Genomic DNA, 144,179 nt, shown 5'->3' with positions numbered 1-144,179 from the left:
TCTATGGACTCTGTCTCTACTTCTCGCTGCCTCAGTAAAAAAGCCAGCATAATGAAAGACCCCCCCCCCCCCCGAACTCCAGATATTCTCTCTTTGCCCCCTTCCATCAGGCAGAAGGTGCAAAACACAAATCACATACCAGCAGGGTCAAGGACAACTTCTATCCCACTATTATCAGGTTCTTGAATGAAACTCTTGCATGATAAGATGGACTCCAGACCTTAAAATCTACCTCGTTTTGATCTTGTACTCTATTGTTAACCTGCACTGCACTCTTTTGGTAGCTTTCTGCTCCAAGTATCAATTCCAAAACAATTGTCACTCCAGGGTTGTGATCAGATTCATTCTGCTTATGATAAATGCCAAGAAGACGACTGGAACTCAAAACACGGGGAAATCTGCAGATGCTGGAATTTCAAGCAACACACATAAAAGTTGCTGGTGAACGCAGCAGACCAGGCAGCATCTCTAGGAAGAGGAACAGTCGACGTTTCGGGCCGAGACCCTTTGTCAGGACTAACTGAAGGAAGAGCTAGTAAGAGATTTGAAAGTGGGAGGGGGAGGGGGAGATCCGAAATGATAGGAGAAGACAGGAGGGGGAGGGATGGAGCCAAGAGCTGGACAGTTGATTGGCAAAAAGGATATGAGAGGATCATGGGGCAGGAGGCCTAGGGAGAAAGAAAAGGGGGAGGGGGAAGCCCAGAGGATGGGCAAGGGGTGTAGTGAGAGGGACAGAGGGAGAAAAAGGAGAGAGAGAAAAAGAATGTGTGTATATAAATGAATGAATAATGGATGGGGTACAAGGGGGAGGTGGGGCATTAGCGTAAGTTTGAGAAGTCAATGTTCATGCCATCAGGTTGGAGGCTACCCAGACGGAATATAAGGTGTTGTTCCTCCAACCTGAGTGTGGCTTCATCTTGGCAGCAGAGGAGGCCGTGGATAGACATATCAGAATGGGAATGGGACGTGGAATTAAAATGCGTGGCCATTGGGACAACTGGAACTGGTGACATGAGAATATTTATTATCTATTTACTTACTTATTTTGAGATACAGTACAGAACAGACCCTGTACAGAACACACCACCCAGCAACCAATCTATTAAACACGGGCCTAATCACAGGACAATTTGCAATAACTGATTAACCTAGCAACTGGTACGTCTTTGGACTGGGGGAGGAAATTGGAGCACCCGGAGGAAACCCATGATGTTCACAGGGAGAATGTACAATCTCCTTATAGATGGTGCTGAAGTTGAGCTCCAAAGTCTGGAACACCCCAAGCTGTAATAGTCTTGTGCTTACCGCTACAGGACCATGTCATGCAGAGATTGAAGATATAGGCTCTGTTCTTTATTATACTCGGGTCAAAGCAACTGCTTCTGATTTAGCACCAGGTGTCAGAAAAGCAGTCTGACATTGTGAAGTGACACACGCAGAATGCTGGAGGAACCCAGCAGATCGGGCAACATCTGCGGAAATTAATAAGCAGTCGGTGTCTTGGACCGAGACCCTTCATCAGGGCTGGAAAGGAAGGGGAGGATGCCAGAATAAAAAAGCTGGGGCGGGGGGGAGAGGAGGACTAGCTAGAAGGTGATAGCTGGAAGTTGCGGAGAATGGCGTATTGGATGTGGTGGCTCGTGGGATGGTCGGTGAGGAGAAAAGGAATTCTATCCCTGTTAAGGCAGGGGAAAGATGGGTGAGTGTGGATGTCCAGGGAAATGGAGAGATGTGTGTGAGGGCATCATCAATGTGCTGAAATTTATAACCAGTTTTTCAAAAAGTGAATGCAGTATCTCCTACTTGTGAGACTTTGACCCAACTGCTTTTTGTTGACTACAGTTCTGCCTTCAAAACCGTACTCCCCATCAAGTCAGCTGTTAAATACACAATCTGTAACTCAATACATCAATTTGCAACTAGATTCTGGACTTACCAATCGCACCGAGACAGTCAAACTAGGCAAGTACATATCACCCTCCCTAACCCTGAACACTGGTGCACCACAGGGCTGTGTACTGAGCCCACTCTTTACACTGATTTCAACCGTGACTGTGCCACCAGCTCCGTCATCAAAATGTAGATGACACCACAGTGATTGGATTAATTACAAACAGCATACAGAGAGGAGGTGCAGAAACTGTCTGAATTGTGCAATAACTAGAACCTTTCACTCAACACAAAAAAAAAACAAAGAGATTACTATTGATTTCAGGAAATCAAGAAGGGTAAGAACAAGCCTCACTACTCATAAATGGTGAAGGAGTAGAAAAGGTCTCCAGCTTTAAGTTCTTGGGAGTAAACATCTCTTGGACCACCAACACCTCCTTGATAGTAGGGAAGACTCAACGGTGCCCATACTGTCTCAGGAGTTAAAGAGAGCAAAACTGCCCCAAAAGCTGCTGGTAAGCCTTTATTGATGAGTAATTGAGAGCATAGTGACCTACTGAATGAAAGTAGGGTACAGTAGCTGCAACAAGATTAACCAGAAAACACTTCTGCAAGTGACCAGAACTGCCCAGAACATCACTGGGACACAACTACCAAATATGGAAACCATCTACAGCTCATGCTGTCTACAGCAGACTCGCAACATTGTGATGGATACATCCCATCCCAGTAATCACCTGTTCAATCTCTTATTATCCAGCAGGATATATAGGAACATTTCTGCATGGACATCCAGGTTGAAAAAGAGCTTTCTTCCCCAGGGCTGTCATGCAACTGTACAATATCCCCTTTTAGAGTTGATTGCTTTTAATTCAGTTGTGACTTAGATGTCATTCTTAATAACTTGGACATTATTTTAAATTTAGTTATAAAGTTTTCAGTAATTGAATTGCCACTCTGCTGTTTTGCACTGAATAGAGTAGCACTGCAATCTCCTTGTCCTCAGCAATGATAATAAAGCTCACACTAACTAACTAACTGAGTGTACAGTTTGTCTCAAGCAAACTTTCAGTCAGCAGGTTGGGTTGGAGTAGAATCAGTCAGAAATAGGAAATTGCCTACAGGACTTACATGCACCCATACCAGGATTTCCAATGGCCTCCCCCTCCCCACCCTCATTCTCATTCATCTCAAACATGAGGAATTCTGCAGATGCAGGAAATTCAAGCAACACACATCAAAGTTGCTGGTGAACGTAGCAGGCCAGGCAGCATCTCTAGGAAGAGGTACAGTCGACGTTTCGGGCCAAGACCCTTCGTCAGGACTAACTGAAGGAAGAGCTAGTAAGAGATTTGAAAGTGGGAGGGGGGAGGGGGAGATCCAAAATGATAGGAGAAGACAGGAGGGGGAGGGATGGAGCCAAGAGCTGTACAGTTGATTGGCAACAGGGATATGAGAGGATCATGGGACGGGAGGCCTAGGGAGAAAGAAAAGGGGGAAGGTAGGAAAAAGCCCAGAGGATGGGCAAGGGGTATAGTGAGAGGGACAGAGGGAGAGAAAGGAGAGAGAGAAGAAGAATGTGTGTATATAAATAAATAACGGATGGGGTACGAGTGGGAAGTGGGGCACTAACGGAAGTTTGAGAAGTCAATGTTCATGCCATCAGGTTGGAGGCTACCCAGACGGAATATAAGGTGTTGTTCCTCCAACCTGAGTGTGGCTTCATCTTTACAGTAGAGGAGGCCGTGGATTGGGACATGGAATTAAAATGTGTGGCCACTGGGAGATCCTGCTCTTTCTGGCGGACAGAGCGTAGGTGTTCAGCGAGACGATCTCCCAGTCTGCGGTGGGTCTCGCCAATATATAGAAGGCCATATCGGGAGCACCGGACGCAGTATATCACCCCAGCCGACTCACAGGTGAAGTATCGCCTCACCTGGAAGGACTGTCTGGGGCCCTGAATGGTGGTAAGGAAGGAAATGTAAGGGCATGTGTAGCACTTGTTCCACTTACAAGGATAAATGCCAGGAGGGAGATCGGTGGGGAGGGATGGGGGGGACGAATGGACAAGGGAGTCGTGTAGGGAGCGATCCCTGCGGAAAGTGGGGGGGGGGAGGGAAAGATGTGCTTTGTGGTGGGATCCCGTTGGAGGTGGCGGAAGTTACGGAGAATAATATGTCGGACCCGGAAGCTGGTGGGGTGGTAGGTGAGGACCAGGAGAACCCTATTCCTAGTGGGGTGGCGGGAGGATGGAGTGAGAGCAGATGTGGGTGAAATGGGGGAGATGCGTTTGAGAGCAGAGTTGATGGTGGAGGAAGGGAAGCCCCTTTCTTTGAAAAAGAAGGACACCTCCCTCGTCCTGGAATGAAAAGCCTCATCCTGAGAGCAGATGCAGCGGAGACGGAGGAATTGCGAGAAGGGGATGGCATTTTTGCAAGAGACAGGGTGAGAAGAGGAATAGTCCAGATAGCTGTGAGAGTCAGTAGGCTTATAGTAGACATCAGTAGATAAGCTGATTCATCTCATTCATCTGGTCTCTCTCAGTAATATGCATTCAGAGCTTCCATGTGTACACTGATGCCAGCCACCTCAACTTCACCAGAACTTCTCTGGTCCCTTGACTCTCTTTACATTGTCGAGCACCACCAGTCCATCCGATGAAAGCAGAATTTCCCGGTGGCCAGCGATTTCAATTCCTATCCCCATTCCTGTTCTGATGTGTCGGTCAATAGCCTCCTATCTTGAGACAACAAAGTCATGCTCAAAGTGGAGGAGCAATATCTCATATTGCATCTTGATAGTCTCCAAGCTCATGGAATTCTTCTTCCAGTATTGTTCCCTCCACCTTCCCTCTTCTATTCCTTACTCTGGCCTCTTACTTCTTCTCACCAGCCTATCACCTTCCCCTGGTACCCCTCCTTCCTCCCTTTCTCTCATGGTCCACTCTCCTCTCCTATCGGATTCCCTCTTCTCCAGCCCTTTACCTTTCCCAACCACTTGGCTTTGCTTATCACCTTCTAGCTTGTACTTATTCTCTTCCACCACCTTGTTCCGATGTTTTCCCATTTCCTTTGCAGATCTGGAGGAAGGTCTCAGCCTGAAATGTCAGCTGTTTATTTATTTCCATCGATGCTGCCTGCTCTGCTGAGTTCCTCCAGTATTTTGTGTGTGTTACCATGAATTTTGGAAAGAGGTTGACGCAGTTGCTCCCAGAATATTAAAATGAAGAATGTTTTTGGCATACTTTGAAGGAGGGAAACTGAATACAAAGACTGGACATATGCACATGAATGCACAAACACGTGTACTGAGTGTCACACACACTCGCACGTGTGTTGACATATGCATTCACACGCACAACTGTAAACAAACATACACATGAGTGTACACAAACAGATGTGAAAATGCACCTTAAGCCATAAGACCATTAGTTTTAGGAACAGAATTAACGTATTTGACCCATTGAGTCTTACACTTTATACTTTATACTATATTGTCGCCAAACAATTGATACTAGAATGTACCATCATCACAGCGATATTTGATTCAGCGCTTCCCGCTCCCTGGATTACAAATACTAAATATTAAAAATATTAAAAATAGTAAAAATTGTAAATATTAAGATTTGAATTATAAATCATAAATAGAAAATAGAAAAATGGAAAGTAAGGTAGTGCAAAAAAACCGAGAGGCAGGTCTGGATATTTGGAAGGTACAGCCCAGATCCGGGTCGGGATCCGTTCAGCAGTCTTATCACAGTTGGAAAGAAGCTGTTCCCAAATCTAGCCATACGAGTCTTCAAGCTCCTGAACCTTCTCCCGGAGGGAAGAAGGATGAAAAGTGTGTTGGCTGGGTGGGTCGTGTCCTTGATTATCCTGGCAGAACTGCTCCGACAGCATGCGGTGTAAAGTGAGTCCACGGACGGAAGATTGGTTTGTGTGATGTGCTGCACCAGGTTCACGATCTTCTGCAATTTCTTTCGGTCTTGGACAGGACAACTTCCATACCAGGTTGTGGTGCACCCTAGAAGAATGCTTTCTACGGTGCATCTAAAAAAATTAGTGAGGGTTTTAGGGGACAGGCCAAATTTCTTTAGTTTTCTCAGGAAGTAAAGGCACTGGACCCCAAGGAACTTAAAGCTGTACCATTTCACCATGGCTGATCCATTTCCCTCTCAGCTCCTATTTCCCCATATCCCTTCATGTTCTGACTTGGCCCCTTTAACCACATGTGGCAACAAATTCCACAGATTCACCACACTCTGGCTCAAGAAATTCCTCCTCAACTCCATTCTGAATAGGCAACCCTGAATTCTAAGGCTGTGCCCTCTGGTCTTAGACTACCTCACTATAGGAAACATCTTCTCCATATTCACTCTATTAAGGCCTTTAAGGCATTCAATAGGTTTCAATAAGATTGCCCCTTATTCTCTGAACTCCAGTGAGTGCAGGCCCAGAGCCATCAAATACTCCTCATATGATAAGTCTTTCAATCCCAGAATGACTTTTGTGAACCTCCTTTGAACCCTCTTCAACGTCAGTGCAACCTTTCTTGAATAAGGAGCACAAAACTGTTCACAATACTCCAAATGAGGCCCCACCAGAGTTTTATATAGTCTTAACATCATTTCTTTTATACTCTAGTCCTCTCAAAATGAATACCAACATTACATTACCCCCTTTCCACCAACTCGATCTGTAAATTGACCTTTAGGGAATCCTGCACGCGTACTCACAAATCCCTCTGCATCTTAGATATTTTAATTTTCCCTCCAGTTAGAAAATAGACTATGCTTTTATTTCTTCTACCAAAGTGCATGACCCATTCTTTGCCCATTCTCCAAATCTGTTTAAGTCTTTCTGCAGCCTCTCTTCTTCAGTAGCACTACCTGACATAATATTTAAAAAAGAAGTGGTCCCAATGCAGATCCACTATGGAATGCAACCAGACACCAGTAGCCAACCAGTAAAGGGGAATGTCAACTCAGACCATGAGAGGACTGCGTCGGGCATTTTCATGCCTTACAAGGCGCGGATTGGAAGTCTATGTGGGACGCCACTCCTCACACAGACACTGGAGCAATGTGTGGTTAAGTGCCTTGCTCAAGGACACAAACACGCTGCCACAGCTGAGGCTCGAACTAGCAACCTTCAGATCTCTAGACTAGACAAACGCCTTAACCACTTGGCCACGTGCCCAACACAACCAGTAAAGGCTCCCTTTATTCCCACTCTTTGCCTCCTACCAATCAGCCAATGCTCTATCCATGTTAATTTTCCATTAATACTATGGGTTCTTAGTTTTTTAAGCAGCCTCATGAGTGTCAAAGGCTTTCTGAAAATCCAAGTACACAACATCCACTAATTCTTCTTTGTCTATCCTGCTTGTTATTTCTTCAAAGAATTCCAACAGATTTGTCAGGCAAGATTTTCCCTTCGGATAACCACGCTGATGTTTATCATGTCTCTTTTATCATATGCCTTTCAAGTACCTTGAAACCACATCCTTAATAATCAACTCCAATATCTTCCCAATCATGGAAGTCAAAGTAACTGGTCTATAATTTCCTTTATTTTGCCTCTTCCTTTCCTGAATAATGGAGTGACATTTGCAATTTTCCTGTCCTCCGTAGCCATGCCAGAATCCATTGAATCTTGGAAAATCAGTACCTCCATAATCTCCCTAAACATCTCTTTCAGAACCCTCAGATGTAGACCATCTTCTTCAGACTGTTCAATTTCTCAAGCACCTTCTCCCTAGTAATGGCAACTTCACTCACTTCTGCCCCCTGACACCCTTGAATTTTCAGCAGAAGTGTCTTCCACAGTGAGGATGGATGCAAAGTACTTACTCAGTTTCTCTGCCATTTCCTAGACCCCCATTAGTACCTCTCCAGCATCATTTGTTTCATAGTCTGATATTTACTCTCACCTCTCTTTTATACTTCATATAGCTGAAGAAACCTCTGGCATTCTCTTTAATATTATTGGCTATAGCTTACCTTCGCATTCCATCTTTTCCTTCTTTATGACTTTTTAGTTGCCATCTGCTGGTTTTTAAAAGCTTCCCAATCCTCTAACTTCTCATTAAGTTTTGCACTATTAAATGCCCTCTCATTGGCTTTTATTTTGGCTTTGACTTCGCTTGTCAACCATAGTTGCATCATCTTGCCTTTAGAATACTTCTTCTTCTTCTTTAGGGTGTATCTATCCACTACTTTCCAAATTGGTCCCAGAAACTCCAGCCATTTCTGCTCTATTGCCATCCCTCCTAATGTTCATTTCTGGCCAGCTCCTCTCTCATTTCTCTATAATTCTCTTTACTCACACTGCAATACTGATACATTTGACTTTAGTTCTCCTTCTCAAATTGTAGGGTGAATTCTATCACATTATGATCACTGACTCCTAATAGTTACTTTACCTTAAGTTCTCCAATTAAATCCAGTTTGTTGAACAACACCCAATCCAGATTAGCTGATCCCCTAGGGGGCTTTATCATGAGCTGCTCTAGAAAGCCATCTTGTAGACATTCTGTAAATTCCCCTTCTTAGGATCCATCACCAACCTAATTTTCCCAATCTACCTGCATATTGAAATCCCCCATGGTGATTGTAATACTGATCTTTTGAAATGCATTTTCTATCTCCTGTTGTAATTTGTAAACCACATATTCGCTACTGTTTCAGGGTCTGTATATAACTCCCATCAGGATCTTTTCATCTTTGCAGTGCCTTAGCTTGACTCAAAATGTACAGGCCACCTAACAGTAGTAGTGAGGTCGGAGATGGTATTAAACAGGAAATTAGAAATGTGTGCAATAAAGGAACAGCAGTTATAATGGGTGACTTCAATCTACATGTAGACTGGGTGAACCAAATTGGTAAAGGTGCTGAGGAAGAGGATTTCTTGGAATGTATGCGGGATGGTTTTTTGAACCAACATGTCGAGGAACCGACTAGAGAGCAGGCTATTCTGGACTGGGTTTTGAGCAATGAGGAAGGGTTAATTAGCGATCTTGTCGTGAGAGGCCCCTTGGGTAAGAGTGACCATAATATGGTGGAATTCTTCATTAACATGGAGAGTGACGTAGTTAATTCAGAAACAAAGGTTCTGAACTTAAAGAGGGGTAACTTTGAAGGTATGAGACATGAATTAGCTAAGATAGACTGGCAAATGACACTTCAAGGATTGACGGTGGATATGCAATGGCAGGCATTTAAAGGTTGCATGGATGAACTACAACAATTGTTCATCCCAGTTTGGCAAAAGAATAAATCAAGGAAGGTAGTGCACCCGTGGCTGACAAGAGAAATTAGGGATAGTATCAATTCCAAAGAAGTAGCATACAAATTAGCCAGAGAAAGTGGCTCACCTGAGGACTGGGAGAAATTCAGAGTTCAGCAGAGGAGGACAAAGGGCTTAATTAGGAAGGGGAAAAAAGATTATGAGAGAAAACTGGCAGAGAACATAAAAACGGACTGTAAAAGCTTTTATAGATATGTAAAAAGGAAAAGACTGATAAAGACAAATGTAGGTCCCCTGCAAACAGAAACAGGTGAATTGATTATGGGGAGCAAGGACATGGCAGACCAATTGAATAATTACTTTGGTTCTGTCTTCACTAAGGAGGACATAAATAATCTTCCAGAAATAGTAAGGGACAGAGGGTCCAGTGAGATGGAGGAACTGAGCGAAATACATGTTAGTAGGGAAGTGGTGTTAGGTAAATTGAAGGGATTGAAGGCAGATAAATCCCCAGGGCCAGATGGTCTGCATCCCAGAGTGCTTAAGGAAGTGGCCCAAGAAATAGTGGATGCATTAGTGATAATTTTTCAAAACTCGTTAGATTCTGGACTAGTTCCTGAGGATTGGAGGGTGGCTAATGTAACCCCACTTTTTAAAAAAGGAGGGAGAGAGAAACCGGGGAATTATAGGCCGGTTAGCCTAACGTCGGTGGTGGGGAAACTGCTGGAGTCAGTTATCAAGGATGTGATAACAGCACATTTGGAAAGCGGTGAAATGATCGGACAAAGTCAGCATGGATTTGTGAAAGGAAAATCATGTCTGACGAATCTCATAGAATTTTTTGAGGATGTAACTAGTAGAGTGGATAGGGGAGAACCAGTGGATGTGGTATATTTGGATTTTCAAAAGGCTTTTGACAAGGTCCCACATAGGAGATTAGTGTGCAAACTTAAAGCACACGGTATTGGGGGTAAGGTATTGGTGTGGGTGGAGAATTGGTTAGCAGACAGGAAGCAAAGAGTGGGAATAAACGGGACCTTTTCAGAATGGCAGGCGGTGACTAGTGGGGTACCGCAAGGCTCAGTGCTGGGACCCCAGTTGTTTACAATATATATTAATGACTTGGATGAGGGAATTAAATGCAGCATCTCCAAGTTTGCGGATGACACGAAGCTGGGTGGCAGTGTTAGCAGTGAGGAGGATGCTAAGAGGATGCAGGGTGACTTGGATAGGTTGGGTGAGTGGGCAAACTCATGGCAGATGCAATTTAATGTGGATAAATGTGAAGTTATCCACTTTGGTGGCAAAAATAGGAAAACAGATTATTATCTGAATGGTGGCCGATTAGGAAAAGGGGAGGTGCAACGAGACCTGGGTGTCATTATACACCAGTCATTGAAAGTGGGCATGCAGGTACAGCAGGCGGTGAAAAAGGCGAACGCTATGCTGGCATTTATAGCGAGAGGATTCGAGTACAGGAGCAGGGAGGTACTACTGCAGTTGTACAAGGCCTTGGTGAGACCACACCTGGAGTATTGTGTGCAGTTTTGGTCCCCTAATCTGAGGAAAGACATCTTTGCCATAGAGGGAGTACAAAGAAGGTTCACCAGATTGATTCCTGGGATGGCAGGTCTTTCATATGAAGAAAGACTGGATGAACTGGGCTTGTACTCGTTGGAATTTAGAAGATTGAGGGGGGATCTGATTGAAACGTATAAGATCCTAAAGGGATTGGACAGGCTAGATGCAGGAAGATTGTTCCCGATGTTGGGGAGGTCTAGAACGAGGGGTCACAGTTTGAGGATAGAGGGGAAGCCTTTTAGGACCGAGGTTAGGAAAAACTTCTTCACACAGAGAGTGGTGAATCTGTGGAATTCTCTGCCACAGCAAACTGTTGAGGCCAGTTCATTAGCTATGTTTAAAAGGAAGTTAGATATGGCCCTTGTGGCTACAGGGGTCAGGGGGTATGGAGGGAAGGCTGGGTTCTGAGTTGGATGATCAGCCATGATCATAATAAATGGCGGTGCAGGCTCGAAGGGCCGAATGGCCTACTCCTGCACCTATTTTCTATGTTTCTATGTTTCTAAAATGATTCTGTGCCTTCCAATCCTATGTGACCTCTTTCTGTGATTTGATTTCAATTTTTATCAACAGAGCCATGTCACCCCCCTGCCTTCCTGCCTGTGCTTTCTATACAATATTTATCCAGTTATAATCTTCTTTCAGCCATGATATAGTGATGCCCACAATGTCATACATGCCAATCTGTAACCGTGCTACAAGATCATCTACTTTATTCAGTGAACAGCACACATTTCAATATAACATTTTTACTCCTACAAGTACATTCATCCCCCTTTTACTGTGCAATTCATCCCATTGACTGCAATTTTGTCTGATCATCAGCCTGTCCTTGCTAGCTGGCTCATGACATACTGCTTCTGTTTGTAATCAAACATCAAGGAAATTAGCCATTTGGCCCATGCTATCCATGCTAATGAATGTGTACCTTTGCATATTAATTCTATCTTCCAGCACCTGGCCGAATTGTTCAGTTGATTCATGTACTTGTCCAGCCAAATCTACTTTGTCCACTCCCGCCCACACATTCTCTGGGTGAAAATGGTGGTTAGCATCTGATTCGCATTAAATCTATTACAACTTTCCCTAAAGCTATGTCCTCTTCTTTTATATGCATCTGATATTGGAAAAGGTTTCCATTCACCACTCATAGTTTTATATAATTTAATTGTGTCCCCCCCCCTTAACCTTCTCCACTCCAGAGAGAACAGACCCAGCCTCTCCAGTCCCTCCCAGCACCATCCAAGCGGATCTCCTCTGTATATTTTCCAGCTGTATCATATTCTTCTTAGTGACCACAATTACACGTAGTATTCCACCTGGCATCAGATTAAACTTTCATAAAGTTGGAGTATAACCCCCCTGCTCCTGTATTCAGTTACACAAGAGATTCTGCAGATGCTGGACATCCACGGCAACACACACAAAATGCTGGAGGAACTCAGCAGGTCAGGCAGTATCTATGGAAGGAAATGAAATGTTGATGTTTCAGCCTGAATCCCTTCAGCAGAACTGGAAAGGAAGAGGGAAGATGACAAAATAAGAAGGTGGGGGAAGAGGGAGAAGAACAAGCTGGCAGCTGACAGGTGAGACCAGATTGGGGGGGGTGGAGATATGTGTGTGGGGGAGGGGTCTGAAGCATGAAACTGCGTGGGGATAGGTGGAAGAGATAAAGGACTGAGGAAGAAAGAAACTGATAGGAGAGGAAAGTGGCTATGGACACTTTTGTGACCTCTACTGTTTGAGGCTTAATGTATGTTATTTGTTCACTTTTTGCTGTTTGTGCAATTTGTTGTTTCTTTTGCACATCTGATGGTCTTGTTGTGTGGGGGTTAGAGAGATTCTGTGGTGTTTCTCTGTCTTGTGGCTGCCTGCAAGAATATGAATCTCAAGTCTATATACTGTATACATACTTTGATAATAAATATACTTTTGAACTTTAGACCATGAATGAAAGGAAATTGAAAGTTTATGTTGATACTTATGGTAAAATAAGAGATATTTATCTCTGATAACATCAAATAGGGAAGGGGACTAAAAACATCAGAAGCAGAATAACAATAATGAAGAGAAAATGACATTAAAGCTGTTAACTCCACAGGCCCAGATGAGTTCCAATCCAAGTGTTTGGAGGAAGAAAATATACTGTAGTTACCAAAAGTAGACTTTTCCAAAATTTTCTTGAAATCCAAAGTATTAGGCTTTGTAACTCCAAAACATAAAAATAATCAAAAGAAAAACACAGCGAGACTGTGACAAAGTGTACGCTTTATGTTTTACCTTAGCAAGGTGCACACATAGGAAATGGTGGCATAATGATATATGCCATTCAGGGACGTTTACATATAACCCACAATGAATTATTTAAACAAATGAAGAATGCTTAATCATACAGTATATTTATAATATTACTCTAATATTACTGAGATATTAAACACACAGCAGAAACTATTTGCCCAAATTGGAATATTTAGCTTTTCAGCAAAAGAGATTCTCAGATGCTAGAAATCCAAACTAATACACATAAAATACTGGAGAATCTCAGCAGGTCAGGCAGTAGGTATGGAAGTGAAGAAACAGTTAATATTTTGGGGCAAGACCCTTCATCAGGACCGGAAAGGTAGGGTGAAGATGCCCCTTTGTGCTAATAATGATCTTTATACAAGGTGAGAGGCACGAGGAAGTAATCCAGCCAGCTGTTCGAAAGTAGCTTCAGAAATTTATTGCAGAGTAATTGAACACCTTCAATATTTTCAGCTCATCAGAATGATTTAGCAAATATTTTTAAAGAGCTGATCATACTTGACAAACCTGGTTGAAAGGTTATGAAAGTAGGCAGGAAAATATCCGTGCATGATTTTTCAATGCAGAAGGAATCTGTTAATCATAAGTGAGGGTAAATGAAGTTAAGGGTCGAAGAAGTCTCTGAACACCAAGTCAAAGTCAAGTTGAAGTTGACGACCCTGCCGTCACCGAGCTCTTGTCACTAGGAGATGTTTACTGCGTTGTTTACAGTCTACCTGTGTTGTGCACATTATGAGTTTTATTTTATTAACTTATTTGTAGTAATATTTTGTTTTATGTGCTGTGTATGATATATGTATTGTGGGTGCACTGTGGTCTGGAGAAATGCTGTTTTGTTTGATGGCATATATGTGTAGTCTGATGACAATAAACTTGAACTTTATTGTCATACGCACAGGTGCAATGAAAAAATCACCTGTGGCAATATCACTCTTCCTTGCCCCATTAAACTCTCCAATGGCAGATGCTGCAGTTGTGGTCTTAAATAACACAGGTATAAATGAATTTTTTTTTAAATGTTGATGGTTGAAACCTCAAATAATAACAGAAAATGGTGGAAAAACCATAAGACCAAAGGAGCAGAATTAGACCATATGACCTATTGGGTCTGCTCTGTCATTCCATTATGACTGATTTATTATCCTTCTCAATCCCATTCTCCTGCCTTTTTTCCCATGACCTTTGATGCATTGACTCATCAAGAACCTATCAATCTCCACTTTAAATTTATCCAATGACTTGGCCTCCACAGTGTCTGTGGTAATGAATTCCATAGATTCACTTCCCTCTGGCTGTATAAGTTCCTCCTCACCCCTGTTCTAAATAGATATCTTTCTATTCTAAAGCTGTGTCTTCTGGTCCAAGACTCCCCCACTATAGGAAGCATTCTCTCCACATCCACTCTAACTAAAACTTTCAATATTTGATAGGTTTCAATGAGGTCCCCTCCCACCTCATTCTTCTAAACACAAGTGAGTACAGCCCCACGCTAACATCCGTCTTAATAGTATCTCTTTACACAGACCTTGCCTGACCGGCTAAGCTTTTCCATAACTTTCTGCTATAAAACAAAATACTTATGCAGTGGATTGAAAGACACGGAGGTAGACAATAGATAGTTTGATGGATAATATTTAAATAGTAGATATGGCCCAATCCATCACAGGTAAATCCTTCACCTCAATTGAGCACATCTATACTAGAGCACTGTCACAGGAAAGCAGTATCTATCATCAGGGACCCTTACCACCCAGTCCATGCTCTCTTCATGTTGCTGTCTCAGGAAGGTGGTATTGGAGCCTCAGGGCCCATGTTACCAGGTTCAGGAATAGTTATTACACCTCAACCAAAAGGCTTTTGAAACAGGGTGGATAACTTCACTCAACTTCACTCACCCCATCACTGAAACTGTCCCTGCAACCTATGAACTCACCTTCAATGCCTCTTCATCTCATGCCCTCTGTATTTATTGCTTATTTATTATCTTTTCTTCTCTTTTTGTATTTTTGTATTTGCACAGTTTGTTATCTTTTGCACTCTGGTTATTTGAATGTCCTGTTGAGTGTAGTCTTTTATTGATTCTGTTGTGTTTCCTGTTTTTACAGGAATGCCCACAAGAAAATGAATCTCAGGGTTGTATATGGTGACGTATATGTACTCTGGTAATAAAATTACTTTGAACTTTGAGTAAGAAATTGGACAGTTTCTTATAAGGGTTAAATTTTAAAGCTTCAACCCATACTGACAGGTTTGATTCTTGGGTTAATATAATGTTTCTTAATATCCACCATTAAAGGCAAAATTAACACAAGGACCATATCCTAAATGCATTTATTTATTTAGAGATACAGCACAGAACAGGCTCCTCTGGCTCAGTGCGCCACGCCATCCAGCAACCTACCGATTTAACACTAGCTTAATCACGCGACAATTCACAATGACCGATTGCCCTGCCAACCGGTGTGTCTTTGAACTGTAGGAGGAAATGGGAGTACCCAGAGAAAACACATGCAGTCACAGAGAGAAACTGCTGTTGTTCCAAACAACAAAATGATTTTGGGCAATATGTACCCTCTGAATTTGGCATCATATTTGTTGAATTAAGGTTTGCCTTTATGAGGGCAAGTTAATTCACTAGTAAATAATTTACGCCAGCTGATTCTGGTGCATTATGTACTCACCATCGCCGTGGAGTAATAATTGAGTATAGCCGCGTTCCTTTAGAAGAAATTAGCATGGGCAAGATTGAGAGCATCTTTTCAAGTTGGTATAATATTTTCTTTGGTGGAAAATACTTGCTCATGTTTTAAAGTAATACTAATTTAATTTGAGAACTGATTTGAAGAAATAGTCATTCCAACCACCGAGGATACCATAATCATAGATAGGTTGATCAGATCTAGAAATTCTGTGAGCTCATTCTTCTGTATGAATAGCCACACTGCTAGACAAAAACATGTTGATTTGGGGAAAAAAATATTTCTTTCACACAAATTAAAAGATGGAAGAAAATAAATGGATGTGGATACACAGTAATACCAAACAGGTGAGAATCAAGATTGTTTAATGTCATTCCCAGTACACAAGTGTAAAGGAGAATGAAATAATTCCTACTCCAGATCTGACGCAGCTCAAAAAAACACAATAAGACAAAGAACGCAATAATAGAAAAGCACAATAAATATAAATACATAAGATAGCTTATGTAACATGTTGTAAGGTTTCATTGATAATCAAAGGCTTCTCTGTAGCAACAATGTTTGGGTCATGACTAGAGATAACAGGGCTTAGGAATCTGTGCTATCCAATGAGAGGGTGGCTGCTCTTTCTTCTGGGTCTGGGAGCAGGGATTGAGGAGTGAAGACGCGAATGGAGAGAGATGATAGACAATCAGATGAAGTGGACTTGGAGCGAGGGTCCGAGGGCCGGCTATGCTGGGAGCAGGTCGATGGGAAACCAGTGGACTGAACTATGAGCTTCAACGTTGTGCATTAGGCTGTTTCATGAGAATGGGCCTTTTCTTGTTTTTGTTTCTTTACTAAACATATAGTCAAATTAAGAATTATAAAGCTCAGTCGTTTAATCGCATATTGTGTATTGTTTGTTATTTCGTGGTACTGATTTGTAACAGGGGACACATCACACAGCATCCACCCAAACAAGATTTCTTAAGTTTGCCTGGACGACGGCTGTCTTCCCCTAGATGAAGCCACTAGCCAAACTGAGAGTTACACTGACATACATAAATTGATTGTATATCCATTAAGTGAGGCTAAGCACAGGAGCTAATGTGAGTATCTTTCCCTGAATCAGAGTTACATTTGCATTGTTCAGTAATCACACATCAAGGGTTTCAGCCACATGTACTACACAGACTATTAAAACCATTGATTCTTGGTTACTTAATAGTATTTTACCATTGGCAAGCTGCCATGGTGGGATTTGAATTTTCACTTAAAGCATTAATTAACTTAGTGATCATAGGTTAAATAACACCAGCACTTTGCCACAGCACAGTGACTGAGTGAAAGTGCATGTGGTGGTGCTCCATTCAGATTAACCTACACAATGTAAACCTCGTTCTTAGAAATGCAAAAGATTCTGCATGTGCTGGTATTCCAAAGTAACACGTAACACACACACACACACAAAACACTGGAGGAACTTAGCCGGTCAGGCAGCATCTTTGGGAAAAAGTAGAGTTGACGTTTTGGGCCAAAACCCTTCTGCAGGACCACCAGACTCAAAACCAGTTATTTTCTCCAAGCAGTAAAGCTATTAAACACCTCCACCCATTAACCCACCTCTCCCCACCTCCAACCACCATGACTTTGTCACTTCCTGTCATTCACCTTATGTACAGACACTTCTGAGGCTAGTATCACTTTATGGACAATCATTTGTTCTATGTACAAACGTATATAAACTATCATATGTATTTATATTTATTGTGTTTTTTATACTTTATACTTTATTGTCGCCAAACAATTGATACTAGAACGTACAATCATCACAGCAATATTCGATTCTGCGCTTCACACTCCCTGGATTACAAATAATAAATATTAAAAATATTAAAAATAGTTAAAATTAGTAAATGTTAAAAAATTAAATTATAAATCATAATTAGAAAATAGAAAAATGGGAAGTAAGGTAGTGCAAAAAAACCGAGAGGCAAGTCCGGATATTTGGAGGGTACGGCCCAGATCCGGGTCAGGATCCGTTCAGCAGTCTTATCACAGTTGGAAAGAAGCTGTTCCCATATCTGGCCGTATGAGTCTTCAAGCTCCTGAACCTTCTCCCGGAGGGAAGAGGGACGAAAAATCTGTTGGCTGGGTGGGTGGTGTCCTTGATTATTGTGTTCATTGTCTCATTGTGTTTTTTGGTGCTGCATTGGATCTGGAGTAACCATTATTTCATTCTCCTTTACACTTGTGTACTGGAAATGTCATTAAGCAATCTTGAATCGTGAATGTTAAAATCATATTGTCTCTTTATTCAGTTTGGCAGTTTGATAAAGTTTCTGTATGATTCTTAATGTTCTTAGGCAATGACTCATTTTGGAGAATGCCTTCCATTTTCTCTGGAATTATAGGATCTGAGAGATCACTGTAGATTGTTCGACAGACAGGAAGGGGATATCTGACAGGGTACATGGATTAGTACATATTGAAACCAGATGCCTCTGTGGTTACTTATGTGCTCCAAATGCATAAATGGGGAGGGAGGGTTAGATGGATCTTGGAATAGGTTAAAGGGTCAGTACAGCATTGTGGGCTGAAGGGCCTGTACTGTTCTGTCCTATTCTATGCTCTATGCTGGCATTCACATAAAAGCCATGCTACTTTTCACTCAAATTAGCACTCACAAAGATACAATCTCACGATAACCGATTTTTCAAAACGAGGTCCTGTAACATGTGGAGGTCCTTCCCTTTGCTTTTACCCAGGCAAATCTATTGCCAAAGAACAGCAAGGGAAAAGTTAATTATATAACATTTGAGGCAGTATGGTAGTGCAGTGGTTAGCACAATGCTTTACAGTACCAACAACCTGGGTTCAGTTCCCTCCACTGCCTGAAAGGAGTTTGTACCTTCATAGCGTGGGTTTCCTCTGGGTGCTCGGGCTTCTTCCCACGGCCCATAGATGTGCTGATTAATAGGTTAATTGGTCATTGTAAATGAGACTATGATCAAATCGGGGGAGTTAAGTGCTAGAAGGACCTATTCTGTGCTGTATCCCAATACTATAAAAAATAAAATAAATTTGCACTATGGAAATCTGCAGAATTTAGTGGAAAGAAAAGTTTATTGTTTACAGTTCAGATCCTGCATGCACTTAAAAAAATTGTAATTATTTTATTATAGAGATGCATTGCAGAAGAGGCCCTTCTGGCCCAACGAACTGCAACACCTAGCAAACCTTTTATTTCACCCTGCCCTCGCACAGGACTACTTGCAATGACCAATTAATAGGTACGGTATTGGACAATGGGAGGACGCCAGAGCACCAGGAGGAAACACACGCAATCCATGGGGAAGACGTACAAACTCCTTTCAGATAACGGTGGGAATGAACTCAGAGTTTCACGTCACATGCCGGTGATAATAAACCTGATTCTGATTCTGAATTCTCACGATCCGAACTATAATAGTATTGAGCTAACCACCATGATACTGTGGCTCCCTCATAATATAGTGCCATCAACTGCTTTCTTTTTATTATATTTTTATTTCGAGATACAGCCTGGTAAGAGGCCCTTCTGTCTGAATGAGCCCGCACCGTTCAGTTAGTGCCACACACTCACACATTCTGGCTCAGCTCAAATGTAACCTCACAGAGGAGACACCATCACTAACCTCGGATCAGATCGCCTGCTCAAAACATTCTCTGATGCTTTAAAGACCTCCCAGATGAACAGGGTGCCACGGTGGCACAGGGGTTAGCGGGACACTCTTACAGCTCGGGGCATTGGAGTTTGGAGTTCAACTCCGACACCGTCCTGTAAGAAGTTAGTCCGCCATTTCTGTGACCGCATGGATTTTCTTCGGAGTGCTCCGAAGACATTCCAAAGACCTACTAGTTAGTAAGTTAATGGGGTCGTCGTAAATAGTCCCGTGATTAGGCTGGGGTTAAATCAGGGGTTGCTGGATGGCAAGGTTCATTGGGCCAGAAGGGCCTGTTCTGCAATGTATCTATCCATAAATAAATAAACAGCTCTGTGGCGATCCTAAATGACTGGCAGTTACTCGTGTCACAACAATCTATTTGTTTCTTAAAATGTGTTTGGTGATCCACATCACCAGCGAGACTGCTGAAGTTACGTGAAGAACTTTAAAATAATATAACACACATAGTATGCTGGAGGATCTCAGCAGGTCAGGAGACATCTACGAAGAGGAATGAACAGTTGACGTTTTGGGCTGAGAGCCTGCATAGTTAAAATTAACATGAGGATAATATGGGATAAACCTCTGGTTGGGCATTTCACAAGCCAGCAATTGCCGTGATCTCGCAGGTCTTTCAAAGCATTGTGGTAGCATAAAGGTTAGCACGACGGTATTACAGCTCGGGGCGTCAGAGTTCGGAGTTCAATTCTGACATCATCTGTAAGGTGTCTGCATGTACTCCGCCTGGAATGCGTGGGTTTCCTCCAGCTACTCTGGTTTCCTCCCACAGTCCAAAGACGTACCGGTTAGTAGGTTAAATGGTCATTGTAAATTGTCCTTTCATTAGGCTAGGGTTAAATCGGGGGTTGCTGGGTGGTGCAGCTCAAAGCACCGGAATGGCCAAATCCGCACTGTATCTCAATAAATAAATATGCTAATAAACTAGTTCTAACTAAGGTCTAAATTTAGCCTATCTGTTGCTAATTAATTGACTGGTGTAACTCTTGCAATCTCGGGTAGCGGCAGCCTGAGCTGCTAGGGCTTCTGACTTCTGTAGAGCTGTCTGTTCGGTTTACAGACAAGTCTCTAAATTTCTGCCCCCACCATATTTAAGAACAGTTCTCTTCCTGAGGGGAAGGTGAGTGGGGTTACGTTTTCTGTCTTCTGGCATTCTCTGTGGCCCTGCACAGTTCGGCCCAAGGTGTGTGACAAGCAAAGAACCAATGTTCAAAGAAAGAGAAATAGTAGAAAAACAAAAAAACAAGTAATAATAACGATAAAATAAGTAAATAAATAATACTGAGAACATGAGCTGTAAAGTCCTTGAAAGTGACTCCATACATTTTGAAGTCTGTTCAGTGTTGAGATTCAATAGGTTCAACAGGTACACTTCATGTCGGAGAAATGTATACAGTATGCATCCTGAAATTCTTTTTAGAAACACAGAAACATAGAAAAACCTACAGCACAATACAGGCCCTTCAGCCCACAAAGCTGTGCTGAACATGTCCTTACCTGAGAAATTACTTAGGGTTACCCATAGCCCTCTATTTTACTGAGCTCCGTGTACCTGACCAGGAGACTCTTAAAAGACCCTATCGTATCCGCTTCCACTGCCGCCGCCAGCAGCCCATTCCACGCACTCACCACTCTCTGCGTAAAAAACTTACCCCTGATTTCTCCTCTGTACCTACTTCCAAGCACCTTAAAACTATGTCCTCTCATGCTAGCCAATTCAGCCCTGGGGAAAAGCCTCTGACTATCCACACGATCAATGCCTCTCATCATCTTGTACACCTCTATCAGGTCACCTCTCATCCTCCGTCGCTCCAAGGAGAAAAGGCCAAGTTCACTCAACCTATTCTCATAAGGCATGCTCCCCAATCCAGGCAACATCCTTGTAAATCTCCCTGCATGCTTTCAATGGTTTCCACATCCTTCCTATAGTGAAGCAACCAGAACTGAGCACAATACTCCAAGTGGGGTCTGACCAGGGTCCTATATAGCTGCAATATTACCTCTAGGCTCCTAAACTCAATCCCATGATTGATGAAGGCCAATGCTCTGTATGCTTTCTTAACTACAAAGTCAACCTGCACAGCAGCTTTGACTGTCCTATGGACTCGGACCCCAAGATCCCTCTGATCCTCCACACTGCCAAGAGTCTTAACATTAATACTATATTCTGTCATCATATTTGATCTACCAAAATGAACCACCTCACACTTATCTGGGTTGAACTCCATCTGCCACTTCTCTGCCCATTTTTGCATCCTATCAATGTCCCATTATAACCTCTGACAGCCCTCCACACTATCCACAACACCCCCAATTTTTCTGTCATCAGCAAATTTACTAACACATCCCTCCACTTCCTCATCCAGGTCATTTATAAAAATCACAAAGAGTAGGGGTCCCAGAACAGATCCCTGAAGCACACCACTGGTGACCGACCTCCATGCAGAAAATGACCCGTCTACAACCTCTGTTTGCCTTCTGTGGGCAAGCCAGTTCTGGATCCACAAAGCAATTTCCCCTTGGATCCCATGCCTCCTTACTTTCTCAATAAGCCTTGCATGGGGTACCTTATCAAATGCCTTGCTGAAATCCATATACACTACATCTTTGGCTCTACCTTCATCAATGTGTTTAGTCACATCCTCAAAAAATTCAGTCAGGATCGTAAGGCATGACCTGCCTTTCACAAAGCCATGCTGACTATTCCTAATCATATTATGCCTCTCCAAATGTTCATAAACCCTGCCTCTCAGGATATTCTCCATCAACTTACCAACCACTGAAGTGAGACTCACAGGTCTATAATTTCATGGGCTATCTCTACTCCCTTTCTTGAATAAGGGAACAACATCTGCAACCCTCCACTCCTCTGGAACATCTCCTGTCCCCATTGATGATGCAAAGCTGATTGCCAGAGGCTCAGCAATATCCTCCCTCACCTCCCACAGTAGCCTGGGGTACATCTCGTCTGGTCCCAGTGACTTACCCAACTTGATGCTTTCCAAAAGCTCCAGCACATCCTCTTTCTTAATGTCTATATGCTCAAGCTTTTCAGCCCACTGTAAGTGATCCCTACAATCACCAAGATCCTTTTCCATAGTGAATACTGAAGCAAAGTATTCATTAAGTACCTCTGATATCTCTTCCGGTTCCCTACACACTTTCCACTGTCACACTTGATTGGTCCTATTCACTCATGTCTTATTCTCTTGCTCTTCACATACTTGTAGAATGCTTTGGGGTTTTCCTTAATCCTGCTGCCAAGGCCTTCTCATGGTCCCCTTAGGCTCCAATTTCATTCTTAAGCTGCTTCCTTCTAGCCTTATAATCTTCTAGATCTCTATCATTACCTCGCTTTTTGAACCTTTCGTAAGCTCCTCTTTTCTTCTTGACTAGATTTACAACAGCCTTTGTACATGACATTCCTGTACCTTACCATCATTTCCTGTCTCATTGAAACATACCTATGCAGAACTCCATACAAATACCCCTTGAATATTTGCCACATTTCTTCAGTACATTTCCCTGAGAACATCTGTTTCCAATTTATAGAACCATAGAACCACAGAACATTGCAGCACAGAAACAGGCCTTTTGGCCCTTCTTGGCTGTGCCGAACCATTTTTCTGCCTAGTCCCACTGACCTGCACCTGGACCATATCCCTCCATACACCTCTCATCCATGTACCTGTCCAAGTTTTTCTTAAATGTTAAAAAGTGAGCCCGCATTTACCACTTCATCTGGCAGCTCATTCCACACTCCCACCACTCTCTGTATGAAGAAGCCCCCTCTAATGTTCCCTTTAAACTTTTCCCCCCTCACCCTTAACCCATGTCCTCTGGTTTTTTTCTCCCCTAGCCTCAGTGGAAAAAGCCTGCTTGCATTCACTCTATCTATACCCATCATAATTTTATATACCCCTGTCAAATCTCCCCTCATTCTTCTACGCTCCAGGGAATAAAGTCCTAACCTATTCAACCTTTCTCTGTAACTGAGTTTCTCAAGTCCTGGCAACATCCTTGTAAACCTTCTCTGCACTCTTTCAACATTATTAATACCCTTCCTGTAATTTGGTGACCAAAACTGTACACAATACCCAAAATTCGGCCTCACCAATGCCTTATACAACCTCACCATAACGTTCCAACTCTTATTCTCAATACTTTGATTAATAAAGGCGAATGTACCAAAAACCCTCTTTATGACCCTATCTACCTGTGACGCCACTTTTAGGGAGTTTTGTATCTTTATTCCCAGATCCCTCTGTTCTACTGCACTCCTCAGTACCCTACCATTTATCTTGTATGTTCTACCTTGGTTTGTCCTTCCAAAGTGCAATACCTCACACTTGTCTGTATTAAACTCCATCTGTCATTTTTCAGCCCAGTTTTCCAGCTGGTCCAAATCCCTCTGCAAACTTTGAAAACCTTCCTCACTGTCCACTACACCTCTAATCTTTGTATCATCAGCAAATTTGCTGATCCAATTTACCACATTAGCATCCAGATCATTGATATATATGACAAATAACAATTAACCCAGCACTGATCCCTATGGTACACCACTGGTCACAAGCCTCCACTCAGAGAAGCAATCCTCCACTACCACTCTCTGGCTTCTTCCATTGAGCCAATGTCTAATCCAATTTACTACCTCTCCATGTATACCTATCGACTGAATCTTCCTAACTAACCTCCCATGCGAGACCTTGTCAAAGGCCTTACTGAAGTCCATGTAGACAACATCCACTGCCTTCCCTTCATTCACTTTCATGGTAACCGCCTCAAAAAACTCTAATAGATTGGTCAAACATGACCTACCATGCACAAAGCCATGTTGACTCTTCCTGATAAGTCCCTGTCCATCCAAATACTTGTGGATCCTATCTGTCAGTAATCCTTCCAATAATTTACCTACTACCGATGTGAAATTTACCGGCCTATAATTTCCCGAATTACTTTGAGAGCCTTTTTTAAATAATGGAACAACATGAGCTATCCTCCAATCTTCTGGCATCTCACCTGTAGATACCAACATTTTAAATATATCTGCCAGGGCCCCTGCAATTTCAACACTAGTCTCCTTCAAGGTCCGAGGGAATAACCTGTCAGGTCCGGGGGTCTTATCTACTCTGATTTGCTTCAAGCTAGCAAGCACCTCCTCCTCCTCAATCTGTATAGGTTCCATAACCTCACTACTTGTTTGCCTTATTTCCATTGACTCCATGCCAAATTCCTTAGAAAATACAGATGCAGAAAAACCATTTAAGATCTCCCCCATTTCTATTGAATCCATACATAGCCTACCACTTTGATCTTCAAGAGGACCAATTTTATCCCTTACTATCCTTTTGCTCTTAATATACCTATAGAAGCTCTTTGGATTATCCTTCACCTTGCCTGCCAAAGCAACCTCATGTCTTCTTTTAGCCCTCCTGATTTCTCTCTTAAGTATTTTTTGCACTTTTTATACTCCTCAAGCACCTTATTTGCTCCTTATTTCCTATACATGTCATACATCTCTCTCTTCTTCTTTATCAGAGTTCCAGTATCCCTTGAGAACCAAGGTTCCTTATTCTTATGCACTTTGCCTTTAATTCTGACAGGAACATACTGCACTCTCAAAATTTCTCCTTTGATGGCCTCCCACTTACCAATCACATCCTTGCCCGAGAACAACCTGTCCCAATCCACACTTTTTAGATCCTTTCTCATTTCTTCAAATTTGGCATTTTTCCAGTTTAGGACCTCAACCCAAGGACCAGATCTATCCTTGTCCATGATCAAGTTGAAACTGATGGTGTTATGATCACTGGAACCAAAGTGTTCCCCTACACACATTTCTGACACCTGTCCTAACTCATTTCCTAATAGGAGATCTAATATTGCATCCTCTCTAGTTGGTACCTATATATATTGATTTAGAAAACTTTACTGAACACATTTTACAAACTCTAACCCATCTAGACCTTTAACATTATAGGAATCCCAATCAATACGTGGAAAATTAAAATCCCCTACTATCACAACTTTATTGTTCCTGCAGTTGTCTGCTATCTCTCTGCAGATTTGCTCCTCTAATTCTCACTGACTATTGGGTGGTCTATAATACAACCTCATTAATGTGGCCATACCTTTCCTGTTTCTCAGCTCCACCCATATGGTCTCGGTAGACAAGCCCTCTAATCCGTCCTGCCTGAGCACCGCTGTAACATTTTCCCTGACTAGCAATGCCACCACCACCCCCACCCCCACCGCACCCTTCATTCCTCTGCCTCTATCACGTCTGAAACATCTGAACCCTGGAACATTAACCTGCCCTCCTGCAGCCAAGTTTCACTAATGGCTATAATGTCGTAATTCCATGTATCAATCCACGCCCTCAGCTAATCTGCCTTCCCCACAATACTCCTTGCATTGAAGTAGACACACCTCAGAAGATTATTACCACCACACACAACCCTTCTATTTGTGACTTTGCATGAACTTTTAACAACATTTATTTTCACCCCCACTCCACTATTTGCTCTGGTACTCTGGTTCCCATCCCCCTGCAAATCTAGTTTAAAGCCTCCCCAACAGCACTAACAAACCTCCCTGCAAGGATATTGGTCCCCTTGTAGTTCAGGTGTAACCCGTCACTCTTGAACGGGTCCCACCTGCCCAGAAGACGTCCCAATGATCCTGAAATCTGAAACCCTGCCCCCTACACCAGTTCCCCGGCCAAGTGTTCGTCCACCAGAGCATCCTATTCTTACCCTCACTGGCACGTAACACAGGTAGCAATCCAGAGATTACCATCCTCGAGGTCCTGCTTTTTAACTTCCTACCAAGCTCTCTATACTCACTCTCCAGGACCTCCTCACTCTTTCTTCCTCTGTCATTGGTATCGATGTGTATCATGACATCTGGCTGATCACCCTCCCACTTCAGAATGCTGTGCACGCGATCAGAGACATCCCTGACCCTGGCACCCAGGAGGCAACAAACCATCCGGGAATCTCTGTCACGACCACAGAACCGCCTTTCTGTACCTCTAACTATCGAGTCCCTATCACTACTGCTCACCTCTTCTTCCACCCTCCCTTCTGCACTGCAGAACCAGACTCAGTGCCAGAGATCCGGCTGCCGCAGCTTGTCCCAGGTAAGTCATCCCCCGGCAACAGTATCCAAATCGGTATTTTTGTTGTTCAGGGGAATGGCCACAGGGAAACCCTGCTCTGCCTGCCCTTTCCCCTTCCCTCGCCTGACGGTAACCCAATTACCTGTGTGCTGCTCCTTTGGCGTAACTACCTCACTGTAGCTACTATCTATAAACACTTCATTCTCCCGAATGATCCGGAGGTCATCCAGCTCCTGCTCCAGTTCCTTAATGCGGTTTGTTAGGAGCTGCAGCTGGATGCTTTTCTTGCAGGCATCATTGTCAGGGAGACCGAAGGTCTCCCTGACCTCCCACATCCTGTAAGAGGAGCATTCCAACATCCTGCCTGGCATTTTCTCTACTCTAAACTAGCAAAACAAAACTTAGCGGAACCTACCCTTGCCTCTGCCTGTTCAAGCCGAAGCCTGTTGAGCCAAAGCCGTCCCACTCTGCTCCCTCTCACTCCGCTGCCTGCTGTATATAGTGTCTCTTTTTTAAAGCTTTGGCATTCTATGTCATGCGCCTGCGCAGTCGGGCCTCTTTTCCCCGAGCAGTGTAAAAAAAGGTCTTTTCTCCAAGATTCCTACTACTTCTCTCTCGGCCTCTTGCTCCGATTTTAAAAAGACTGTTGAAAATTACTCTCCTTTTTAAACCTTTGGCGCTCTACGTCACACACCTGTGCAGTTTTGCCTCTTCCCCGAGCAGTGTAAAAAAAAATTTTCTCTCCGAGATTCCTACTCCTTCTCTCTCGGCCTATTGTTTCCATTTAAAAATTAAAAATTTATGTTTCCAAGTTCCTGCCTGATAGCTTCATATTTCCCTTTACTCCAATTAAACGCTTTCCTAACTTGTCTGTTCCTATCCCTCTCCAATGCTATGGTAAAGGAGATAGAATTATGATCACTATCTCCAAAATGCTCTCCCACTGAGAGACCTGACACCTGACCAGGTTCATTTCCCATTCCAGATCAAGTACAGCTTCTCCTCTTGTAGGCTTATCTACCTATTATGTCAAGAAAACTTCTTGAACACACCTAACAAACTCCACCCCACCTGAACCCCTCGCTCTAGGGACATGCCAATGGATATTTGGGAAATTAAAATCTCCCACCATGACAACCCTGTTATTATTACACCTTTTTCTTCACAAATATCCACAAAAACAGAGGAGTGTCCAAAAGACTGAATGACAATTAAATGTTAGATCCCCAAAGCTACCCCCAGCTCCCCCCTCCCATGCACAAACAGCAGCAAGTCAACAATTCCCCCTCCCTCACCAGCAAAAAAGCATCAGGTGAGTGAAGTTATGCATGGCTGGTTCAGGAAACATAGAAACATAGAAAACCTACAGCACAATACAGGCCATTTGACCCACAAAGCTGTGCCGAACATGCCCCTATCTTAGAACTACCTAGGCTTACCCATAGCCCTCTGTTTTTCTAAGCTCCATGTATCCATCCAGGAGTCTCTTAAAAGACCCTATCGTTTCCACCTCCACCACCACCGCTGGCAGCCCATTCCACGCACTCACCGCTCTCTGTGTAAAAAACTTACCCCTGACATTTCCTCTGTACCTGCTTCCAAGCACGTAAAAACTGTGCCCTCTTATGCTAGCCATTTCAGCCCTGTAAAAAAAGCCTCTGACTACCCACACGATCAATGCCTCTCATTATCTTGTGCACCTCTGTCAGGTCACCTCTCATCCTCCGTCGCTTTAAGGAGAAAAGGCCGAGTTCACTCAACCTGTTCTCATAAGGCATGCTCCCCAATCCAGGCAACATCCTTGTAAATCTCCTCTGCACCCTTTCTATGGTTTCCACATCCTTCCTGTAGTGAGGCCATTAGAACTGAGCACAGTACTCCAAGTGGGGTCTGACCAGGGTCCTATATAGCTGCAACATTACCTCTTGGCTCTTAAACTTAATCCCACGATTGAGGCACTGTATGCCTTCTTAACCACAGAGTCAACCATCGCGGTAGCTTTGAGTGTCCTATGGAACTTGATGACTGAGGGGTAACTTCAGTGAGGTTAAACTTGCATAGAGTTGTACTTTTCAGCACTACAGAACATTTCAGGGAACCACAGAACTACTTTGAATGGATAGGACCTGGCATAGTATTCACTGCTGAATTTGTGAAAAAGGCAGAGAGTGCACCAAATAATTTCCTAATTTGTTTAACGAAGTTTGATGAATGGTTGGTATGGCAACAAGCAATCTGCCTAAGGAACTCAGCAGGTCGAGCAGCATCTGGGGAGAAGAGCGTGAAAGGAATTGTCAATGTTTTGGGATGAAACCCTGCATCAAGGTTCCCTACAATTGTTCTGAGCTCCCTACTCCTGATACAGGATCTCCATCCAGATCTCGGACAATTCCTTCTCCTCCACAGCTGCCACTCGACCCTTGAGTTCCTCCAGCAGATTCTTTGTCACCACAGATTCCAGCCTCTGAAGTTGTTTGTGTCTGGAATGATCCGCATCGACCTAAAGTCATGGACAACTTTCTGAAGCCATTCCCCAAAACGCTGCTATTACACATTTAAGGCATCCCCCAAATGTACCTTCGATTTTTTTTTCCCTTTCTCCATAATCAGAATGAGGTTTAATATTACTGGCATATGTTGCAAAATTTGGTGCTTTGCAGCAGCAGTATAGAAGACAGAAGCAGAATTAGGCCATTTCGCCCATTGAGTCTGCTCTGCCATTCCATCATGGTTGATTTACTATCTATCTCAACCTCATTCTCTTGCCCTCTCCCCATAACCTTTAAAATATCTACTCCTCAGGAACCTATCAACCTCTGCTTTAAATATACCAATGAACTGGGCTCCACAGCCACCTGTGGCACTGAATTCCACAGATACATTAACCTCATGCTAAGAAATTTTTCCTCAACTCAGTTCTAAACAGACGTCCCTCTATTCTCAGGCTGTCCCCTCTAGTCCTAGACTGTCTCACTATAGAAAACATCCTCTCCGCATCCACTCTATCTAGGCCTTCAAGTATTCAATAGGTTTCAATCAGATCCACCCTGCCCCCACCTCATTCTTCTAATTTTTACCTTTTGGAAAGCCACCTCACACTGCTTTGTCCATTGCTATTTCTTCCTGATCTGTAGTAATGAATTCGGAGGTGGCGGGGGGGGGGTGGGGGTTGGGGAGTGGCATAGTGACCAGTTTTGTCGGTAAGCTATTACAGTAATTGACAAATCCTGAAAAGGACCACAACTGTGACACATCCTTTGGCCTTGAGGCATCCACGACTGCTTGAATTCAAAGATGCCATCCAGGTAACATTGAGTGCCTGGGGAGCCTTGAGGCACCTGATCCATAGCCTTCTGTTTCGCCTTTAAATCTGCACTGGCTTGGTGTATGTCAGCCCCTGCCACAATGGTAAAACAATTTGTTCGGATCGGCTGATTTCCGTTTGGACATTGCAATTTAGTTCACTTTCACATTCATTCCTAACTGCAACTCAGTTCTGTTTCTGTCTGCTGTCTCAGAGATTTCAGCTGTTTTTTTTTTAAACGTGACTGGTGCTTCGGTTAGCAGAATGTTTTCTTGTAAGATTCCACAAACTGAACAATATCAGTCGGCCCATCACAGAAATGCATAGCTCAGACAATCTCTTCAATTCAGCCATGTAAGCTGAAATGGACTCTTCTTCCTTTTAATTCTGCTTACAGAACCTAAAGCTTGCTGCGATCAACAATTATTTCAGTTCTAAATGTTTCTGCATTACTTTCATGTTATCAGCAAAGCTCCATTCAGCTAGCTTGGTTGGAGCAGTTAAACTTCTAAGTAAACTGTACGCTCTGCCACCTAATGGTCAGCAAACCTGGCACTCGTCTTTCATTGGCTATTGCATTTGTTTCAAAATACATCTCCATTCCTTTAAGGGCAGCACGGTGGTGTAGTGGTTAGCACAACAGGTTACAATGCAGGTGACCAGGGTTCAATTCCTGCTGCTGCCTCTAAGAAGTTTGTACATGGGTTTCCTCTGACTGGTTGGTAGGTTAATTGGTCATTCTAAATTGGCCTGTGATTAGTCTAGGATCTGATGAAATTGGGAGATTGCTGGGTGGCAGATAGGCCTCCTATTCCATGCTATATCTCAATAAATAAATAAATATACAGTATCTAGCTATCTTTTGTGGAATCGAACATATCTATCTTTCTGAGGTAACCAGTCATTTCTGTATTTTTAATTTATTATTATCACACTGTACTCACTGTTTATGAACCCAGGAATTTTGTCCATTTTTTGCATTTTCTTTTAACTTGACCATCTTTCTCCTTTTCTGAAGAGGCATATGCTGCACTTCAGTCGTCTGGGTTTGTTTCAAAGCTTCCTTATCGCCACTGTTATGTTTTGTAACTCTAAAACATAAAACTAATTGAAAGAAAAACACGGAGCAGGAGATTATGCATCTGCTTCATTCTTACCTTTCTGAGGTGCACCCATATGATGCGTTGGAGTAATGATGTATGTTATTCATACACTTTTACATATAACCCATAAGGAATTACTTAAACAAAGAAGGCTCAATCAAACAATATATTTACAACATTGCTGAAATATTAAATACCTTAGACCAACACCAACCCCTTCAGCACATGACTAGTTATTGGCAACCAACAAGAAGAGGCTCCCTTTATTCTGACTCTTTGCCTCTGCCAGTCAGACAATCTTCTATCCATGTGAGTATCTTTCCTGTAATACCATAGGTTCTTATCATGTGCGGCACCTTGTCAAAGGCCTTCTGAAAATCCAAATAAACAAGACTCTCCTGACTGTCCTTTGTCCACCCTGTTTGCTACTTCTTCAAATAATTCCAACAGATTTGTCAGGCAAGGTTTCCCCTTTATTTCAGCAATGAAAGCATGCTGACTTTGGCCTATTTTGTTATCTTTCTCCAGGTACTTGAAACCTCATATATCTTTCCAGCTGCAGAGGTTAGACTAACTGGCCTATAATTTCCTTTCTTCTGCCTCCCTCCCTTCTGAAAGAGTGGAGTGACGTTTGCAATTTTCCAGTCCTTCAGAACCACTCCAGAACCCAGTGATTCTAGAAAGACCACTGCAGCAGGGTGGGAAGCAGAGCACCAGAACAGATAGTGGAGCTGTTGTGGAGAAAGATTATGTTAAGTCTACACTCAAAGTCAGGAATCAGAAGGTTCAGCATGGTGAGACTAATGTCCTGAGCTGCATATACTTTAATGTGAGGACTCTTGTAGGAAAGGCGGCTGAGCTCAGGGCATGGATCAGCACATTGAATTATGACACTGTAGCCACTAGTGAGACTTGGTGGAAGGAGGGGCAGGACTGGCAACTCAGTGTTCCAGGGTTCGGTTGTTTTAGGTGTGGTAGTGTTGGGGGGGGGGGATTAAAGAGGGAGGGGTGCATTACTAGTCAGGGAAAATGTCATGGCAGGACAAACTGGAGAGTTTGCTTTGTGAGGCTTTATGGGCAGAATTGAGGAATAAGAAAGGTGTGCAACACACACAAAAAAGTGCTGGTGGAACACAGCAGGCCAGGCAGCATCTATAGGAAGAGGTACAGTCAATGTTTCGGGCCAAGATCCTACGTCGGCTGTACCTCTTCCTATAGATGCTGCCTGGCCTGCAGCGTTCACCAGCATTTTTTTGAGTGTGCTGCTTGAATTTCCAGCATCTGCAGACTTCCTCGTGATAAGAAAGGTGTGACCAGGTTAATAGGATTTTGTTATAGACCACCCAACAGTCTGTGGGATTTAGAGGAACTAATTTGTAGAGAGATCACAGACTGTTGCAAAAAAACATAAGGTTGTGATAGTAGGTGATTTTAACTTTCCACAATTTGACAGGGTATCCTACATTGTAAAAAGGCTGGATGAGAAAGAGTTTGTCAGGAAAGCTTCGTTATTCAGTTCATAGAAGTTCCAACTAGGCAGAGTGGAATACTAGATCTCCTATTAGGGAATGAGACAGGGCAGGTGACAAAAGTTTACGTTGGGGAGCACTTTGCATCCAGTTATCATAATGCTATTAGTTTCAAGGCAGTTACGGAAAAAGAGAGGTCTAGTCCATGGGTTGAGATTCTAGATTGAAGAAAGGCCAGTTTTGATGGTATCAGAAAGGATTTGGCAAGTATGGATTGGGGCAAGTTGTCTGCCGCAAAGTTGTAATTTGTAAATTGGATGCCTTCAAAAGTGAAATTTTTGAGAGTAAAGAGATTGTATGTTCCTGTCAGAATAAAAAAGCACAGGTAACAGGTTTAGGGAACCTTGAATTTCAAGAGATATTAAGGCCCTAGTTCAAAAAGAGGAAGGTGCATAGCAAGTATGGGCAGGCAGGAACAAAAGATATATCTGAGGAGTAGAAGAAATGCAAGAGAACACTTAAGAAGGAAATCAGGAAGACGAAATATGATATGAGGCTGCTCTAGCAGGCAAGGTGAAGAGGAATCCAAAGGCCTTCTGCAGATATATTAAGAGCAAAAGGGTAGCAGGGGACAAAATTGGTCCTCTGGAAGATCAGAGTGGTCATCTATCTGTGGAACAGAAAGAGATGAGGGGAAATCTTAAATCAATATTCTGCATCTGTATTTACTCGGAAGATGGACACAGTGTCCATAGACAAGAGGAAATGCAGCAGTGAGGTCATGGACCCTGCACAGATTACAGAGGAAGAGGTGTTTGCTGTTTTGAGGCAAAATAGTGTGGATAAATCCCCAGGCAGAAATACAGGTGCCCTAGCAGAGATTTTTAAAACATCCTTAGGAACAGATGAGGTATCAGAGGGTTGGAGGATAGTTAATATAGTTCTGTTGTTTTAAAAAGGCTCTATGAAAAAACCAGGAAATTATAGGCTGGTGAGCCTGACATCAGTAGTGGGAAAGTTACTGGAAGGTATTCTAAGGGACTGGCTATATAAATATTTGGATAGACATGGACTGATTATGGGATAGTCAACATAACTTTGTGCATGATACTTCACATCCTATAGAACTTTTCGAAGAAGCTACCAGGAAAGTTGCTGGAGACAAGACAGTGGATGCTGTTTACATGGACTTTAGCAAGGCATCTGACAAGGACACTCATGGGAGATTGGTCAAGAAGTTTCAGCTGCTTGGCATTCAAGATGGAGTAAAATGGATTAGACATTGGCTTTGTGAGAGAAGCCAGAGAGTGGTTGTAGATGACTGAAGGCCTGTGACTAATGGAGTGCAGCAGGGAATGATGCTGGGTCTATTGTTGTTTGTCATCTACTGTATATCAATGATCTGGATGATAATGTGGCTAACTGGATCAGCAAATTTGCGGATCACAGAAAGATAGGAGTGTAATTGACAGTGTCGCCGATTATCAAAGCTTGCAGCTGGATCTAGTCCAGCTGGACAAACGGGCTGAAAAATGGCAGATGGAATTTAATGCAGACAAGTGTGAAGTGTTGCATTTTGGGAGGACCAACTAGGGTACAGGAGGTCTTACATGGTGAGAGCAGGACACAGAGGAGTGCGGTAGAACAAAGGAATCTAGGAATACAGTTCCATAATCTCTTAGAAAGTGTGTCACAGATAGATAATGTTGTAAAGAAAGCTTTTGGCACATTTGCCTTCATAAGTCAAAGTATTGAGTACAGGAGTTGAGGTGTTATGTTGAAGTTGTGTAAGACATTGTTGAAGCCTAAGTTGGAGTATCATGTCCTGTTTTGGGCACCTATCTGCAAAGAAGAAGTAAATAAGTTTGAAGAACTGCAGAGAAAACTTACAAGGGTGTTGCCAGCACGTGAGAATCTGAGTTACAGGGAAAAATTGAATACAATAGAACTTTCTTCCTTAGACTGTAGAAGATTGAGTGGAGATTTGATAGAGGTATACAAAATTATGAGGGGTATAGATAGGATAAAGACAAACAGGCTTTTTTCCACTGAGGTTGGGTAAAACTACAACCAGAGGTCATGAGTTAAGATGAAAGGTAAAATGATTAGGGGGAACATGAGCAGGAATTTCTTTCACTCAGAGGGTGGTGAGAGTGTTGAACGAGATGCTGCTGCAAGTGGTTGATGTGGGGTCAATTTCAACAGTTAAGAGAAAATTGTATTGATACATAGTTGGTAGGGGTATGGAGGGTTTTGGTCCAGGTGCAGGTTGCTGGAACTAGGCAGATTAATGGTTCTGTTCAGACTAGATGGGTCAAGGGCCTGTTTCTGTGCTGTAGTGTTCTAAGACTCTATGATTCTATAATGTCTCCACAATCTCTTCAGCTACTTTACTGAACCCCCGGGTGTTGTCCATCTAGTCCAGGTAACTTACCTACCTTCAGACATTTCATCTTCCCAAACACCTTCTCCTTGGAGATAAAAATGACTCTTATTTCTGCTATGTGACACTCTCGCATCTTTGGCATTCTGCTGGTGCCTTCCACAGTGAATACTGATGCAAAATATTTATTCAGTTCATAGACCATTTCTTTGTCTCCCATTACTACCTTTCCAGCATCATTTTCCTGTAGTCTGATCTCCACTCTCGTCTCTCTTTTACTCTTTATACAGTTATATCTGAGAAAAAACTTTTCGTATCCTCTGTTATATTATACTAGTAGTTAAAGTAGTTAACAAAATGTTTAGAATGTATATTGTATACATTTCTCTGATATTAAATGGAACTACTGTATTATTTGCTAGCTTACCTTCATAATTTATCTTTTCTCTCTTTATGACTCATTTAGTTGCCTTCTGTTGGTTATTAAAAGCTTCCCAATTTTCTACCTTCCACAAATTTTTGCTATATTATATGCCCTCTCTTTTACTTTTATGTTGCCTTCAACTTCCCTTGGCAGCCACAGTTGACTCATTCTCCCTTTAGAATACTTCTTCATCTTTGGGATGTACAGTATCCTTCCTGCACCTTCCGAATTACCCCCAGAAACTCCAGCCATTGCTGCTCTGTCATCATTCCTGCTAGAGTTCCCTTCCAACCAACTTTAGCCAGCTCCTCCCTCATGCCTCTGTAATTCTTCTTGTCCCACTGTGATACTGATTGATCTGACTTTAGCTTCACCTTCTCAAACTGCAGGGTAAATTATATCATATTGTGATCACTGCTTCCAAAGGGTTCCTGTGATAATTGCAACATTGCCCCTTTGCTAAGCCTTTTCTATCTCCTGTTGTAATTCGCTGCCAATATTCTGGCTACTGTTTGAAGGCTTGTCTCTAACTCCCATAAGGGTCTTTTTACTCTTGCAGTTTCTTAGTTCTACCCATAGGTATTCTACATCTTCTGATCCTCTTTCTATGAATTTGATTTTTTTTTACCAACAGAGCCACAGCACCCACTCTGCTAATCTGTCTGTCATTTTGATAGAATGTGTATCCTTGGATGTTAAGCTCCTAGCAATGATCTTTCAGCTATGACTCAGCAAAGCCCACAACATCATTCCTGCCAATCTGTAACTGCGCTACAGGATCATCTACCTTATTCCGTATACTGTGCGCATTCAAATGTAACAGCTTTCTTCCTGTATTCAAGATACTCTTTGATTTTGGCCCCCTGTTACACTTTAACTCATCCCACTAACTGCAATTTCGCCCTGTCATCTGCCTGTCCTTCCTCACAGTCACACTACACACTGCATCTAGTTGTATACCAACTGCCCCATCCTGCGCCCTATCACTCTGCTTCCTATCCCCCGGGCAGCTTAGTTTAAATCCTCCCCAGCTGCTCCAGCAAACCTGCCCACAATGATATTGCTCATCCCCACCCCTAATATCCTACTGAGAACACTGCAATGCTTAAGTACTGTATATATAAAAAAACTCTACCTTACAGTATATATACAATTAAATAACTTGTGCAAAAAGAGAGAGAAAATACTGAGGTAGTGTTCATGGGTTCATTGTCCATTTAGAAATCTGATGATGGAGATGAAGAGGCTGTTCCTAAAAGGTTGAGTGTACTGATACCTTCTCCTTGATCGTAGCAATGAGAAAAAAGACTTGTCCTGGGTAAAGGAGATCCTTATGATGCTTTTGAACGCACACACACACACACACACACACACACACACACACACTGTTACACAAACCATGTAACAGCTTTCTTTCAACACTGCACTGAAAGATACACCCACAGCACGAGGGGAAGGGATTCTGATTGGGTCCCTGGTTTATAATGTCTTAAAAAAATGACTCAATTCGGGCACCATTAATTCTGAGACTTAATTATAGTACTGCTAACTTCAGTTTTAAAGTGGTATGTTAATATTACACTCCCAAGAACAGCAATAAAAAAGACGAATTCCCCATTTGAACTCTCAGATTTTCTACAGGGACTGCAAATACAAACTTTGGAATCCAACCAGCAAAAAATATTTTTCTGATAAAATGTGTATTTTCATTTATATTAAGTTGATGAATAAAATCCAGCTTTTAAAATAAGATTTAGTGCGTGATTTCTTACAGCACATTTGACCACTGGTGTTTCATGTCTGTTTTTATATTGAATATTTTATTTATTCTTATTCTTGTTTTAGCAAGATTTATTGCACTGCTGTCTATCTATGGAATGATGGTTAAAATGTACAATATATTTATTTAGTTTGCAATGGATTACTTTTTCTCAGAAAGAAATAATGAAAGCTACACTTATTTTTATAGATTTGCTTTTCTTACATAATGATTGATTCCTCAGAATTCCAAAAGCTGATTGCCGATATCGTCCACCATTCAACAAAGTTCCCACAGTTGTAGGCCTGGTGACTATCATTTGGGTTTATATGGTGTGAGGAATTCTATGTGAATAATCTTCAATGTGGCGCTCAACAAATAGCATATAACGTATACAACTATCAGAGGTTACAATTCTACACAACATCCGCCGTACACTCTAACTTTATCCCCATACAAGCGCAAACAACTACTTTCACCAACCAGTAAGGCTGATAAACACCTCCACTCACTAACTCACCCCTCCACACCCCTGACGACCACTACTTTATAATTTCCTGTCAGTCACGTTATGTGCAGTCTCCTGTGCGTAGCATCACTTTATAGACATGCAATCAATGTATATAAGCTATGTTATCTACTCATATTTTTGTGTTTTGTTATTAATTAATTCTTTATCGTACTGTGTTTATTTTTGCTGCATCGGATCCGGAGTGATAATTATTTCGTTCTGCTTTACACTTGTGTACTGGAAATGACATTAAACGATCTTGAATACACTCAAACTACATCACTAAAACTATTCAGGCGGTAATTGCTGCACGCCTGGAATGGTTCATTTTACACAAAGGACTGTACACTTCAGTTTATCTGTTAGTACAGGGGGTGGGAATGGACAGAAATAACAGATGGAACACAACCCTGGACTTAGCATTGTGCATATGGCATAACTGATATGTCTGATTTGCTGAGTTTCCTTCCGTTTAAGTACGCAACATGCGCGCCAAATTTTAAACGCCTCGGACGCAGCAGATTGCAGTGCTTGCGGAAGGATGTGCGAGTCTTTTTTTTATGATTTACTGTTCGTTCTCTCGGTCACTGCATTGCACTGCATACACTCTAAACCACTGTTTATAATGCTGTTTACGTTGTGAATGCATGCTGGTATCTATATATTTATACACATTGTATTACATAATTGTTCTTGAACCTCTAACCTCTGCCTTCAGATTTCTGAATGGACAATGAACCCACCTAAACTACCCCTATTTTTTTTGCTCCCTTGTTGCACTAATTTATTTAAATTAATTTAAAAATATATTTTCATGGAATGTATTATAATTTATAGCTTTTATTATGCATTGTATCGTATTACTATCGCAAAATATATTTCCGACATGTTCCAGTGATATTAAACCTGCTTCCCATTCCGATTTTTATCATTGTTGAATGTTGTTTTTGTTGCATGTCGCGCCAACAGACCACAATAAATTCCTAATGCATGTAAACGTATATTGCGAATAAAGTTGATCCTTAATACGTCAGCTTGACATTAATTAACATGTAAATTTAACAAGTAAGCTTCAAACATCTTTCTTTTCGGATCTGCTGGCAGTCCCTGACGCGGCTGGACACACAATCTCCTTCAAAGCTCGTCTACCGCGACGCTCCTTGCCTTGTCTTTCTAGTCAAAGGCGTGGTGCTTACTGCATTGACCTATCGCCTTGTCTGAGGGTTTTTGCCTATTATGCCCTCCAAGGATATTACTTCAGGTGACGCCTCAAAAAGGCGGCACCGGATTAAAGGTCCCGTGCATGCCCTCTTCTCATTGCTACGATCAGGGAGGGACGTACGGGAAGCCTAAAGACACGTACTAAACCTTTCAGAGACAGGGACTTCCCCTCCGCCATCAGAATTCTGAATGGACAATTTACCGCACGTACACTGCCTCGGTATTTTTTTAATTACGTGTTTTTTACTGCTGGTGCCGCAAAATAATATATTTCAAGACTCTTCCCAGTGATATTAAACCTGATTCTGATTCATCTCATGTCACTTTCACATCCCAATTCGTCGTTTCAAAACAATCCACGCCGCCACGCACTCTGTCCGTCGACTTGTCGTCTGGTTACACACGAGGTAACCCGGCGCTAGTTTTAGGAGGTTCACTTTTTACCATCGCCGTCCTTCATTTAAAAACTACCCAAGGTGAATCCAGACTGACCGTAATCCAATTGACTCCAGTATGAACCCTGATCATTAGGGGCGGTACGATAGTGTAGTAGTTGGCGTAACGCTATTCCAGCGCCAGGGACCGGGTTCAATTCCCTCTGCACGTTTTATCCGTGATTGCGTGCACCATGATGTGATATAAACGATGATGTGTATGAGACATTGGGTGGACTTTTAAGAAACGTCGTCCAACTCATCCCACTCCCCAACGCTAACCCTTCCTCAGATCATCTTCATCTTCCTTTGATTAACCAGGCATGACGGCAGATAGTTGTAGATGGAGCGCATTCTACCTGGAGGTCAATGACCAGCGGTATCATGCAGACCTCTCCTTTACATGTTCTACCAGTCTGCTGCCGCCAGTGCAATCTTCTATGCGGTGGTATGCTGGGGCAATGGCATCAACACGGGTGATGCCAACAGGCTCAATACACAGATTAGAAAGGCAGGTTCTGCGAGTCAAACCGGACACACTGGAGGATGTGGTAGAACAAAGGTCCCTACGGAAAATCCTGGCAATTCTGGACAATGTTTCTCACCCTTTGCATGCTACCTTGGCTGAACAGACAGGCACTTTTAGTAATAGACTTAGACAATTGCGTCGCTCCAAAGAGCGCGATATAAGGTCAGTTTTACCCTCGGCCATTAGGCTCTATAATGAGTCAACTTATAGCCGGAGAAGTGATGACCCCCCCCCCCCCCGTTAGACTGTTTGTCGTAACTTTTTTTTATTCTTTCTTACTTCTCTTCTAATATTTGTATATTTGTGTATTTGTGCACTTGTAATGCTACTGTGATACAGTAATTTCCTTTGGGATCAATAAAGTATCTATCTATCTATTCTACAGGAATCTGATCTGGAATCTCTAGGGACTAACCCAGGGGACTTTTTTTCGTTTCTCTGGAGCTAAGGAGGGTGAGATGTGACTTGGTAGAGATGTACAAGATGACAAAAGTCGCCGATAGAATAGGTAGCCAGAGACTTTATCCCTCAGGGTGGAAATTACTAACACGAGGATGCATAATTTTAAGGTGATTGGGGGGAAGCATAAGGGGACATGTTAGAGGTTTTTTCACAGTGAGTGGTGGGTGCGTGGAACACTCTTCCGTGGGTTGTGGTGGAGGCAGATATATTAGGGACATTTATGAAAATTGTAGATAGGCACATAGATGATAGGGGAATAGAAACCTATGTAGAAGGGTTTGTAAGGGTTTGTTGTTCTTAGAGTAGATTAAAAGGTCGGCACAGCATAGTGGGCCGGAAGTCCTGTAATGTTCTATGATTAAGGCAGAGATTGATAGGTATCTGAGTAGCCAGGGCATCAAAGGTTATGGTGAGAAGGCGGGGCAGTGAGACTAAATAGGATAAAATGGATCAGCTCATGATAAAATGGTGGAGCAGACTCGATGGGCCGAATGGCCTACTTCTGCTCCTTTGTCTTATGGTCTTATGGTCTTATGGTCTAATACAACTGGCCAGTCTTCCCCGCTGCGTTCTCCATAACAATTTTCACACAAAATGGTTGCCCATGTTCTATCCCAGTGAATTCCATTCCTCTACATATTAGACAGGACTCTTCTCACACCGATAAGTCAACTCATGGTCACACCCTTTCCTTTCTCTGCAGCATCCCAAGGCCAAAACTCTTCCTGGATATTCATGCTCCTTTAAGTTTACATAGAAAACATAGTTTTGACTCCTTCCCATCGCTTTCTTTTATTCTGCATTGGTGGACATCCCCTCAGCAGCGTGGCCTGAGCTCTGAATTACTTTTCAAGTGTCTCTGCTCTCTGTTTCCTCCTTTCCCACTCTCCTGCTTTCAAGCCTGCTCCTGCAGGAACCTCCCAGTATCCACCCAGCTAATAGGATTCACCTCCCACCCGTTCCAGACTCATCTCCTGCAACCTATTTAACCCCAGTTCTCATCTACAGTCCTCTTTCATTCATTGAATCAGCCGGCCTCAATCAGTTGTCTTTAGTCTTCACTCTCCCTGCCTAAAGTTTATCTTGTTGCCTGTTGTGTTTAGTTTCTGTTCTCTCTTGTATTGTGGCCCCTCGTGGCTTGTTATTTTGTGGTCTATTAGTAAAGTATCTATTACTGCTAAATCGTCTCTGCTGCTCTGCTTTTGAGTCAAGTCTCCTCTACATTTCCTAAGAGCTGCAAGTTTACCTCATTGACCTAACTTTGATAATATGGTCTAATATCCTCTTATGTGGCTTAGCGCCTTACTTTGTCTAGTAACACCAGTGAGAACTCTCCTTGGCCAATATACCGCATTAGACATGGCACGTAAATATTTTTTATAATTTTCAATGAATGAGATGAAAGAATAATTATGATTCAGAACATAGACCATAGAACAAAAAAATACACAGATGTGCCGACCTTTTAAGCTACTCTTAGATATTTCTACAACTTCCCTCCTATTTAGGCCTCCATTTTCTGGCACACGTGTCCATTAAGAGTCTCTTAAATGTCCCTAATATATCTGACTCCACTACTACCCCTTAGCAGGGCATTCCACACATCCATCACTCTTTGTGTAACAAAAGGCTACCTCTGACATCCATACTTCCCTCCAATCACCATGAAGTTATGCCTCTTTGTATTAACATTGCCACACTGGAGAACAAGTCTCTGGCTGTCCGTCCACTCGATTTATGCCTCTTATCATGTTGTACCTCTCATCAAGTCACCTCTCATCCTCCTTCGCTCCAAAGAGAAAAGCCCCAGCTCGTTCAACCTATCCTCATAAGGTTTGCAAACAAGCTCACAGGGAAAACGAAAATGCATCCAATGTTATTATGGCAGCTGCCTCTGAGTTACCTCAAGGACGTCAAAACTCTTGAGTGTTAAGCGTGCATTAGACGCTAATTTGATGAAGTTTTAATTTTAATCCTTAATAAAATAGAGTGCAATGCTTAACAGTGATTATGAATACGTTGGCATTATTTTAATCAGAATTCCTAGATCATTTTATCAAAAAATGGAACGTAACAGTCTCAAATGTTTAATTTTTTTATAAAAACTCAAATTTGCCACGAATATGGTATATGTGAGTTTATTATATACTTAGACTTTTGGAACGGCAGAAAAACTTCAACTTTAAAACTTATAACCATAGATACGCAAAATTAAACCTTCCTTGTAGCAAGCTCCCGTCGCAATTTTGCTGGTGTTTCTTTGCAGAGTAAACTCGCCCAAGTGCTTCGAAACAATAATATAACAAAACGATAAATTTGATTCTAAACAAAAGGGATATTTTAATAAAGCAGAAATAGGTCACTATTAGCACATAGACAAGTTTACCATTAAACATTATGGTTTCGATAATGAATTAAAATTAAAATTCACTAAAGTTGATTGCATCAGCAGGATCTCTAGTCTGATTCCATGCCAGATATTGTGAGGTGGACAGAGAAGCACATGAGCCGCAACGAGTGTGTATAAAGTGTGGACAATAAGGTTGTTTCATTGTGACGGTGTGATACATGTCGATAAATTAAAACGAAGGACATTTAGTGACGCAGGATGCACTCGCAAATTTCTATAGATGTACCGTGGAGAGCACTCTAACTAGCTGCATCACCCTTTTGGTATGGAGGGGCCAGGATCAGAAAAAGCTGCAGAAAGTTGTAAACTCAGCCAGCTCCATCATGGGCACTAGCCTCCCCAGCATTGAAAAGAGTTTCAAAAAGAGATGCCTCAATAAGGCAGGATTCATAATAAAGGACCCCTATCACCCAGGACATGTCCTCTTCTCATTACTACCATCAAAAAGGAGGTACAGGACCCTGCAGACTGTCATCGTTTCAGGAATGCTTCTTCCCTTCCACCATCAGATTTCGGAATGAATAATGAAAACCATGGACATTACCTCACTATTTTCCCTCTCTGTTTGCATTACTTATTTAGTATATACATATTTATATTTTTTTTATTATCATGTACTGCTGCCGCAAATTTCACGACATATGCCAGTGGTATTAAACCTGATTCTTTTGGGATTTAGTCTGAAACTAAACTGTCAAAATGTGTATGTGGTGATTAGAATGCCCTTGAGTAAAAATAAAAGAATATTTACCAAGTAACCAAGTATTCCTGGTAGGCTAATAATAAGATAATAAACTATTCAGTTCAATTTCAAAGCCAAACTATTTTGCTGTTTGTTTCTTGTCTAATTGGAGAACTTTTAAATAATACTCAGCAGAGCTAATCAAATGCTAAAGGAGAAGACACTGACCTTTCTCCCATGCACCAGTCACACATGGACGTCACACAAAAGAGGCAAATAGTAGTCGTGTGCCTTTGTCGATTTATACAAAGGGAAAGGGACCGGGGTGACAGCTTTGGTTAGTGAGCATGAGCAAAGGCGAATGGTCAGGCAGACCTCCAGACCGAAAACTTGTTTTTTTTTGGATATTATTCCACAGAGTTCAATAGTAAATGACCTGATACTCGCAAAAAAAAAGACACCGTCTTTTTTTTTTGGTGAATTTCGTCAATTTAAAACCTATCAGAAAAAGAGTGGATCCGGACTGCCCGACTGAGTCCAAAAGAATAGTGTTTAATATGTCTAATTGAGATTAATCAAAGCAAAAAAAAAATTAAACAGTCCAAATCATTTCTAGAAATATTTTTAAAAGGATGATAAGTGGTTGGTCAGTCGAATTTTAAAAGTAACTACGTGGATTTTGAATGTATTGAGCGGTCTATGTATAAATGATATAACTTTTAAGTTAGTTAATATTTCGAGCATAAGGAGTAATTTTTAAAAATCCGTGTATCAAAACATTTATATATGTATATAAAACATTAAAATGCATCTCCCTCGTGCGGTCGTTATTGAAACAGGATGGAGAATGGTTACTTAATAACCGCGCCATCATTGGTGGGAATACGCTCAATTATTCTGTTCACACGCAGTAATAAGAAAGGATACCTTTTCAGTTGCCTGTGATTATAATATATTCAAATCGAAGAATACCCTGCAAGTTGGCCAGAGCCTTCTTAAATGTGCCTCTTAATTAATGCATTATTGTTCTAATTACAATTGTTGGCATCATTTTTGTTATCAACATACAGCTAACGGTGGAAACTATACTTACATTTATGTGATATCTTGTTTCAAAATACAGATAAATATGCTCTAAAATTATACACACTAGTCGGAATATGGAAAAAAATTGGCAAACCCACTATTACTCATTAACAATGATATATTTCTCGTTCACTTTCATGTTGGAAAACCATTAAAAGACTTCAGAGTTAAATATATGCAATAAATCTGTGTTTTGTTCTTGAAGAAATGTTTTCTGTAATACTATTGCGTTTTGTAAAACTAATAAACAGGGTGGACTATTTTTCATGACTAGACAAATCCTACCAAGTTGTTCTTTTAATAAATTTCATCGAGAACATTATACACAAAAAAAATAGGCAGCTTGGATAATCTGTTACGTTTCTCGCCATTTTTAATAAAACTAGGCTTTTTCTTCTGAAGTCATTATTTCAAAAATATTTAAACCATCGAATACCATAATAAAGATTGTAATATTACCTTTGTCTTTTCTTGCCTGAAATTTCTACTTACTTTAAGCAGGTATGCCATAGATTGGGCAAATATATCAATCCTTCCCTGATGTCCTCGAAAATTGTAATAAAGGATTACAAGATTAAGCATGATAAATCCAACGTTACCGGAGAGAAAACGGGAAAAGCACGAAAAACTCCCCAATACAATTAACAACTTAGAACAACCTCGGCTGTGATGAGAAGATACAATATTTATTCCGCGTCTCCTGGGATGGAGCGCTTCTGTCTATTGTCTTCCCAGTTCAACGCTGATGCTTAATTTTCAAAACTTATATATTACCAAGGGACCTACGCCATCAGTTAAGAAAAAAAACCCCGACAAGTACAAAATGTGATACAGGGAGCCGCTTTTGTGCAGAAGAAACGCTATTTCGCCCGGAATAGACGGATTCTTTAGGGTGTAGAGAGAGAATATAATTTGGGGGGGAAAGTCGAGTCTTTTTTTTTACTTATACTTATTAGAACCTCTTGTTGGATTGAAAATGTCAGCAACGTTCCCGGGTCTCGTCCATGATCCCGAGGTAATTTTATTACGGCGCCGATCGCTCTAATATTTCTAAAGCTGCTGCAGTCAATTAAAAGTTCGTTTTCGCGGCTTTAAGAACGAAAATCATTCGTTATGACATCTGTCGCGCGAATGGCATTCATCGGATTGCAACAGTTGCCACAATGAAAAAAAAATGTTATCGCTATAAAGACTGAAAGTTAAGTAGCCGGATTTAGATAAACCGCCGTGTTATTGTTTGAGGGATTTGTGTATTTTCAGTGGGTGATGAGTAGATTTAAGACGGATGCCGTTGTATTTTCTCGAAGGCTTTAGTGTTTGAGCGATGGAGCGGATTGATTGTACTTTTGTACCTGCGAGGTATAAGAAATGACAAACCAGATTTGTTTTCTATTCTTTTCCTTTTTTTTTCAGATACGTCATGACGGATCAAACAGCTATCGCCTGATGCAGTTGGGATGCTTGGAATCAGTGGCAAATTCGACCGTCGCCTATTCCTCCACATCTCCATTAACCTACTCGGCGAATGGAACCGACTTTACCTCGCCTTATTTCTCCACTAACCACCAGTACACCCCTCTTCACCATCAGTCCTTTCATTATGAGTTCCAGCACAGCCACCCGGCAGTCAACCCTGATGCCTATTCTTTGAATAGCCTCCACCATACCCAACAGTATTACCAACAGATCCACCACGGAGAACCGGCAGACTTTATCAACCTTCATAATGCTCGGACTCTCAAGTCCTCTTGCCTGGATGAGCAGAGGAGAGAGCTGGGCTGTTTGGAAGCCTACCGCCGACATGACTTGTCTCTAATGAGCCATGGATCCCAATATGGCATCCACCCAGACCAGAGACTTCTACCGGGTCCAAACCTAGGGTTACCGCCTCCGGGCTCTGATGACATTCAGGTAAACCATTATTAATACTAATATCGAGATTTCAAACCCAACATAAAATGCAGAATAATTTTACCCTCTTACATAAATGTAAGACTTTAGTTTTCAAATTTGAACATTTTAAATATATATATACATATATATATTTCTGTTTTGCTTCTAATAGAATAGAGAAACAGGTTAGTTGGTGATATTTGTCAGGCCACAGTGTACAGAAAATAATACGAACAAAAACTGCGCCCTTCAAACTCACAACAGCAAGACCAGACTTTGTACAATGCAAAGGGATGTACCATGGTTTTCGATGCATTCTCTGCAAAGCTCTCTAATTTCTTTTAAATGTTGTAACTTCTCTAACATCACATAGAAACAACCGTTTCTCTGGCACTAACGGCGACACCGTTATCTGCCGCCAATCCACTTAAAATTTCGAGCATCGCCCACACAGAGCAGAAATAAATAAGAAGCGGAATGTGACGAATATTATTACGTAATTATAATTATCTAATAATTGTTGCCATTTTTGATATCAGCTCTCTCACAGCTCCTTCAAAACACTAGATTCATTAGGGCATTTCAACATGCATGTTATATATTATACCTTATTTTATAGTTTATCTACTGAGAAGTAATCTAGATTTTCTTGCATGCATTCGCTAATGTATAGCTTGTCCTCTGCCTCCTCGGAGGAACTTTTTAAAAGCATCTGAAATGCGTCAGGCAATGAAGTAAAGCAATCAGACTTTATTGTTTAAAGAGTTCGGAGAAGATGTAAAATTAAACGATTGCCAGAGAAATCTGAAATATAGGAACATGTTTTAGATGTATGTATACAGACATTTTAAAAATATTTACAATTTTAACGTTAATTGATCTATCGGTTTCAATATATTAAACCGCACGTATAAGTAGTCAATTTTAATTTCCCCCTCTAATTTGTGCTGCTAAGTAGCAACATTTACCAGTCATACTCACGATAAACTCAGCTTTATTTTCCTGTGTCCTGTTTGTAAGGTAGGCGCTCCCAAACATTCTCAAGTGAAATTCGGAGTTTGTCGAACGCTGTATGTGATAGCTCGCTTACTCGCTACACTGGAGTGTGCGATCTCTTCTAAAGGACACTCGTTTTTTAAGTGTACTTATCTCTTTGATCGAGAATGAAATTAAAACGATTAGAAATCGGAAAACGTGACTTTCTTCCTTTGTTTGCTGAAACTGGGGCAATGAATTAAATAGCAGACTATCAGGCCGGGAACGGAGCCTTATTCGAAAGAACTTATCTAATTCAGTTTTGAAAAAATCTCGACTTAATGCAATACACTCTTGCTGAACTAAAACGCCTTTATGTTGCTACTGAGCACGGCTAGTGCTGATTTTTATACTTGTACATTTTCAGCCCTTGTCCTTCACACAAAGCATGGTGTTTTCTTTTAAACGGATTAGGGAATTTGCAAGTGAGAAACAATACGAAAACGCAACGCGCGGGAGCACCGTAGTTTATCCAATTTTCGACTTTATGTCATCCTTCGATTAGCTTATGCACAATTATCTGACCAGACTATCAGACTATTTATCAACAAGGCCCATGCCTCCCATTGCATTTTATATATATATAGAATGTGTAAAAAAAATGGTGATTTTCCGTCGTAACCAACGATGTCGAGAAACCTGTGCAGCAGTTTTTAAAGTGGGAAAAGCCATTGCACTATGTGTAAAAATAAAATAAAATTCGGCTGTAAAAAATACCGGAATGAAATGTAATGTGCACTTACAAGGGTGTCTACGACCCGACTAACTTTTCGTGTTTGTAAAATCAAAAAAATCATTTAATTAAGTCCCTACATTTAAGTCGCAAACAAAGTCCAGATTTTTTTTAAAATCTTCGTTTCCTGGTCAATTTCCTCCAGAATCGGATAAACCGCATTCTGCTTAACCAACTGAACAGATGCAACGGTCTTTAGGCAGTAGATACATCTTTGAGCTCCCTAAAAAGATTTGATATGGCAAACAAAAGCATCTGTCACACCTTTTCCCCGTCACGAGTTTAATTTATGCTTGATCTCGGAGTTTTTATATTGATTTTATAATCACTTTAACCCCAGAACATAAGAGAAAGGGCTGAGAGTTTCTAAAGGTTTATAAGAGCGCGTCAATAGGGCGAAAAGGGAAGGGGAAGAAAGGAGAAAGGCAAATTCGAGTCGTCTTTAGTATGCGACACCTCTCTCCGAATTCTTTTCAAACTTCTCCATGGATTTAGGCAGGCCAGGGAGCTTTATGCTTGTACCAAGTAAATGGAAATCCGTGCGCAAAGACAATAAATGTTTATCATTAATATAGAAACAGTGATGGGGAAAGTAATGTTAGTGCTAAAGACAATTCTGAGAATGGCGCATTGGGTTTATAAATTTGGCCGTGATCTGGTGCCTGACGTTTTTAAAGTAATTCTGTGTTGACTGAGTAGAGTATTCAATAAATTCAAATGCGTTCTTGGGCTTAATGATTTATCTGCATGTGTCTTGCTAGAAAACCAGCCTGGGAAGATTTAAATGCTGAAAAGTAAATTAAACATATACTGCCAGTACCTTTTTATAAAAGTTTTTCTAAAATGGTGGATCTATCGTCTGTTATGAGATGTATGATAAAGTGTAACCATTTAAATAAACATGCACAGGGAATTAAATCGGAAAACATCATTTTATTGTGAGCGTGAAAATAAAAGATAATGGGTTATATTGCCGCTGTTTCTTTCGGACGATGTGTCTTTTTTAATAAATAGCCTGATATAATTGCAATACAATGTTTTTATTTAATTTCAGTTTTCTTATCTTTGAATTTGCATTCTGATTTACAGAACTCGGTGGAGGCACAGTGTGGATTAGTTTTAAATGGTCAAGGCGGGGTAATACGGAGGGGTAAGTCTTGTTGTTTTTGTTTGGATGCGCGACACGGTCATAAAACCCCTTTTCGGAAGAGATTCGACCTTCGAAGAAACATGGACCGTCGAGACTTTTACCAGTTGTTGTGAGAATTTGACTGTTACTTTCCGGCTACTGTAAAGGGAGGAAAGAGAGAGCGTCAAACTATTTTTCACGTCATAGAGAATAGGTTATCAGAATCAGCTTTAATATCTCTGGTATAATGTCATGAAATCTGTTTTTTTCGTGCAATGCAATACATAATAATAAAAACTGTAAATTACTATAAAAAGTATATATATGTATGTCTATATATAATAATAAGTACAAAAGTAAGAAAAAATAGAGAGGTAGAACACATGTGTTCATTGTCCATTCAGAAATCTGACGGCGGAGGGAAAGAAGCTGTTCCTGAAACGCTGGATCTTTATAAACCATAGCGTGCACACGGATTGGTCAAACCTAGGAGAAGAAATATGAGCCAATAATGTTACAAAGCTAAACTATGATCAGGTATAATATGAATCGCAACCGGAAAATAGTATTCAATTGGGAGACCACTTCGTTTCTGCCTGGGCAGGCATGCAGTATGTCTTGCTTTCAAATTAACTCGGTTGGAGTTGAATATTGTGTAACAGTTGAGAACAGACATATGGCACGAAGCCATTTCATCAACAAAATTCTGAAATTGTGAAAAGAAAAACAGAAGAGCTTATTTAAAGCTAAAGCTTCGCTAGCTAAAATGCAGCGAAGCTCAAATATTAATATTTGAGTTTTAGAAATAACACATGCCAACTGACTGATTTCCTGGGCTTTTAAATCGTCGGCATATGTTACCAATGCACGCAGTCCCGCAGCCTTAAAATTAGTAAAGCAGAGATACAAGTCAGAATAAAGACCGAGTCGCCCATTTAAAAGAAGTAGCTCTCCCATTGTCAACCATTCAAACCTCTACAACTCCGACGTTTCGGTAGTCTCGGTGCTGGTGGTTTGGGGATGGGGGTCGGGGGGAAGGTGGCGATGGAGGGGGTGGAGTTTGGTTAAAATAGGTGAAAGCGCATTGATAAGTGTATTTGCTCTGCGTCTGGTTTATTGAGGTAGGCAGGAATGGTTAATAGTCGAGAACTGTGATTTACCTAATTTATCGTGACTATGATACCTAATTGCAATTTCCGGTAGAGTATACACGACTACGGCAATTTTGCCCCAAAGTTACATATTACCCCTTAGTTAGATGTGTGTTTTTCAAAAAAAAAGCCTGTTTCCCCCTCTTAGGCGAAAAACAAGTTGTTGGCCTATGATCATTCCAAAAGTGCTGGAATCAATCCTTGTAAACCCCACCCATTTATAAGGACGGCTGCAGTAACGTTTAAAAAATGGTTTCAGTTCAATAGAATATAACTCCCTTTGTAAAATGCAAATGTATTACGGGATTGAGCAACTCAGTGCGAAAAAAAAATCCCAGTAATCGAAGGTTATAAATGGGCAAAGATGTAATTTCTAGCTTTTATAAAGGTAACATATTTTTTTTATTTTCAAAATAGCATTTGCCCTGTGGACATGTTTCAGTAACTTGCAAAATATATTCCGGTAGACTTGTGGGTATAAAACTGATTCAACCACATTTTCAATCATTCTAATTATTATAATATTATTGTTAGGAATAGTAGTTGCAGCAGAAGTAGTAGTACTAGTAGTAATGATAATAAACGTGAGTGTTTTGGCGTTTGTAAACATTAATAATTATTAATTTACAAAAAAACATGTCGATCTTTATGTTTGTTACTTTTTAATGGGTGCAGATTAATGCCCAGTCTTTTCAAAATATATTTAGATTACAGTAAATGTTTTCACGATGAGTAAAAAAAAATAACTGTGAGCAGATTATCCAATTCTCTTGCCTCATGCACTGTTTGAAAGTGTAGAGCTAAGTTCCGGGAAAACCGGGTCGTCTGGTTGACGGTGGTGCTGAAGACAGCTCCTTTCAGTTTGTTTTTCAGAAATTGAGACACCTTAAAATTCAGCGGCGAAAATGTGTATGTTTGGTCAGTTCCTATTTGTTTTTCTATAAGACTCTGCGATGTCATAGTCCTCGAGTAAAGAAAAATCTATAATTTGCGAGGTCTATGTTTTCATTCGTCTTTCCATCAACAGAATGTGAATGCAAATATTCCAACTATCCTAAACGGCCCTTTACTAACTGTTGAGCCTGTAAGACTTGTGCCTATTTGTTTAATAATATCTTTGCAATGGATGTTAAGGTATCGTTGTGTTCTGAGATTTCAATATGTTATGGAGCTCTGTTCTAATATCATCCAAAAAGTTACGAGTCAACTTTCAGGAAAAGCAAAAAAAAAGGAAAAACTCAGTAGATTAGACAGCATTTCAGGTTCAATTTCAAGTTCAAGTTCAAGTTTATTGTCATTCAGCTGTACACATGTATACCACGAAATGAGACAAAATTCCTCCTGACCAAGGTGCACAACACAGTACAGATAACTCACACATAACACATGAAGTAATACTACCTTAAATAAATTAACAAATAATAAGGTGCATATATGATACAAGTTAAAAAGTAAATAGTACAATGCCACTGGTGCTTCATATTTGATGAGACCTGGGCAGCAGCAGAGGGTTCAGTAATCTTACAGCCTGGGAAGAAGCTATCCCCCATCCTAAAAGTTCTTGCGCTAATGCTACAGTATTTCCTACCAAATGGTAGGTGGTCAAAGAGATTGTTGGAAGGATGGGGCTGATCATTGACAATGCTAAGGGCACTGCCTATGCAGTGCTGCTAATAAAGATCTCTGGGTGGAAGGGAGACCACAATGATCCTTTCAGCTGGCTTCATAGCATTTTGTAGGGACTTGTGGCCAGATACATTGCAATTCCCATACTAGATAGTGATGCAGCTGATCAGGGCAAACTTGATGGTGCTCCTGTAAAAATTGGTTAGAATGGGGGTGGGGGAGCCTCAGGAAGTGGAGACACTGCTGTGCTGTTATTTGTGGAAACTGAAAGGGATTAATGTATGTGCAATTAAGTTCAAACCCATTGTGGCACAGTCTTCAATGTGAAACATTAATCCCCTTTCTCCTTCTACAGATTCCATCTTACCCACTGAGTGTTTCCAGTATTATATTAGGTTTCCAAAATCCATTTTGGTTTTCAAATTTCATTCACTGCTAGTCAAGTTGCAGCTTGTTTCAGCCTTAGTTTGGAAGGAGGCTTGTTTGGTTAGGCTACCAATAAAATAAGTCATCCTCCTCCAAAGAATGGCTAGGAAAAGTTCATCCCGAATTCCTGAAAACTACAACAAGAGGAAGGCCAGGTGCGGCCAATCTTTCCCACCAGTGTCAGGTAGCCTCCACTCTCTTTGGAGTTGCCCTCAAACTTCTGGTAATATTCCCCCTCCTCATTTTCTCTTCTTCAATTTCCCATTCTGCCTGCTCACCTCTTCTCCTCATCTGCTTATTGCCTCCACCTTTGCCCCTCTTCCCTTTCTCCCATTTATCCATTCCTCCCTCCTATCAGATTCTTTCTTCTCCAACTTTTACCTTTTCCACCTCTCACCTCACAACATCTTACTACGTTTTCCCTCTCTCACCCATCTGTCTTCACCTAGCTTTTTCTACCTTGTCTTCCTTCCCCTCCCCTAACCTTCTTAATCTGAGACCTACCCATTCATTTCTCGTCCTGATGAAAGGTCCCAGTCTGAAACGTTAACTGTTTATTCTAGCCGCTAATCCATGAACCTCATGGGTTCCTTCAGCATTTTGTGTTCCTTCAGCATTTTATGTGTGTATTACTTTGGAAATCAGGATCTTGTTTGAAGCACTCTCTGTTCAATCTACAGAAGACATATCCTGCTAAATTTTTTTTTAAAGTTATGCAGTTGTCTTGTTGTTCCCACGATCCCTGATAGTGACGTGATGGCGGAAGCAGCTGGGATGCAGAAGGTCCACCTTGTATTCAAAGTAAGGAGACGATGGGGGATGAAAGCGATTGTTATATGAAATTTTGAAAAATCTCACATTCAGGAGCTCTCTCATTACTTTGCTTTAATTAATATTTGAAAGAGATTTGACCAATTGTCCTGTGATTCTCCCTAAAAAGTACTGAAATGCATGGAAATGTGCAACAGTGATTTTTTTTGGAGAAATATGCTTCTGCTCCTGATGCTACATGAGTGAGCAGGAGAGCAACTCCGTTTCTCTCTAACGTTTGCTATAGGACTAATGTTTAGAACGAAGAACAGTATAGGGCCTTCAGCTGACCTTATTGGGCCATCTTTATAACTCACTCCAAGATCAACTTAGCCCTCCTCTCCCACATAACTTTGCATTTTTCCTTCACCCTTCTGTCTTCCTGAGTCTCTTAAATGTCTCTAATGTATCTGCCTCTACTACCACAACTGGTAGTGGGCTCCACACACCCACTACGCTCTGTGTAAAATATCTACTTCTGACATGCCCCCGATCCATTCTTTCAATCACCTTAAAGTTATCTCTCTCATATTAGCCATTTCCACCCCATGAGAAGGTCTCCATCTGTCCACTCATTCTGGGCCTGTTATCATTTTTACACCTCTATCAAGTTATCGCTCATCCTTCAATGCTCCAAAGAGAAAAGGCCTAGCTCACTCAACCTATCTTCAGAAGAGATTATTTCTAATCCATGTAGGATCCTGGTAAATCTCTTCTGCACCCTCTCTAAAGCTTCTATATCCTTCCCATGATGAGGCAACCAGAACTGAGCACAATATTCTGTCTCATTTCTAATTTGTTTTCTGTTAGGACTAGTATCTTTGGATGAGATATTAAACTGAGACTGCAACCCTACTCTTGGTGGTATGTTAAAGCTTAAAAAAGACTATGGACAGCTTCATGACATCCTTCAACTATTAAAATGAAATTAATAGTCTGCACCTAAATATTTATATGATGAGCATTTGATGGGTCTGAGCCTGTACTTGCTGGAGATTAGTAGAATGGGGGTGGATCACATTGAAACATATCAAATATAAAAAGGCCTAAACAGAGTGGATGTGGAGTGGATGTTTCTATAGTAACAGAGCCAAGGACCAGAGGTCACAGCCTCAGAATAGAGGGACATCCATATAGAGCAGAGGTAAGGAGGTATTTATTTAGCCAGAGGGTGGTGAATTTGTGGAATTCATTGTCACAGACAGCTCTGAAGGCCACGTCGTTGTGTATATTTAAAGCAGAGGTTGATTATTACTAATCCTTGATTAGCAAGGATGTCAAAGGTTATAGGGAGAAGGCAGGAGAATGGGATGAGAGGATTAACAAATCAGCCATGATGGAGTGGCAGAGCAGACTCAATGGGCCAGATGACTTAATTCTGCTCCTACGTTTTATGATTTTATATGTGGGTGCTAGGTCCTTGAAAATTGGTTACCCTGCTCCCTATGTTATATTTCAAAGTACATTATTTGCTGTAAGTCCTAAAGACTTAAATATGAAATCTGTAGTGATATATTTGATGGCATCATATGGCTTGATGTTGTTGTGTTTGTCCAAGGGTATTTAAGGTGTACTTCTGAGAAAAAATTTGAATGTAAAGGATGCTGCTCCATATTACAGATTTAAAGCACAATATAATCAGCAGGGTGAGACTGTCATCAGTGGTAAATTAATGCAGTTGTGTAGCACTTGAGGGATTTTTGAAAATGCTGATTGAGAAATTCAGGACGTTTGTCCTATTGCTGACTTAGTCAGAAAAAAGAGCAGTATACCGCACAGTACAGGCCACTCAGCCCTCAATGTTCGGTCGACATTCTAACCTACTCTGAGATCAAGTTCAAGTTTATTGTTATTTAACTGTATACATATATCCTCAAACAGTTCCTCCAGATCTACTGCTGCTTGGGACCAAGGCCTGAATGCATATAACTCACACATAACATATAAAGCAATATTACAGCAAATGAATCAACAAATTATAAGGTGCATATATGATGCAAGTTAAAAAGTAAACGGTGTAACACTGCTGACAGTTCATACATGAGGAGACCTGGGTGGTGGTAGAAAGTTCAGTTGTTTCACGGCCTGGGGGACAAACTCGTTTCCCATCCTATTCTTTCCTGCCCTGACGCTACGGTGCCATCTGCCTGATGGTAGGAGGGATTTAAGAGGTTGTCGGATGGATGGGAGGGATCACTGACAATGATGAGGGACCTGCATACATAGCACTCCAGATAAGTATTTCTAATTCATAAAGGAGAGATTCCAATGATCCTGTCAGCAGTCCTCGCGATCTGTTGTCGGGACTTGCGGTCAAATGCTTTACATCCATGTGCCTATCCAGGTACCTGGATGAAAAGAAAATGGAAGGCTATATAGGAAGGAAGGGCTAGATTATGTAGGGTTAACATGTAATCCTTGCACACAAAGTAAATTTGCAGAGGACACCAACCTTAGCTTGGGCACTATATGCAGTGCGAGGAAGCAGTGAAGGTTAGACTAATTCTTCTCATTTCTTATAAATGATAGCAAGGTCCCAAGGCTGGTTAGGCATGCTATATAAGAGACCTGTCAAAGTGATTCTCCTTCATGTTTCAAAGATGCTGGCTGTGCTAAAATCCCCTGCCCGTTGTCCCATACTAAACTAGAATGTGGAGCTGCAGCAAAAAAAAGTGAGAATTACTCAAGTAATAATATGCTCTAAACTACAGTAAGACTACAAGTATATCCATGCAAGTCACATCTGAATTTAAATTATCTCACTCCAATAAGGGAGGAAGCTGTGTAGCAACCATGCCAGGACCACCAGACTCAAAAACAGTTACTTTCCCCAAGTAGTAAGGCCGATCAACACCTCCACGCACTAACCTGCCCTTCCACACCCCTAACCAACACTACTTTGTCATTTCCTGTCAATCACCTTATGCACAGACACTCCTGTGCCTAGTGTCACTTTATCGACATACAATCAATCTATGTATATAAGCTATCTTATGTATTTATATTTATTGTGTTCTTTATCTTGTAGTGTGGTTTTTGTGCCGCACTTGATCCGCAGTAACAATTATTTTATTCTCCTTACACTTGTGTACTGGAAATGATATTACACTATCCTGAATCCTGAATGTCAGTTTAAAGAATGCGGGAAATGTTGACAATGCACTCTAGAATTCATAGACCATTTGTGGAACGATAAAAGCAGTTAGTGTTTCTTGTCAAAGATTTGATAAAAGGACATCGACTGAAATATTAACTCTGCTTTTATCACCACAGATGCTGCCTGACCTGTAGAGCATTTCAGATTTTCAGCATCTGATATACACTCACAGTGGCTATTTATTTAGGTACACTGGTACACCTGCATGTTAATGCGAATATCTAATCAGCCAGTCATGTGGCAGCAACTCAATGCATAAAAGCATGCAGACATGGTCAAGAGGTTCAGTTGTTGTTCATACTAAGTGTCAGAATGAGGAAAAAATGTAATCTAAATGATTTTGACCGTGAAATGACTGTTGGTATACAACAGGGTAGTTTGAGTATCTCAGAAACTATGGTTCACCTGGGATTTTCACACAAACATCTCTAGAGTTTACAGAGAATGGTGGGAAAACAAAAAAAAACATCCAGTGAGTGTCTGTTCTGTGGGTGAAAATGGCTTGTTAATGGTAGAGGTCAGAGAAGAATGGCCAGGCTGGTTAAAGTGGACAGGAAGGCAACAGTAACTCAAATAACGAGGTGTTGTAACAGTGGTGCTGAGAAGAGCGTCTCTGAATGCAGAACATGTCGAACCTTGAAGTAGATGGGCAACAGCAGAAGAAGACGACATACACTCAGTGGCCACTTTATTAGGTACAGGGCTTACCTCATTAAATAGCCACCGAAAGTATTTTGATTCAATATAAGTTTAAATTCAATATAGTGCCCTCCTACAGGGTATCAATGCATCTTCCTTGTATCAACCAATGAAGAATTCAGAAAGAGGACTTCTCAGTAATTTAAAAATGTTTGGCAATAAATCTCACTTTGTGTAAGTACAAACTATTTAACTCAAAATGAAAAAGAATTATGTCTCATATTGCTATTGAATCTAAAATCATAGGATTACATATTATTCAAGCTATTATATGAGGTGAAATGAAACTGATTCCTCAAGATACCATTTTGCTTTTTCATATTCACTTTCGGGCGCCTTCTCTGTTTATTAGCTGTGGATGGAACATATTCTGTTTCAAAAAGAATAATTTTTCTGTCCTGCACTTATTCCTTGGGTTAGTCTTAACTAGAGACTGGTCAAATTGATAATTTTCCAGGCTCATTATATTTGAGTTGCTATTTTCCTGCGGTGTAATATTGAAAATATACTTTTACACAAATCTATATCTAGAAACTGAAGACCTGGTATTACCGTGGTACTAAGTGGATGTTGAAATCCCTCTGCTATCACTTTCAGTTAATGGTGTGCAGTGTTTCGCCTGAAGCTCCCCTCTCCCAACCATCAGAACCAATAATCTTTACATTGCATAGTGCCCCAGTATCGATAGCTTCTCTTGCCTGGGGCATCTGCTTTGATATGTTAATATTTTTGAGTACCAAATTCAGTGGAGATCATATTAATGTTGTTCATACGGACTAGTGCTTCACTTGGATGAATATTCAGATCTCTTGCTTTCAAAAGAAAACCATCTCCTATTTACTGAAGTCGCATCCATTCCAATCACCCTTGGTATTAACAATTCATCTCAACTTTCTAAGACCCAAACTGATCAGGCTTAAGTTTGGATCTTTAATTAAGAAAGGCGCGATTGTTTTAAATTTCAGATATGGATTTGGATAGCATAATGAACACACTGCTACTGTGAGCCCATGAGGGGTGTTAGCTAGTCTGCACACCAATTTTTTTTACAGTAAGGGGAACAAAGTGACATTTGCCCCGTGTCTCGTCTTTTTTGAAATCGTGATGGCAAACTCCTTAAAAAAAAGCTCTTGATTCGCCTTGTGATCATTCACGCTTGCTGCCCCAGGCAGATTCAGAAGCTTAAACACTACTATAGCCCCTGGGCCATGCAAAAAGGACCAGACTGCCGGCAAAAGCACTTTTCGATTGCTCTTGGCAACATAAAATACAAACTACTTTGAATCAAAACATTTTTGGAATTAATATGGGTTGAACCTTGCTCACTGCACCATCTTTAAGGAAGGCTGGTTTGTGAAATCATTGGATTTTATGCTTAGTCATGGAATAATTCCAGATTAAATCTCTTTTCAAAATAGTTCTCTTTTTAATCCAGCAACACTTGTTAAACACAAAATATTTTATTTTCCTTTTATTTGTCCAGTTTTTCTAGATCCTTTCAAGGTGGCCTTCACACGTGGTTGGTCTTAAAATGTATAATTCCAAATTAACAACAAATGCTGGCCAAATTTTCCCAAACTGTAATTTGCAAAATATAATCTCACCCTATAAACAAATGTGTGTAGCTTTCAGGAAATGTTTGTATGCTAAAACAATCCACTGTAGCATAGCGGTTAGCATGATGTCATTACAGGCTCAGGACGTCAGAGTTCAGAGTTCAATCCTGATACCCTCTGTAAGGAGTTTGTATGTTCTCCCCATGGAATGCGTGTGTTTCCTCCGCACGGTCTGATTTCCTCCTGCAGTCCAAAGACATACTGGTTAGTAGGGTAATTAGTCATCGTGAATTGTCCCATGATTAAATCAGGGTTAAATTTGGGGGTTGCTAGACAGCGCAACTCGAAGAGCTGGAAGGACCTGTTCCACACTGTATCACTAAGTAAATAAATGAATGCATAATCTACGTCAATAAGTATGCATCGCCATCATCAAGTTTCATATGGTGCTTGTCACCTTCCTATTTTTGAGTAACAAATTCATTTCATTCTGTTGCTTGGAAGGAATTGTTGTCAAGAAATTAGCCCATGTGCTCAACAGTACAAGCATTTAATATTTAGGATGAACATGGCTGTAATTTAATAATCTGCTTCTGGGTTTCTTAAGTATAGTGATATTTGCAAAGCTATGAGCAGATTTGCACAACCAAACAAATATATTACTCTTTTGAGTACAATAGGTAAAAGCCTATCCCATTTATCAGGTGACGAAGAAACTGAAACCATTTCTGCAAAAGTGGAGGCTTGAACTTATAGATATCAGCTTCACTAAGCATGTAAGAATATTCGCAGAATATTGTTATACATCTCAGTATCCAACCCAGTAACATTGAAAATACGTCCATATAAAATTGATATAATAACATTTTCTAACAGTGATTAGCATTTATATTATAAATGTTCATTACTGTGAGAGAATTTTGTTTGTTTTGTTCTTTGAATATATTTATAAAAATATACCCTGTATTTTAAATGCATGCTCAGGATTCAATTTTAGAAGAAGCAAGATTAAATTTACATTTTAATTCAAAGCGAAACAAATTATTACTGATCTGAGTCTTCACAATAAATTAAATTGATTCCAGATTTACAAAGGCAGGAAACCAGATGTTGGAAGTGAAAGGCGTGATACTCTATTTATCAATAAGAATGACACTATTGCAAACCCCTTAGAAAGAAAAGAAACATGTTTATTTTTAAATGTAGATGTCCATTGAATCTTGCCACTTCTGAAATAAACTGGTTCATATTTCCATATTTCAAACTTGACTCAAGTTATACATGGCGCCTGTGTGCCTAAACATGATAGAATATCGGGAATGTGGCCGTTGCATTTAATTTCTGAAGACACTAATTGCCTGGAAAAATTCATGTGATTAATTCTGGTTACCGCAGAGCATTGCAAAATGTTTACAGAAGGGCTGTATTCACCATGTTGCTCAACATGGTAACTAGAGAAATTCATCACCAAACTGGATCATCTAATTTTAATAAGCATCAGGATGTATATTTTAGCTTAGAATTATTCAACAGAAATTAAAAATGTCATTTTTTTCTACACTTTAAAGTTGAAGATGAGAAAGAATAAATAAAATTAACAAATAAAGTATTTGCTGATATATTAATTTCGAGTTTTAATTTTTTTTTAACTTTGAATGGGAATGGTTTCCTAATAAATATAATTCTATCGTTTTCAAATGACAAATTCCCTAATCAATTCACTGGACTGTTTCAACATCATATAAGCGTAAATCTTTCAAGTCATTCTTACTAATATAACCAAGACTGTTTACTATGCTCCCTGCATGATAGTTGAGTCATGAAGGAGAAGACTGAAAGATCCCGCAGAGTTTGTGTTTGAAATTAACGGGCGATTTATTAAAAACTGGTGCAACCAGGGAACCAGTCAAAACTGATCTACTTGAGCATGAATTTGGTAAAACTTTTCCATTCTCTGTTGATAAGATTACCAGTAAAACTACATGTTGACAACAGAATGGTGGCTACAGGAAGTCTTAATTAAGTAGTGACTAGGTCATTGTAACAGAGTGAAATGATTGTCCACAGGTCTAACAGAAAATCCAGTTTTCCATTACAACAATGAGTGCACGCTACAATATAATTAACGAAACTCCTGAACCTTGGACATCATCACTACTGCATTCTGTGTCTCTACTTCTGGGCATTGTCGGTGGTTCCCTGTTACCACATTAGCATGATCCACATCCCTGTTTACTCGCTTTTAGCCCTCACTGTTCTTTCTCCCCACAACGGGGTAGTGTGGTGGTAACCACGACTTGGGTTCAATTGCTGCCTCTGTCTGTTAGGAGTTTGTACCTGCTCCACGTGACTGCAAACAACAGGAATTCTGCAGATGCTGGAAATTCAAGCAACACACATCAAAGTTACTGGTGAACACAGCAGGCCAGGCAGCATCTCTAGGAAGAGGTGCAGTCGACGTTTCAGGCCGAGACCCTTCGTCAGGACTAACTGAAGGAAGAGACATGACTGCATAGTTTTCCTCCTGAAGCAACAGTTCCCTTCCAGAATCCAAAGGCATACTGATTGGTAGGTTAGTTGGTCACTGTAAATTGGCCCATGATTAGGCAAGGTTTAAATTAGAGATAGCTGGGTAGCAAGGCTCAAATGGCCAGAACAGCCTGTTTCGTGCTGTATCTCAATAAATAAATAAATAAGCAAGTATTTATACATTTATATATCAATAGATATCTAACTATAGCCCCCTTTTCAATTACATATTCTCTGAAAATATAAAGGAATGGATGACAGTGACAAAGTTTCCTTGGACATCATCTATGAACAATGTTGAAATCATATTGCAAAGAGGCTCTTAAAACAAGATTAATGAATCATTAAAATACACTTCTACATGATGCTATAATCTAAAAAGAAATAGAAATAAAAGTCATGGTAATTTTCATTTTATGCTTATAATATTAGCAACAGATACAAATCAGAGGAATTTTTCCCTTAGTTACCAATACAAATAATTTTTAGAAATAATTTTTGAGGATTGCTGTGTATGTTACATTGACAGGGTCCACCAAGGAACCTAAGTGAAGCTTTGCAGTCGTCATTTCCTCATTTTATTGCTTTTCAATTGTTCAAAGTTTGAAGTAAATTTATTACCAATGTATGCATTCATCATAGAGCCAGAGTCATAGAACAATACAGCACAGAAACAGACCTTCCGCCCATCTAGTCCATGCCAAACCATTAAATTTGTCTAGTTCCATACATTACCTTGAGATTCATTTCTTGTGGGCATTCATAGTAAACCAAAGAAATACAATAGAATCAATGAAAAACTACACCCAAAGGAAGACTGCCAAACAAAGTGCAAAAGAAGGCAAACTATGTACATTTTTAAAAGTAGGTTCATAAATAATACCGAGAAGATGAGTTGAAAATGTGTCCTTAGGTTGTGGAATCAGTTCAGAGTTATGGTGAGTTGAGTTAGTTAAGTTATCCACGCTGGTTCGCGAGCTTGATGACTGAAGGGTAATAGCTGTTCCTGAACTGGTTTCGTGACTAAGGCTTACTTTCAGAGTCTCTGCAGTTCATATTCTGTAAGTTATTTGTTTTATTGTTTGCACAATTTTTTTCACACATTGCATGTTTGTCGTTCTTTGTTGGGCTTTCCCTGGATTTTATTGTGTTTCTTTGTTTTGTGGACGCCCGTAAGAAAACAACTTTCAAGGTTGTATATGGTATGCATACTTTGATAATAAATGTACTTTGAACTTTGAACCTGGTGGTGATGGATTGCTGCAATTGCTTAACAAATGGAAATATCTCCTGTACTTTTTCATTCAACTAACACTGTTATAGAGAGAAAAATGAAACCTCATGCATCAGAATTACATTCCAACCCAAATAAATTGTCAAAAGTATAACAACTGGAGTTTCAGTTTTCAGGAAAATATATTTCTGCAAAACACTGATTTCATGTTTCAGAGCTGCTGGATGCAGCATTACATTGTTCCAAAATACCATAAAATTTAGGGTGGAATGCTGTCATTTGTTACCCTGTTTTCCTTTTGCAAAATCTAAAGCCTCGATTCATTTCCAGCCAAATTCAAGCAACATTAAAGCCTCTATTATCATTTTTATGCATACATTTGATCTAATTTTTTGTGGCAATCTCATTATGGTTATTAGCTTCTGTCCAACTATAGCACAAATTTGACTGTCTTATTCAGAGAGGGCATATCAATGAAATAGAGAAAGCAAATGGGCATGGTTAGACACATTGTTGTGTAATTGAGAAAGTGCCAGACTAATGTGTCAAGAATCAAGATTCAAGATTGTTTAATGCTATTTCATGCTCAGCAGGTCAGGCAGCATCTGTGGAGAGAAAAGCAGAATTAATGTTTCAGTCAACAGCCTTTCGTTAAACCATTGACCAGAAATATTAACTGCTTTTGTCTTTCCATAGATGGTCCATGAATTGTAAAGTGTGTTGTCAACATGCCCTGCATTCTTTAAACAGACATTCTGGATTCAGGATTGTTTAGTGTCATTTCCAGTACGCAAGTGTAAAGGGAAATAAAATAATTGTTACTCCGGATCTGATGCAGCACAAAAAAACTCACAATAAGATAAGATAAAACTTTATTTATCCCAAAGGAAATTATTGTTGTGAGGTTGTTTAGTCAGAAATATATACTTTAAAAAGCATTCAGGTATGAAACAATACAAAATGTGCATTAAAACGTAATAGAGCAAAACACAGATAAAGAACAAAATACCAAATGATAAATGTAATCACAAAAGATAGATTATATACATCAATTGATTATACACTACATCCATAAAGTGACGCTTCGTACAGGAGTGACAGACAGGAGGTGATAAAGTAGTGGTGGTGGAGGGCAAACGAGAGAGAGATTTTCTTGGCATCTGCCCAGTGTTTTTTTTTATCTATATCCTGAACTACTTCAATTGCTTTATGTGAAGAAGTGTTTGGTTTTCTCTTGTTATTGAACATCACTATGAAGTAAGCAATAGATCTTTACTTTTTTGAAAATTTGGGGCAGTTTTTTGTAACTGCAACTGCATAGTCTGTCTTCTGTTGCACATTGGTGGTTTGTCTGCCTTTGTTTGGGTGTGTAGTTTCTCATTAATTCTATTATGTTTCTTTTTATTTACTCAAAGGACATAATGCCTGCAAGTAAATGAATCTCAGGGTTGGATATAGTGACATATATGTACTTTGATAATAAATTCACTTTAAACTTTGAAAAATGAGGACAGCGTTTTCTCTGAGGAGGGAATTGCAAGGTCATTCCTATATCCTTCTGTATAATCAACTTTCAAAATTCAGGATTCAAGTTTATTATTTTTGTCCTGTTAGTCTCCCCTCTCACTGTGTGACTCCTGCATGATACCTCTCTGTCACTTTATGAGGGAGGGAGAGAGCCTGTGGCAGGTTGAATTGTCAGATGAACGATTAGTTATTGTTGTACTGCAGATCATGATCTTTCTCGGGGGCTTTGCTGTTGCTGGCTTGGTGGGTGGAGGGTGCTGATGCTTTTTGCTGAAGTAAGTCGGGAGGAGAAGGGCCGTTGCTTTGTTGCTGCTTGTGTGTGGGAGGGGTTCTAACGTTGTTACTGTCACTCATTCTCTGAGGGACTCTTCTGTTTTGGTGGATGTCTGCAAAGAACAAGACTTTCAGGTTGTAAATTGCATACGTTCTCTGATATTAAAATGAACTGTTGAACTACTTATTAAGTGCCTATCAAAACACACAGTGAAATGTGTCATTTGCATTAACAACCAACACAGTCACAGGTGTGCTGGGGACAACCCACAAAGTGTCACTACACATAGAGTAGTCTGCTCACATTTTAATTGTATTATCATGAATCAGGTTGAGTGAACATTAGAGACTCCATTTATAATACCTGCAGAATGCTCAATTTCACAAAGTATGAGGGGTGATTGATAAGTTCGTGGCTTAAGGTAGAAGGAGTCAATTTTAGAAAATCTAGCACGTTTGTTTTTCCTACATTTAGACACTTAATCCAGTGGTTGTGGAGAATATGGATCCCTTCTTTGTAGAAGTCAGCGACTTGGACCTCCAATAGTGGTCCACAGCCGGGGTGATTGATAAGTTCATGGCCTAAGGTAGAAGGAGATGAGTTATTAACTTCAAACTTTCTGCATTTTCACACAAAGAGTTGAACTGCACGTGCATGTAACAAGAGCTGTATAACTCATCTCCTTCTACCTTAGGCCACGAACTTATCAATCACCCCTGCTGTGGACCACCTGGAGGTTCAAGAGGCTCTCGTTACATGCACGTGCAGTTCAGCTCTTTGAGTGGTAATGCAGAAAGTTTGAAGTTAATAACTCATCTTCTAATTTAGGCCACAAACTTATCAATCACCTGTGTTGTGGACCCTTCTACAAAGAAGGGATCCGTATGCTCCACGACCACTGGACTAAGTGTGTACATGTAGGAGGGGACTATATTGAAAAATAAATGTGCTAGGTTTTCTAAAATTGACTCCGTCCACCTTAGGCCACAAACTTATCAATCACTCCTCACAGAGCCAGTTAGAAAATAAAAACGTGGGAATCTGTTCCCAAGCTTCACCGCTTGACGTTTTATGGGATATTGTTGTATCTGAGTTTTCTGCTCTGGCCAGATGGAGTGTTATGAACTAAATCAGGTTTTGAATTTAACCAATAATTAAGGTGCATCTGGAATTTTTGACTTCACAAATATCCCACATGGGTCAAGGCTTAATCTCCCGCCCACCTTAAGGAATCCTTTGCCAGTTCCTCTTCCGACTGCAGCCTCTTCTGCCTCCTCCTATCTGTAATCACTGATGTTCCCCCTCAAAGAGCCTAATGTGGTGTGGTTCTAATCCTAACACGCTAATGAAATCAAATCCTCAGAGAGAGGTGACATAGGATCAGAAGATGTAGAATCTTATGTGTAGAGTTAAGAAACTCCAAGGGTGAACAGACCCTAAAGGGAGTTATATGCAGGCCTCTGAACAGAGGCTACAAGTTACAATGAGAGGTGAAAAGGCATGTAAAAAGGCCAATGTTGTGATAGTCATGGGAGATCTCAATATGAATGAAGACTGGAAAAATCAGGTTGGAGCTGGTTGTCAGCATTTGTAGCATGCCTAGGAGATGGCTTTTTACAGCAGCTTCTGGATGAACTCACTAGGAGAATGGCAGTTTAGGATTGCTGTCATGTAATGACCCGGACTTGATTACCGAGCTTAAAGTAAAGACCCCTTAGGAAGCAGTAATCATCATATGATAGGATTCACCCTGCATTTTGCGAGGAAGAAGATAAAGTCAGATGTATCAATTTTACAGTGGACTAAAGGGAGACATTAGAGAAGAGCTAGCCAAAGTTGAATGGAAGGGGCCACCAGCAGAGATGATGGCAGAACAGCATTGGCTGGAGTTTTTGGGATCAATTCAGAAGGTGCAGAATCAATACATCCCAAAGACCAAGAAGTATTCTATAGGGAGCATGAAAAGGGAAGTCAAAGACAACATAGAAGCATATTACAGAGTAAAAATTAGTGGGAAGTTAATTGATTGGGAAGCTTTTAAAAACAACCAGGAGGCAACCTAAAAAGCCATAAAGAGAGAAAAGATGAAAGATGAGAGAAGCTTGCTAATAATATAAAAAATAATAGTAAAAGATGGCTTTCAGGTATACAAAGAGTAAAAGAGAGGCGAGCGTGGACATCGAACTGCTGGAAAATTACGCTGAAGAGATTGTAATCGGGGACAAAGAAAGGGCAGACGAACTTAATAAATATCTTGTGTCAGCCTTCACTGTGGAAAACACAAGCAGAATGCCAGAAATGAGAAAGTGTCAGGGGCAGAAGTGAGTGTTGTTACTATAACTAAGGAGAAGATGCCTGGGAAGCTGAAAAATCTGAAGTTAGATAAGGTAGACTGCACCCCAGGGTTCTGAAAGAGGTAGCTGAAGTGATAGTGGAGGCACTAGTAATGAGCTTCCAACAATCACTAGATTTGGAATGGCTTCAGAGGACTGGAAAGTTTCAAATGTCACTCTGAGGGAGGCAGAAGAAATTATAGGCCCGTCAGCTGGACTAAAAATGGTTGGAATGGTGTTGGGGTCTTTTATTAAGGATGAGGTTTTGGGGATATTTGGAGGCACATGATAAAATAGCCCAGAGTCAGCATGGTTTCCTTCAGGGGAAATTTGTCTGACAAATCTTTTTTGAATTCTTTGAGGAAATAGCAGGCAGGATAGACAAAGGAGAGTCAGTGTTCTGATGAAGGGTCTTGTCCCGAAACGTCGACTATTTATTCTTTTCCATAGATACTGCCTGCCTGCTGAGTTCCTCTAGCATTTTGTCTGTGTTTCAGTGGATGGTGTTTACTTAGATTTTCAGAAGGTCTTTAACAAGCTGCTTAACAAGATAGAGCCCATAGTATTACAGAAAATGTACTAGCATGCATAGAAGATTGGCTAGCTGTCAGGAGGCCAAGAATGGGAATAAAGGGAACCTTTTCTAGTTGGTTGCCTGTAACTAGGGGTCTGTTGCAGTAGTCAGCATGGGGACTGCACTTTTGATGCTATCTAACAATGATTTGCATGATGGAATTGATGGTTTTGTGGCCAAGTTTGTGGATGATACGAAGATAGGTGGAGAGGCAAGTTGTATTGAGGGAATGTGGTGTCTTCAGAAGGACTTAGATGGATTGGGAGAATGGACAAATAAGTGGCAAATGGAATACCATATCAAGAAGTGTATAGTCATGCACTTTGGTATAAGGAATCAATACGTGGACTGTTTTCTTAATGTGGAGAAAATTTAAAAATCAGAGGCACAAAGGGACTTGGTAGTCCTTGTGCAGGATTCCCTAAAGGTTAACTTTCAGGTTGAGTTGGAGGTAAGGAAGGCAAATGCAATGTTTTGAGAGGACCGGCATACAAAAGCAAGGATGTAATGCTGAGGCTTTATAAGGCATTGGTCAGACCACACAGAGTATTGTGAGCAGGAAGGCATAGGCGGTGGTGTGGCTCTATTGGTAACAGCTGGAATTACATCTTTAGAAAGAGGTGACATCCGTTAGTCTTGCGAGTCTTCACTCTCCAGGGCGCAGGCCTTGGCAAGGTTGTATGGAAGACCAGCAGTTGCCCATGCTGCAAGTCTCCCCTCTCCACGACACCAATCAGAGACTGTTGAATCTTTGTGGGTGGAGTTAAGAAACTGCAAGTGTAAAAAAGCCATTATGGGATTCATATTTAGGTCTCTAAATAGTAGCCAAGGTGTGGGGTTGAGATTTCAAAGAGAGCTGGAAACAGCATATAATAAGGGTAATGTCACAATTGCAGTGGGGGACTTCGATATGCAAGGGGATTGGGAAAATCAGGTTGGTGTTAGATGGCAAGAGAGGGAATTTGTTGAATGACTATGAGATGGCTTTTTATAGAAGCTTATGCTTAAGTCTACTCAAGAAAGGCTTAATAACCTAGATTTTATTAGTCAGCTTAATGTAAAGGAACCTTTAGAAGTCAGTTGGCATAATACGATTGAACTTATACTGCAATTTGAGAGGGAGAAGCATAAGTCACATGTATCAGTATCACAATGGAATAAAGGGAATTACAGAGGCATGATACTGGCGGGGATGACAACAAAGCAGAGGTGGCTGAAGTTTCTGGGAATAGTTTACTAGGCACAGGATAGATATGTCCCACAGAAGAAGAAGTTCTCAAATGGCAGGGGTAGGCAACCGTCATTGACATGGGAAATTAAGGACAGCATAAAAGCCAAAGAAAGGGCGTATAAGTAGCAAAAGCAAGTGAGAAGTTGGATGATTGGGAAGCTTTTAAAATCCAACAAAAGGCAATTAAGAAAGTGAGTTGGGAAAAGATGAAATATGAGAGCAAATGAGCCAAAAATAATAAAGCACAATACTAAAGTTTTTTCAGTTATATGAGGAGTAAAAGGAGGTGAGAGCTGATATTAGGCCACTGGAAGATGTTGCTGGTGAGGTAGTAATGGGGGCAAAGAAATGGCAGATGAACTTAATGGGTACTTTGCATCATTCTTCACTGTGCAAGACACTAGCAGTGCACCAGAGGTCCGTGAGTGTCAGGGAGCAGGACTGAGTGTCATTGCTATTACAAAGGAAAAAGTGCTAGGTAAACTCAAAGGTCTTAAGGTGGATAAATCACGTGGACCTGAAGGATGAAAAGTCAGAGTTATGAAAGAGGTTGCTGAAGAGATAAAGAATGCATTGGTCATGATCTTCCAAGAATCACTTGATTCTGGAATGGTCCTGGAGGACTGGAAGATTGCAAATGTCATTCCACTCTTTAAGAAGGGAGGAAGGCAAAAGAAAGGAAATTATAGGACAGTTAGCCTAATCTCAGCACTTAGGAAAGTAGCGGAGTCTATTATTAAGGATAAGATTTTACTGTACTTGGAGACTAATAATAAAATAAGTCAAAGTCAGTATGGCTTCTGCAAAGGGAAATCTTTCCTGACAAATCTGTTAGAGATCTTTGAGGAAGTAACAAGTTGGGTAGACAAAGGAGGGGCAGTAAATGTCATTTACTTAGATCTTCAGAAGGCATTTGATAAGGTACTACACATGAGACTGCTTAACAAGATACAATCCTATAGTGTTACAGGAAAGATACTGGCATGGATAGTGGAATAGCTGACAGACAGGAGGCAATGTGTGGGACTAAAGGGGACCTTTTCTGGTTGGGTGCTAGTGACTAGTGGTGTTCCTCAGGGGTCAGTATTGGGAATGTTACTTTTCACCTTGTTTGTCAATGATTTGGATAATGGAATTGATGGTTTTATGGTAAAGTTTGCGGATGATATAAAGATAGGAGGAGGGGTAGGTGATGCTGAGGAAGAAAAGCGATTAAAGTGGGACTTGGGCAAGTTGGAAGAATGGGCAAAAAGTAGAAGATGGAATACAGTGTTGGGAAATGCATGATAATGCATTATGTTGGCACTTATTTCAAAGGGAATAGAAGATAAAAAGCAAGGAGGTAATGCTGAGCTTTTATAAGACACTAGTTAGGCTGCACTTGGAGTATTGTCAACAGTTTTGGGCCCCATATCTCAGAAAGAATATGTTGTCATTGGCTAGAGTCCAGAGGAGGTTCACAAGGATGTTTCCGGGAATGAAGGGGTTGACATATGAGGAGCACATGGCAGGTTTGGGCCTGTACTCACTGAAATTTAGAGGAATGCGTAGGGAACTCATTGAAACCTACCAAATGTTGAAAGGACCAGACAGGGTGGATGTGAAGAGGATGTTTCATGTGGTGGGCGTATCCAGATCTAGAGGGCACAGCCTCAGAATTGAGGGGAGAACTTTTAGAACAAAGGAAGATTTTTTTTAGCCAGAGAGTAGTGAATCTGTGGAATGCTCTACCACAGACTGTGGTGGAGGTCAAGTCCATAGGTATATTATAGGTGGAAGTTGATAGTTTGCACTTCAAAGGATATGGGTATCATAGGTGATAATTGACAGTCAGGACCTCAAAGGATATGGCAAGAAAGCAAGAGTATGGGGTTGAATGGAATCCAGGATCAGCCATGATGGAATGGTGGGACAGACTCTATGGGCTGAATGGCCTAATCCTGCTGCTCTGTCTTATGGACCATACATGGAGTATTGTGAGCAATGCTGAACCCCTTATCTGAGAAAAGATGTGCTGGCATTGGAGAGGATATTGAGGAGGTTCAGGAGAATGATCCCAGGAATGAAAAGGTTAACATATGACAAGTGTTTGATAGCTCTGGGTTCTCACTAGAATTTAGAAGAATGGGGTGGCGGAAATCTCATTGAAACCTATCAAATATTGAATGACCTTGATAGAGTTGATGTGCAAAGAATGTTTTTCTCTACATCCTCAGAATAAAAATGAGGAAATATTTCTTTAGCCAGAGGATGATGAATCTGTGGAATTCATTTCCAGGGACAGCTGTGCAGGCCAAAGCATTGGGTGTATTTAAGGCTGTGGGTGATGGGTTTGTGATTAAACAGGGAATCAAAAGTTACGGAGAGAAGGCCAGAACATGGCGTTGAGAGGGATAATAGATCCATCATGATGGAATGGTGGATCAGCCTCGATGGGCCAAATGGCATATTCTGCTCCTATGACTTATGGTCTTATGGTCTAATTTCCCTCCTGAGCCACCTCCCTCCAAATCCATCAGAGCACTAAATGTTGACTTCCCTCCTGGGATCTGTGTCTCCCACAGTAGCCTCATGCCCAGCACGCGCTCACAATGTCAATTTGGCCAAGTAGCAAAAAGAAAATGACAACAAAATCTTGCCGTTAAATTTGACATAACTGCGTTCATTAACTTTGGCAGTGTTGATTTATTATTGTCACATGCACCAATACCCAATGGAAAGCTAATCGTGCGTAATATTCATACAGGTCAATTGAATACACAGTGCATTGATGTAGAATATGTTAAGACAATAACAACACAGGATCAAGTATAAAGGCTACCAGAAAAATGAAGTGGTGGCAAATGTTAAAGTTCAGGATCATAACCAGTAGATTATGCTGGCTGCTTTACTTTCCGTGATACGCTGAGCTGTGTCCACAACTCCCCACAGTTTCTTGCGATGGCAGGCAGAGTAGATGCTGCACCAAACGGATGCATCCAGGCAGAATGTTTTCTATGATGCATCAATGACATGAGTCAATGGGGATTTGCTGAGTTTCATTAACATTCTGAAGAAGTAAAGGTGCTGGTGAGCTTTCCGGCCGTGACCTTAATGTGGCTGGACCAGGACAGCCTATTGGTGATGCTCACACCTGGACATTTGAAGTTCTCAACCCTCTCAACCTCAACGCCATCAATACAGACAGAAGCATGTGCACGTCCTCTTTTGAGTTTGAGTTCAAGTTCAAAGTTATTGTCATTCAGCTCTACATATGTATACCACCAAATGAAACATTCCTCCAGACCAAGATGCACAACATAATACATATAACTCACACACGTACCACTAATGAATTAACAAATAATAAGGTGCATACTGTATATGATGCTGGTTATAAAGTAAACAGTATAACACTACTACGTGATGAGATCTGGTTGGTGGCAGGGAGTTCAATAGTCTCATGGGGGAAGAAGCTGTTTCCCATCCTAACAGCTCTTGTCCTCATGCTACTGTAACCCCCGCCTTCTGGAAGAGGACAAGGAGATTACTGGATGGAAGGAAGGCATCACTGACAATGCTGAGGGCCCTGTGCACACAGTGTTCCTGTTAAACATCTCTCATGTCTCTATCACGATGATCCCCTCAGCAGTCTTCAATCCTTTGGAGGGATTTGTGGTCAGATATCTTGCAAATCCCATGCCAGACAATGATGCTCTCGATGGTGCTCCTACAAAAATTTCTGAAGTCAATGACCAGCTCTTTTGCTTTGTTGATACTGAGGGGAAGATTGTTGTCATAACACCACATCTCTAGGCTCTGTACTCTGACTCATCATATACATTTCTGGCCCCATAAACACCAGTCCAAAATATTTCCTTGCACAGGGACTTCCCAAGCTAATTTAACAGATTTTCTATTTGCCAAATGAGTATCTGTTTTTCTGTCTATAGAACATTTGTCAAAAACAGACTCAGAAGGAAAGAAAAACGCATTCATTATAGGCCCAAGAAGTTATTTTACTTCCTTCAATAGTCTTTGGGAACCTGATAATAAGTTAAAATATAAATTACCTGGTATTTGTGAATAAGTTGCTAACTGAAGCGATAGTTTACTTTTTCCCTAGTTTCAAAGTTTTGATGAAGATAATAGCTGTCACAGATGTACATTCATTTAAGAAGATATATTTGGGTTGGAAAAACTAGGGCTGCTTTCTCTGGAGAGGTAGCAGCTGAGAAAAGAGCTGGTGAAAGTTTATAAAATTATGAGAGGCAGCATCAGAGTGGACAATTAGTATCTTTTTCCCATTGTCAAAAAGACCAGTACTAGAGGACAGATATTGAAGGTGAGTGGGGCAAAGTTCAAAGATGTGTGGGGCAAATTATGTATGTATGTATACATTAATTTACACACAGACTGCTGGGTGCCTGGACTGCATTGCCAATGGTGTTGGTGGAGATAGGTATGATAGTGGTGCTTGAGAAGATCTTAGGCACATGAATGTGGAGGGAATTGAAGGATATGGACAGTGTGGCATGACGGTTAGCACGATGCCATTGTAGCTTGGGACTTCGAAGTTTGGAGTTCAATTCCGACATCCTTTGTAAGAAGATTTGTACCTTCTTTCCATCTGCATGTGGGTTTCCGCTGGGTGATCTTGTTTCCTCCCACAGCCCAAAGATATACTGATTAGTGGGTTAATTGATCATTGCAAATTGTCCCGAGATTGGGCTAGGGTTAAATTGGTGGGTTGCTGAGTGGCACGGCTCGTTCGGCTGGAAGGGCTTATCTGAGCTATATCTTAAATAGAAATAAAATAAATTGTGTCAGCAGAAGGGTTTAGCTTAGTTAGGTGTCATTGATTTAATTATCTTGGCACAACACTGTGGACCGCAGGGCCTGTTATGTTGTTGCATTGTTTCATGTTCTATGCTTTTTAGACAGAAATACTTTTATTTACGGGATTTGAGTGTCGCTGGCAAAGCCTACATTCATTGGCCATTACCAGTTCCTCTTGGGAAGGTAATAGTGTACCGCCTCATTAAATTGTTCCAGTGGTCTACAGTTAAAGTACTTGAGAGTTGATTTGGAGTTATAGAATGCAGACTCAACAATGGCTAGGGAACAGCAATACATTTCCAAATCAGGATGATGAGTGACTTTTTTTTATTACTTAGAGGATAATAAACCATTGCCTTTTTGTTTTACAAAACTAAATTTTATTCATAATAAAATGTGCAGTGGAGTCCAGTTAATTGGGACACATCTGGACAAGTACATTTTGGTCCAATTAAGCCATTGCCCCAACTAGCAGAAGTTGCGTTGAAATAGTTAAGATATAAGAAAGACAAATTATCATTTAACTGGGTAACAAAATTATGTACTTAACTAAAATACAGAACAAATTAGAACACTACTAATATTACTGCAGTACTATAGCTGTAATACTTACCAATAGTTATCGATGGAGGAAGTCATCCAGTGTGCTCTGCCATGTTCGTTTGGTTGACCGTAAATTAACAAAATCAGTGCAGACACCTAGTGCAAAACCCTTCATATTGCTTTCATATAATGCTTACAAAGAATGCATCCTCCAAATTGAGTACAGTACAGTGACATAGTGGTTAGCACAGCACATATACAATACCAATGGAATTGGTGCAGTACCAATTCCCACAGCTGCCTGTAAGGAGTTTGTATGTTCTCCCCTGACCATGTGTCTTTGGTTTCCTGTCACAATCCAAAGATGTACCAGTCGGTAGGTTAATTAGTCATTGTAAATTGTCCTGTGATTAGGCTAGTGCCACTCAAAGGGCCAGAAGGGTCTATTCCATGGGGTGTCTCAATAAATAAGTAAATAAACCTTCATTTTCATTGTAACATTCAAGATGATTGTCATTACCATCAAATTCATCATTGTTCCTAATTTGTTGAACAGGTGAAATCATTTCATTTTCACTCCCAGCCATTTCTGACAGCTCCAAGCCTGAATGCTTGAAACCACAGTGAGCAAAACAGTTCTGAACTGGCTGACTGCTTATTACTCCCCAACTATCAGTGACAAAAAAAAACCGCTTATTGAGCACAAATTCATGGAACTGACACGATTTAAGAACTGTTTGCTCTAAGCACAGCGTAGTGTCTAAAGGTGAACACAAGAGCACACAACTGACACTAGTTAGAAACAGTCTCCTGTCCCAATTATGTAGCATAGTGTCCCAAATAAATGAATGGAATTCCAGTTATTTTCTTAATTAGGTTTTGTTTTTTAAGAGTTGTCCCAAATAAGTGGCTGCCCTGATTAACCAATAGCCCAATTAACTGGAATCCACTGTATATACAGTAGAATAAACACAGTGAAAAAACCTTTTTTACATTCTGTGTGTCATATGTTTATACATTCAGTAGTGTTGATGCTTTTATTTAAGCCACAACATCATCACCACTCTGGAGTGATACACCTTTTCAATACTTGAGAGTTTTCCCACCCAACTCAGTCCCTCCATGTGTGGTTGCAGAAAGAGCTTTCCTTTCCCACTACGTCTTTCTCTTTTCAAAGTTCAAAGTAAATTTTTAACAAAGTACATATAGAAATCACATACATGAGTGGCACCAACCTCCGGGCTGCGGACCGATACATTGCCGCGAAGCATGCAGTGGTGCAGCAGTAATCGGAACACACCCAGCACATCTTTAAGAGAAAAGCCAAAATAAACAAGCTAATTAATTAGGTGCCGCCCGGCACGTTAAATTTCGGCCCAGATCAGAGGCGATGCAATCGGCAATCGCCTCTGATCTGGGCCGACATTTACGTGCTGGGTGGCACCTAATTAATTAGCTTGTTTATTTCGGCTTTTTTTTTTATAGATGTACTGGGTGTGTTCAGGATACCGCTGCACCACTGTATTCTTCACGGCAATGTATCGGTCCACGGCCCGGAGGCTGGGGACCACTGATATACATGCATACAGCCCTGAGATTTATTTTCTTGTGGGCATTCATAGTAGATACGAAGAAAGACAATGGAATCAATAAAAAAAAACCTCTAATGACAGAGAGAAACAACCAGTGTATAAAAGACAATGAACTACGCCAGTATAAAAATAAACAATAACAATAACAAAAAAATAATAACAATAAATAAGCAATAAATATCTCTAACATGAGCTGTAGAATCCTTAAAAGTGAATCAATTCAGTTTTGGGGTGAGTAAATTTATCTCCACTGGTTCAAGAACCTGATGGCTGCGATGTAATAACTGTTCCTGAGCCTGGTGGTGTGGTTCCTGAGGCATTACACCACCACAGCTCGGGGCTACAAGTGCAAAGCTATTACAGCTTGGGGCATCGGAGTTCAGAGTTCAACTCCAATGTCATCTAAAGGAGTCTATATGTCCTCCCCATGGAATGTGCAGGTTTTTTTCCGAGTGTTCAGTTTCCTCACACAATACAAAGTGGTACTGGTTAGGAAGTTAATTGGTCATTGTAAATTGTAACTCCTTCTTGATGGCAGCAACGAGAAGAGCGCAGGGCCTGCATGGTAGGGGTGTCTTGATGATGGATGCTGCTTGCCTGTGACAGTGCTCCTCGTGACAGGGGTGACAAGTCCAAAAGAGACTGTGAACGAAACCTAGTCAAGTTACTGCTTTGCACTTCAAAATCACCAAATGCTTTGCCAGAGGGAATGAACGTTACAGTGGCGGACTGGAAGCCTTCTATTCCCTTATGTTGCAAACTGAATTAACACAGTTTCTCATTTGCAGGACTTGTGCATGAAATTGTGCACAGATAAACAGTAGAGGAAATGCACAAGATGACACCAGTCAAAAGATCTCTCTGAAGGCACTTATTTCCATACACTGATGTCGGTGTCAATTGTCAATGTCTCAAATAGAAACATGTATTACATATAAAAGTAGGCCACTCCCCATGATATGAATATTACAAAGTACAGATACTCTGAGGGGCATTTCTTATGAAATACCCAATGGCTCTCTTGAAGGATCAAGAGCCTGAGATGTGAACCACACCTTCTTCTCTCCACGATTGCTGTCGAAGTCAGTGACAGTTTGAGGCGTTTATAAATTTCCTAAATCTACAGAATTCTGATGTTTGTGTCAATCAAAAGAAGAACAGCAAATGCTGGAAATCCTTGAAGATTAGCTTTGTCACATGGTAGATCGGAAACCTGATGTACCTTTGAGGCCTGATGAGGTATCTCAGCCCAAAACATCAACTGTTTATTCGTTTCCAAAGATGCTGCCTGAACTGCTGAGTGCCTCCAGCGTTTTGTATTGCTGTGCATTGCAATGTATTTTGCAGTCTGTTGTTCTGGATTTCCATCATTTGCAAATTCTCTTGTTTTTGTGAAGTGTGTCATTTGCATCAATGTCCAACACAGTCCAAGGAATTGCTGGGTGCACCCACTTGTGTCACAATGTTTCCGGAGCCTCAACTTACTAACTCCTACGTCTTCAAAATGAAAGATGAACTGGAGGACTTGATGGGAACTGATTCGATTATGGGGAGAAATAACAGGCAGTGGTGGGAATTGACTGATGCTGTAAAGCAACTGCTAGCCGCTGCATGATCGTGTTGCCAGTGAAATTAAATCAGTGGGAGGTGGAAACACTCAGCATGTCAGCCATCATCATTGTGAAGAAAATCAGAAGTCCACATTTCAGGTTGAAGGATCATGAAGACAATAAGACCAATAGACATAGAAGCAGAATTAGGCCATTCAGCCCGTGGAGTCTGATCCACCAGTCCATCACAACTGATTTATTATCTCTCTCAACCTCATTCTCCTGCCTTCTCTCGTAACCTTTGACACCCTAACTATTCAACAACCTATCAACTTCAACTTCAAATATACTCAGTGGCTTAGCCTCCACAGTTATTCGTGACAATTTCACAGATTTACCACTCTCCGGCTAAAGAAATTTTTCCTCATCTCTAATCTAAATAGACATCCCTCAATTCTGAGGTTGTTCCCTCTGGTCCTGGACTCCCCCATTTCAAGTCCACTCTATTCAAGCCTTTCAATGTACGCTAGGTTTCAATGAGGTCTATTGTGTCTATACAACTACATATCAATTAAGTAAAAGCACACATGCAGAAGTAAGGTTAACTAGTATATTCACTTTGCAGACAGAAAACAACAGATCAATACACATGGGTAAGTTATCAGTCAATAACTAGTGCTAAGGGGAGTCATTGCGCTAAAAGAAACAGATTGGTACACTACACTTCCTCCCCCTTTAGATTAATGTAACATGAAACTGTATATGTAACAAAACATTCCACTTCCCTTTAACAATCCATATTCAAATGAATAGGCTTTCGCAAAAGTAGTCCATCACTAACTTCACTCTACTAAAGATTCAGTCTTTTGGGTGGCGCTCTGTTTCTTTCAGGATAGCGCCTGTGGACCTGTGGAGTGGCACCAGGTTTGGCAGGCGTCTTGTCAAAGACAAATTTCTCTGTTGCACCTGTCACGTTGCTGTTCGTGACATGATCATCACTGAGCGGTAACTCCAGTGGCTGTAATATGTCCACCTTGTTGGATGCAGTCAATTCAGGTGTGCTCTTTGGCTGAGCATCCAGTATCTGGTCCACCTGATGTCTCCATGTCTGCTCTCCAATATCTACTGTGTACATCAGTGGTCCAGTTCCTGTAGCTATCCTACTGGATGTCTTCTCTTCTTGGTAATCATGTGCTAGGACTTCCTGTCCACCTCAAAGCTCCTTGCTGACCTATATGGCAACTGGCTGAACTGTTAGTTCTGTACTTCCATCCATAGATCTGGTTTCAGGAGGTCTATGCACAATCTCAGATTCCTCCTCATGAACAGCAATGCAGGAGTTTGATTTGTCATTGTATGAACAGAGTTCTGACACTCAAAAAAGAAGTTATTCACCTTGTGCTGTAAAGGAATGTCCTCCTTGTCCATTGTTTTAATGGACTTCTGGAAGGTTTGTCAAACCATTCAGCTAACCCACTTGCTGCTGGGTGATGAGGACCTGACTTGAAATGTTTGATGCTATTTTTCTTCATGAATAGTCTGACCTCTTCTGATGTGTATTGTGGTACATTGTCACTCACAAATTGTTCAGGTAAGCCATTTTTGGAGAAGATAGTACTCAGAGCAGAAATAGTCCTTTCTGGAGTGGTTGACATCTTTGGTATGAAGGCTGCTTCGAATGAGCATCCACAGCAATCAGAAACATTGTCCCAGTGAATTCAATATGCACTCTTTGCCATGGTGATAACAGCCACTCCCATAGGTGTAACAGTGCCTTTTGGGTGAATTTTGAACTTTATAGCATCCCAAACAGCTGTTGATCAAATCTTCAATCTGTTAATCCATTCCCGGTCAAGGCACATAGATCCGGGTGAGACTTGTCATCTTGACTGTACCCAGGTGTCTTTCACGCTATTTTATGACATTCTAGTCTGAAGTTTAGAGGGAACCACAACACGAGATCGACACCTCAGGGTTCTTTGACATACAGACACTTGGTCTCATCTCATTGAGAACTCTGGAAGCGTAGGATTACCATGAGCTGGCCATCCTTGCATGGTGATGTCATAGACTTTTGACAATGTCAGATCATTCCTTGTTTCTCTTTATGTTTCAGAATTTGTTACTAGCAGCTGAACCACCTGTGCTGTGTGGATTACTTCTGCTGGGTCACATTATGAAGACTTTTCTTCCACAGTTGTCAACAGTGGAAGACGTAACCAGCTATCAGCATTACTGTGTTGTTTGGTACCCTTGAACTCTATGTCATAAGAGTAAGCTCCTAGGAAAACTGCCCAATGTTGCAACTGGGTCACAGACGTCACTGGAATTCCCTCCCTGGGATTGAAAATGGGCACAAGGGGCTGGTGGTCTGTCATTAGTGTAAACTTTTGTCTGTAGAGGTAGTAGCGGATCTTCTTTACTCCCCATACTAGACTAAGGGCCTCTTTGTTGATCTGTGGGTAGTTGTGCTCTGTACTTGTCAGTGATCTTGAACCAAATAATATCTAACGTTCTGAACATTTGTCATGGTGAGTGACAAAATGGCGCCAATGCCATAAGGGGACAGACTGCATGCCAGTCTGATGGGCAGAGATGGGTCATAATGGGTGAGCAGTTCATCTGATGTTATTAGTCTCATTGTTTCCTTGAATGCTCTTTCACATCTTTCTGACCACTCCTATTTTGCTCCTGTTTACAGCAGTGTGTTCAATGGGTGCAGCACAGTAGCAATGTTTGGGAGAAACTGATGGTAGTAGATTACAAGGCCCAAGTATGACCCCAGTTGAGACTACTTTCTGGTTTGGGTACCTGTATCTCTGCTTTAATCTTCTCTTGTGACTTATATAAACCATGCCTGTCAATTCTAGACTTCATGCCTTTGAGATTATCAATCTTTCTCAGGCACCTTCTCACTAGCATTAAGCAGCTGTGACAGTTTCGGTTAGTGCTACCATCCGGGCTGCAGCTGCCTGTTGATGCCACAATCAGAGTTTTGATTGAGTGCCAGTCTAGTTGAAATTTTCACATCTGAAAAGTGCTGCCCACCCCACCCCACTTTTCAATACATAAAGCTCTAACTGCTGTGTTTTGCCTCCATATATCCCATTTACTTTCAGTTTGCCTTTGGGGGCCACTTTTTCATCTCTGTAGATCTTCAGCATCATCGAGATCTTTTCTAATGGTATCTTAGAAAATGGTCCGTTGTATTCAGCCTCTGAAATTACAGACAAAACTGACCCTGTATGCAGCTCCATTTTCAGTGTTACGCCAGACACATCTATTGTGATCCATACGATATTGCGATCTGCTTCAGTCATGTTTTGCAGTTCTGGGCATGACAGCTCACCTTTGTCAGACTCTGATGCCTGGTTCAGTTTCACATTCAGTCATTTTATGCATTTGTTTGGTTTTGTGTTTGCAACTTTTCACTCGGTGAGCTTTTCCTCTTTGGTTATGCTTTTTATCTAACTTGCAGACTCTCTCTATCTGACATTGTCTATGACACTTCCTTCAATTTTTTTTAACCAGCAGGCATTTGCATCATGAGAGGATTTGCCAACATTGATAACATTTTTGGCTTTTTGCACCATTCATGGATATTTTGTGTGTTTCACATTCTGAATTCTTTTCCTGTAGTTCTGATGAATCATTTTCTGCTTTCTCCAACAATATTGCAATGGTCAATGCCCATTCTAAGGATAGGTATCTTTCTGATAGTAGCCCCTTTGGAGTGCATTAACTATGCATGCCACATATGCGTCTGTCCCTTTATGCATCAGAAAGTCCATCTCCAAAGTCACAGTATTGGGAAAGTTGGCACAATTCTGCCATGTGTTCAGTAATGCTTTCATCCTTTGACTGGTTCCTTTCATTAAATCTAAATCTCTCAGCTACTACTATCAGTTTAGGGCTCAAGTGATTTTGTAAAATTGCATGAATTTCATCAAATTTCTTGCTTGCTGGCTTTTCAGGAGTTACTAAGTTGCTTAAGAAGCTGTACGTTTTAGCACCCATTAAACTAAGAAGTGTGGAGGCTTTCTTTTCCTCATTCATGTCGTTTGTACTAAATACAGTTCAACCCTCTTGATCTACGATTCCCAGTCTTCATTATCACTATCAAATTCATTAACTTTCCTGCTAAGGCCATCATCACGTTATTTTCACTTTAACTTTGCTCATTGTGCGTTTCTCACTGTGTACCATGCACTATTACTCACACATCCCTTTGATAGTGTCGTGACAGCCTTCTCCGTATTGATTCACTCTTTCTCTCTCCCTTCCTCTGAATTCTGTCGTCTCATGACTGTCAGTGCAGTTGGTGATATTCACTGACGTTCAGGTTTGTACTCGGCGCCAATTTGTTATGTCTGTACAACTACATATCAATTAAATAAAAGCACGCATGCGGAGGTGGGGTTAACTGGTGTATTCACCTTGCAGAGAGAGAACAACAGATCAATGTGCATGGGTAAGTTGTCAGTCAATATGTAGTGCTAAGAGGAGCCATTGCACTGAAAGAAATAGATCCATACATTTCAAGACTCCCCCCGCCATTCTAATGAACACAGGCCTAGAGCCATCCATCACTTCTCATACGTAATCCTTTCATCCCTGGAATCATTGTTGTGAACCTTCTCTGGATCCGCTCCAATGCTAGTACATCCTTTCTTAGAAAATGGGTCCAAAAATGCTCACAATAAAACATGGGATGCAATAGTCTTTGGAATGTAAGTAAGCATTACCTTGACTCATTATCCCCTAAGTCTGAAATCTATCTTAGATAAGGGGCCCAAAGCTGCTCAAAATACTCCAATGCAATCTGACCAATGCCTTATAAAGCCTTAGCATTACATCCTTGCTTTTAGGTTCTTGTCCTCTCAAAACAAATGCTAACGATGCATTTGCCTTTCTAACCACTGACTCAACCTGCAAGCTAACCTTTAGGGAATCCTGCACGAGGATGGAAAAAGACAAACCTGAAAACTCTGTAGATCTGTGATAAATTTTCAGCGTGGAAAAGAAATTGATTAAAAGGTGAGAAACAGTAGGTGCTTGTTAAACAACTTATGTTGGATTAGGAGAACAATTGAACAGGGGCAGATACTGTTAATGCTCTTTCTAATTTAGAACATAAACGTGGATTCAAAAGCCTAAATTTATCAAAGTTATAGATTGCATCAAAAGTAGTTAAAAATTACATGGGACAAATGTGCCCTGGCCAGAATAACTATGGTGAAAGCTGAGTTCAGCCTAGTGCAAAATGCTGTACAAAACAAGTAAGAAATATTGTATGAGTGGTACTGAGGTAATCCTCTTTGGAGCAAAGGAGGATGAGAGGTGACTTGATAAAGGTGTACAAGGTGATAAGAGGCTGGAATGTGTGGACAGCCTAATATGCTAGATCATGTCAAAAGTTCAAAGTTCAAAATTCAGGGTAAATTTATCATTGAAGTACATATGTACAGTATATGTCACCATATACTACCCTGAGATTCATTTGCTTGCAGGCATTCACAGTTGATACAAAGAAAAGCAATAGAATCAATGAAAGGCTATGTACAAAGACTGACAAACAAATAATGTGCAAAGGAAGACAAACTGTGTGATGTAAAATCAAATAATAATAATAATAATGAATAAGTAAGTAATAAATGATATTGACAACATGAGCTGTAGAGTCTTTGAAAGTATCTGAAATATTTCAGCCAAATATGATTTTATACCCTCACCATTGACCTTACTTAAGCTTAGAAGTATTTCCCCTAGACTAATTCTTCTCATTCTAATTCAGTCTTATTATGATCACTATTAACCTTATCATTAATTAATCAGTTGGAGATGGAACAGGCTCTAGAAGCTGCAGGTATCCTCAGATATGGGCCGGCCCCAGAATGGGTACCAGCCTCATTACCATCAAGGAAACCTTCAAAAGGAAACACTTCAAAAAAGCTGCATCCATCATTAAGGAGCCCCATCTCTCTCGACGGGTCCTCTTCTCATTGCTACCATGGCAGTGTAATGGTTAGCGCAATGCTATTACAGCTTGGGATGTCAAAGTTCAGAGCAACCTTTTTAAAAAGGTTTGTACACCCTTCCCATGTCATGTGGGTTTCCTCTGAGTGCTCTGGAAGGTCTTGCTCCACGCTGTATCTCTAACTAATAAATAAGATAATAAGAACCAGGGAGGGGGTACCAGAGGCTGAAGACCCACACCTCAATGTTTTAGAAACAGTTTCTTCCCCTCCACCATCAGATTTATGAATGGACAATTAACCCATGATCACTACCTCATATTTTAGCTTTCCTTTTTTCACAACTTACAGTATTTAATTCATTATTTGTACATATAAACAAACCCCTGCTCTTATTTCATATGAATCCATGATTGAATTCCTACAATATTTCTTAATTCACAGTCCAAAAGCAAATATTAACACAATTATAGAATTGAAATACATCAAGGTTTCATAAGCTGATGTTGACAATAATTTCCAGATGAATATCCTAATAAAATGGATACAGACATTAATGTTTTCTGCAATAAGGGGCACTTATGAATACATTAGAGACTTCACTATAATTTTTATAAATCGATGTGTGAACCAATGAGAGGCTAGCATTACTAATATGTAGTCGTAGGTTGTTCAATCATTTGGATGAACATTATTAGCATTCGTACATTAAGTTCCTGCATTTATAAATCATAGTTCCAATTATCTCAAACGTAGTACAGCATGCTTTCAGACAAATGCTCAAGGAAGTTCTAATTAAAACAGTAATTTGTTATAAGAATATTCTAATCACGCAGGGCAGCATGATAGTGTAGCAGTTAGCGTAACACTGTTACAGCTTCAGCAATCTGGGATCAATTTTTCTTTATTTTGTTTTATATTTAGTGGTACAGAGCAGAACAGGCCCTTCAAGCTCAATAAGCTGCACCCAATTTAACCCTAGCCTTATCACAGGACAATTAACAATGACCAACTGACCTACCAACCAATACATCTTTGGATTGTGGGTGGGAACTGGAGCACCCGGAGGAAACCTATGAGCAAACGTCCTTACAGACGGTACTGGAATTGAACTCCAAACTTCGTTGTCCTGAGCTGAAATAGCATCACGCTTACTGCAGCGCCCTTGCTGCCGTCTGTCAGGAATTTGTACTTTCTCCCCGTGGCTTCCTCCGGGTATTCCGGTTTCCTCCTACAGTCCAAAGGCATAGGGGTCAGTAGGTTAATTGGTCACGTTGCTGTAATTTGGTGCTGGCTCGCTGGGCTGGAGGGGCCTGTTACCATGCTGTATCTCGAATTAAAAATAAAATTGTAAAGATGCAGCAACAAGCCGTGTTCTCAGGGAGCAAAATCCGGAGATCTGTTTGGGAATGCCAAAGTGCTGGTGAGACAAGGATATATTGTGACCTCCAAACCACTTGAAGATAAAGTGGTGTACTGCCCTCATGAACTAATGCAAATCAGAAAAGGCAGGACAGATTCAGCTTAGTTGGTTATCACTAAAGCAGCCTACATGAATACAAGAAGCGCTGCAGAAGCTGGAAATCTACAGCAACACACACAAGGCTGATCAGGCAGCATCTATGCAGAGGAACAAAGAGCCAACATTTCAGGGTCTCGTCCTGAAACATCAACTGTTTATTCCTCTCCATAGATACTGGCTGACCTGCTGGGTTCCTCCAGCATTGTGTGTGTGTTGCTCCAGCAGCCTACACGAGCCACTTTTGAGTTGGCCTGCATTCCGAGGACAATACGCGTTGCATACTGCAGATTCACATTTGGACTTCAAAACATCAATTTATCTAGCATCCAGTAATTTCTCCCCCATTCCCCTCCTCTTATTTTCCATCCCCCATTCTGGTTCCTCTTTTACCCTTTCTCTTCACCTCACCTGCCAAGCACCTCCCTCTGGTTCCCTCTTCTCTTTCTCTTTCTCTGCTATCATATTCCTTCCTCTCTGGCCCTTTATCTTTTCCATTTATCACCTCCCAGCTTCTCACTTCATCTCCCGGCCCCCCCGCAACCCACCTACCCTCCCCCTCACTTGGCTTGAAATATCACCTATCAGCTTGTACTCCCTCCCCACCCCCCACCTTCTTATTCTGCCTTCATCTCCCTTCCTTTCTAGTCCTGATGAATGGTCTCGGGCCAAAATGGCGGCTCATTATTCCTCTCAGTTGATGCTGCCTGACCTGCTGATTTCTTCCAGTATTTTGTGTGTGCAGTTCAAGATTTCCTGCACCTGCAGAATCTCCTGTGAGTAGATTTCAGACTCAGATTCAGATTCACTTACTTGTCACATGCACATAGAAACATACAGTGAAAGGTAAAACTTGCCTTAACAACTAGCACGCCCAAGGATGCACTGGAGGCAGCCTGCAAACATCGCGTTACTACAGCCATGGTCTAACTAGCATTGTATAAATGGTTATATACCATAACCACACTTCTACTGAATGCCCAGCTAATGAATAAAAATCCCATGTGCCTTTTACACCACCAAGGCTACAGGGTGAAAGCAGGGGAATGGGGTTGAGGGGAATAGTATATCAGCAATTTTGAAATGTCAGAGCAGGCCCAAACAGCCTAATTCTACTCCTATGTCTTATGGTCTTATGGTCTACTATTTCCAAACCATTTCTGGATCTAATTTGCCAACTTGCCCTGAATCACATGGGCTCTAACCTTTAAGAACCATATTACACAGGAGCAGAATTCGGCCATTCAAGCCTTCGAGTTTGTACCACCATTTGATCATGGCTGATTTATTTTCTCTATCATCCTGCACACCAATGTTGCTCCATTCTTTAATACACTTTAGGGCCCTATTATTCAATGTGAACGTTCTATACCTACCTAATAGTTAATCTAACTGTTATTTTTCTGCCTACTTTATCACTCATTGATATTACTCTGTAATCCAAGATGATCCTCCTCAATATTAATAAAACCACCAAATTTTCATGTCATCTTTAAATTTACTAATCGCAATTTATAAATTCACATCCAAATCCTTTGTGTATATTAGAGACATTAAGCGTTTACACAGATACCTCTGATATATCACAGAACGCGAGCTTCCAGTCAAAAGACAACTATGACTACTCTCTGCCTGAGGCTTTATAAGGCATTGGTCAGACTGCACATGGAGTATTGTGAGCAAATTTGAGCCCTTTGTCGAAGAAGTGATGCACTGGCATTGGAGAGGGTCCACAGGAGGTTCAAAAGAATAATTCCAGAAATGACAGGGTTAACATATGAGGAGCATTTGATGGCTTTGGCATGTACCTACTGGAGTTTAAAAGAATGAGGGTGAATCTCATTGAAACCTTTTGAATATTGAAAGGCCTAGATAGAGTGGATGTGGAGAGGCTGTATCCAATAGTGAGAGCATTTAGCATTGGAAGACATAGCCTTAGAAGAGAGGGATGTTGACTTAGAGCAGAGATGAGGAAGAATTTCTTCAGCCAGAAGGTAGTGAATCTGTGGAATTCATTGCCACAGACAGCTGTGGAGGCCAAGACATTGAGTAAATTTGAAGCAGAGCTTGAAAGGTTCTGGATTGGTCACAGTTACGGAGAGAAAGCAGGAGAATGCGATTGAAAGGGATAATAAGTCAGCCATGATGGAATGGTGGAGCAGACTTGATGGGCCAAGTGTCATAATTCTGCTCCTTTGTCTTGTTGTCTTACGATCTACTCAGTCTGCACTGTATCCAAACCAACTTGAACTGGATCGTATGGGCACTAAACTTTCAGGCCCATGAGGCCATAAGACTTAGAGGCAGGTTTAGGCCATTCAGCCCATCAAGTCCACTCTGCCATTTGAGCATGGCTGATATACTCTCCTGTCTTCTATTAGTCTTGGTATCACCGCCGGGAGAGTCACTCCCCCTTTTAGTGACATTTACGGGGACCGTTGCAGACGACAGGCCTGAAGCATTGTTGAGGATCCCAACCATCCACCCCACAAGCAAGGAGGTACAGGAGCATCAGGACTAGGACTGCCAGACTGGGTAACAGCTTCTTCCCTCAGGCTGTGAGACTAATGAACATCCTGCCACCACTGAGGTCTTGTCACTAGGACAACGAGCTGTTTATTATTCACTCTACTGTTTACTGTTTACCTGTGCTGAGCACTTCAAGTGCATTTTGAATTATATTTTATTAACTTATTTATAGTAATATTTAGTTTTATGTGCTGGGTGTGTTATAAGTTTTGTGGGTGCACTGTGATCCAGAGGAATTTTGTTTCGTTTGGTTGAATGTATGTACAGTCAGATGGCAATTATCTTAAACTTGAACTTGAACTATCAGCATATTAGATAAAATCTTGCTGTCAAACTTGCTTTATTTCAGATTTCACAGAGTTCAAAGTACAACTTATGTACCTTTGTGCACATCCTTAAGCTCTCTGTGAGTTATGTAAAGTATACAAACCTGATCATATTTCATAATCTGTGGATTTATTTTCAGGTAGTACCTGTGTTGTAAACCCAACGGACCTGTTCTGTTCTGTTCCTGGACGTCTGTCGCTACTCAGTTCCACTTCCAAATATAAAGTGACCATTGCAGAGGTGAAAAGGCGCCTGTCACCTCCAGAATGTCTCAATGCTTCTCTCTTGGGAGGGATCTTACGGAGGTAAATCTTAATACCGAATATATCAAATTTCAGTACAAAGCAAATCATAAAAAGCACATGAACTGAATGGTCTTTTTAAGCCAAATGGTTTTCTTTCATCTTGAGCTTCAGTCAATTATCATACTCATTGAAGAATTATTATAAATACTCGGCTAAGATCTCTCTTTAAAGTCATCCAGTTTGTATCTGTTCATGTAGTGGAAGTGGGTGTTATGAATCAGAATCAGGTCTATTATCACTGGCATACAGTATATTGTGAAATTGGTTGTTTTGTGGCAGCAGTACATTGCATTACATAATAATAAAACTACTAATTATAATAAGAAATATATTTTTAAAGATTAAAAGAGAACAATAAAATATCAAAGTAGCATGGGTTGATTATCCTTTCAGAAATCTGATGGAGGAGGGGAAGAAGCTGTTCCTAAAGCATTGAGTGTGGGTCTTCATCCTAATGCTACCCCTATGTCTTGTGGTTATGTTAAGCATTAGATAATCTCAAATCCTTCATTTCTTAGTAGGTGATGGTTCACTGCACATTTAGAGATGGTACAGAGGGCTGGGATTGGAAATTAAAATTCATCTGGTTACTGGAGGAGGAGATCAATATGACCGAGACACTTGCAACTCAGAATGAGGAAGTTCAAATGCAATTAAAGTCTTAGAATCAAAATCAGAATAGGGTTCATTATCACTGATATGTGTCATGAAATTTGCTGTTTTGTGGTAGCAAGACATAAAAATCACTGTAAGTTACAATAAGAAATATATTAAAAAATAAATATGTTGTGCACAAAGACAGCTAAAAGTGAGATAGTGTTCATGGGTTCATTGTCCATTCAGAAATCTGATGGCAGAAGGGAAGATGGTTTTCCTGAAGTGCTGAGTGTGCGTCTTCAGGCTCCTGTACCACCACCCTGATGGTGCCAATGACAGGGCACATCCTGACTGGTGAGGCTCCTTGAGAATGGATGCTGCCTTCTTGAGGCAGTGCCTTTTGAAGATGTCTTTGATAGTGGTGAGGGTAGTGCCCACGGTGGCGCTGGCTGAGAGCTCCACTCTCTGCAGCTTTTTCTAGTCCTCTGCAGTGGCTCCTCCATACCAGACAGTAATGCAACCAGTTAGAATGCTCTCCACAGTACATATGCTAGTGTCTTTGGTGACATACCAAATCTTTTCCAACTCTTAATGAAATATAGCTATTGTCATGCCTTCTTTGTGAATGCTTCAATATGTTGGGTCCAGGATAGATCGTCTGAGATTTTGACACGCCGGAGCGTGAAACTGCTCACCCTTTCCACTGTTGACCCTGCAATGAGGACTGGTGTGTGTTCCCTTAACTACCCCTTCCTGAATTCCACTAGCAGTTCCTTGTCCTTACTGATGTTGAATTTAAGGTTATTGTAGCGACCCCACGCACTATAGAATTATAAAAAAGAAAGAGACCCTTCAGCCTATCTAGTCCCTGCTGACCAGATCTTCTGTCTAGTCCCACCTATCCGCACCTGGACCATTTCCCACCAAAACCTTCCATCCATGTACCTATCCAAACTTCTCTTAAACGTAACAACTGAACCCACGTCTATCACTTCTGCTGGCAGCTCGTTCCACATTCACACCATTCTCTGAGTGAAGAAATGCCCCTTCATGTTTCCATTAAATATTTCACCTTTCATCCTTAACTTATGGCTAATAGTTCTAGCCTCACCAAACTTGAGAGGGAAAAAAAACTTGCATGTGTTTACCCTATCTATACAGCATTCATGCTTTTAAATATTCAACCTCTAGCAACCAATTCATGTGTGGAATAAAAATCCTTCACCAAAGAATTATTAAGCACTTATACATGGGTAGTAGGTGAAAAAGGGTTGGTGGGCTATAATGTCAGTAATTAACGAAAATAAATCCTTATGAGCTTTGCTAAATTCTGATGTTTTAATGCAAGGTTCTTTCAGAAGTCAATAAAACTTGATACTTCACGATCTTTTAAGTATTCTTATATTCCATAGTTCAATGTGTCCCCTAGTGGTTATACTGGTATAATTCTAGAAGGTTCTGTGAGATTCTTTCCTCTGTGTTATTTGAATAATAGCCTTCTCATTGGTTGACTCTTATCAATCAATTTGAATGGAATTTTCCTTGTTTATGTGTATAAAAATAGCTGACCATAAGATGAATCCATCTTAGTATTTTAGTTCTTTTGTCTCTCTTTTTGATTAGTAGACCTCTATCACTTTCTATGTAAAGTTTTTCTTTGTTCTGAACATGCTTAATAAATCCATCATGAAGGAGCAAATTTTGTGCCTCTTTCCTAACTTCTCAAGGAAACTTGGATTAAAAATCTTCAGAATCCAACAGCTTTAACCTAAGGTAGAAGTACAATTTTCACATGGCTTAAACTTGAAACTGAGCATGTCATTCACTTTGGTACCTCCAGGCAGACATCTCTTAGACAAAAGAAGTTATTTTAACTTGTACCTGTGGTTGAAACAATAAAGAAGATGAATCTATTGTTTGTAAGGTGAGGTGTGAAATTATTATCCTTTCCTTTCCTTCAATATCAAGTATTAAAATCAGCTCCAAACTTCTGACTGTTTCTACCTAGGTTCAAAATTCAAAGTAATTTTATTATCAAAGTACATATTTGCCACCATATTCTGCCCTGAGATGCACTTTCTTGGGGCATTCACAGTAAATACAAAGAAACGCAGCAGAATCAATGAAAACCCGCACACAGCAAGACAGACAAACAATCAAAGTGCAAAAGGCAACAAACTGCAAATACAAAAAGGAAAGAAGACATATTAGACAGTAGTATACATAGTAGAGTACGTCTCAACAGAGTTAAAGGATTAGTGAAAATGTGTTAGTGCTCTTCATACAGTGTCTCTGGTTTCCATTGTGAGTGACTCTAACACTAACTGATGTTAATACCTACAGAGCCAAGTCTAAGAATGGGGGACGGTGTTTACGGGAGAAGTTAGACAGGTTGGGACTGAACCTACCAGCTGGCAGGCGGAAAGCAGCCAATGTCACCCTGTTAACTTCGCTGGTTGAAGGTAAGAGAAAATTTCAGAGAAAAAAATGACGCCAATCAAATTATTCAAGCCCACTTACATTTTGAAGACTTTTACTGTGTTATACATTAAGTCCTGTTAGGATGGGAAAACTCGGTAAGAATGCTTCACTAAAATTCAGGACGATGTCTAGATGTCAAGATGTCAGGATTGTTTAGTGGTATTTCCAGTATACAAGTCAGAAGACTAAATCAGAATCAGAATCAGGTTTATTCTCACCAGCATGTGTTGTGAAATTTGCTAACTTAGCAACAGCAGCTCAGTATAGAAGAAGAAGAAAAATCAATCAATCAATCAATCAATTACAGTATACGTATGTTGAATCGATTAAAAATCATGCAAAAACAGAAAATATATATACAGGTATTTAAAAAGTGAGGTAGTGTTCACGGGTTCAATGTCCATTTAGGAATGGGATGGCAGAGGGGAAGAAGCTCTTCCTGAATGAAATAAATGTTACTCCGGATCTGATGCAGCACAAAAAAATAAGATAAAGAGCATAATAATAAAAAACACAATAAATATAAATACATAAGATAGCTTACATACATAGATTGATTGTATGTCCATAAGGTGACACTAGGCACAGGAGTATTTGTACATAAGGTGACTGATAGGAAACGATAAAATAGTGTTGGTGAGATGTGTAGAAGGTTGAGTTAGTGGGTGGAGGCGTTGATCAGCTCTACTACTTAGGGAAAGTAACTGTTTTTGAGTCTGGTGATCCTGGAGTGGATGCTGTGTTGTCTCCTCCCTGATGGCTTTCCAATAGAACTCTACATGTCATGTTACAAGATCTTAAAATGAGTTTCATTAGCTTACCTGTGCCAATACAAATCTAAATATTTGCTATCATTCTTTGAACAAACACTGATGCATATCCATAATAAAACGTTAATAAGGTCGGACTGTACTTTAAGATGACCGATGAGGGAAAGTCAGTCAAGTGATTTGGTGTGTGAAACGTGCCTCCAGGAGTGGTGGTGGAGGCAGAGTTATTGGGGACATTTGGAGAAGTCTTAAAGGGGCACATGGATGATGGAGGGATGGAAGGCTGTGTGGGAGGCAAGGACTGGATTGATCTTGGAGTGGATTGGTGAGCTGGTACCATATTGTGGATTGAGGGTCCTGTTCTGTACTGTGATGTTCTATGTTCAATGCTTATATTGAGGAATTTGAGAACAATTGTACTCATGTGTAGAATCTTTCTTGTAACATACTGGACACAATCTCTTCTTAGAACAGTAGAAACAGGCCCTTCAGCCCACAATGTTGTGACAAACAAATTCAATTAGTAATCAAATGGCTAACTAAAGTCTTCTCCATACTAAAAACTATATACAAGAGAAGTGTAAACTTAATAGATTTTTGGCTCTATGATAATAGGCTAGTTGCAGAGGAAAAATTGGCCAAGTAAAGACAATAAAGAACTCTTAGAGCAACACACACAAAATACTGCAGGAACTCAGCAGGTCAGGCAGCATCTATGGAGAAAAATAAACAGTCAACTCTAATACATTGGAGTAGCATTAGGCTATTCGGCCCATTGCATCTGCTCTGTTATTCAATCATGGCTGATTTATTATTCCTCTCTACCCCAATCTCCTGCCCTTTCCCTGTAACCTTTCACACCTTGATTAATCAAGAACCTATCAATCTCCACCTGAAATATACCCAATAACTTGGTCTGCACAAATGTCCATGGAAAAGAATTCAACAGAATCACTGCTCTCTGGCTAAAGAAATTTTTCCTTGTAAATGGATATCCACTTATTCTGAGGCTGTGCCCTCTGGTCCTAGACTACCCCACTATAGGAAACATCCTCTCCACGTCCATCCTATCTGGGCTTTCAATATTCAATAGGTTTCAATGAAACCCTCCCTCTTTCTTCTAAACTCCAGTGAGAACAAGCCCAGTTCCATCAAATACACCTCATATGTTAATCCTTCCAATCCTGGAATCATTTTGATGAACCTCTTCTGAACCCTCTCCAGTGCCAGCTCATCTTTTTTTAGATAAGCAGTCCAAAGCTGCTCATAAATACTTCAAACGTGGTCTGACCAATGCCTTATAAAGCTTACTATTATATCTTTGCTCTTATATTCTAGTCCTCTTGAAATGAATGCTAACATTTCATTTGGTTTCCTCATCACTGACTCAACCTGCAAGTTAATCTTTAAGAAATCCTGCACCAGGACTTCCAAGTCCCTTTGCAGCTCTGAATTTTGAATTTTCTCCTCATTTAGAAAATAGTCTTTATTTATTCTACCGAAGTGTATGACCATCCACTTCACTACACTACATTCCATCAGCCACCTCTAAGCCCATTCTACTAATCTGTCTAAGTCCTTTTACAGACTCGTTGTTTCCTCAACAACACCTGCCCCTCCACTTATCTTCTTATCGTCCACAAACTTGGCCAGAAAGCCATCTATTCCTTCATCCCATCATTGACATACAACGTGAAAAATAACAGTCCCAGTGATGACCCCTGAACCACACTACCAGTCCCCAGGAGCCGAACAGAAAAGGCTGTCTTTATTCTCACTCTTTGCATTGGACAATCTTCTATCCATGCTAGTGTCTGTCCTGTCGTACCATGGGCTGTTATCCTATTAAACAGCCTCATGAGCTGTACCTTATCAAAGGCCTTCTGAAATCCATGTAAACAATATCCACTGACTCTCCTTTGTCTATCTTACCTGGCCTTTCCTTAAAGAATTCCAACAGATTCATTAGGCAAGATTTCTCCTGAAGGAAACCATACTGACTTTGAACTATTTTGTCATGTGTCTCCATGTACTCCAAAACCTCATCCTTAATAATAGACTCCCAAATCTTCCCAACCACTGAAGTCAGCCTAACTGGCCTATAGTTTCCTTTCTTCTCCCTCTCTCCCTTCTTGAAGAGTGGAGTGACATTTACAATTTTCCAGTCCTCTGGAACTATTCCAGAATCTAGTGATTCTTGAAAGAACATTACTAATACCTAAACAATCTCTTCAGCTACCTGTCACAATGGCGAGGGCATAGGGAGCAAGGGTGGACCCAAATGCAAGACACCCCTTGTGAGGTTAATTAAATTTAGTTTATTGTTCGATATCAGGAGAGCAAGGCAGGAGCAGGAGTAGCAAACTGGACAAGGACTCAGGACGATGACTAGACTGGGACTAGGGGTCTGGGCTAGGACTCGGAATCGGCTCCCAGAACTAGAGGAGACATGAAGAGGCTAGGGTATGGACTCCGAGCCAGAGACTGGGCAAGGACCCAGTACCTGGGTCTTGCCTCGGGCTCGGACCCCAGAAGCAGGCATGGACATGACATGGGCTAGGGAGAGGAGGAACATGGAAACACAGAGCCTCGGTCTCGGGGAGCAGGTACATGGAACAATGGATACATACACAGAACACAGAGTTGGGTACAGGACATAGGGCCGGGACTCACACACAGAACAGAGAGTCGGGGCCCCTCCTTGGGTACAGGACATAGGGCCGGGACTCATGACCCTCCGCGGGGCAACGACAAGATGGCCTGACCTACCCCACAGAGGCGAGGACAAGACAAGACAAGACATGACTCCCCACGGGGCAACGGCAAGACGGCCTGACTTACCCCACGGAGGCGAGGATAGGACAAGACAAGACCAACACAAATGGACACCAGACAGTACCTATTTAGCTCCGGCAATGGAACTAGACTGAAGTGCAGGCGGGGGCTGCAGACGAGGGCTAGAGGCAAGAGGGGCAGAGAAGGGATTCAGACAAGAGGGTAGGACAGGAATCACAGACCACCAGGGCCAGGACTTGACTCAGAACTGGGAAGTCGCCAGGGTCAGGACTTGACTTCGTGCTTGAATGCTGCCAGGGCCAGGACCAGGATTTGACTTAGTGCTTGAATGCCTCCAGGGCCAGGACTTGACTTGGTGCTAGAATGCCACGAGGGCCAGGACACTTGACTTGGTGCTAGAATGCCACCAGGGACAGGACTTGACTTGGTGCTAGAATGCCGCCAGGGACAGGACTTGACTTGGAGCCTCTGAGTAGTCGCGAGCTCTCGACTCGGCCTGGGAACAGTAGACAGCAGTTCTTGATTCCCTCTGGCGGGTTAACTGATGGACCCACCTCGGTGAGGAAACCTCGCAGGCTCGCTTTGGTGAGGTAACTGGACAGGGTTGCTCTGGTGAGGAGAGGCGAATTACCGGCACTCGCTTCAGCAGAGACTAGGCTTGCTCCGGCCAGATGACATCGGCACTCCATAACTTAGATGACTTTGCAGACGCTCCCGCGCCGAACAGCTGAAAGCCGGAGACTATAAGCCACCGGTTCAGCCGAGTGTTAATTGCCTCTAATCACCAAAGCCGAGGGACATGGGAAAACAGGGAATCAACGGTCCGGATTGTAACATAAACAAGGTAAATTTAAAGGGACCCCGATCCGAACCATGACACTACCTCCTTCAGAGCCCTGAGATGTAGTCCATCTGGTCCAGATGACTTACCTACCTTCAGACCTTTCAGGTTCACAAGCACCTTCTCCTTAGGAATAGCAAATACACTCACATCTGCTCTCTGACACAGTTGAATGAGGGGAGATTTGATAATGCTATGTAAAAATATGAGGAGTATTGATAAGGTAAATATTCTTTTCCAAACTTTTTATTAGTTTCATAGGATATAAACATAACATAGCAATAATACAAAATTGTTGGGAATACATTGTTATACTTAAGATGAGTAATTATAAAACCAATTAGTATTAATTGACAAAACTCCCAATCATGTAGGATACCAATGAATAATACAGGACAAAAAGAAAATATCTAGAGAAAAATCATGAAAAAAGGAAAAAAAACAACCCCCCCCCCAAAAAAACTAATCTAAACAGAGTTAACCAACTAAACTAAAAAGACTTGGGCAATTTTAACAACATAAAAATGGAAGAAAAGAAAACCTTAGTGTTGACGACTCCGTTCCTCTGATAAGGTAAATGTAAGCAGGCTTTTTCCACTGAGGTTGGGTGAGACTAGCATGGGAGGTCATAGGTTAAGGGTGAAAGGTGAAGTATCTAAGAGGACCACGAAGGGAAGCTTCTTCACTCAGAGCATGGTGAGAATGTTGGGGGCGGTGGTTGGGGGGTAGTTGCTGCTGGTGGAAGTGGTGGATGTGGGTTTGATTTCAACAAATAAGGGAAGTTCGGATAGGTGTGGATGGGAGTGGCATGGAGGCTATGGTCCATGGGACTAGGTAGAATAGCAGTTCAGCATGGACGAGATTGGCATGGTGATTTATCTTAGGGCTCAGTGCTCCAGAGCTTATGTTTCTGACTGCCTCTGCAAGCATCATTCCTAAACAGCACTTCTCATGTGTGATTGATGGACAAGAACAACATTGGGTTTGGTTGACCCTAGGGTAATCACAGGCAAAAGAATAGTCCCATTCATTTAATAGTGTTGCCGTGGGCTTGTCGGGCTGTAGGGGCCTGTAACTGTGCTTTATCTCTAAATAAAATTAAAATTGCAAAGTTCTTACCATGTTATGAAATGCTCAAGTTGAAAATCAAGTTATTTATTGTTAGAACAACGTGTACATAATTCTGAAGGAACTCAGCAGGTCAGGCAGCCTCTATGGAAACGAATGAACAGTCGACATTTCAGGCCAAGATCCAGGGTGAGACGTGCTGAGTTCCTCCAGCACTTTGTATGTATTTCTCTGGATTTTACAACATCTGCAGAATCTCTTCTATTCATATTTATTGCTATAATTTCTCTAATAGAGCAAATTTTGTATCTTCCATCGAAGCGGCTTTAAATTTCTCCAAGTGCTCACCTATTGGAGTTAAAAGTAATTTCTTCTTTCACTAAGGCGAGGCCCTCCACTTGGCCCGGGATTTTGGATACACGTGTGAAACAGAGTTTCCTGCCAAAGCAGTGGGAGAACAGCTCGCCCGACAGCACCTTGAACCTAAAGAACAGACGCCAAGAAAAAAAATGATTCTGGCAACTAAGTATGTAGCTTCCTTTACCCATTTACATTAGTGACATGTGCCATTTCTTTTTCATTTAAAATCTTCTGCTTTTCTTTTAAAATGCTAACTCAAAGTTCAAAGTTCATAGTAAATTTATTATCAAAGTACTTATATGTCACAATAGTCAATCCTGAGGTGTGTTCCAACATCTATTGACCTAATATTGTCATCTCCAGAAATATTTTACTATTCTTATAATCTGTGAGTAATATGGATTTATGGATTGGGTGTCACTGTATTGCAGCTTGGGGCATTGGAGTTTGGAGTTCAATCCTGGCACCCTCTGTAAGTAATTTGTACATCCTCCCCGTGGAATGCATGGGTTTCCCCTGGGTGCTCTGGCTTTCTCCCACAGGCCAAAGATGTACTGCTAAGTAGGTCAATTAGTTGTCGTAAAATTGTCCCGTGATTAGGTTAAGGTTAAATTAGGAGTTGATGGACAAAGCAACTCAAAAGGACGGAAGGGCCTATTCCACACGGGATCTTTAAGTAAAATAAAGTTAAATTAATATCTATTAAAAAATGAAACTTTTTACATTCTATTACTGTTTAGAGAACAGTAGAATGTTACTGGTTGAAGCCAGCACCGTGTTTAATTTACTCTAAAGCATGACCATTTTTGCATGCAGTGATTACTTACATTGAATCTCTTTGAAGTTGCCGCGGAGACTCCAAACTTGTTGAATGCAAAAGGTGCTCAAAATATTCCTGCCTTGAAAAGGCATTTCACGTCTAATTGATGTTGTGAATCAACATATGTCATGAAATTTGCTGTTCTGCAGCAACAGTACAGTACTAGACATTTACTATATGTTAATATAAATTTCAGTAAGATCATATAGAAAGTCAATAATTAAATAATTATTTACCAGAGAGCAAAATAGTGAGGTAATGTACATGGGCTGTTCAGAACTCTTCGACGGGAGCTCAGTGAGATCATCTTACTGCTCCCCCTCTGTGATCTGTACTGCCCTCTGACTCTTTGACCATGTGAACACATCAGACTGTACTCCTCCACATCTCCTCACGTTCCTATTCTGGCTTCTTCCCCCTTTCCTTTTCAGTCCTGATGAAGGGTCTCAGCCCAAAACATTGACTGTTTATTCCTCTGCATAGATGCTGCCTGAACTGCTGGGTTCCACCAGTGTTTTGTATTTGTTACTACAGATTTCCAGCATCTGCAGAATCTCTTTTGCTTATGATCAAAGATCAGCTTTTTTTGTTACCTGTGCATTGAAACACCAAAGCATACAGTGAATTTCATCTTTTGCGTCAATGACCAGCACAATCCGAGGATGTGGTCAGAGGAAGCCCATAAGTGTCACCACGATTCTGGGGTCAACATAGCAGGCCCACAACTTAATAATCCTGACTCATACAACCCTTGGAATGCAGAAGGGAACCGAAAGACTTGAAGGAAATCTACATTCAAAGCTCTAATTTGAAAGTAAATTTATTATCAAAGCACAAATTTATCATCTTGAGATCCATGCGCTTACTGGTAGTGGCTGGAACTCAACCCCAATCTTCCAACTGCTGGCGTTGTAAAGTGTTTTGCTACCATGCCATCTTAACTTCAAGTTGGAAGTTTAATTCAAGGTCAAGTTTATCTGTCATTCAACCATACACATAAATACAGCCACATGGAACAGTGTTCCTTGGGGCCAAGGTGCAAAACACATCACCAATGACAAACAGCACGTGTCACATATAGCACCTACAGTTACAATAGCAGAAAATCATACAGTCACTAAAAAATAGTCCCTGATTGGCATGGCCTGTAGATTGCTGGTGTATGAGATGGTCATCTGCAGTCATGAGACAAAATTATCTATTTACCTAATAGTACCCCAAAAATGGATGCAAAATAAAAGCATGTCTCATCCATGGAGGGAATCAAGAATGTGTGTTGCTGGATGCAGCTAAGTGCGGAACAAATGTAGCGGGTGTCAGAGAAACTCTGAAAAGTGAAATTGCAGCTGACATTTCCATTCCGATTTTTGTAGTTGCATCACAAGCTGAGGCTTAGCTCGTGTACACTGCTCACAATAAATTCCAACCATAGCTGCTTAGTAAACCAAGGCATACCTTGTGTGCACCGTTCACAATAACAATGCAGGAACAGACCGGAGATTGATCCCTGGCAGCTTTTGAGTATGAGCTCGCCACAATCCTGTGAAGTGCTTTCCCAGTGCCAAGTCCCCAGTGCCTTGATCTGCTGCTCTGAGGAACTCCCATGATACAGGTGGAACGACTCAAATTGCCTGACTTCTTCACATACAACGGGAGCATCTTCACATTAAAGTGAAATGAAATAGTTTCATGCTGTGATTGTGTCAATCATTGTAATCCAGTTTTCCCAAGAACGTTAGCAACCTACTGGAGCTGAAGTACGATATAAAATTTAATTAAAGCAGCAAATATATACAGTAAATATTGATTTTTTTCTGTTGTGCTACATACTAATTGAATCAGATTTATTGAAGTAGTAGTTAACATAGAACATAGAACAGTACAGAACAAGAACAGGCCCTTTGGCCCACAATGTTGTTCCAAACCAGATAAAAACCAAGTTATTGAGTCAATTGGATTGAAAGCTGATGCAATTTTTCCCCCACAAACAATAAAACTAATCTTTACTTTTCTCTTGTTAAGGGGAAGTAATGTGCAGTGCTCCCTTGAATCTTTACTTACCTACTTTTATTTTATTTATTTCGAGATACAGTGCAGAACAGGCCCTTCTGGTGCCATGTGCCATGCTGCCCAGCAACGTAATGATTTAATCCTACCCTAGTTACAGGACCATTTACAATGACCAATTAACCTACTAACCTGGTACGTCTTTGGACTGTGGGAGGAAACCGGAGCACCCGGAGGAATCCCACACACACATGGGGAGGAACATACAAACTTGTTTACTCCCGAATTGAACTCTGAACTCTGTTTCCCCGAGTTGTGATAGTGCTATGCTAACTGTGATGCTACTGTGAATCCGTCAGAATCTATTCCTTGAAGTACCAATGACTAGACCAGTCAACAGCAGAATACGTGCATGGAATACTTGCGACATCTCTTTAACCATGCACCCGGGAAATGCAAAGAGGATTAGCAACTCATGTAAAGTTTTGAAGATCAGGAGATCAGATGCAACAAAATGAGCAAGAGAACAGCACATTTAAAATAATGGCATCTAACAGTTTGTTAACAGGGGCTAAGTTAACCGAATTCAATTAAAGTCCATCCATGCTGATTGGATTGGAGAGAAATTTAATTCAAAGCACATCATTTTCGTTCGTTCATTATGAGCCATGTCGTATAATATAGCAAACGTGGTCTCTCCATGACCATGATTGCTCTTGGCAAATTTTTCTACAGAACTGGTCTGCGGTTGCTTTCTTCTGGACAGTGTCTTTACAAGGCAGATGACCCCATCCACTATCAATACTCTTCATAGATTGTCAGCCTGACATCAGTAGTTGCATAATCAGGACTTGTGATATGCACTGGCTGCTCACACGACCATCCACCACCTGCTCCCATGGCTTCACATGACTCTGATCAGGGTGGGGGAAAGCAGGTGACCTGTAGGCCAGCAGAGGGAAGGAATGCCTTGCACCTCCTTTGGTAAAGACATACCTCCACCACATCACCCCACACATCATTTTGTATATCTTTAATAATTTAAATTCTAAAAGCATGGTGACATGGAATTCCTAAACACAGACCTGCTTCTTGCAAGAATCTTGCATTTGAGCACAGGCTTTATATTACCAGTTTATGCCTGCTTGTTCCACACTCTACTCCTTTCCCCCCTCTAAGTTCTATTACCAGTGATATTTTCCATTGGAGGCACCATGAAGTGCCAATATCAATTCTCATTCAGAAAGACTCTACTGTGTAAATGTTAGGGGCAATGAGTCTATCCCTTTTCATATCCTTTCATGACGTGGATAAATATGAAAATTAACACTACTCTAAACTGTAATAATGCTTGCCAAAGGTGAAATCACAACATTAGTCAACCACATGTACTGCTTGCAGTGTGCTGTGTGCTGCTGGTAATGTACTTTTCACCTTGGCCCCAGAGGAACTCTGTTTTGCTTGTTCATGTGTGGTTGAATGATAAATAAACTTGAACTTGTACTTCAATACTGAAGGTACATTTACAGTTGTAGTTCATTTCAGAACCTTGCCTACAATTTAAACAATTAACCATATAAATAAATTTACACTTTATTATATGCAGACTTTGGGTGGCTTGAGTCTAAAGTATTGCTCTTCAGTTTCTAGACTGAGATATTGTCTGTTTCGGTGATAATATACTAATGGTAAGTCTTCATGTATGTTTTTGAGTATTGTTGCTCTGAGTATTGTATTTGGCAGCTGAGCTAACATACCATAAGACAGCAAATGGAATGGCCTGTATTCAATACGGGAAACACTGAAAAAGTGGAGTCATGAATAGTCACCTCGAAATGAGGTGAAACATCTCAGAAAAAGGTTGAAGCCAAATGAATCAGTGCGTAAAAGAATGATAGAGTCACAGAGGATTAGAGTGACTGTGCCATGCACCAGAGAGAGCAAGAATAGGATAAATGTGTGGATGAGGAATTGGTGCAATGGGCAAGGTTTCAGATTTCTGTATTACTGGGATCTCTTCTGGGGATATGTACAACCTGCACAAAAGGGACGGGTAACGCCTGAATCTGAGGGAGCCAATATCCTATAGGACAGGTTTGTTAGAGTTCTTTGGGAAGGTTTGAACTAATTTGGCAGGGGGATGGGAACCAGAGTGATAGGGCTGAGGATGGGGCATTTGGTATACAAGTCAATGCATTGTGTATTGAGACTGAGAGGAAGGTCAGATGATCGGGCAAAATTGCAGTTGGTGGGATGAGTTGAAGTGTTACATGGGGGCAAAATTTTAAAAAGTGATAAATACAGAACTGAAGATGCTATTTCAATGCACACAGTATTACGGAATATGGTGGACAATCTTGTAGCATAGTTAGAGATTGACAGGTATGATGTTCTGGGCATCGCAGAGGCGTAGTTGAAAGAAGATTATAGTTGGGAGCTTAATATTTATGGATCCATATTGTATCAAAAGGACAGGCAAGGAGGCAGAGGGGGTGTGGTTGTTCTGTAGGTAAAAAATGAAATCAAATCCTTAGAAAGAAGTAACGTAGGAGCGGAAGATGTAGAAACCTTGTGGGTAGAGTTTAGAAACTGCAAAGGAAAAATGACTCTGATGGAAGCTACCGTATATACAGGCCTCCAAACAGTAGCCAAGAGGTGAGATTCAAATTACAATAGGAGATACAAAAGGCAATGTTATGGTATTGATGGGGGATTTCAATATGTAGGTAGATTGGGAAAAACAAATTGGTGCAGGATCCAATGAGAGAGAATTTGTAGAATGCCTTAAAAATGGAATTTTAGAGCAGCTTGTGGTTGAGCCCTTTAAGGGATCAGCAATTCTGGATTGGGTGTTGTGTAATGAACCTGATTTTAATTAGAGAGCTGAAGTTAAAGGAACACTTAGCAGGCAGTGATCATAATATGATAGAATTCTCTTTGCATTTTGAGAGGGATAAGATAAAGCCAAGTGCATAGGTATTCCAGTGGAATAAAAGGAATTGCAGAGGCATGAGAGAGGAACTGGCCAATGTTGTTTGGAAAGAGACACCAGCAAGAAAGAGGGCAGAACAGCAATGGCCAAGGTTTCGGGGAGAATTCAAAAAACACAGGACAGATACATCCCAGAGATGAGGAAGTAATCTCAAGGGAGGATAAGGCAACTGTGGCTGACAATTGAAGTCAAAGACAGGAAGAGGGAGGGCATATAATATAGCAAAATATCATGGGAAGTTGGAGGATTGGGAAGCTTTTAAAAACCAAAAGAAGGTAACTAAGAAGGAGAGAAAAGATTAAGTATGAAGGAAAGCTAACCAATAATATTAAGGATACCAGAAGTTTTTCAGATTTATAAAGCGTAATAGAGAGGTGAGAATGGATATCAGACTGCTGGAAAATGGAGCAAGAGAGAAAGTAATGGGGAACAAAGAAATGATGGATGAACATAATAACTATCTTGTGTCTTCACTGTGAAAGATACTAGCAGTATGGCAGAAATTCAAGAGTGTCAGTGGGCAGATGTGAGTGTATTTGCTATTACTAAGGAGAAGAGGCTTGTGAAGCTGAAAGGTCTGAAGGTAGATAAGCCACCTGAACCACATGCACTTCATCCCAGGGTTCTGAAAGTTGTAGCTGAAGAGATTGTGAAGAAACTAGTAATGATCTTTCAAGAATTACTAGATTCCAGAATGGTTCCGGAGAACTGGAAAATTGCAAATGTCTCTCCACTCTTTAAGGAAGGAGGGAGGCAGAAGAAAGGAAATTGTAGGCCAGTTAGCCTGACTTTAGTGGTTGAGAAGATGGTCGTGACTGTTATTAAGGATGAGGTTTTGCGATAGTTGATAAAGTTGACAAAGGTCAGTATTTCTCTGAAAAATCTGTTGGAATTCTTTGAAGAAATAACAGGCAGGATATACAAAGGGGAGTCAGTTGATGTTGTTTACTTGGATCTTCAGAAGACATTTAACAAGGTACCACACATGAAGCTGCTTAACAAGATAAGACAACATGGTATTATAAGAAAAATAATAGAATGGATAGAAGATTGGCTGACTGGCAAGAGACAAAGAATGGGAATAAAGAGGGGCCTACTCTGGTTGGATGGCAGTGACTGGTGGTGTGCCACAGGGGTTGGTGAGCAAAGAAGTGGCAAATGGAATATGATGTAAGGAAGTGTATGGTCACTTTGGTAGAAGGAATAAAAGCATAGACTATTTTCTAAATGGGAAGGAAATTCCAAAATCTGAGGTGCAAAGGAACTTGGGAGTCCTTGTGCAGAATTTCTTAAAGGTTAACTTGCAGGTTGAGTCAGTAGTAAGGAAGGCAAATACAATGCTAGAATTCATTTCGAGAGACCTTGAATATAAGAACAAGAATATCATCCTGATGCTTTATAAGGCACTGGTCAGAATGCACTTGGAGTATAATGAGCAGTTTTGGGTCCCATATCTGAGACAAGATTTGCTGACACTAGAGAGGTTCCAGGGGAAGGTCACGAAAATGATTTCAGGAATGGGAAGTTTAATATATGAGGTGTGCTTGATGGCTCTGGGCTTGTATTCACTGGAGTTTAGAAGAATGATGGGGATCTCATTGAATCCTATTGAATATTAAAAGGCACAGATGGAGTGGATATGGAGAGGGTATGTCCAATAGTGAGGGAGTCCAGGTCTAGAGGGCATAACATCTGACTAGAGGGATATCCATTTGGAATGTAGATGAGGAGGAATTTGTTTGGCTTGAGCAGAGGTTTCCAATTTTTTTTATGACATTGTTCCATGCCATTAACCAAGGGTTCCTTGGTGCCCTGGTTGGGAACCCCAAACGAGAGGGAGGTGAACCTGTAGAATGCATTGCCGAAGATGTGTGTGGAGACCAAGTTATTGAATATATTTAAAGTGGAGGTTGGTACGTTCTTAATTAGACAGGGTATTAAAGGTTATGGAGAGAAGGCAGGAGAATGGGATTGAGAGGGATAATAAATGAGCTATGATGATGAATGGCCGAATTCTGTCCCCAAGTCTTATGGTCTTATAGTTTGACAGCACTGAACCTGGCCCTTCAGCCCAAATGGTCCATGCCAACTAAGATGTCCATCAGTCTAGTCCCATTTGACTGCATTTGGCCCATAACCTAAACCTTTCCGATCCATGTACCTGTCCAGCTGTCTTTTTAAAGGTGTTATTGCACCTGCTTCAACCACTTTCTCTGACAGCTCATTTCACACAGATTTTGTGTAAGAAAGGTTGCCCCTCAAGTTCCTATTAAATCATTCCCTGCTCACCATAAACCCATGCCCTCTGGTTCTTCATTCCGCAACCCTGAGAAAGACTGAGTGTGTTCATCTTATTTATGACCCTCATGATTTTATACACCTCTATAAAATCACCTCTAATTCTTATACACTCTCACTATAACTCAGTCCCTCAGCTCCTGGCAACAGCAGTTATGGGAAAGTTATTTGAAGGTATTCTAAAGGACCAGATATATGTGTTTGGATAGACAATAGACTGAGTAAGGATAGTCAGCATGGCTTCGTACATGGTAGGTCATGTCTAACCAATCCAATGGAGGTTTTCTGAGGAAGTTACCAGGGAATTGGATGAAGGCAAGTGAGTGGATGTTGTCTGCATGGACTTTAGTAAGGCGTTTTACAAAGTCTCACCTGAGAGGCTGGTCAAGAAGGTTTAGTCGTTTGGCATTCAGTTTGAGGTAGAAAATTGGATTAGACTTTGGCTTTGTGGGAAAAGCCACAGAGTGGTAGTAGAGGGTTACCTTTCCGACTGGAGGCCCCTGCCTAGTGGTATGCCACAGGGACTAGTGCTGGGTCCTCCATTGTTTGTCATCTATATCAATGATCTGGATGATAATGTGGTTAACAGGACAACAAATCTGAAGATTACTCCAAGATTGGGGTGTGGTGGACAATGAGGAAGGCTGTCATGGCTTGCAGAGAGTCCTGCATCAGCTGGAAAAAATGGGCTGAAAATAGTAGATGGAATTTAATGCAGACAAGTTCAAGGTTTTGCACTTCAGTAGGATCAACCAGAGTAGACTTTACACAGTGAACAGTAAGGTACTGAGGAATGTTGTAGAACAAACGGATCTGGGAATACAGGTCCATAATTCATTGAAATTGGCGTTATAGGTAGATAGGGTCATAAAGAAAGCTTTTGGCACATTGGCCTTCATAAATCTATGTATTGAGTACGGAAGATGGGATGCTATTTTGAAGTTGAATAAGACATTGGTGAGGCTTATTTTGGAGTATTGTATGCAATTTTGGTAACCTTCCTACAGGAAAGATGTAAACAAGGTTGAAAGCGTGCAGAGAAGTTTTACAAGAATGCTGCTGGGTGTGGAGGACCTGAGTTATAAGCAAAGAGTGAATAGGTTAAGACTGTTTTCTTTAGAACATAAAAGATTGAGAGGACATTTGATAGAGGTAAACAAATTATGAGGGGTATAGATAGGGAAAATGCAAGCAAGCTTTTTTCACTGCTGTTGGGTGGGACTACACCCAGAGGTCACGGGTTAATGATGAAAGGTGAAAAGTTTAAGGGGAACATGAGGGAAAACGTCGTCATTCAGAAGATTGTGTGAGTGTGGAATGAGCTGCCAGCACATGTGGTTCATGTGAGCTTGATTTAAAAGATTAAGAGAAGTTTAGATAGGTACATGGATAGTAGAGATACAGAGGGCTATGGTCCCGGTGCAGATTGTTCGGAGTAGGCAGTTTAAATGGTTTTTCAGCATGGACTAGTTGGACCGAAGGGCCTGTTTCTACGTTGTTCTTCTCTATAAATCTTTTCCGCACTCTTTCCAGTTTAATAAGATCTTACCTATAGCAAGGCGACCAAAACTGAATGCAATATTCCAAGTGTTGCCTCACACACCAACACCTGCCAACTGTTTTAGTCAATGCCCTGACAGATGAAGCCCAGCATGCGAAATGCCTTCTTCACCACCCAGTCTACCTATGACTGCACTTTCAGTAAACCAACTCCAAGACCAAGAGTTTCAACTCCAAGAGCCCTCTGTTGTATAACACTCCTCAGGGTACTTCCATTCACTCTGAACGTCCTACTTGACTGCCAAAAATGGAAAGCCTCACACTTATCCGAAATATAATCCATTTGCAATTTCTCGGCCCACAACGAGATCACGCAGCAATTTTTTTAAATCTTCTTCACTGCCCGCTATGCAACCTATTTTGGAGTCATCAGCAAACTTAGTAACTAGGCTTGAAAATTCTTATCCAATCGATGTAGTTATATTAAAATAAGCTTTTTTTATAACTGAAATACATGATCCATTGGGTGATTTTCATAAGAAGACAAGAAATGGAAGCTGGAATAAATAATTTGGCCTCTCCATAATTCAATAAGATTATTGTGGATCTTTCACCTTTGCATCACGTTCATAGAGCCATTAAGTCATAGAGAACTACAGCACAGAAACACGTCCTTGGGCCCATCTAGTCCATGCCAAACTATTATTCTGCTTAGTCCCATCTACCTGCTCACAGATCATAGACCTCCATACCTCTCCCATCCATGTACCTATCCAAATTTCTCTTAAATGTTGAAACCTTACCCACATTCAGAAATTCCACACTCTCACCACCATTTGAGTGAAGATGTTCCCCCTTAAATATTTCACCTTTCACTTTTAACCTATGACCTGTAGTTGTAGCCTCACTCATTCTCAGTGGAAAAAAGACATTTCTATACTGTCTGGATGTTCTTTAAATGCCTTACTATCCCAAAAGAGAACTTCTCAATCTGCCATGAACATATTAAACAACTGAGCTTCCACAGCCATCTCTGAGTGAGCATTCTGAGAGTTCATTGCCCTCTGGAGAAGAAATTTAAGAATAATACTTCTCTAATGCCAAAGATGGTCGAATGTGCAATAAATGGAAGTGGTCCTGATAGCTGAAGCAGAAGCATAAAATATTTAGAAGGGTGTAAAAGCAAAAAGTAGATCAAAACACGAGGATCTGCAGATGCTGGAAATCTAGAGCAGTACGCACAAAATGCTGGAGGAACTCAGCATTTCAGGCAGCATCTATGGAGAGGACTAAACAGATGACTTTTCAACTGGGATCCTTCATCAAAACATTTCAGTGATTTTTACACAGTGGGAGAGAGGGGTTAATGAGGTAACATGAATACAAACCAGAGAAGCTTCAGCCCTCAGTAACATTCTTTCCGAAGCATCTTTGAATACCCGATGGAACAATTAAGTGACTGAACGAGCAAATGTTTTTTCCATCCATTCGTCCAAAAAGAAAAGCTTATGAAAGGTTCAGAAAACTAGGTAATGATAGAGATCTAGAAGATTATAAGGCTAGAAGGAAGGAGCTTAAGAATGAAATTAGGAGAGCCAGAAGGGGCCATGAAAAGTCCTTGGCAAGCAGGATTAAGGAAAACCCCAAGGCATTCTACAAGTATGTAAAGAGCAAGAAGATGAGACGCGAGGGAATGGGATCAATCATTTGTGACAGTAGAAAATTGTGTATGGAACTGGAAGGGATAGCAGAGATACTTAATGAATACTTTGCTTCAGTATTCACTACAGAAAAGGATCTTAGTGATTGTAGGGATGACTTACGGTGGATTGAAAAGCTTGAGCATATAGACATTAAGAAAGAGAACGTGCTGGAGCTTTTAGAAAGCATCAAGTTGGATAAGTCTCAGGGACTGGATGAGATGTACCCCAGGCTACTGTGGGAGGTGAGGAAGGAGATTGCTGAGCCTCTGGCAATGATCTTTGCATCATCAATGGGGACAGGAGAGGTTCTGGAGGACTGGAGGTTTGCAGATGCTGTTCCCTTATTCAAGAACTGGAGCAGAGATAGCCCAGGAAATTATAGACCAGTGAGTCTTACTTCAGTGGTTGGTAAGTTGATGGAAAAGATCCTGAGAGGCAGGATTTATGAACATTTGGAGAGGCATAATATGATTAGGAATGGTCAGTATGACTTTGTCAAAGGCAGGTCGTGCCTTACGAGCCTGATTGAATTTTTTAAGGATGTAACTAAACACATTGATGAAGAGAAAGCAGTAGATGTAGTGTATATGGATTTCAGCAAGGCATTTGATAAGTTACCCCATGCAAGGCTTATTGAGAAAGTAAGGAGGCATGGGATCCAAGGGGACCTTGCTTTGTGGATCCAGAATTGACTTGCTCACAGAAAGCAAAGAGCGGTTGTAGACAGGTTATATTCTGCATGGAGTGCCTGAGGGATCTGTTCTGGGACCCCTTCTCTTCATGATTTTTATAAATAGCCTGGATGAGGAAGTGGAGGGATGGGTTAGTAAATCTGCTGATGACACAAAGGCTGGGAGTGTTGTGGATAATGTGGATGGGCTGTCAGATGTTACAGTGAGACATCGATAGGATGCAAAATGGGGCTGAGAAGTGGCAGATGGAATTCAACCCAAATAAGTGTGAGGTGGTTCATTTTGGTAGGTCAAATATGATGGCAGAATATAGTATTAGTGGTAAGACTCTTGGCAGTGTGGAGGATCAGAGGGATCTTGGAGTCCAAGTCCATAGGACACTCAAAGCTGCTGCACAGGTTGACTCTGTGGTTAAGAAGGCATACAGTGCATTGGCCTTCATCAACTGTGGGATTGAGTTTAAGAGCCAAAGGTAATCTTATAGCTATATAGAACCCTGGTCAGGCCCCACTTGGAGTACTATGCTCAGTTCTGGTCAGCTCACTACAGGAAGGATGTGGAAACTATAGAAAATGTGCAGAGGAGATTTACAAAGATGTTGCCTGGATTGGCGAGAATGTCTTATGAGAATAGGTTGAGTAAACTCAGCCTATTCTCCTTGGAGCGGCGGAGGATGAGAGGTGTCCTGATAGAGGTGTATAAGATGATGAGAGGCATTGATCGTGTGGATAGTCAGAGGCTTTTTCCCAGGGCTGAAATGGCTGCCACGAGAGGGCCAGTTTTAATGTGCTTGGAGGTAGATACAGACGTGATGTCAGGGGTAAGTTTTTTACTCAGAGAGTGGTGAGTGCGTGGAATGGGCTGCCGGCAACGGTGGTGGAGGCAGATACGATAGGGTCTTTTAAGAGACTTCTGGATAGGTACATGGAGCTTAGAAAAATAAAGGTCTATGGGTAACCTTAGGTAATTTCTAAGTAAATTGTTTTTTATGTTTCTATGTTTCTATCCATGGCGCATGGCCAAGTGGCTAGGGCGTTGGGCTCACGATCTGAAGGTTGTGGGTTCGAGTCTCAGCCAAGGCAGTGTGCTGTGTCTTTGAGCAAGGCACCTAACCACACACTGCTCCAGTCCACCCAGCTGAAAATGGGTACTGGCAAAATGCTGAGGGTTAACCTCGCGATAGACTGGCGTCCTATCCGGGGGGGGGGAGTCTCGTACTCTCAGTCGCTTCGCGCCACAGAAACCGGCATAAGCACCAGCCTGATGTGCCACAAGGCTCGGGACAGACTTTAACTTTATCCAGAATCATGAATTTGAATCTCTCCATGACCACTGAGGCAGCACAGTAAAGTAATGGTTAGTGTAACACTTTACGCTGAGACCTATAAGACCAGGGTTCAATTCCCGCTGCTGTCCGTAACGTGTCTGTGCATTCTCCCCGTGACTGTATACATTTCCTCCTTCAGGCTGCACTTTCCTCCTACATTTCAAAGGCATGCAAGTTAATTTGTGGGCATGCTATGTTGGCGCTGGGAATATGGCATCACTTGCTGGCCGCCCTGCACATCCTTGTCACAAACAACACATTTCATCTAACATCTATCATAGAACATAGAACATTACAACAAAATATAGGTCCTTTGGCCCAGGATGTTGTCCTGACCTTTTAACCTACTCTAAGATCAATCTAACCCTCCCTCCCAAATAGTCCTCTATTTTTTAATCATCCATTTCACTGTATATATCGATGTACGTGCAAAAAATAAAGCTAATCTTTAATCTTTAAAATCTCAAATTCAAATTGAGATGGTCTAATAAATCAGAAATTATTTAAAGCTGATTGTCATAGTATTAGTAACTATGAGACTCCTGGACTGCCGTGAATTGAAAGTCAATCAGCCATTCTCACTCTTCAAGGCCCTTTTATGACTGGGGGTGCATTAAGGTGGAGATCTCTCTATTGTCTGTGCTGGGATAACTAGAGATGGACAATAAATATTCAAGTTGCCAAGGTGGAAAGGTAGAGCAGACTCAATAGGCCGAATGGCCTGATTCTGCTTCTGTGTCTTATGATCAACATGTGAGCGAGTAATAAAAAGAAGTTGCTTTATAAACCACTTCATTGTGCCAATTCAGTCAGCTGAGTTTTCCTAATCTTTTCTACATCAGGTCATAGATTGTATAAACCAAAGCAGTTGTAAATCTCCAAGGGAAAATAATAATTCATCATGATGCTTTCACACACAATGCTATTTCTTATTTTGTAGGCAAATCTGTAAGGAATTTCAAGACCTGTTAAGCCAGGACAGATCACCTCTGGGATCTTCGAGACCAACTCCAATTTTAGACCTCGACATACAGAGGCATTTAACACATTTTAGGTAATTGCTTCTATTGTCATATTTTTGAATAAACAGCCATTTGCTAATTAAGCAAATCTCCAGTAGAAGTGTAGAATGACTCAGTTGGTTTGCTCATCTGAACCATCTATGTGTGGCTGCAAAGTTCATTACAGTTTTGACTGATAGCTGTCCACTCAACTGGATTAAAGATCTCAAACAATTATGAAACTATTTCAGAAGAATAATCAAGCTAGAAGTCAGACTTAGGCATGACACTCTTGGAAGGGTCACCCATGTCAAGTAGGTCAAAGGATAGAGGCCAGACTAAGAGTGGTCCACTGGTTCTCCCCGTGAGCATGTGGGTTTCCTCTGGGTGCTTCGGGTATCCTCCAGCATACCAACCATGTAGGGGTTTGTAGATTGATAGGTCACATGGTGTAATTGGGCAATGACGGCTTGTTAAGCTGGAAGGGCCTGTTACTGTGAAGCATTGCGAAATAAATAAAAGATAAAAATGCAAACACATTGTAGGTAATAGCTGGGGACTTGTGCCAGAATTGAGAGATCTGTACCAAGACAAGTAAACCCTGGCAGGAAGAAATCTTTCATCTAAAATCCCAGAATTAGTCAGTCTCCACCTTGTCCCATCCACCAAACAAAATTCCAATTTTCCTGTATCCATGAGGCCTCCAGCAGCCTCAAGTAAACCCTCTGAAATACTCAGCAAAGAGCTTGGTAAGAATGTTATGACTATAAACAAGAAAAAGTTCCAGTAAACAAAATATTTCACTTTCCAGGAACCCTACCACACATTAGTAATTGTCTCTCTTTGCTAGATACGACACTGAAGCAACATACACAAAGTGATGGAGGAACTCAGCAGGTTAGGCATCATCTATAGAAAGAAATGAACAGTTGGCGTCTTGGGCCGAAGGTGAAGGGTCTCTGCCCAAACTTTTCATTATTCCTTTCCTACCGTAACTGCTGCCTGACCTGATAAGTTCCTGTAGAATTTGGTGTGTGTTGCTCAAAATTTCCAACATCTGCAGAATCTCATGAATCTTGGTAGGTACAACACGATATGGCTATTGGGTGCCACAGTAGGTAGTGGTTAGCACGTCGTTATTAAAACTCAGACTGCTTGGACTTCAGAATTCAAACCTGGTGCCTGGAACTTCAGAGTTCAAACCTGGACTGGGTATTGAGCAATGAGGAAGGATTAGTTAGCAATCTTGTCGTGCGAGGCCCTTTGGGTAAGAGTGACCATAATATGGGGAATTCTTCATTAAGATGGAGAGTGACATAGTTAATTCAGTAACAAAGGTTCTGAACTTAAAGAAGGGTAACTTTGAAGGTATGAGACGTGAATTAGCTAAGATAGACTGGCAAATGATACTTAAAGGGTTGGTGGTGGATATGCAATGGCAAGTATTTAAAGATCGCATGGATGAACTGCAACAATTGTTCATCCCAGTTTGGCAAAAGAATAAACCGGGGAAGGTAGTGCACCCGTGGCTGACAAGGGAAATTAGGGATAGTATCAATTCCAAAGAAGAAACATACAAATTAGCCAGAAAAAGCAGCACACCTGAGGACTGGGAGAAATTCAGAGTCCAGCAGAGGAGGACAAAGGGCTTAATTAGGAAAGGGAAAAAAGATTATGAGAGAAAGCCGGCAGGGAACATAAAAACTGACTGTAAAAGCTTTTATAGATATGTGAAAAGAAAAAGATTGGTTAAGACAAACGTAGGTCCCTTACAGTCAGAAGCAGGTGAATTGATCATGGGGAACAAGGATATGGCAGACCAATTGAATACCTACTTTGGTTCTGTCTTCACTAAGGAGGACATAAATAATCTTCCGGATATTAGTAGGGGACTGAGGGTCTACTGAGATGGAGGAACTGAGGGAAATACATGTTAGTAAGGAAGTGGTGTTAGGTAAATTGAAGGGATTGAAGGCAGATAAATCCCCCAGGCCAGATGGTCTGCATCCCAGAGTGCTTAAGGAAGTAGCACAAGAAATAGTGGATGTATTAGTGATAATTTTTCAAAACTCTTTAGATTCTGAATTAGTTCCTGAGGATTGGAGGGTGGCTAATGTAACCCCACTTTTTAAAAAAGGAGGGAGAGAGAAACTGGGGAATTATAGACCGGTAAGCCAGACATCAGTGGTGGGGAAAATGCTAGAGTCAGTTATCAAAGATGTGATAACAGCACATTTGGAAAGCGGTGAAATCATCAGACGAAGTCAGCATGGATTTGTGAAAGGAAAATCATGTCTGATGAACCTCACAGAATTTTTTGAGGATGTAACTAGTAGTGTGGATAGGGGAGAACCAGTGGATGTGGTATATTTGGATTTTCAAAAGGCTTTTGACAAGGTCCCACACAGGAGATTAGTGTGCAAACTTAAAGCACACAGTATTGGGGATACGGTATTGATGTGGATAGAGAATTGGTTGGCAGACAGGAAGCAAAGAGTGGGAATAAACGGGACCTTTTCAGAATGGCAGGCAGTGATGAGTGGGGTACCGCAAGGCTCAGTGCTGGGACCCCAGTTGTTTACAATATATATTAATGACTTAGGCGAGAGAATTAAATGCAGCATCTCCAAGTTTGCGGATGACACAAAGCTGGGCGGCATTGTTAGCTGTGAGGAGGACGCTAAGAGGTTGCAGGGTGACTTGGATAGGTTAGGTGAGTGGGCAAATTCATGGCAGATGCAATTTAATGTGGATAAATGTGAGGTTATCCACTTTGGTGGCAAGAACAGGAAAACAGATTATTATCTGAATGGTGGCCGATCAAGAAAAGGGGAGGTGCAATGAGACCTGGGTGTCATTGTACACCAGTCATTGAAAGTGGGCATGCAGGTACAGCAGGTGGTGAAAAAGGTGAATGGTATGCTGGCATTCATAGCAAGAGGAATCAACTACAGGAGCAGGGAGGTACTACTGCAGTTGTACAAGGCCTTGGTGAGACCACACCTGGAGTATTGTGTGCAGTTTTGGTCCCCTAATCTGAGGAAAGACATTCTTGCCATAGAAGGAGTACAAAGAAGGTTCACCAGATTGATTCCTGGGATGGCAGGACTTTCATATGATGAAAGATTGGATCGGCTAGGCTTATACTCTCTGGAATTTAGAAGATTGAGGGGGGATCTTATTGAAACATATAAAATTCTAAAGAGATTGGACAGGCTAGATGTAGGAAGATTGTTCCCGATGTTGGGGAAGTCCAGAACGAGGGGTCACAGTTTGAGGATAAAGGGGAAGCCTTTTAGGAACGAGATTAGGAAAAGCTTCTTCACACAGAGAGTGGTGAATCTGTGGAATTCTCTGCCACAGGAAACAGTTGAGGCCAGTTCATTGGCGATATTTAAGAGGGAGTTAGATATCACCCTTGTGGCTGAAGGGATCAGGAAGTATGGAAGGAAGGCAGGTACAGGGGTCTGAGTTGGATGATCAGCCATGATCATACTGAATGGCGGTGCAGGCTCGAAGGGCCGAATGGCCTACTCCTGCACCTATTTTCTATGTTTCTATGTGCCGTCCGTAAGACGTTTGTACGCCCTCCCCGTGCAATGTATGGGTTTCCTTTGAGTGCTCCAGTTTGCTCCCACACTCTGAAGATGTACTGGTTAGTAGGTTAATTGGTCCTTGTGATTAGGCTGGTGTTAAATACATGTGGTGCTGAGTGGTGCATTGCAGTGGGCTGGAATGGCCTCTTCCACATTGTATCTCTGAATACAATAAATGCTAAATAAATATTGGATTGTCATTCTGATGACACCCAGTTGTCAAAGTCAAAGTAAATTTTATTATCAAAGTACATACCTGTCACCACATACAACCCTGTGATTCATTCTCCTACAGAACTCAGCAACTCTGTAGAATAGTAACTATAACAGGATCAATGAAAGATCAGCCAGAGTGCAGAAGAGAATAAACTGTGCAAATGCAAATATAAGTGAACAGTGATAAATAATGAGGACATGAGATAATGAGATAAAGATTCCTTAAAATGAGATCATTGGTAGTGGGAACATCTCGATGGATGAGCAAGTGAGTGTAGTTATCACTTCTTATTCAAAAGCCTGGTAGTTGAAGAGTAGTAGCTGTTTTTGAACCTTGATACTGTGAGTCCTGAGGCTCCTGTACGTTTTACCTGATGGCAGCAGTGAGAAAAGGGGCATAGCCTGGGTGGTGAGGAGATCTGATGATGGATGCTGCTTTCTAACAACAGTGTTTCATGTAGATGTGCTTAAAGGTTGGGAGGGTTTTACCCATGTTGTACTGGGCCGAATCCACTACCTTTTATTGGATTTTCTGTTCAAAGGTATTGGTGCTTCCATACCAGGTCGTGATACAGCCAGTCAATACACTCTCCACTACACATCTATAGAAATATGTCAAACTCTTAGATGTCATGCCAAATCTCCGCAGACTCCTAAGGAAGTAGAGGTGCTGCCGTGCTTTCTTAGCAATTACACTTAAGTGCTGGGTCCTCTGAATTAGTAACACCCAGGAATTTAAAGCTGCTAACCCTCTCCACCTTGATTCTTCAATAAGGGCTAGGTCGTGGACCTCTCCTGAAGTCTACAAAAAGTTCCTTGGTTCCTGACATTGAGTGAGGGGTCGTTGTTATGGCACCACTCAGCCAAATTTTCAATCCCCCTCCTGTATGCTGATTCATCACCACCTTTGATTCAGCCCACGACAATGGTGTGATCAGCAAACTTGAATATGGTGTCGGAGCAGATTTTGAGCCTCTTGTACCTCTTACCTGATGGCAGCAGCAAGAAGAGAGAGCATACCCTGTGTGGTGAGGATCTTTGATGATGGATGCTGCTTTCCAATGAGAGTGTTTTCATGTCGATGTGCCCAAAGGTTGGGAGGGATTTACCTGTGATGTTCTGGGCTGAGTCTAATACCTTTTGTAAGATTTTCCTTTCAAACGTGACAAGTAGTGAAAGAACCAATGATTCATTCTAACACCATCTTTTCACACTAATATATTGAAGAGTGTTTGTGGTTATTTGCACCATTCTAACATTATCATTGTTAAATTATGTCTGCCAAATAACCCATCTTTATTTATTTGTTGGGCACATAGCCAAGTGGTTAAGGCATTCGTCTAGTTACCTCAAGGTTGCTAGTTCGAGCCTCAGCTGTGGCAGCGTGTTTGTGTCCTTGAGCAAGGCACTTAACCACACATTGCTCTGGTGTCTGTGTGAGGAGTGGCGTCCCACACAGACTTCCAATCTGCACCTTGTAAGGCATGAAAATGCCCGATGCAGGCCTCTCATGGTCTGAATTGACGTTCCCTCCCTCCCTTATTTATTTGAGATCCTTGCTGAGTATGGCTGCAGCTTTAATGAAAAGTGGTTTGTCATAATGAGATTCCAAAAATAGTTTAATTGTAATAGTGAGTTTGCACTGTAGCTTTAAGCTCAAATATAAGAATTGACTCTTGGTATTTTAAATTCTGATGCAGCCTGATCACACATGGATTTGGCACTCCTGCTATCTGTGCTGCTCTGAGCAGCTTCCAAACCGTCCTCAGTGAAATGCTAAATTATCTGGATAAGCACACAGTTACTAAAAACGGAGGCTCACCGGAGAACAGCCAGGGCAATGGCAACACAGAGAAGGCGTCGCTGCGGAAGAGCTTGGACCCATCGCAGAAAGACAGCAAAGTCGAGAAGACAGAATGAACTCGGTGAATGAACTACAGGGTCGCCAGAACTTTCCTGCTGCTGAAGTCCACTTTTTCCAACAGGGCGTCCGCTTCTCTTGTAGGAAGACTAAAAGGGGGAAACAAAAAGCTCAATGCGGGAGTCACTATTTTTACAGTATTTGAAATATTTTGTGCACAGTCATGCTGTTTGTATAGTATTTATAGTGATACACAGTACAACTTAATCACTGGATCCTAAAGTGCAGTATCCTCTTTCAGTTAACAACCTACACCATGAAATCAGCTCAATATTCACCTCGTGTTACTTAATCCGACCTCCAATTTCTTAGGAGCGTGGAGGCCCGGGTAGCTCCTGAAACAAGGGTGGCAAAACGATTCAGTTTTTCAATTTTGCAGTCGGAAAGATCGAAGACCATTCAAGCTCTGGCCTGGTTCTCAAAGGGTGAAATAAAAGCAAAAGCTGAAATAACTGCGGAGGTTTGAACCCATCATATTCCTACTGGTGTGTCATAATAAGACAGTAAAACAAAGGCTGATAAACCTTCTAATTATTTATGATAGTTTCACCTTACAGTCAAACATTGATTATAAAAAAGTCATCGTGTCATGTAGCTGGCAATATGACCTCTGAGCATTTTCAATTTGAACCTAATTTCATCACTTATTATGACATCTGATTTTTTAGCAGAATGAAATTAAGCATCTGTGCATCTTATAGTGTTCTATATGTGAAAATAACATTACTGAGGTTGGATCACAGATAAAACTTGTTATCATTCCATAATGATATATCTGATTTTAGAGAACTGTTATTTAATACTCCGAAAAGATTAAAACACACTAAAATTCAGGAAAAAAAGTATTTATCTCACGTGTTAAATGACAGGTAATGGCGTTCCAGAAAATTAAAAGGAAAATATTCAACTGCATCAGAGGAAAATGATGGCTCCTATATTACATCCATCATTTCATTGGGGCTCACAGGTACCTAAAGTTTGCACAAAATTCCTACCATTGTTTCTAGGAAGAAGATCACAGTTGGTGCCAGAGCAGTCATTATCGCAAACACTCTGCCTTTAATCGTGAAACACTTTATTAATTACAGATAGAAATACAATGGAAAGGATTATGTTTCATTAACATTCTCAAAATAACAAACCATTTTACTAATGCTTTGCTGAAATATGGTTTTGTTGCATGCTGTGTCCAGAGTAAACTATAACAGATAAAATATATGCCTATTTTTTAATCCCCTTTGGCTACTCAACTATACTTGTGTTATTTTATTTTGCTTCACATTGATTTATTTCAAAGACTAGAGAGTCCGAATGACCAACTCTGACTTGGGCCTTGGAGAACGGGGATTATTAATGACATTAGCGGACTGGAAGGCCTTGTAGGAAGCAAATCTGACAAGCCACTGCTTTCCTCACAACTTATGACTCCTACCTAAAGTATGGTTTTCCTTTGAACATCGTTATTTCTTTAAATAAGTTATGAACATCACCAGGGTCCATTACCACTTCGTTATTTATATATTCTTACTATACAAATTTTGAAAAGTTGTGAAGTGAAAACGGATTTATGTCATTAACCAGGAATGATAACTCCTCTTCTGAGCTCTGTATTGCCTAGTGGTGCCCACTACATCAGATTTATAGGTATCTTTTTTCTAGCCACCATTTAATTCTTGAACATTTTCATGTTTGTGTTTGTTATATTTTCAAAACACAAAGCTTTCACAGCAAAGGGACATTAAACGCTTGCCCATGCAGGACAGCAGGAGAACCCAAAGACTGTAGATGTATGTATTCGAGCAATCTGATCCTTCACGCATTAAGTAAAAGGGCTTTGAGTTCACCCTACAAGCTCAGAGAACAGAGAAGGGATGATCCTTCTCCCATTCTGGCGCCAAGCTAACCTTTATTTAGCTAACCATGCAAGTGAGTAACAATCAATACATTCTCCTTTAACCTCATGTACAGGAAAGGACATTAAACAATTTTGAATTGGGTTGGTGTTGTTTAGCTAATCATGTAATTGGCTTGGCAATGTTCATGGTGACAGTCACAGTCTAGTCTGCATCTCCTCCCCATCTGAAGGCATCAGCCGAAGGAACAAAGGGCAAACAGAGATGGAAATTAAGGAAAACTGTGAAGGAAAAAAATACAGAGTAAATACTCCCATACCTGAAATAAGGAAATTAGAATGAAATTGTAATATTCATGTGGTTTAAGATGGTACTGTTATCCTAAACATTCAGAACATGAAGGGGTAAGACAGCCTACGGCCTGGTGAGATGCCTCTGAGATTTGGTGAATGCACAGTGGTTAATCAGAGTTTTTGGCAGAATGGAAGCTTGGTTTTCTCAATGTAAATTAAAGAAGTGTCGCAGCTCACACGGTGCGGGCTGCTCGTTTTCTACAGTTGCATTCTACAATATGTAGTGTATATGAACTGTTGTATTTGTAATCTAATATATGTGTGCACTCGTTCACAAATAATAAAAAAAAACAGCTTCAGATTTATTTATCTCACATACATCAAAGCATGCATTGAAATGCACCGTTTGTGCAAACAACCAACGCAACCTGAGCATATGCCGGGGGAAGCCCGCGAATGTTGCCAACACAACATGCCCATGGTGTTTGGCAGAGCAGCACAGAATACAACAAAACGGAACACAGCAAGCAACAGCAGGGTGGCGTAGTGGTTAGCATGATGCCCGACAGCACCAGCGACCCAGGTACAATTCCCGCCGCTGTCGGTAAGGAGCTTGTACGTTCTCCCTGTAAATCCGTGGGTTTCCTCCGGGTGCTCCAGTTTCCTTCCACACAGTCCAAAGGTGTACTGGTTAATACGTTCATTGGTGATTGTAATTTGTCCCATGATTAGGCTAGGGTTAAATAGGTAGGTTGCCGGGCAGTGAGGCTCGAAGGGTCAGAACGGCCTGTTCAGCACTGAATGTCAATAATTAAATAAAATGACAGGAAAACAAACCCCTTTGTGCCCTCCCACACAGACCCCCTGTTTTGGTGACATCAACTCCTTAAGTATTCAACTGACTGCTGTTCCAGGTCATCTAGCAAAGTCTTCAGTCTTTCTCGGAGGGTTCGGGCTTCACTGGTAGCGATTCTTTGCTCTCCGAAACCAAGGGATCAAAGCGATGGAAATCAGGCCACAGACACATAACGCTTAGCAGAGCACTGTTACAGCTCGGGCAGTTCCAGTGTTAGGAGTTCAATTCTGGCACCATCTGTAAAGAGTTTGTACCTTCTCCCTGTGGAATACGTGGGTTTCCTCCAGGTTCTCTGTTATTATTTCCCGCAGTCCAAAGGCGTACCGATTAATCGGTTAGTCAGTCATTGTAAGTACTCCTGTGATTAGGCGAGTGTCAAATAGGTGGGTTGCCAGGCAGCACAGCTCAAAGGGTCAGAAGGGCCTGTCCCACACTGTAAATAAATAGATAAAATAAAATAGCATTTGTCAATATTGTCCAACACAAAGTGACACTTCACTGGATTCTACCTATATGTATGAAATGAGAGTTCAGTCTAATACTTCTTCAACAATAAACAGCCTAGATGTAAAAGCTTGCAGTAACTCCAGCCATAGAAATATTACAAGGAATTTCTCAGTACCAGAAATCAATGCAAGCTGATAAAGGTAACACCGGGCTGAAAATGAATTTATGTCTCACCAAAGCAGATCCAAAAAAAAAGCAAAGTGAATGAAAATATGCAATCTGTTTGCATGTTTTGCTTTTCATTTATTTAGAGATAGAGCGTAATCATGGGTCCTTCTGTCCCAGTGAATCTGCGTCACCCAATTGCACCCGTGAGATCAATTACTTTACTAATCACTACATCTTTCAGATGTGGGAGGAAACCAGAACACCCAGAGGAAATCAACAAGAGCAAGCAATCTCCTCACACACAGCAGTGGAAATGAACCCGGGTTTAGCTATAGACTGTATAATCTGTCAGACTGTAAGAACACCATATGATGAAGGAATATCCCTGGTATTGCCTTCTAATTACGGACAACTGAATCCTACAGAAAACTGGCAGAACATGGGTCTAATTCATTGCTACCAGTATCACATGTTGCAGATATGGTAGGAATGAAAACATTTTCTTTATAACTTTATTCATAGGAACATAGAAAACCTACAGCACAATACAGGCCTTTCAGCCCACAAAGCTGTGCCGAACATGTCCTTACCTTAGAAATTACCTAGGGTTACCCTAGGGTTTTTCGGAGCTCCATGCACCTGTCCAGAAGTCTCTTAAAAGACCCTAACTAATCTACCTCTACCACTGTCACCGGCAGTCCATTCCATGCACTCACCACTCTGTGCAAAAAATTCCCACCTGACATCTCTGTACCTACTTCCAAGCAGCTTAAAACTGTTCCCTCCCATGCTAGCCATTTCACCCCTGGGAAAAAGCCTCTGACTATCCACACAATCAATGCCTCTCATCATCTTGTACACCTCTATCAAGTCACCTCTCATCCTCTGTCGCTCCAAGGGAAAAAGGCCGAGTTCACTCAGCCTATTTTCATAAGACAAGCTCCCCAATCCGGGCAACATCCTTGTAAATCTCCTCTGCGCCCTTTCTATGGTTTCCACGTCCTTCTTATAGTGAGGCAACCAGAACTGAGCACAGTACTCCAAGTGGGGTCTGACCAGGGTCCTCTATAGCTGCAACATTACCTCTTGGCTCCTAAGCTTAATCCCATGATTGATGAAGGCCAATGTACCGTATGCTTTCTTAACCACAGAGTCAATCTGCGCAGCAACTTTGAGTGTCCTATGGACTCGGACCCCAAGATCCCTCTGATCCTCCATACTGCCAAGGATCTTACCATTAATACTATATTCTGTCATCATATTTGACCTACCAAAATGAACAAACTCACACTTACCTGGGTTGAACTCCACTTGCCACTTCTCAGCCCAGTTTTGTATCCTATCAATGTCCCGCTGTAACCTCTGACAGCCTTCCACACGATCCACAACACCCCCAACCTTTGTGTCATCAGCAAACTTACCAACCCAATTTGGTACCATCTTTTAATCACTATGCCCATAAATATTTCTGAAACATTCTTCCAGCAGGTGACATTTCCCAACAACACAAAATATCAGAAAGTTAACCTTCACGAGGTTATAAATTCAGCCAGCTCCATCATGGGCACTAGCTCCCTACCTTTCAGCACATCTTCAAAAGGCAGTGCCTCAAAAAGGTCCATTATGAAAGAACCTCATCACCGAAGACATGCCCTCTTCTTGTTACTACCATCAAAGAGGAGGTTCAAGAGCCTGAAGACACAAACTCAATGTGTTAGGATCAGCTTCTTCCCCTCTGCCATCAGATTTCTGAACAGACAATGAACCCAAGACCTCACTTGATGTCTCTTTTGCTCTATTTCTTTATTATTTATTTGTCTGTTTATTTATTTATTCACTCATTCTTATTGTAACTTACAGATAGATGTTGTTCATGTACTGCTGCCACAAAATTACAAATTTCATGGCATTTTGTATGTCAATGATAATAAACCTGATTCTATCATGGATTGTGGGATCTTGCAGATACAAGCGATCCAGAGCAACACAGCCAAGATACTGGAGGAACTCAACAAGTCAGGAGAGGAATAAACAGTCAATGTTTCAGGCTGAGTCCCTTCATCAGGATGAGTGTTGCCTCATATTTTTGCATTTATATGAGCCAGATCTTATATTTTCTCCCAAAAATGGCCTTAGCTCTCTTTCCATACCCAAAGAGGTAACAAATGATTTCTGGCTGATGTTAATGCAATGCCTTGATCTCCTGACAGGAAATGGGTATTCAAATTCAGATTTAGATTCACATTAATTTATTTATACCATGCATCTGTTATTTGTACTAACAAAAAGGCTGTGCTGGGAGCAGCCGGCAAGTATCACCGCACATTCCACCTCCAACACAGCATGACCACAATGCTCAGCAGAACAAGCCCATTTTCTCCCTCCCACCTACTCACACACACAGACAGGCTTCCATCTCCAGGATGGGCCAGCTCTGGACTTCAAGTGGACTTGCATGACTCTCAGACATTGGGTCTCCATCTTCTCCAGTAGACTTGTGGACTCCCAGTCTCTGGTCTTTGCTGATTTCAGCCTTTGACCTTTGGGCTTCGATCTCTACTAAAGATCCCAAGACTCACCGATGATGGTGCTTTAAACTCTGTACTTGCACACCAAATGCTGGAGGAACTTAACAGGTCAGGTAGCCTCCATGGAAATGAACAGACAGATGAAGTTTTGGGGCCAAGTCCCTTCATCAGGACTGGAAATGAAGGGGGAAGAAGCCAAAATAAGAATGTGGGGGAGGGGAAGGAGGACAAGCTAGAAGATGTTAGGTGAAACCAGGTGGGTGGAGGAGGGGTGTGAGGTAAGAAATTGGGAGGTGATAAGTGGACAAGGCAAAGGGCTGGAAAAGAAGGAATCTGATAAGTGAGGAAATTTGATCATGACAGAAAGGGAAGGAGGAGGGGATCTGGGGGAGGTGATAGGCAGGTGAAGAGAAGAGGTAAGAAGTAAGGGGGGTGGGGGAACCAGACGTGGAATTGAGGAAGAGGGAAGTGGAAGGGAGAAAAATAACCAGAAGTTGGAGAAATCAACATTCCTACCACCAGGTTGGAGGCTAACGTGAAGAAATATGAGATGGTGCCCTTCCAACCTGAGGGCGGCCTCATCATGGCAGAAGAGGAGGTCATGGACTGACATGTAGGAATGGGAATAGGGATAGAAATTAAAATGATTGACCACTGGGAAATCCTGCCTTTTATGGATGGAGCAGCAGTGTTCGACAAAGTGGTCCCCCAATCTGCGTCAGATCTCACTAATCTGCCCTTCCGCCTCCAGTCTCGGGCCTCCAGAATGCACGGACCTCCGATTAAGGGAGCCTGCCAGCTCAGGGTGTCTCGTCCACCTGTGGGGTCACCCGTCTACATCCTCGCTGCTCTTCACCCACAGTGTTTGCATTGTAATTCTGCGAGGTAATTTTTTTCAGTTCATTCTGCATTGAAATGGAATGTGCACTGTCAACACTCAAGAATTAACTATGCACTGGCTGCAACATGGATGGCAAGGACATAATTCTGACTTCTGTTCATTATCACTGCTCTGAGAGGCTTTGCTCAGCTCAGTGTTGAACTGACTCTGCACCTGTGGCCTGCAGCCATCAGCACGCAGTCAGCACTGAACTGGCTCTGCGATTGTGGACTCACTTTTGGGGACTCTACGGTTCACGTTCTGTGTGTTATTTGTTTCCTTTATATTGCTTGCTCTATTTTATTTTTTCTTGCATTTGGTGTTTGATGGTCTTTGTTGTGTGGGGGTTTTACTGGGTTCTTCTGTGTTTCTTTGTCTTGTCGAAGGTGAATTATAAGGTTGTATGTGGTATACATTCTTTGATAATAAATGTACTTTGAACTTTGAACTTCTCTTGTCCGCTCCCCCTCTCCAGCTGTGAGAGGAACATCGCTAAATCCTAATTGCTTCCATTCACGTAATCTCCTCCTGGCTGCGTAGTTATAGAAACATAGAAACATAGAAAGTAGGTGCAGGAGTAGGCCATTCGGCCCTTTGAGCCTGCACCGCCATTTATTATGATCATGGCTGATCATCCAACTCAGAACCCCGCCCCAGCCTTCCCTCCATACCCCCTGACCCCCGTAGCCACAAGGGCCATATCTAACTCCCTCTTAAATATAGCCAATGAACTGGCCTCAACTGTTTCCTGTGGCAAACCGGTCAGCATGGTTTCAATTCAATTGAATGACTGAATCAATGAACAGCTCTAATGTTAATCTAAGCTCACAAAAAAATACATTAAAATAATTCTGAGGCCATCATGTGTGTCATTGGTGCCCAACTGTGGCACAATGCGATGCACAGGATGATGGGCTCCAATGTAAGAGTTACAGAGTTAAAGAACCTTCCCATGTGCAGCTCAAACCACGGTTCTGCACGGGTGGTGGGTTCTCACCCCCGGACTCACCCAGCAGCCTGGTGCTTCGATACCTCCAGACGCAGCTTCGGGGTGCGACCCGGGGGACGACCCGATTCCTCACCGATGTTGCTAACTTGTGTGGTGGGAGATTGAAATGTCAAGTCAGCAGGTATTGTATGCTGCTGGCAATAGAAGGCCCCTGCACTTGAAGTGATCTCTCTCTCTCCCTCCCTCTCTCTCTCTCTATCTCTGGATGTTGAGAGCCTGTTGGTCCTCAGGTCGGGAAGCTTGAACGATCGACCTGGCAAACTGTAACATCGAAACAGCGAGCCGTTGTTGCAGGAGTGATATCTCTCTCTCTGTTTTGCTAGTGGGAGAGAGATGTGGTCTGAGATGTCAAAGTGGTGGGATGGGCAGTAATTTTTGATGGCCTCTAGATCATGGTCTCTGTGGGCTTTGCTCTTTCTTGCATGGTAGCGGGGGTGATGCTTTTGCTGGAGCTTGCGTGTGGGAGTGGGGAGGGGTTTGAGGGATCAAAGGTTTTCCTGTCATTTATTCCTTGGGGTTCTTTCCTGTATTGTGGATGTCAGCAAAGAGTAAGGACTTCAGGTTGTATACTGGATACATTCTCTAATATTATATTAGATTAGATTATGAGGACACTCAGTCCTCGTTTATTGTCATTTAGTAATGCATGGATTAAGAAATGATACAATGTTCCTCCATTATGATATCACAGAAACCCAAGACAGACCAAGACTAAACCTGACAAAAAGCACATAATTATAACATATAATTACAACAGTGCAAAGCAATACCGTAATTTGATAAGAGCAGACCATGGGCGCGGTAAAAAAAAAGTCTCAAAGTCCTGATAGCCCCATCATCTCACGCAGCAGTAGAAGGAAGAAAAAACTCTCCTTGCCATGAAACTCTAGTGCCGCAAACTTGCCGATGCAGCACCCTGGAAGCACCCGACCACAGTCCGACTCTGAGTCCATCCAAAAACTTCGAGCCTGCGACGAGCCCTCCAACACCAAGCACCGAGCGCCATCTCTGCCGAGCTCTGCGACCCCGGCCCCGGCCGCCAAGCAACAGGCAAAGCCGAGGATTTGGGGCCTTCCCCTCTGGAGATTCTGGATCGCACAGTAGCAGCAACAGCGAAACATGCATTTCAGAAGTTTCACCAGATTTTCCTCTATGCTTCTCATGTCTGTCTCCATCAAATCAGGATTGTGCATGGCATCCTACTTGACAGATAACAGATATTCATTCCGGAGTGGCCGCTGCTTGCTGCATCGCGCCGCCATCTTCTCAACGATTAAATTGAACCATTGCACCATTGAACCTTCCTATGTGGAACGTCACCATGAGACCCTTATAGACAATTTGCGAATAAAATATTAAGGGTCGTAGATACAGTGGACAGCTAGCACCTTACTACCAGGGTGGCACTGGCTAAAACCAGAGGACATACTTATAATGTGAAAGTACTGGGGATATGTCAGAGATAGGTTTTCCACGAGAGTGGTGGGTGAATATAACATGCTGGCAGGTGTAGTAGTTGAGACAGATACATTAGTATCTGGGGTTCCCAACTTAGGGTCCACGGAGCTCTCAGTTAATGGTAGGCACCTATGGCATATTAAAGGTTGGGAACCCCTGCTAGTGACACTTTAAGTTCAAGTTTTTGTCATGTGACTGTACATATACAGAACTAAATGAAACAACGTTCCTCTGGACCACGATGTACCCGCAAAAAAATGTATCACAGACAGCACGTGAAATAAAATATTACCACAAATAAGCTAATAAAATATGATTCAAAGTTCATGTAGCCTGTAGCACAGGTGAACGGTAAACAGTGAACAGTTCGTTGTCCCAGTGACGAGACCTCGGTGGTGGCAGGGTATTCATCAGTCTCACAGCCTGAGGGAAGAAGCTGTTACCCAGTCTGACTGTCCTAGTCCTGGTGCTCCTGTACCTCCTTCCTGTTGGTAGTGGGTCAAACAGATTGTGAGGTGGGTGGTAGAAAACATCAACAATGCTTCAGACCCTCGTATACAATCCCCAGTAAATGTCACCAATCGGGGGGTGGAGGGGGGTGGGGAAAGACCCTGGTTATCCTCTTGGAGGTTCTGTCAAGTCTTCCAGCCCAATACCCTGCAGTTTCCATACCACACTGATGTACCTAAGAGATTCTTTGATTAGCACATGGATGCTGGAAAAAATTGAGGACTATGTAGATTGATCTTGCAATGGGTTAAAAGGTCAGCACAACATCATAGGCCAAAAAGCCTGTGCTGTGCTGTAATGTGCTATGTTCTATGATTGAAAGCAGTGCCTGTGAGGTGCATATTTAACTTAAAACCCAAAAAAAGGGGGAAACCAGGAAAAGGTAAAACATGATTACCATGTATATTCAGCATAATGTTCTAAAATAAAACGTGGGAACAAAAGGTGATGTTGATAGCAGCATCTTTGAATATAATAGATCCTTGATTAACGTGAAGGTGAAAGGTTACCATGGGAAGATGGAAATGCAGAGGAGAGGTTACAGTCACATTAACCATGTTCTTATAACATGGTAGAGAAGATTTGAAGAGCTCTACCTAATCTATATGTTAGTTTATTATGCCTTTGAAAGATTTAAAATGTTTGTTCAAAGCATTGGCAGTTATGTTGATTTTTATGAGACCCAGATGACTTGCAGGTCTACATAACGAGTATAACACCTACTAAGTAAATGACTGTTTAACACCCACATCTATGTGCTGGGACCAAATCAGGTCACTAATTATAGTTACGAGCTTCATCTGTGAATAGCAGCTTGCATCTCTTGATTTGTCATTCTATGCATCAATTAGATTACACACTTCCAAAGAACCAGCAATTTCAGTATTTTCTTCACGAGATGACAAGGTCTTTTGCAATTTTGCAGCATAGGTGAAGGATTTCACAGCGATTGAAGCAAAGTAGTTATTGCTTTGACTTCTTCTAGCTTAATACACTGTGTAATGATCTGATCTGTGTGAACAACATGCCAGAAAAGCTTTACACTGCATCTTAGTACATGCGACAATAATAAACCAATCCCAATACCAACAGTGTTTCAGTTTTTATTGGGTAACTATTATTTCTTCAATGGCTGTGGGGACAGTATAATAACATTTGATTTTTGATGTCTTCTTTTCTTAATTCTCAGTGTTAACTTAACATTCACTTTCTGAACTTTCTGCATCAATTTCACATCAGACCTCTCTTCTCCACAGCCCAATCACACCACCATCCCAACAGCCTCTAGCCTGCTCACAAAAGACAATTGAATTTGCTTTGGTTAAAAGCTGACCCTCATTTATTACACGTGTATTAAGACATTCAGTGAAATGCATTGTTTGCATCAATAACCAACACAGTCCGAGGATTATGCTGGGTACAGCCTGCAGGTGTCGCCATGCTTCCAGGACCTGGTGCTCTGCATCCCAGGGTACTTAAGGAGGTGGCTTTAGAAATCGTGGATGCATTGGTAATCACTTTCCAATGTTCTATAGATTCAGGATCAGTGCCTGTGGATTGGAGGGTGGCTACCACTGCGCTACCATGCCACCCAGTTATGAGTTTAAGGGAGGAAAAAAGAACTAATATTAGTGCAAGTTCATTGTTGTCTGTCATCTGATTGTACATGTATACAACCAAACAAAACAATCTTCTTCTGGACGACAGTGCACCCACAAAACCTATCACACACAGCATATTAACCAAAATATTATACTATAGGTTAATAAAATTTAATTCAAAATTCATGTGAAGTACATAGCACAGGTAAGCAGTAAACAGCTCGCTGTCCTAGTGACAAGACCTCAGTGGTGGCAGGGTATTCATTAGTCTCGCAGCCTGAAGGAAGAAGTTGTTACCCAGTCTGGCAGTCCTAGTCTTGATGCTCCTGTACCTCCTTCCTGATGGTAGAGGGACAAAGAGATTGTGGGGTGGGTGGTAGGGATCCTCAACAACACTTCAGGCCTTTGGTATAAATAGTTGGGGGAGGGAGATCCCAGTGATCATCTCTTAACATTACTTGATAAGGTAGCAATTAATCATGTTTGAGGCTTGAGTGTAACTGTTACATCTGAACAGCATCCAAAAACATGCATAGTTACAGGGGTCAGTACTTCAGAAGTTTGCCTGTGCCAGCTTCTATTCTTTGTATGTCTCTGCAAGCATCAACCTTAGGTGGCCACTAGGAGGCATGAGGCCCATATGTAATGGCTACTTTTCATCACTCATAGAGAGATGAAATATTTCACCTGGAGTCCCCTCAGCACCATTAGAAATCACAACTGTGGGGTGATGGGTATTTATTATTTGGAATTTGTGATACCTAGCTCCTCCGATCAATGCAATTAAGTTGATACAGGAACAAATCTACTTTATATTGTCCATTCAACAACAGAGTTATTATAAAAGTGCAGGTGTATCACCATATACTACATTGAGATTCACTTTCTTACAGGCATTCACAGTAGAACAAAAAAATACAATAGAATCAATGAAAAACTACACACAATAGGTGACAAACAACCAACATGTGAATAGTAATTAAATAACAGACAGATAAATCCATAAATAGACATAAATAGATAGATAGACAGACGAATGTGAAAATATGAGTTGTAAAGTTCTTTAAAGTGAATTCATGGGCTGTGGAATCAACTCAGAGTTGAGGTGAATGAAGTTACCCACACCGGTTCAGGAACTTGATAGTTGTAGAGCATTTTCAGTAAAAATAAGAAAAAAAAATATGTAGATATGCATTATGCTCTCAACAAGGTTGAATTTCTATGGCCAGTCAAATTTAAGGAGGGTGTTCTTCAGTCCTTTCTGATTGGTAAATCAGAAGCATGGTAAGGTCAAGCAAGACCATGTATAATGGCAAGTGAAGTTCAAGGCAGGATATTCCTGACCTTAACGATTTATGTGGCAAACTGGTCAACAAACCTTTTGTGTTTTTTCCCCAGTTTCTTAAGCCATGTGTTGTTTGGTTAATAACCACCAACAACAATAAGAATTTCTCATCATTTAACCCATCAGAGACACTCTGGATTAAATCTCACCTTGACCTTCTCTTGTCCAAGCAAAATAATCAAGTAACCACAGCTGCTCTATCTTCCCTCATGATGACAGCACCTTGTATTTTATCATTCACATTGGCGTTTTCTCTAAGGCCTTCCGAACAGAACCAAACATCTTAGCTAAGGCAGCAGTTCCCAACCTTTTTTATGCTATGAAGCCCTACCACTAGTGAGGGGTCTGTGGGCACCAAGATGGTAACCCCAGAGCAAAGGGCTAATTGATGATTCATACCACCTTGCTGTTGTGTTCCTCTAGTTACCACGTTGCTGCATCAGAAAATTACTATTGACAGGGTTGTAAGCTCAGCCAGCTACATTAAAGGCTTTAGTCTCCCCACTGTCAAGGACGTCCTCAACAGGCAATGGCTCAGAAGGCAGCACCCATTTATTTACTGATTTAGAGATACAACGTGAAATGGGCCCTTCCAGCAACCCAGCTATTTCACATTAGCCTAATCATAGGACATTTTAGAATGACCAATTAACTTACTGGCCAATATATCTCTGGGCCTAGAGGAAACCCAAGAGGACATGGAGAGAACATATAAACTCCTTACAGATAGCAGCAGAATTGAACCCTGATCAATAATTACTGCACTATAAAACAATTACACTAACCATTACGTTACCATGCCACCTTGCTGTTGCATAGCTTCATTTCAAGAGGTCTTAAATACAAGAGAGTGGGCACGTGGCCAGCTGGTTAAGGCATTGGACTAGCGACCTGAAGGTCGTGAGTTCGAGCCCCAGCCGAGGCAACGTGTTGTGTCCTTGAGCAAGGCACTTAATCACACATTGTTCTGCGACGACACTGGTGCCAAACTGTATGGGTCCTAATACCCTTCCCTTGGACAACATTGGCGTCATGGAGAGGGGAGACTTGCAGCATGGGCAACTGCTGGTCTTCCATACAACCTTGCCCAGGCCTGCGCCCTAGAGAGTGAAGACTTTCCAGGTGCAGATCCATGGTCTCGCAAGACCAACGGATGCCTTTAAATTTAAATTTAAATACAAGAGCAAAGATGTGATGCTGAAGCTTTATGAGGCAATAGTAAGGCCTCATCTTGAGTATTGTGAACAGTTTGGGCCCCTCATCTTAGAAAAGATGTGCTAGCATTGGGATGGTCCTGAGGAAGTTCACAAGGATGATTCCAGGAATGAGAGGATTATCATACGAGGAACATTTGCTGGCTCTGGGTCTGTACTCACTGAAATTCAGAAGGATGAGGGGATGATCTCACTGAAACCTCTCAAATGTTGAAAGGCCTAGACAGAGTAGATGTGAAAAGGATGTTTCCCAGGGCGGGAGAGTCTAGGACAAGAGGGCACAGCCTCAGGATGGAGGGGCACCCTTTCAAAACAGAGATGTGGAGCAATTTCTTCAGCCAAAGGGTGGTGTATTTGTGGAATGTGTTGCCACATGCAGCTGTGGACGCCAGGTCGTTGGATATATTTAAGGCAGGAGGTTGATAGGTTCTTGATTGGACATGGATCAAAGGTTACGGGGAGAAGAAATTGTCTGCCTGGTGTCAGTGGTTACATAACCAGGGATTTCTGATATGCACCAGCTGCTCATATGACCATCCAACACCAATGTTCCCTCTCATATTTTGCAACTAATGCACAAAGAAATTTAAACTGTGCAGAAAAGGTCATCACCCTTTACCTCGTTGGCATGTTAAGTAAATTTCACGAATGTACACAATCATATTTTCTTTCTTGGTTTCTGATGCGGACTGGTTGTTGACAACATGGAGTTTCGATGATTTGTCTGCAGATTTTGGAAGTGGCGTATTTGTACTGTTCTTATTGAAGATATTATTGAATTGCTAGCTTATTTAAAACCAAATGGCTTAATGAAACAGTAGAATCTGCTACACTGAAAGCCCATGAGGTCAGGAACGTGCAGCTATGAGAAATATTTATGTACAATACAGAAACTGGTGTTACCTGTGTCTATGGTCACAATACAAATGTTGCTGGAGAATTGGCAAATGGGTACAAATGAAGCGATATTTGGAAACTTGACTTTTTAAAGCATCATTTAGCAAGCAAATCACATATGGACGGTGTGCAAAAGCTCCTGCGAGAAAATCCTTCACTGCCTGCTACAGACCTGCTACGTATGTTTTGTGAGAGTGTGGATGAACGAGAATGAAAACGATCAAACCCAGAGGAGATCAAAGTTCTTTGCCAACTGTTAAAATGAATGCCTCTGTATATAAAATTCCATGTGCACATGTTGTCACTGGGCAAAAAAATTGCACAACACAAGATTTTTGCGCACACTGATCATTACAAATTAGAGGAAGCATTGTCCACTACCTGCTCCCATGACTTCACGTGACCTTGACCATGGGGCTATGCAGGTGCTGCACCTTGCCTAAGGGTGACCTGCAGGCTAGCAGACAGCAGGAGCACCTTACACCTCCTTTGGTGGAGACATATCTCCACCCCACCATCCTAGTATATCATATAAAATATGCACAGACATCTGTCCTTACTATGCAATGGTGATTGGAGCAGCTAGACTCTGTCACCTCCTGTCCTTCCCTCCTCCTCTACCCTGTCAATACTCATGGGTCTACCAGATGTTTAATTATTAGAAGAAAAGATCACTTGGAGGAAATTACATTTCACCTTCATGGTAAAACCAGAGCACAGGCACAGTATAAATGGAATGGAGTTGCGAGGTTGGACCAGAAAGAGACATCAGCTTTTGTTGAAATGTAGGGGCATTCCATGGACCCCTTGCTTAATGGCATTGGTCCAGGGCATATGGGCTTTTTTAAAAATCCCTTTTGATCTTTAAATCCCTTCTGATTTGCCTTTCTAATTTATCTTGTGGAGTATTAAATAGATATTTATAGAGGACTGCAAGTATTGTAAGAAGAAACCTTGATATCCACAGAATTCATCCATGGTCATATTGAGGTGTTGTATAATTCAAGACAGTTTAATGTCATTTCCAGTTCACAAGTGTAAAGGAGAATGAAGTAAGCGTTACTCCAGATATGATGTACCACAAATAAAACATAATCAGATAAAGAACACAATGATAATAAAAAACACAATAAAAAATAGGTGCATGACATAAGGTGGCGCTGACAGGAACTAATGAAGTAGCGGTGGTGAAGGGTGTGAAGGCGTGGGGTAGTCGGTGGAGGTGCTTGAAGTCCCAGTGTAGCACTATCTACTGTCTTCCACAGATGCTGCCTGTCTTGCTGAGTTCCTCTGGGATTTTGTATGTGTTGCTTATACGGAGGTTGTTCTATCTTGGCAGGCATGATGATCTTATTAAACTTTCCCAGGGAACATTAAATGGTTCAGGGGCAATTTATATTTATACCAGGCACTCTGAGAAGCTTATCTTGAAACTGGGCATTTATCAATCTAGAAGATGAGCATTTTCCTCTGGCTTACTTGTTTTGACAACATTTTCTGTAACCTTCACCTGCAGGGATGTGTAGTGGGGCCAACTTGATAAAGACAATGCTGTAAATTCATATCGGCTTAATGATGTTTGCACAGGGACAGAAATAGTCAGACTGAAGGCACTTTCCCTGTAGCACTGCACAATTTCCCGCCTATTAATAGGTAAAATCCCAATGGGAAGTCCATTGTCAGTGGGAGTACTACACGGTATATAAAATAAGCTGAACACAGAAGTAAGAACGGGGTCACTGCATCAATGCACCAATCAACCTACACGCAAAAAGGGGCTCTGGAAATAAACTGGAATTATTCAGCCCAGAAGAGGATGGAATTGTGAAGGATGATTCCCAAAGCGCCAGTACAGCTCAAGTCCAAGATAATATTATAGCTAGACTTATCCAAATACATAGAACAAAATCCTGTCAAAAGTAATCTAACTCTGTTCAGGGATATTTATCTAACTGGGGATCAGCCAGGTGGAAGCCTTAAATATTCCTCATGGTTATAATAATAACAGTGATCTCACAGCGTTGTACAAGCACTACAGCACAGAAGGAGGCCCTTCAGCCCACCTACTCCATACTGAATTGTTATTCTGACTAGTCCCGTCAACCCTCACCTGGACCACAGCCCTCCCTATCCTCCTAATGCATGCACTTCACAATCAGAATCAAGCTTATTATTACTGACACATGCCGTGAAATTTGTTATTTTGTGGCAACAGTAGATAAAATGCAGTAAATTACATTAAGAATATACACAAGTCTGTTGTTTGCATTAACAACCAACGCTGCCTAGGGATGTGCTGGGGGCAGCCCACAAGTTTTGCCACACCTTCTGATGCCAACGTACCATGCACACCATGCTCAGCAGAACACAATGAACAGAAGATGCCTGTGGTGATATCACGTGTCACGTGTAAGAACATGATTGGACAGAGTTCAGAGCATGTACAGAAATGACAGAATGATTGAGAAACTTGCATGTTAAAAACGTGGTTGCTCTTGCTGTTGGAAATACAAGTTCCAGTTTTAATTCTTCCAAAATATGGTTTGTTCCTAGTAACCCACGGTACGTATAAAGAACACAACATGGTGTCAGAAGTAGGTCTGGAAGAATAATTTGTTTCACTAACACAGGAGATGCGAAGATAATTGGGGAAAAAAGCGCAAACTTTTTCGTTGTTTGCTAACAGCTTTAAAAATGGAAGTTTTGCAACCCCCAGCAACGCTTCAGCTCACTGGAAACGTAGCTGAAAACTGGAAAAGATTTAAACTGGAAAAGATCTGAAATTTATTTATCGACAATCGGAGCAGAAAATAAAATGGAAAAAATGAAAGCAGCAATCCTACTCCACATAATAGGGGATGACGCAAATGAGGTATATAACCATTTTACTTTTGAAAATGGAAATAATTTGAATCTAAAAGCAATAATTGACAAATTTGAAGCATTTTGTATACTGAAGTGTAATGTGATGTATGAGCACAATAAATTTTTCAAATGTCAGCAGAGATCTGGTCAAACAATTGATCAATTTGTTACGGAGTTGAGAAACCACAGTAAAAGATGCGAGTTTGTAGAGCTTACAGACTCTCTCATTAAAGACAGAATTGTTTGCAGCATTCTGGATAATGGTCTGAGAGAAGGACTGTTAGAACAAGTTTTGGATTTCGAAAGAGCTGTGGCACTCTGCAAAGCTTCTGAGACCCTGATGTCGTAGGCTAAAGAGCTTTTTATTGAGAATGGCTGCGTAGACACTGTAAAACATGAACATATTAGAAAAAATAATGCAGCAACAATGAAACTGACAGAGAAAGATGTCATCTGAAAGAAAAACCCTTTGTGATCGCTGTGGGTGGCAAAATCATCTAAAATGAGTGTCCAGCGAATTGGAAAATGTGCAACCCCTGCGGTAAGAGTAATCATTTTTCATGCTGTTGCAGAGGGCAGGAGGAGAAGATGACGGCACAACGCAGTGCGCGCAGCTCTCCGGCAAAATGATATCATATTTGTTAAACAGGGGCCGTGGACAATTCTGATTTAATGGAGACAGACGTGAGAAGGCAGAGGAACATCTGGAGAAATTTCTAAAATGCCCGGTTCGCTGCCGCTGCTACTGTGTGATCGAGAATCTCCGGAGGGAAGGTTGCAAAATTCCCAGCTTTGCCTGCTGCTGGCAACCGAGGCTGAGGTCAAAGCGTTCGGCAGAGATGGTGCTCGGTTCTCGGTGTCAGATGGATGATCGGAGATCAAAGTTTTTGGACGACTCAGAGTCAGACTGTGGTTGGGCATGGCAGGGAGAGTTTTCTTCCTTCTCCCGTCTGCGTGAGATGTGGGACTTTCGAGAGACTTTGAACTTTTTTACTGTGCCATGGCCTGTTCTTCATCAAGTTATGGTATTGTTGCACTGTTGTAACTATATGTTATAATTATGTGGATTTTGATAGTTTTTCAGTCTTCGTTTGTCCTGTGTTTCTGTGATATCACACTGGAGGAATATTGTATCATTTTTAATGCCTGCATTACTAAATGGCAATAAAAGAGGACTGCGTGTCCTCATAATCTAATAATCTAATCTAAGTAGAAAGGAAATAAAACAAGTAAATGCAGTGCTTGAAAATGAATGCGAGGAGTTTTATATAGATGTGCTTTGTGAAAACAAACAAAGTAAGAATAACTAGACTATTCCATTGCAAGTGAATCAAATCAATGTTCTGTTTAAACTGGATACTGGAGCACAAGTAAATGTTTTTGCAGAATCTGTGTTTAATGCATTAAAGCCAAGACCAAAGTTAAATCAGACAAATATAAAAGTGACTGGGTATTCAGGTGCAGACATTCCAGTTAAAGGAACATGTGTGGCAAAACTATCACACAAAAATAGTGTGCACATGCTTTCATTTGTGGTCGTGCCAAAAAAATGTACAGACAATACTTGGTTTGTCTGCCTGTGAGAGACTGAATTTGATGAAAAGAGTATTAGTCCTGGATAGTGAGCCAGTTAAAGAAGTGAAAGTACAAGTGAAGGAATTGAGAAGTTTTATTGAATGATGAAGTCTCAGCATAAAAAAGAGATTACACAGTTAATGAATGAATTAGATGAAGAAAAGAAGATTCGTATTTCATTACAAATGGAAGTGAAGGAATTAAGAAAGCTACAGTACTTCAAGAAGTACAACCCAGATCATACATGGTCCAAACAGAAGAAGGAGCAGTGTTAAGAAGAAATTGCAAAGACCTCAAGAAAGAGCCAACTTCAGAGTTTCAGTTAACTGATGCAGACCAGACAACACATGAAAATAATAACGAAACACAAGAACTGTGTGAACCACTTAGAAGGTCTACTCGTGTTCATAAACCCCCACAGAGACTGATAGAGACATGTTAAATTATGCATTTGTTTTTGATTAACTGTTTTTAATTGTTGCTAATTGTTTCTCTTTTTAAGGATGATGTGGTGATATCACGTGGTTCGTGTAAGAACATGATTGGACAGAGTTCAGAGCATGCGCAGAAATGACAGAATGATCGATAAACTTTTATGGTGAAAACATGGTTGCTGTTGCTGTTGTAAATAAAAGTCCTAATTTTAATTCTTCCAGAATATGGTTTCTTCTTAGTAACCCATGGTACATATATAGAACACAACAATGCCAAGCAATAAGACAACAGCAGCAAAAAAAGCCATATTCCAAACGCACTTCCTCAGTCCTCTAACCCCCAGGATAGGCATTAAGTATTGAGATTAGCATGTACATTGAAATATTGTAACAAACAGTGAAGTGCAGCGTTTCCGTCAAATCAAATCAGCGAGGATTGTACTGGGGGCAGTCCGCAGGTGTCGCCATGTTTCTGGCACCAGCATGGTATGCCCACAACTCAATAACCATAACCCATCTTTAGAACGTGAGAGGGAACCAGAGCACCCGAAGGAAGCCCAGTGATCACGCGTAGAATGCACGAAGTCCTTACAGGCCACAGTGGGAATTAAACCCTTATCGGTAACTGTTGGAAGGCCAATAGCATTTCACTGACCTCTGCACTGCCATACCACCCCATTTTAGAGATCCCTATTTCATTAAATAATACCTCAAACTGGCTATGTATTTTCAGGATTCAATTTGACAATTTATTGGAGATATAACTCAGTAAAAGGCACTCCAGCCCAACGAGCCCGCAGCGCCCAATTACACCACTGTAACCAATTAACCTTTATCCTAATCACGGGCACACTGCGCCCCACACCCACTAACATCACTTACAGACTTGCAGGCATTGCTCCCCCACAGATCCAAAGACACACTACAACAAAAATTGGGAAAGCTAAAAGGGACTTGGATCCATGGCACCCACTACATCATCATGTGCCAGTTTCCAACTGCCTAAAATCAAGGAAAAGCTTTGCTACAGTGGAGGAACTACCGCACGGAACATCCCCCCAGGCATACAGGATTGACCTCTGGCAACAAACAGAAGCCAGAACCCCACCAAACAATACAGTGCAAGATCCAACAGAAATGTTGCTTGACAGACGGAAGTGGTACACTCCGAACAGAGCAAGAGCGGGAGTTTGTAGGGCGGGAGACAACATGGTGAAGTGGGGTTTAAAGACCAGCAATCCTGTGAGCATGGCGAAAGGGTGCAGAACATTGAACACGTTCTGTGCAACTGCCCACTCTCACCTGATTTAGCTGACACTGACCCGCTTAACATCAACCAAACAACACCAGAGTGGCTGGCTGTCTGGTGTGTCAAGCTATGATGATGACCAATTAACCTACTGATCCATATGTCTTTGGAAAGTGGGAGAAACCAGAATTATGTTTAATATCAATGGCATTTGTCATGAAATTTGCTATTTTGTGGCAGCAGTACATCGCAATCGTTCATTCGTCATGTGTCGTGACATATTACGCTAGTGCAAAAAGAGAGCAAAAATACTGAGGTAGTGTTCATGGGTTCATTGTCCATTCAGAAATCTGATGATGGAGGGGAAGAAGCTGTTCCTGAAATTTTGAGTGCATGCCTTCAGGCTACTGTACCTCCTTCCCGACGCTAGCAATGAGAGCATCATTGAAATGAGGGCATGTCCTGGGTGCTGGGCGTCCTTAATGACGGATGCTGCTTTTTGGGGCATCACCTTTTGAAGACGCCCTCAATGCTGGGGAACTGGAAACTGGAACACTTGGAGGAAAACCACTCGATGGTGGGGGGAACGTAAAGGCAAACAGCGGCAGGAGTTGAACTCGGGTTGCTGGCACTATAATGGTGTTTTGCTAATCAACACTGTGCTGGTCCATTTTGGAATAAAGCTAAGTCAAAAAACTCCTTACTTTTTTAAATGATAAGTCAACATTTGTAGGATTCTATTCGGTAACAGGCTTCTCCTCCCGAGTTTACAACTAATTTGTCAAGAAATTAGCCTTTGAAAATGCGTAGGGGTTTTATTTTGTTGTAAATGAGAAACCTCCTGAGTAATTGTAATATTTATTTCGAGGTATAGTGCAAGACAAACCCTTCTGGTGCAATCAGCTGCTAATCACAGGTCAATTTACAATGACCAATTAACCTGCTAAACTGTAATCCTTGGACTGCAGGAGGAAGCCCATGCAGTTCACAGGGAGAACCGACAAACTCCATGCAGCCAGGGCTGGGACTGGACTGCGAACTCTGGAATGCCCCAAGCTGCAACAGCGTCTCACTCACCGTTAGACTACCATGGCACCCACATTAATCAGATCTGCCCGAGAGTATGTATTGAAAACTGTGAAGTTTGTTCTCCTCAGTTTCACATTTGCACATTTTAATGGGGAGGGAAGTGAGAGTGTTGCTTGTCGTTAGTTCCAATAAGTAATCCCAGTGGGCTATCTGCATAAGGTGTACTGTACAAATAAACCCAGCCCTGTGACACTTGAAAGCCTTATGCTTCAGCAGCTATCTATACTGCTATGATAGATTGTTTCTATAACTTGATTATGACCTGGTTCTTGCTGAGTGCTCAGAAACCAGAGAAGATGAATAATCAAGATGTCGCTATTAATCTGGATTATTTTAGGGTTATTTACCATTCAGAATTCAAGAGTATTTATTGTCATTCTTCAATACATGAGTATAAAGGAGAACAAAATTATTGTTAGTCTGGATCTGATACAGCATATAAAAGCACAACAAGCAGAATTTAAAAAAACAATAACTGTAATTAAAGAAGTAATCCAATCAAACACAATGTACAAGTAACACATATAAAAGTTGCTGGTGAACGCAACAGGCCAGGCAGCATCTCTAGGAAGAGATGTAGTCGACGTTTCAGGCCGAGACCCTTCGTCAGGACTAACTGAAGGAAGAGTGAGTAAGGGATTTGAAAGTTGGAGGGGGAGGGGGAGATCCAAAATGATAGGAGAAGACAGGAGGGGGAGGGATGGAGCCAAGAGCTGGACGGGTGATTGGCAAAAGGGATACGAGAGGATCATGGGACAGGAGGTCTGGGAAGAAAGACAAGGGGGGGGGACCCAGAGGATGGGCAAGGGGTATATTCAGAGGGACAGAGGGAGAAAAAGGAGAGTGAGAGAAAGAATGTGCGTATAAAAATAAGTAACAGATGGGGTACGAGGGGGAGGTGGGGCATTAGCGGAAGTTAGAGAAGTTGATGTTCATGCCATCAGGTTGGAGGCTACCCAGACGGAATATAAGGTGTTGTTCCGCCAACCTGAGTGTGGCTTCATCTTTACAGTAGAGGAGGCCGTGGATAGACATGTCAGAATGGGAATGGGATGTGGAATTAAAATGTGTGGCCACTGGGAGATCCTGCTTTCTCTGGCGGACAGAGCGTAGGTGTTCAGTAAAGCGGTCTCCCAGTCTGTGCATTTTAATTCCACATCCCATTCCCATTCTGACATGTCTATCCATGGCCTCCTCTACTGTAAAGATGAAGCCACACTCAGGTTGGAGGAACAACACCTTATATTCCGTCTGGGTAGCCTCCAACTTGATGGCATGAACATCGACTTCTCTAACTTCCGCTAATGCCCCACCTCCCCCTCGTACCCCATCTGTTACTTATTTTTATACACACATTCTTTCTCTCACTCTCCTTTTCCTCCCTCTGTCCCTCTGAATATACCCCTTGCCCATCCTTTGGGTTCCCACCCCCCACTTGTCTTTCTTCCCGGACCTCCTGTCCCATGATCCTCTCGTATTCCTTTTGCCTATCACCTGTCCAGCTCTTGGCTCCATCCCTCCCCCTCCTGTCTTCTCCTATCATTTTGGATCTCCCCTCCCCCTCCCACTTTCAAATCTCTTACTCACTCTTCCTTTAGTTAGTCCTGACGAAGGGTCTCAGCCTGAAACGTCGACTACACCTCTTCCTAGAGATGCTGCCTGGCCTGCTGCGTTCACCAGCAACTTTTATGTGTGTTGCTTGAATTTCCAGCATCTGCAGAATTCCTGTTGTTTACAATGTACAAGTAACTGTTCTTCTCCATGGATTGTCACCTTGATCCCCAGAGCGATGCCGTCTGGAGCTATGCTCCTGGTAGGGTCACCCATGGCGGTAAGGTCGAGGGTGAGGTCCCTGACAAAGAACAATCCAACAAAGACCTCAGCGATCGAACAGCCAGACGAAGTTACTTCAAACTCAATGGCTGTGAAGGCAGATGAAGGCTGCAACAAATCCATCAGCTCCAGTCGTCGTGGTTTCCATGTCATTGGAATCAGTTGGTTGATTTGTGAAGTATCGTGTGCTTCTTGGAGTGCAACATCAAGTACACATTAAACAAATACACGCACAGGCGTCTTCGCTCTGTGGGCCACTCCTTCAGAACGAAGACCATCATCCTCGACCTCGAGGGATAGCCATGACAACAAGTAACTGTTATACAGATTGTATGTACATAAAGTGACGCCTGGTGATGTGCTGGGTTAATGGGTGGAAGTGTTATTCTGCCTGACTGCTTGGGGGAGGTGAATGTTTGTGAGTCTGGTGGTCCCGATGCCTCTGGTGGGAGTGGGACCAACAGTCCACGGGCAGGGTGGATGGGATCTTTCATGGTGTTACTGGCTTTTTTCCACTACTGTCTGGTACAGAGGGGCCACAGGATCAGAGAAAGCTGCAGGAAGTTGCAAACTCAGCCAGCTCCATCATGGGCACCTGCCTCCCCAGCATCCAGGACACCTTCAAAAGGACATGTCCCAAAAAGGCGGCATCCATCACCCTCTTCTCATTGCTGCCATCAATAAAGGAGTTACAGGAGCCTGAAGACACGCGCTCAGTGTTTTAGGAACAGATTTTCCCTTCCACCATCAGATTTCAGATTAGGCAATGAACCCACATGCACCACCTCAATATTTTTCCTCCCTTTTTGGCACTAATTATTTAATTACTATATATCTGATCTTTGTGGATCCCAAGAGAGTGAATTTGTAGAATGCCTATGAGATGGATTTTTAGACCAGCTTAAGGTTCAGCCCACTAGAGAAAGGCAATTCCAGATTGGGTGTTATGCAATGAAACAAATTTATTGAGGGAGTTTAAGGTAAAGGAACCCTTAAGGGCCAGTGATCATAAAATGATAGAACTCACCCTACAGCGTGAGAGGGAGAAAATAAAGTCAGATGTATCAGTATTCTGGCATGAGAGAAGAGCTGGACAAAGTTGATTGGAAGGGGGCACTAGCAGCGATGACAGTAGAACAGCAGTGGAGTTTCTGGGGGCAATTTGGAAAGCACAGGATAGATACATCTTAAAGAAAAAGTATTCCAAAGGGAGGATGATGCAACTATGTTTAACAAAGGAAGTCAAAGATAGCATAAAATCAAAAGCGAGGGCATATAATATAGCAGAAATTAGTGGGACGTTAGAGGATTGGGAAGCTTTTAAAAACTAACAGATGGCCACTATAAAAGTCATAAAGAGAGAAAATATGAAATATGAAGGTAAGCTAGCCAATAATGTAAAAGAGAACACCAGAAGTTTTTTCAGATAGAAAAAATAAAAGGAAGGTGAGACCAGAAAATGAGCTGGAGAAGTAATAATGGGGGATAAATAAATGGCAGAAAAACTTAATAAGGATTTTGCGTCAGTCTTCACTGTGGAAGATACATGCAGTTTTCCAGAAATTCGAGAGTGTCAGAGGCAAAAGTGAGTGCAGTTGCTATGACTAAGGAGAAGGAGCTTAGGAAGCTAAGGTCAGTAAGTCACCTGGACCAGAAGAACTACACCCCAGGGTTCTGAAAGAGACAACTGAAGAGATTGTGGAGGCATTAGCAATAATCTTTTAAAAGTTGCTCGATTCTGGAATGGTTCTGGAGACTGGAAAATTGCATGTGTCAATCCACTCTTTAAGAAGGAAAGGAGACAGAAGAAAGTAACTTGCAGGCCAGTTAGTCTATAATTGGGAAGATGCTGGAGTCCATTATTAAGGATGAGGATTTGGAGGTGTATGATAAAGTAGGCCAAAGTCATCATTGTTTCCTTAAGGGGAAATCTTGCCTGACAAATCTGTTGGAATTCTTCGAAAAAATAACAGGCAGGATAGACAAGTGAAGGTCTGTGGATGTTGTTTATTTGGATTTTCAGAAGGCTTTTGACAAGGTGTGTATATGAGGCCGTTTCGCAAGGTAAGGGCCCATACTATTACAGGAAAGATACTAGCATGGATAGAGCACTGGCTGTTTGGCAGGAGGCAAGGAGTGGGGATAAAGGTCACCTTTTTTGTTTGGCTGCCAGTGACTAATGGTGTTCCACAGGCAACTATGTAGGGACCACTTCTTTTTACAATGTATGTGTATCAGCGATTTGGATGACAAAATTGATGGATTTGTGGTCAATTTTACAGATGATGCAAAGATAGGTGGAGGGGCAGGTAGTGTTGAGGAAACAGAGCAGCTGCCAAAGGACTTAGACAGATTCGGAGAATGGGAAAAGAAGTGGCAGATGGAATATAAGGTCTGGAAGTGTATGGTCATGTACTTTAGTAGAAGAAATAGAAGCATAGACTATTTTCTAAAAGAAGAGAAAATCAAAAATCTGAGCTGCAAAGGGACCTGGGAGTCTTCGTGCTGGATTCCCTGAAGGTTAATTTGCAGGTTGAATTGGTGGTGAGGAACGCAAATGCAATATTAGCATTCATTTGAAGAGGACTAGAATTTTAAAGAAAGGATGTAATGTTGAGGCTTTATAAGGCATAAGTGGGGCCTCACTTGTGGGCAGATTTGAGCCCCTTATCTGAGAAAGGATGTAATGACATTGGAGAGGGTTCAAAGGAGTTTACGAAAATGATTCCAGGACTAAAAGGCTTATCATTTGCGGAGCGTTTGATGGCTCTGGGTTCTACTCACTGGAATTCAGGAGAATGAGTGGGGATCTCATTGAAAGCAAGGATATTGATAAGACCTCAGACAAAGTTAGGAATCAAAAGGTTGAGTATGGTGTGACTATTGTCCTAAGCAGCATATATTCCAGTGCAAGAAATATCATAGGAAAGGGGGATGATAGTACTGAAGCTGGTTTACAAGCAGAGGCAATGTGTAGTAAAGAGAAGCTGTTGATAAATGCAGTCAACAGGATGAGCTGCAATGTAAGAGGCAGACAAAATTAAAATTCAACCTGTATACAGGACTAAAGGTGTTACATTTGAATGTGCACAATATACGGAAAATAGTAGATGAACAGTAAAGACTGGCATGGTGATGTTGTAGGTATCACTGAATCATGGCTGAAAGAAGAGTATAGCTGGGAGCTTAATGTCCAAGGATATGTATTGTATTGAAAGAATAGGCAGGAAGGCAGAGAGGGCGTCATTGCTCAGTTGGTAAAAAATTAAATCATTAGAAATAGATGTTGAATCATTGTAGATAAAGGTAAAGAACTGCAAGGTAAACAGACCCTGATGAGAATTATATACAAACCCTCAAACACTAGTAAGGATGTGGTCTACAAATTACAAAGGAAGATAAAAAATACATGCCAAAATAGTCATGAGGGATTTTAGTATGCAGGTAGATTGGGAAAATCAAGTTGGTGCTGGATTCCAAGAGGGGGGATTTCTAGAATGCCTATGAGATCACGTTTTAAAGCAGCTTGTGATTGAGCTCACTAGGGCATCAGTTATTCTGGATTGGGTGTTGTGCAACGAACTGGAATTGATTAGAGAGCTGAAGGTAAAAGAACCCTGGTGGGCAAGTGGTCATAATATGATTGAATTCACCCTGAATTTTGAGAAGGAAAAGCTAAAGTCAGA

General features: G+C 41.4%; 1 protein-coding gene across 1 annotated transcript; it reads left to right on the top strand.

The window, feature by feature from the left end:
• The first annotated feature begins 45,304 nt into the window (after positions 1 to 45,304).
• On the top strand, positions 45,305 to 116,388 carry tfap2d (transcription factor AP-2 delta (activating enhancer binding protein 2 delta)). Its single transcript, XM_063073260.1, has 8 exons — positions 45,305 to 45,343; positions 45,742 to 46,239; positions 49,079 to 49,139; positions 87,238 to 87,403; positions 90,344 to 90,462; positions 96,341 to 96,482; positions 110,596 to 110,709; positions 116,169 to 116,388. The coding sequence occupies exons 1-8, from the start codon at positions 45,305 to 45,307 to the stop codon at positions 116,386 to 116,388; spliced, it is 1,359 nt and encodes a 452-aa protein (XP_062929330.1).
• The last annotated feature ends 27,791 nt before the right edge of the window (positions 116,389 to 144,179 follow it).

This window comes from Mobula hypostoma, chromosome 2 (genome assembly GCF_963921235.1).
Source record: "Mobula hypostoma chromosome 2, sMobHyp1.1, whole genome shotgun sequence".
Lineage (NCBI taxonomy): Eukaryota > Metazoa > Chordata > Chondrichthyes > Myliobatiformes > Myliobatidae > Mobula > Mobula hypostoma.
Note: the sequence above shows the minus strand (reverse complement) of the source record. Positions and strands in the feature narration are given on the sequence as shown.

Excerpts from the sequence above, each read along its gene's own strand:
- tfap2d (XM_063073260.1), top strand. The coding sequence starts at position 45,305 with ATGTCAGCAACGTTCCCGGGTCTCGTCCATGATCCCGAG. Across the intron at positions 45,344-45,741 it reads GTCTCGTCCATGATCCCGAG|ATACGTCATGACGGATCAAA; the intron begins GTAATTTTATTA and ends TTTTTTTTTCAG. Across the intron at positions 96,483-110,595 it reads AAAATGATTCTGGCAACTAA|GCAAATCTGTAAGGAATTTC; the intron begins GTATGTAGCTTC and ends CTTATTTTGTAG.